General features: G+C 39.7%; 1 protein-coding gene across 6 annotated transcripts; it reads left to right on the top strand.

The window, feature by feature from the left end:
* The first annotated feature begins 47,503 nt into the window (after positions 1-47,503).
* Positions 47,504-103,765, top strand: LOC127436281 (ankyrin repeat domain-containing protein 27-like). 6 transcript variants are annotated; one of them, XM_051690346.1, is made up of 29 exons: positions 47,504-47,640; positions 58,285-58,407; positions 65,367-65,477; positions 65,572-65,728; positions 66,611-66,756; positions 67,166-67,225; positions 67,298-67,351; positions 67,933-67,998; positions 68,540-68,616; positions 73,079-73,206; positions 75,433-75,514; positions 79,401-79,533; positions 83,977-84,060; positions 84,333-84,457; positions 86,143-86,225; positions 86,399-86,514; positions 86,767-86,859; positions 91,111-91,308; positions 92,341-92,400; positions 93,797-93,916; positions 95,980-96,024; positions 96,135-96,254; positions 96,496-96,693; positions 97,979-98,098; positions 98,635-98,808; positions 99,119-99,215; positions 99,339-99,405; positions 100,134-100,185; positions 102,522-103,765. In XM_051690346.1, the coding sequence occupies exons 2-29, from the start codon at positions 58,306-58,308 to the stop codon at positions 102,930-102,932; spliced, it is 3,279 nt and encodes a 1,092-aa protein (XP_051546306.1). In that variant the 5' UTR covers positions 47,504-47,640; positions 58,285-58,305; the 3' UTR covers positions 102,933-103,765. The 6 variants fall into 6 exon arrangements, with proteins under 6 accessions (XP_051546306.1, XP_051546307.1, XP_051546304.1 ...); XM_051690347.1 differs by having other exon boundaries at positions 47,556-47,598; XM_051690344.1 differs by lacking the exon at positions 47,504-47,640 and adding an exon at positions 52,944-53,029 and having other exon boundaries at positions 96,499-96,693.
* The last annotated feature ends 16,836 nt before the right edge of the window (positions 103,766-120,601 follow it).

Below are 120,601 nucleotides of genomic sequence, written 5' to 3'. Positions count from 1 at the left end.
TCATCTCTCACAGGCTGAACGGAACTATGAAATCAGCAACTGGGAGCTCTTGGCGGTTAAGCTGGCCTTGGACGTGTGGTGTCAGTGGATGGAGGGAACCAAGGAACCTTTTGTGGTCTGGACCAACAACAAAAACCTGTAATATATCCATTCTGCTAGGGGTTGAATTCTCAGCAGGCCTTTTGGACACTCTTCTTTGGGCGGTTTGACTTGGTCCTTGGTCTCGTGGGGGATTGAGGCTCGGGTTAAGAGAGCATTCAGGATGGTACCACACAGAGGGTACCTCTGCTGTTTGTTCCCGAGTTGGTCAGATCGCCCGTTCTCCAGTGGTGCCACACGTCCAATGTTGCCTGACATCAAGGAGTCAGGAACACTTTGGCACTGCTGCGTCAGAGGTTCTGGTGGCCAACAATGTCGAGAGATATCCATCGGTTCATGGAGGCCTGCCCGGTCTGTGCTCAAAACAAACCATCTAATCGCCCACCTTCTGGCCTCCTCGAGCCCCTCCCCGTCCCCTCTCTACCTTGGTCTCACATTGCCCTAGATTTTGTTACTGGTCTTCCCTGGGCAATTCCATGGTTTTAATGGTTGTGGACAGTTTCTCCAAGGCTTTCCATTTCATTCCCTTCCCAAGCTTCCCTCTGCCAGGGAGATGGCAACCACTGTTCTGGACCACGTCTTCCATATCCATGGCCTCCAGGTGGATGTGGTCTCAGACAGGGGCCGCAGATCATCTCCCCTCAGTTTGTGGGCCCATATTCCATCTCCTATGTATAGAGCCTGGTGGTGGTGCGGCCTCCCTGGGTAGAGTCCATCCAGTCTTCCACGTCTCCCGGATCAAGCCCCTGATCCGTTCCTCCCTCAATCCCTCACCCTACTCTTGTGGTTAATGGGGCCCCTGCTTATGCAGTCCGGCGGCTGTTGGACATCAGGTGGAGGGGACAGGGCTTCCAGTACCTGGTTGACTAGAGAGGCTATGGTCCTGAGGAGAGGTGTTGGGTCCTGGTCAGGGACATTCTGGATCCATACCTCATCGATGATTTCCACCGTCGATGCAGGTTGACACATCAGGAAGAGTCAGGAGGTGCTCCTTAGGGGGGAGGTAATATCGGGATTTCTGGGTGATCTGGCAGTGAGTCGTTCTGTTGTGTTGTGCTTCCTGTTTCCCTATGTGTTTCTTTGTGTTTGTTTACAAGTGCCACATGCTCGTCTGTGCTATGGAGTTTCCTCACAGGGCTGGCAAGCTTGTTAATCCAATCAGCCGCACCTGTTCTCCATTTCCCTTTCCTTTTATAATGCCCTCGTGTTTGCTGTATTGTGCCAGATTTTCTTGTGTCTCTTCCCAGTTACCAGTCTTGGTCTCTTGTCTCTGTCGGTCGGTTTCCTGCTTCATTTGCTCTGTGTGTGTGTGTGTTGGTTCATCTCACAGACAATTCCTCCTCATATATGCAGTACTCACTTGGTTCCCTGTGGTCATCTCTTCGCTCACCTTCCTGCCCTAGATTCTCTGGTTCCCTCACCCTCACCATCAGCCGCGGCACACATCCTCTCCCCCACCACTCTCTACCGATGTCGCCTGGACAAGGATTACCCTCAGCCCAGTGCTTCAGCTCTGCCTTCCTGAGTTTTGGCTTCATTTAGACTGTTTGACTATATTGCTTGCTAGTATTCATTAAAGCATTGGAATTCTCTTTCTTGGTCTCTGGGTCATCCTTGACTGTCCTGAGATTCTCATTCTAGACAAAGACAAATTCACACACTTTATAAATGGTTCCTAACTTCTCCAACGTACATTCGGTAGAGATTCAGAGAAAATATGACATAAAATTGATGATAGTATATTCTGTTTGATTAAATTAGTTGTAGCTGATTGTCATACATGCCAGTTATATAAATGTACAAACACTGGTTGTACTTCTGAAATACTGATGTCCCTCGCATCTGCATTAGCCTACTTCTTAGACACACAGCATGTTTTATTTAGCTGTCAGCTATCAAAATCTCTCAAAGTGTGGTGAAGCTGTGCAATCCAGCGCGACCCACTGGACAGTGCGGAGCGGATGCATTTACAATAGTTAAGTGCTGACCAGTAATGACCATTATGTGAAATGTATTTGCTGTTTATAAAAATGTTGCTGACACATGTCCAGGTTATTACATAAATCAAATGGTTAATCACTGATTGCTGAGTACCTTTATTTAAATTTGATGTAAAATGATTAAAGGCATCACAATGGCAAAATGTTCACTGACTGTTGATCTCCTGTGCGTGTTCATGATAGGGCACAAGAGCAACAGTTCACACAGCCCCCACGTGACATTGGGGCATTCAAGCGAAAACTTGTGTTGTTTATCTAAAAACAGGTTCTCCACAACTTTAACGACAACAGAAAACAACTCAGCTGCACACAAAACAGAGAACAGAAATTACTAAACATGTCTGAAGAGTTTGAAGTCAAAGACTTTATGCAGTTCTATGCCCAGCCTTGTTTTTTTGAGAGTTTTTGGACCAGTTCCACTTCACAGTGGATGGAGTTACCCACGCAATGCCGAAAATAGAATACAAGCGATCGATAGAATGAAACTGTCGCTTGTCACGGCTGGTTAGGACAAAACTAACCATGTCACGAGGGGGCTGCATGAACTGTTGCTCTCATGCTGTTTCAGGAACACCCACAGGAAATCAATGGTCAGTGAACATTTGAAACAAGTTTTTAAACAATTAGAAATTGTCATGAAAACTTGTATGTTCCACACCCGATTGTTTCGTAATTGAAGATGTCCCATTTGAGAACAATGTGCATTTTACATACTTATATATTCATATATGTTTTTCACCACTACCTCCATGACATACAATTGTGCACTGAACTCAGTATTTTCCTAGAATGTTACATAAAATTTCATTCCTCAGAAATATCACATTAATGCTGCATTCCATTCCAACTCGGAAAGTAGGATTTTCCAACTTCCTACTAGGAGAAGTGCAATGGAATGCCACTTGAAGTCAGAATTCCAACTTGGAAAGTTGTGCGGAAATTTTAAACTCCGATTTCGCCGAGATGCAGGTGTGTGATGTCACATAAACATGTCGGCACCCAGGAAGATATACAAAATAAGTGATAAACATTCACATACTATTTTTTGATAATCATACACTGTAGCACAAATGCTAGCATTGCAGAATTGTTTATGGATTGGGTTGCTAGGAGACATCTCTGGTGACAGTCTAACACCTGCTAAGCTAACGGGAGCATTACAGTTTTATTTCCTTCAACGTCATCTTCCGAGCATCTGGCAATGGAATGCATTTATGGTCGGTGTTTGGAGATATCGCGTAGGAATATCCTACATCTGACTTGAATGGAACACAGTATAAATGATTATATTTCTCCACCTTAAAGGTATTTTAACATTCAAAATGAGGGATGCTTTTATACACTGTCATAAACAGTACCTTACTGCACACAACACAAATCTCTATGAATTTTTAAACAACATCCTAATGTTGGTATCAGATTGACATGATATTGATGTCAGGATAGCTCCAGTTTAACTTTTTCAATAGTAGGGTCTAAACTCCCCTGCAGTGCCCTCCAGAGTGAGTTATTTCCACATGTGACACTGCAAAGCCGGTACTAGAGTGGGGTAGAGTGTGGATGAGTATTATTTTTAATTTTTGATTTCTTGTCATTTAAAAAATACTGTAGATCGTTTAGTAAACATATGAACAAATGGGTTATGTCTGCTGTACTGTATTTGTTTAATTTATTTTGTTTATATATAGCTTTAAAAATAAACAATATCAGCAGTACAGTTTGCTTGTGCACTGTTTGACATATCAGATATTGTGTGTGTGTGGTCAGGTTTGGGTGTTTTATGAGGAAATCTTTTTAGGTTACAAACTGGTAATTACAAGGGTATTATGCTATAAATATGGTTTATGAGGACATTTCTACTGTCCCCATAATTCAAATTGCTTAAAAAACATACTAAACTATGTTTTTTTTTTTTAAATGTAAAAAGACAGAAAGTTTTTTTGTGAGGGTTAGGTTTAGGGGTAGGGTTAGGGGATAGTATCTATAGTTCCCTATCTCTCACTCACTCGATGTTGTGTTGATGTAATGACACTAGGGGTCACTCTTGGGAACCCCAAACACCTCTGCTTTTTTGAAAAAAGGGCAATGAGAATTGGCGAGTGGAATTTGCATGCCACTCCCCCGGACATGCAGGTATAAAAGGAGCTGGTATGCAGCCACTCATTCAGATTTTCTCTTCGGAGCCGAGCGGTTGTTTTCATTGAGCTGAATTCATCAGCAGGGTTCATTCATCTCTCTCTGCTGGATCTTATGGTGCATTTCAGCGGCTTCTCCCCCTCTGCATCTGTGGTTTGCAGAGAACACCCCTGGGCGCTTCGGCAGAACATTTAAAAGTATATTCTAAAGAGTATATTTTCTTTCTGAAAGAGCGGCACACACGGAATGTCTTTTTAAAGACGCGTCTTTTTAAAGATGCCTTTCCGTTCGTGTGTTATTCCTGGTTGCGGTCGTTATCTCTTAGCTTCTGACAGCCACGATCCCTGTCTTACGTGTCTGGGCACTGCCCATGCAGAGACATCGTTCGTGGAAGAGTCATGTCCTCATTGCGAAAACATGACCATGGTAACGTTGCAGTCGTGGCTTGCTTTCGTAACAACTGGACGGCTCCCCGCACCGGTCCTTCTACCTACGGATTTGAGGCCGCGTCAGTTCGCACTGGGGGCAATTTGGGGACATCAATGGGACCACCTCTGCTGGTTATCCCCCCACGGACCTCCCATTCTCCAGCATGCTAGCTTGCCCCGATCAGGCTCTCGCACGAGACCGGCGGTTCGTCTCAGCATGAGTTCAACTTCTCGTTCGGAGCTCCGGAAGACAATGAGTTATCGCGCGCAGCATCAGAGAGCGGGCTCATCCAGTTTGACGCAGAGACTTCGACTTGGCTTCCTCCTTCGGGAACGGCCGCCCAGCCTCACGCCGACGTGGAAATGACGGACATGCTTTCCTGGGCACATGTTGGTCCGGACGGACAACACAGCGATGGTAGATTACATTAACTGCCAAGGTGGTCTATGCTCCCACTGCATGTCACAACTCACCCGCCATCTCCTCCTCTGGAGTCAGCAGCGCCTCAAGTCACTATGAGCCACTCACATCCCGGGTGACCTCAACACCGCAGCGGACGCACTGTCACATCAGGTTACCCTCAGGGGAGGGTGGAGACTCCACCCTCAGGTGGTCCAGCTGATTTGGAGTTGATTCGGTCGAACACAGGTAGACCTGTTTGCTTCCCGGGAATCCTCCCACTGCCCGCTTTGGTACGCCCTGACCGAGGCACCTCCCGGTATAGACACATTGGTGCACAGCTGGCCCCCTGGACTACGGAAGTATGCATTTCCCCCAGTGAGCCTACTTGCACAGAACTTGTGCAAGGTCAGGGAGGACCGGGAGCAAGTCATCCTAGTAGAACCCTACTGGTCCACCCAGACATGGTTCTCAGATCTCACGCTCCTCGCGACAGCCCCCCCGGCGAATTCCCCTGAGGAAGGACCTTCTTTCTCAGGGACGGGGCACCATCTGGCACCCGCGACCAGACCTCTGAAATCTCCACGTCTAGCCCTTGGACGGGACGTGGAGGACTTAAGTGGCCTATCGCCCGCGGTGGTAGACACGATCTCTCAGGCTAGGGCTCCCACTACGAGGCACCTGTATGCCTTGAAGTGGCATCTGTTCGCTAAGTGGTGTTCTTCCCGACGCGAAGACCCCCAGAGATGCGCACCGGATTGGTGCTTTCTTTTCTGCAGGAGAGGTTGGAGGGGTGGCTGTCCCACTCCACCATGAACGTGTATGTAGCCGCTATATCGGCTCATCATGATGCGGTAGATGGTAAGTACTTGGGAAAGCACGACTTGATCATCAGGTTCCTGAGAGGCGCTAGGAGGTTCAACCCCTCTAGATCGCACCTCGTTCCCCCGTGGGACCTCTCTGTAGTCCTTCAGGGTCTATGGGGAGCTTCCTTTGAGCCCTTGGAGTCAGCTGAGCTTAAGGCACTCTCTTTCTGCCCTCCTGACTGCGCTCACTTCCATCAAGAGGGTAGGAGACCTGCAAGCGTTCGCTGTCAGCTAATCGTGCCTGGAGTTCGGTCCGGGTTACTCTCATGTGATCCTGAGACCCCGACCGGGCTATGTGCCCAAGGTTCCCATGACCCCTTTTAGGGATCAGGTGGTGAACCTGCAAGTGCTGCTCCAGGAGGAGACAGACCCAGCCTTTGCGTTACTGTGTCCGGTGCGAGCTTTACGCATCTATTTGGATTGCGCGCAGAGATTTAGATGCTCCGAGCAGCTCTTTGTCTGCTTTGGTGGACAGCAGAAAGGAAGCGCTGTCTCCAAACAGAGGATCGCCCACTGGGTCATTGACGCCATCGCTATGGCAAATCAAGCTCAGGATGTGCCACCCCCTACGAGGATACGAGCCCACTCTACCAGGAGTGTGGCGGCCTCCTGGGCCCTGGCCAGTGGCGCCTCTTTGGCAGACATCTGCAGAGCAGCGGACTGGGCAACACCCAACACCTTTACGAGGTTCTACAATCTCCGGGTTGAGTCGGTTTCATCCCGTGTAGTGGCAGGCACAAGCAGGTAAGTTCCGGGACAGCTGGCCGGGTGTACTGCTTGCGCATAGTGCCTTTCCCCTTCCTTGAGGGGAAGACGTGCTCTCTTGACTCCCAGTAGTGTTCACAGACTGTGATCCCTGGATGACTTCCTCCTTAGCCCTGTGGCAGTCGAGTTTGCAGAGAAACTCGCTGCTGGCTCAGTAAGTGCACTGGTAAGGCCCTGTACTGAGGTAGGTGCTCCGCATGCGGTGGTTCCCCATAGTGTTATATCTTCTGTAAAATCGCTTCCTTCTTGGTAAACTACGTCTTCCTTGAGCAGAGGACCCTCTGCTCTGGTCACCATGCTTGTAGAAACTCCTCCCCTCTTGGGTAGGACCTACCATGCGACTCTCCACATGACATACTTCCGACAAGTCTCGGTATTTCACTTGAAATTCCACTCTTTTTGGGGAGAAAAGAGAGGGAAAAGAGGCCTCGGCTGAGCTAGCCTGTCCTTATTGTTGGGCAGCTGACTTGTTCCTGATGGACCGTTCGACGCTCATAAGAGCGTTGGGGGAGGTTACGTGATGGCCTGGTGCACTGGCTACGAGGCACACAGCACTCTGCCCGTCACACACCACCAGTTCACGCAACACAGTTCAGCTAGTTGTGGCATTTTGTATAGGGACCCCTAGTGTCACTACATTGACACAACGTCGAGTGAGTGACAGATAGGGAATGTCCTGGTTACTTTCGTAACCTCCGTTCCCTGATGGAGGGAATGAGATGTTGTGTCCCTCTTGCCACAACGCTGAACTACCCGGGACCTGGTCTTGGCTCCTCAGCACAAAACCTGAATGAGTGGTTGCGTACCAGCTCCTTTTATACCTGTATGTCCGGGGGAGTGGCATGCAAATTCCACTCGCCAATTCTCATTGGCCTTTTTTCAAAAAAGCAGAGGTGTTTGGGGATCCCAAGAGTGACCCCTAGTGTCACTACATCGACACAACGTCTCGTTCCCTCCATCAGGGAATGGAGGTTACGAAAGTTACCAGGACTTTATCAGTTATCACTATAAAAATAATTATATCTATGGAGAGTCCTCATAAGGATAGCTGCACCAATGTGACTCTGTGTGTGTGTGTGTGTGTGTGTGTGTTTCAAATGCTAATGTAAACAGAAGTGGCTCCGTGCATTGAATAATCGCGCTCAGTATGTGTTCACTGTGAGTAAAATAACTAATGGTTAATGGATGCAAAATGCACAGATTATTACATTTAAGGGCCAGTATTACATCCTGCTGGGTTGTCCTACACCACTCCTACAGGAATATTCCTATATAACCAGTCCAGCAGTATTGAGTATGAACTTTCCTGCACAAACCACATATCTACATTTTCCTTGATTCATTGTAAATACTGCAGGAATTCTAAATTCCTTTAGGTCATTAGGTAATTCTACAGGACAAGTCAGTAGTCAAACCAACAGTACTCCAGTAGGAATGTACCCTGTCCTGAAGAATTTTTGTATAGTCCTGCAGTATTCCTGGAAGATCCCTGCACAAAGAACTAGAATCCTTTTTTGTAAGGGTATGAGTTTTAACTGTTATCATGGTGCTTTTGTGATAGTTTGGATGTCTGTTTCAGAAAACAAACATATCATATGTTTGAAAAGACTGTTTGAGTTGCTTGTGTGAATGAAAACCACATATGGACCTAATGGACCTGATCACGTTTATACAGTAGATGTGATGGCTGTGCATATACAGTATGAGCAATTAACTGTTATCATGGTACTTTGGTGACAATTTGGCTGTTTGTTACATACAATAAATGTATCATGTGCATGAAAAGACGCTTTGAGTAGCTGTTTGTGTGACGAATGACAACCACATAAGAACTTGTGTAAACAAACATGGCTGCACGCACTGGATGATCGCGTTTGATATGTGTTTGAGCTATACAATTTTTATTGTGGTACTTTGGTGATGAGTTGGATGTATGTGTATAAAATACAACTTATCCTGTGCTTCAAAAGACTGTAGGAGTAACTGTTTGAGCGAATATAAATCACAGGCGCTTGACCAGCTTGTTTATTAAATTAAAAGTTATATTAGAGCTAATCAGAACCCTGAAATCCTTGTAGCTATTCGAGGCAAAAGTAGTCCAATCTTTCTGGCTAATACTTACTGATCTATCATGTTTTTATCCACCGACTGACAAAATCCCTGTACTGACAATGTTAATTGTAGCCTGGTTCAAGTTATCAAATCAATTATGCTAAATATGCATTAGAGTGCTTGAATTGGTTAATCAAGTATGACTATTTAAAACAGTAAAAGATTATTTGATATTATCTGCACATAACCTAATTAAAATGAGGTCACTTTGTGACAGAATTGCATGTGATATTGATGAGGTTTTTTTTCTTCTGTAGCAAGATATTATTGTATTGTTTTTAAAATGTCTTAGACTATTTAATTAACTTTCAGTGTATCTGTGTATTTGATGGTTTTACTAGTAATAAAATAAAAAAAGAAAAAACTCTGACACTGAGAGGTTACAGTCTCTTCACTATCTTTTGATTCTGGTGACTGAGAGTGTCTGTGTTCGGTTTTACACATTGTATACACAATCAGCTGCTCATCAGAAGATTTGTCAGTCATACCAAAACCTGTTAGAACAGAAATAAAATGCACAGTCAGTCACATATGCAGTATGAGACATTTCTGCTCCATGCTAATGTACATTGTGTCTCATTCTGCTGGATGGGTTAAAATGCACCAGTCAGTGGATTAGGCCACACCTTTAAATGATGAATTATATGGAGAGGCATTTAGACACCACTGATGTAGAAATCATATGTTATATTCCCTGACAATCATGAAACAATAATAGTCCAAACAATATGCGAGCACAATCTCTTCATAATTAAAAATTATCTTGGGTAACATGAACATATCAGTTAATTTTTCAAAAACGTGTTAGTGTTTCATAACCCTTACTTAACATTACATATTCATTAAAACTCACCAGACATATAGATATTAGGGCTTCCAATTGATAACTTTTGTACTCCAATCAATAACATCATGTTTAATTAATAAAAAATGTATTTAATTAACACATACATATCAATATTTACCCCCAAATGAAGTCATTTAGACACTACATTATGAATGCGGATGAAAATGTTAAATAGACTTTACAAAAAAAACCGCAACACATTGTTTTATTTCTATATCAAACATACAGTAAGCCTATCACTGGCTGACAATCAGTAGTTTATCTGTGAAAAAGTTACGCTCCATTTACTATAGTTACGTTTCTAAGGTTCTTAGTCTAATAATTTCAGCCCATTTTGGTCATTTAAAGGTATCGCTTTAGTCGTAAGGAAGTAATCTATTTCATAAATTCTGCACAGTGTTTTCTTCACAGTTTTTCAAAAAATTTGAATGGATGAACTTTAAGGTCTGCATTGACCTTGGTTCTTAGCGCCCTCTACAGCTCAACAGATGCAAAGAACATAATTAAATAGCAACATCTGCATTAAGGCCCTGATATACTTCATACGAAATCAAAGAACTAATGGGTATGACGTCATTTAGAACAAAATCCGGCCAAAAATAAGGTGTTTTTGCATTTGTTTTGTTGGTTCATAACAGCTCCCCAGGGTGAACATTTAGAAACATTTCTTATGGGCTGCTAAACACCTTCTTACTGCCATTCCACATCATCGGTAGGTGTGACCTAAAGCTCCACCTACTATGTTGATGTTTTTCAGTCAGTATTCAACATGAATATATCTGTGTAAGACCATGTCATGGTAATTTTACAAGGTAAGTTTTATTTAATTAGTCTACAAAAGGAATCAAATCTACTCAAATACTCTCGAGTGCCTGCCCTTACGAAAATCGAGAGTTCATGGCAAATTTGGTGCAAATTTGCCACAAATTTGGCACTAAACATTTTCACATGCAAATGAGCTTTGCGGCAAACTTGCAGAATCAAAAGCTCATTTGCATATGAAAATAACAAGCGGCAAATTTGCAGCAAATCTGTGGTAAGTTTGCGAGTAGTTTAAATTTCATGTGCCATCTGCAGTGAAAGCCATTCACACATCTGCCCATAGTAAGATATGCCTCTAACACCATTCTTTAGCCTGTATCCTGAATAGTTTACTCTTTTATAAACCTATCTTGGTAGTATCAGTGTCATCATAAATTACAATAACAGAAAGTAATCGGTGCATATAATGGCTGTGTATAGCGTGTTAGCGCATTAGTGTCATTAATTCAGAATCTAAACAAAACAAATTAAACATTTTCTACTGCATATATATTACTTTAAATCATTATTGAGTGGTTAAAACAGCTTTACTAACCTCATGCGAATTCTACTCATAGAATGATGCATAAACTAACCCTCTAGAGCAGGTTTTCATCAAGGATGTCTCTGTACATTGCTGCATTCATCTTTCCCTTGATTCTGACTAGTCTCCCAGTTCCTGCCGCTGAAAAACATCCCCACAGCATGATGCTGCCACCACCATGCTTCACTGTAGGGATGGTATCGGTTTCCTCCAGACATGACGCTTGCCATTCAGGCCAAAGAGTTCAATCTTTGTTTCTCATGGTCTGAGAGTCCTTCAGGTGCCTTTTGGCAAACACCAGGCGGGCTGTCATGTGCCTTTTACTGAGGGGTGGCTTCTGTTCTGGCCACTCTACCATACAGGCCTGATTGGTGGAGTGCTGCAGAGATGGTTGATCTTCTGGAAGGTTCTCCTCTTTCCACAGAGAAACACTGGAGCTCTGTCAGAGTGACCATCGGGTTCTTGGTCACCTCCCTGACTAAGGCCCTTCTCCCCCGATCGCTCAGTTTGGCCGGGCGGCCAGCTCTAGGAAGAGTCCTAGTGGTTCCAAACTTCTTCCATTTACGGATGATGGAGGGCACTGTGCTCAATGGGACCTTCAGTGCTGCAGAAAATTTTCTGTACCCTTCCCCAGATCTGTGCCTCGATACAATCCTGTCTTGGAGGGCTACAGACAATTCCTTGGACTTCATGGCTTGGTTTGTGCTCTGACATGCACTGTTAACTGTGGGATCTTATATAGACAGGTGTGTGCCTTTCCAAATCATGTCCAATCAACTGAATTTATCACAGGTGGACTCCAATCAAGTTGTTGAAACATCTCAAGGATGATCAGTGGAAACAGAATGCATCTGAGTGTCATGGCAAAGGCTGTGAATACTTATGTACATGTGATTTATTTATTTATTTATTTATTTTTTTTTTTTTATAAATTTGCAAAGATTTCAAACAAACTTCTTGGGGTATTGTTTGTAGAATTTTGAGGAAAATAATGAATTTACTCAATTTTGGAATAAGGCTGTAACATAACAAAATGTGGAAAAAGTGAAGTGCTCTGAATACTTTCTGGATGCACTGTAATAAAAAATCTTTCATGATTTTCATTGTTTTCCAGAAATGTAGGAATGCAAGCTTTTAAAGAGAGCTTTTCTCAAGTTCATGTAGGTAAGTACACTGAAATAATAATAATAATAAAAAATGATAACGTTCATGCAAATGAAAATAATGTTACAGTTACACATTTAATTTATTCACAACTCTTCAGCCTTTTCCGCTTCAGCTGTGATTCCTTATTATGATCAATTTCTGTTTGGCCGGGGTTAATATTAATGTTAAATGTGGACTAAGTAAGATTTTAGCTGGCTCTAACTCATCCCATCGGTCCCAGTATTACTTGTGGTTTTGGACTCTATACTGACACCCATTGTCCTGGAATGCTGTTGCTTAACACCAAATATGTTTGTTTATCTTCTGTTTTTTTTAGTCTGTGTTTTTCTCTGTCACATACTACGCACATCCCTATTATGCATATTCTTGGATTTAATCCACACCATTTTTATGCACATTGTTGCATGCTGGACTGTGGACACTCGATCATGAGCTCTCTGTCAGCTGTACTGTAGACCACTGTTTATCTGTTATCGGTGCTGTGAGAGCTGCAAGACGAAGTGGTTTGTTTAATCACTCCCTCTTGTTTGGACATTTTATCTTTTCAATTGCACTCATTCTGTCTGGACAGTCTTTTGGATCACAATCCTGCTGATACCATCACTCTGTTCTATACTGTCGACTCTGGCTCCTTTATTGTCTATAGTAAGTATATTGTGTTTGTTGTGTATATTGTTTGGTTTGCTTGTTTTGTTAACGTACTTTTATGAGCTTTGGCTGAAAAGTGCTATATAAAGTAAACATGTTATTATTTTTGTCATTATTAGCGGTAGTAACTCAAATGTCAATTGCATGACACAGTGTCATGTGCTGTCAGCATGGCAGCGCCAATTATGGGGCGACCTGCTCTGATGTAAAATTAAACAGCTTTTATCTTGGTCTTGATCTCATGTGAGTGTACATCATTTTCAAGATATTTCTAAAAAATGCTATTCAGGTCTTCCTGTGTAAAACTATTTTAATAAGCAAAAACTTATTTAGTACACCTTTAAGGCTCTCTATAAATTAATTAATACAGAAATATCTACTTTATAGGCCTATACATTTTTATATATATATTTACAACATTATTTACATACATTAAAATAACAAATATTTCTTAAAAGTGTATATCAATAAATTAATACAAATAATGATTTATATCATATTCATATTTTTACTAAAGTTTATGGCGTCATTACATTGGTCTGTCATGCCGCCAACCAATGGATGCATTGCTGATCATGGTTTTGAGTATCAATACATGTGTCCTTTTTTAGTTAGCACAAGACATGCAATTATCTCAGACAACTATATCCAAATATACTAATCAAATCCGCTGATGTGTTTGGGAACAGAATTAGCTAGAGAGGAATTATAACGATTAGAAGATCTGGAATATGTCATATCATCTCAGATGTATTAAGCAACATATGAAGAATGGGTCCCTAATAGTTGTATACTGGTCTATAATAAATAATTATAATAAAATGAGCATGTATTCATCAATCAGCAGGGCTAGATAAACCATGAATAGCTTATTTAAAAAATGGTCTCCAATGAAACTTGAAAAATCCTGAGATTTGAATAAGGCTCAAAGTAGGATTCAGAGTTCAAAAGTACAAATAAATGTATGATTGAATGAACTTGATACAACTTATGGAAAATATGGTCAACATTTATTTGAAACTAGTACTTCTTACAGTCTATAAGTTCTTAAGTTTATACTGAGGGTCATTCTGTAGAGCAGAGAGCAGATTCACTCCTGAGTCTCCTTGTTTATTCTCAGAAAGATCCAGCTCTCTCAAGTGTAAGGGGTTTGATCTCAGAGCTGAGGCCAGAGCAGCACAACCTTCATTTGTGACGCCACAATCCCTCAACCTGCAGAGAAAAATGACATGCTCTTCATCCTCTCAGTTCAAAGATACTCAGTTAAACACAGACTTAATTATTAAAAAGAAACAAACAAATATATAAAATCACAATGAAAGATAAATGTACAGATATGTCTGACATGACAGATACATTTCTGTATAATATATTTTTGTCTGAAATAAACTGAACGATTCCCAAAGAAACCACACACTCCAAAAACAACTGCATACACACAGAGGCATACTTGAAGATCGTTGTATTGGAGGTCCCCCTGAGCGTTTCGCAGGAGCAGGACACAGACAAAGGATCTGACTGCCACCCAAGGACATCTTTTCCCCCACTATTTTCAGAGCCTAATGCTGTAACAAAAACAGATGTGATATTTCATGTCACCAATTTCAGTGATGTCTGAGAGGTAAAATGGACGTTTGTCATTTTGTGTTCTTCTGTATGTCATTTAACAAAGATAACAAAAAAATCACTTACCTTTAGTTGATAAAAAAATATAGAGGAACCCCAGTATAATGTTGACTTAAGATATAACAGCAGATGACACACATTTAACCATATTTAAACTAGTAATGTGACAGACAACAATAACTTCCTCTACTTATCACACACTGCACTTTATGTTTCTCTCTTTCATTCAGTAATTATCCTTTTGTGACAATGAGCTGCTGACCGGGCATCATCACTGCTCTTTAGATCAGAGCCCACAAAAACATCCATGGACATACACATGGACAATATGCTAGTTTATATAATAACATAATCCTTGTTGGTTCTATCATCTGTTACATTTAATTGTTATCTGCTGTGTTTCATGGTCATTACATCTGGATGAAGACACTGTTGTGCATATAGGGGATAGGTGCACATATCCGTGAATACATTCTCTCCTCCCTGGTTTTCATTCACTACTATGAAATAATGACATTACACCATCTGTATGCACTTTAATGTTTATTTTCATTTCTCATTCATGCAGTTTTCCATTAGTATTATCCTCAGTTGTCTGCCCTGTAACCAGGGTCTACCGTTCACACCAGCTTCTAGTGGGCTGCATCTTTCCCCAGGGGGCGTGCAAACTCAGAGTGTCACACACATTTAAAGGGTCAGAATAAAACAATTCTCTAGCTATTATGTAAGAAAATTGTTTAATTCTATTACTGTAATTCATTCAATATAATTTCCATCTGCTTTTTGTCTATTTTGAGTGTTCATTTCTACTTTACATTTGTATATTGTTGCATTTACATTTGGTTTACTCCTTGTATTTGGTAGGAATTTAGACTATTTAAGACTCTCCCAGCCTTTAGGATAAGTGGAAGGCTAAAGTGAGTTGAGTATAGCTGTAGGTTTTGCAGTTTGAAGCAACGTTTTTATTTATTTTTATTTACATTTTTTATAGTGTTGTAAATATTTTAATTTCTTTTCTACAGTTCAATCCTTTACTTATAATTACCACCCCTGTCCTTGCACCTATTCAATAAAGCAATTTTGTGAGAATATACCTGTTGATGTCCATGCCCATCACCCCTTGTGACCTCTTGGTCCCTCACGGATACATTATGACACCTTTACATTTTCATTGTAATTCCAACATGAAATTATTTAATTTGTTATTAGTGATACAATGACATTGACGATGAGTGAAATCAAGTTCAGCTATCAATTATATTCAGTTATTTAAAACAGCAACATAAGTTGAACTGTTGCACACTATAACATACTGTATATCTGTGTATCAGGTCATGTGTGATTCTCAGTGATGATCTTACCATATTATCTCTATTATATCTAGTTTTCAGTGAGGATTCTTCAGTCCAGCATAGAGCAGCTTCACTCCTGAGTCTCCTGGTTTATTCACAGACAGAGCCAGTTCCCTATCTGTCACTCACTCGACGTTGTGTCGATGTAGTGACACTAGGGGTCACTCTTGGGAGCCCGAGACACCTCTGGTCTTTGATAAAAGGCCAATGAAAATTGATGAGTGGGATTTGCATGCCACTCCCCTGGACATACGGGTATAAAAGGAGCTGGTATGCAACCACTCATTCAGATTTTCTCTTCGGAGCTGAACGGTCATGCTCACTGAGCTGAATTTCTACTGTTCATTCACCTCTGCTGGATCTGACGGCACATTTAAGCGGCTTCTCCCTCCTCTGCACTGGTGCATTGCAGAGAAAAAGAGAGTATATTTTCTGAAAGAGCTTTTTCCTCTAAAAGAGTATATTTCTCTAAAAGAGCAGCACGGAACGTCTTTTTAAAGACGCGTCTTTTTAAAGATGGCTTTCCGATTGTGTGTTATTCCTGGTTGCGGTCGTTATCTCTCAACTTCGGATGGTCATGATCGCTGTCTATGGTGTCTGGGCACAACCCACACGGAGGCAGCGTTTGTGGATGGTTCATGTTCTCACTGCGAGAACATGACCATGGCAATGTTGCGGTTGTGGCTTGCTTTCGTAAGAAACCCCAGGGGTTCCCTGCCTCGGTCCTTCAACCTACGGGTATGAGGACAGCGCGGCTAGCACTGGGGGAGATTTGGGGACTCCAATGGGATCGCCTCCACCAGGTATCCCCCCGCGGACCTCTCATTCCCTAGCACACTCGTCTGCCCCAGTTGGGCTTCCGGATGAGTCTCATGGCGACAAACAGAAAACAGCAGTTCCACTGAAACTTTTTCAGAGGCTCCTGGGCCATATGACATCCTCAGCGGTTGCCATCCTGCTCGGGTTGATGCATATAAGACCGCTTCAGTACTGGCTTCAGACTCGAGTCCCAAGATGGGCATGGCACCACGGGACACATCGCGTGGTCATCACACCGGTCTGTCACCGTCTTTTCAGCCCTTGGACCGACTTCTCGTTTCTACGGGCAGGTGTTCCCCTAGAACTTGTCTCCATGCATGTCGTGGTCATGACGGAAGCCTCCAAAACGGGCTGGGGTGCTGTTTACAACGGGCACACAGCCGCCGGCCTGTGGACGGGACTGCGACTGCATTGGCACATCAACTGCCTCGAGTTGTTGGCAATTCTGCTCGCCCTGCGGAGGTTTCGGCCATTGATCCAGGGCAAGCATGTGTTAGTTTGGACAGACAACATGGCAATGGTAGCATTTGTCAACCGCCAAGGTGGTTTGCACTCTCGTTGTATGTCACAACTCGCCCGCCGTCTCCTCCTCTGAAGTCAGCAGCACTTCAAGTCACTGCGAGCCACTCACATCCCAGGCAACCTCAACACTACAGCGGATGCGCTGTCACAGCAGGTTACCCTCAGGGGAGAGTGGAGACTCCACTTTCAGGTGGTCCAGCTGATTTGGAGTCAATTCGGACGGGCAAAGGTGGACCTGTTCGCCTCCCAAGAATCCTCCCATTGCCCTCTCTGGTACACCCTGACCGAGGCCCCCCTCGGCATAGATGCACTGGCACACAGCTGGCCCCCTGGCCTGTGCAAATATGCATTTCCCCCAGTGAGTCTACTTGCACAGACCCTGTGCAAGGTCAGGGAGGAAGAGGAGCAGGTCATCCTGTTAGCACCCTACTGGCCCACCCAGACGTGGTTCTCGGACCTCTCGCTCCTCGCGACAGCCCCCCTCCTGGCGAATTCCCCTGAGGAAGGACCTTCTTTCTCAGGGATGGGGCACCATCTGGCACCCGTGACCAGACCTCTGGAATCTCCATGTCTGGCCCCTGCGGTGGTAGACATGATCACTCAGGCTAGGGCCCCCTCTACGAGGCACCTGTATGCCTTGAAGTGGCGTCTGTTTGCTAAGTGGTGTTCTTCCCGACGGGAAGACCACCAGAGTTGCGCAGTCAGATCAGTGCTTTTCTTCCTGCAGGAGAGGTTGGAAGAGAGGCTGTCCCCTTCCACCTTGAAGGTGTACGTTGCCGCCATAGCAGCACACAACGACACAGTAAGTCCTTAGGGAAGCACAACCTGATTATCAGGTTCCTAAGAGGCGCCAGGAGGCTGAACCCCTCCAGACCACGCCTCGTTCCCTCATGGGATCTCTCCGTAGTTCTTCAGGGTCTACAGAGAGCCCCCTTTGAGCCTTTGCAGTCAGCTGAGCTTAAGGCACTCTCCTTGAAGACTGCCCACCTGACTGCGCTCACTTCCATCAAGAGGGTAGGAGACCTGCAAGCATTCTCTGTCAGCAAAACATGCCTGGAGTTCGGTCTGGGCTACTCTCATGTGATCCTGAGACCCCGACCGGGCTATGTGCCCAAGGTTCCCACGACCCCTTTTAGGGACCAGGTGGTGAACCTGCAAGCGCTGCCCCAGAAGGAGGCAGACCCAGCCCTGTCGTTGCTGTGTCCGGTGTGCGCTTTACGCATCTATTTGGATCGCACACAGAGCTTTAGGATCTCTGAGCAGCTCTTTGTCTGCTTTGGTGCACAGCGGAAAGGAAGCACTGTCTCCAAGCAGAAGATCGCCCACTGGCTCATTGACACCATAACTATGGCATATCACGCCCAGGACATGCAGCCCCCGGTAGGGCTATGAGCCCATTCTACCAGGGGTTTAGCGGCCTCCTGGGCCCTAACAGACATTTGCAGAGCAGCAGGCTGGGCAACACCCAACACTTTTGCAAGGTTCTACAACCTCTGGGTGGAACCGGTTTCGTCCCAGGTAGTGGCACGCAATACAAGCAGATAAGCCCGTGATATCCGGCCGGGTGTATCGCTTGCACATAGCGCCTTCCACCTCCTTTTGAGGTGAAGACGTGCGCCATTAATTCCCAGTAGTGTTCACAAACTTTGTTTCCTGGTTGACTTCCTCCGAGCCCTGTGGCAGTTGAGTTTTCAGAGAGACTCGCTGCCGGCCCAGCACACATGCTAACTAAGAATCCTGTTCTGGGGTAGGTGCTCCGCATGTGGCAGTTCCCTGTAAGGCTAACCCCATGCGATGTATATCTTCCGCTAATTCGTTTCCCTGTTGGCAAACTGCGTCTTCCTTGGGCAAAGTCCCTCTGCTTCAGTCTCCATGTTTGTAGTAACTCCTCCCCCGTTGGGTAGGATGTACCTTGAAGACTCTCCACATGGTCAGAAAGACGTTGTGTCCCTCCTGCCACAACGCTGAACTACCCGCTGAAATGGCCAGACCTTGTCTCGGCTCCTCAGCATAAAACCTGAATGAATGGTTGCATGCCAGCTCCTTTTAAACCCGTATGTCTGGGGGAATGGCATGCAAATACCACTCGCCAGTTTTCATTGGCCTTTTATCAAAGACCAGAGGTGTCTCGGGCTCCCAAGAGTGACCCTAGTGTCACTACATCGACACAATGTCTCGTTCCCTCCATCAGGGAAAGGAGGTTACACAAGTAACCATGACGTTTTCTTAGGTGTGAGGGGTTTGATCCATAGTTGAAGCCAGAGCATCACAACCTTCATCTGTGACATTACAATCCACAAACTACAAAGAAGAATTCATAAATGTTCAAATTAAAATAATATTCATTTATTTAGCCTTGTTGTATTGCTATCATGCTAATCTCTCTGACACATGCTATCATGCCCTCCGATTAATGTACAAAAGTTTAGCTGTGAGCTATATATTTATGTTACTTAAACATCTTCTATCACAATATTTATGTACCTACCACTGATATTTGGATGATTATTAACATAGTTTCCAGAATATAAGTCACATTTTTACATCTAAATAGGTCCTGCGACTTATAGTCTAAAGCGACTTCTATACATAATTCATATGTAATTGATGTCAGCCAGTTAAACACACACATACCAAAACACATGCTTACACACACACACACACACACACACACACACACCTGAAAACATGAGCCAAAGAGATAGTATGAGTGTTTTAAAGTTCCTTACTCTGAGAATTTTGCCTTTGCAAATTAATTCATGCAACCAGATTAAATATTCTGTCCCATCATAACATTATTGTTCTTACAAACTCTAGACCACTGTCAAAGGTAACTCTTCACATGCCCATAAAATGACATTTCTTTACACTTGCATTCATTTACATTTACATTTCTTCATTTGGCAGACGCTTTTATCCAAAGCGACTTACAGAAGAGGAACACATAAGCGAATCATCTTAAGTGCCATATTACAAAGTTTCACTAGCATCAGAATAGCATTCAAAACAGATTAAAGTGCAGATAATTTTTGCACTTTAATCTGAACCTGGGCGGGCTCCTGGCGAACTGATTCGTGTAGCCGAGTCAGACGGTCCGGATCAGCCATCGCGACGGATTGGAAAGCGCAAGCCACGCATCCAAGTTCCACGCAAGTGGGACCAAGGGGACAACGTCGTCGGACGTACCAGCAGGTGGGGCCTCACGGTGGGGCAGAGCTCGAGATGCCACACCACGTGCTCATGGAAAATATGTGTTTTTAGCCATTTTTTGAAGACAGAAAGTGAGTCAGCTTCACGGATGGAGTTGGGAAAGTCATTCCACCAACGTGGTATGATGAAGCCGAAAGTCCAGGAAAGTGTTTTAGTGCCTCTTTGTGTTGGTACAACAAGGCGACGTTCCTCAGCCGACTGCAAGCTTCTAGTGGCCGCGTAGCTCTGCAGAAATGATTTTAGGTATGCTGGAGCAGACCCAGTGACTGTTTTGTATGCCAGCATCAGAGCCTTGTACTTGATACATGCATCAACTGGCAGCCAGTGAAGAGAGACAAGGAGTGGTGTAACATGCGCTCTCTTTGGTTGATTAAAGACCAGACGTGCTGCTGCATTCTGGATCATTTGCAGGGGTCTAATTGCACATGCAGGGAGACCTGCAATGAGAGCATTACAGTAGTCCAGTCTAGTTATGACAAGTGACTGAACAAGAAGTTTTGTGGCATGTTCAGAGAGGAAGAGTCTTAACTTCTTGATATTGTAGAGTGTAAATCTACATGATCTTGTGGTCTTTGAGATGTGGTCTGTGAAATTTAGTTGGTTATCGATGGTTACCCCTAGATTTCTGACCGTTTTGGAAGGCGTTACTGTAGTTGCACCCAGCTGCACGGTGATGTTGTGTTCAACAGCAGTTTTGACTGGAAAGACAAGGAGTTCGGTCTTGGCTGGGTTAAGTTGCTGGTGGTGTTCCTTCATCCAGGCCGATATGTCTACCAGGAAGGCAGAGATTCGAGCAGTCACTGTGGTGTCGTTGGGCTGGAAAGACAAGTAGAGTTGCATGTCATCAGCGTAGAAGTGGTAAGAGAAACCATGTACCTGAATGATGGGTCCCAGTGATATTGTGTATATAGAGAAGAGAAGTGGCCCAAGCACTGAGCCCTGAGGTACCCCAGTAAGTAGCTGATGTGACTTGGACACCTCACCTCTCCAGGCTACCTTGAAGGACCTACCTGAGAGATAGGAATTAAACCAGTCAAGCACAGTTCCTGTGATGCCCAACGAAGAGAGGGTGGAGAGTAAGATCTGATGGTTGACTGTGTCGAAGGCTGCAGAAAGGTCCAGTAGAATCAGGATGGATGATCTGGATTCAGCTTTCACCTGTCTCAGCGACTCAGTGACAGACAGCAGGGCAGTCTCAGTGGAGTGAAAACTTTTGAAGCCTCACTGATTGTCATCCAGCAGCTTGTTCTGTGAGAGATAGGCAGAGATTGCCCTTTCAAGTGTTTTTGCCATGAATGGGATCAGAGAGACTGGTCTGTAGTGTTCTATTTGTGTGGGGTTAAGAGCGGGTTTCTTTAGCAGCAGGGTTACTCGAGCCTGCTTAAATGTAGTGGGGAAAGTGCTTGTAAGTAGAGATGTGTTAATTATGTGAGTGAGTGCAGGTAAGATGGACGGAGAGATGGCCTGGAGAAGGTGAGAAGGAATGGGGTCAAGGGAACAGGTGGTGGGGTGGTTGAAGAGGAGTTTAGAGACCTTAGTGTCAGTCAGAGGAGAGAACATAGAGACAGAAGAGTTGCATACAGGAGACAGGTGTTTGACAGGGTGAGGTGCTGAGAATGTATTGCTGATGGTTGTAACCTTATTAGTAAAAAAATTGGCGAAGACATCTGCTGTCAGTGATGTGCCAGGCGGTGGAGGGGGAGGACAGAGAAGAGTGTTGAATGTTCTAAACAAGCTGTGAGTGTCTGTGGTGCTGTTGATATTGTTCTGGTAGTAGGAATTTTTTGCAGATTTAACATTATCTGAAAAAGTTGCAAGCAGAGACCGATACTTACCTAGATCTGCTGGATCTCCTCTCAGCTGCCCTGAGGTCAGTCCAATATTCACGAAGGACATCAGAGAGCCAGGGGGAGGAGGACAGATGTTGTATAGACAGGTTGTTAAAGTAGAGCTTAGTGTGTCTGTGGCAGTGTTTAGATCAAGGGTGGAAAATACATTTTGTGTGGGAAGAGAGGTAGAGACAACAGTGGAAAGGCGGGTGAAAGAGAACGGAGGTTACGGCAAAAGGAAACCAAAGGTGGAGTCTGTTTTAATGTAGATGGGAGAGTCATGTTGAATTGAACAAAGTAGTGATCAGAGACATGTAAAAGAGTAACAAGAATATTTGAGTTGGTACAGTTATGCAAATGAGGTCCAGCTGGTTGCCCGATCTGTGAGTTGCTGTGGTGCTTAGTCTTTCCAAGTCAAATGAGGCCAGAAGAGCATTCAGTTCCGTGGCCTGGGGCTTGTCTTGGTGTATGTTGAAATCACCAAGAACCACAAGTGGCTTACCCTCCTCTGGGAAGGAGGAGAGCAGGACATCCAACATCCAACCTGGAGGGCGATGAATGACAACAACATGTATTTTTGTGGGTTGCATGGAATTCAAAAGTAGTATTGTTACATAGAGAAGAGTGTGGTGAACATGTCCAGTTGTTATGAATGAGCAAACCTGTTCCCCCACCCCTACCAGTGTGTCGAGGGGTGTGAGAGAAGGATAAGTTGTTTGAGAGAGCAGCAGGTGTTGCTGTATCCTCTGGACATATCCATGTTTCTGTCAGTGTGACTGTGTGACAAAGGCTGGAATGAAGTCAGACTTGTTCACAGCTGACTGGCAGTTCCAGAGTCCCACTGAGAGAGCGGAGCAGGTGCTGAAGTGCAAATTGGCCGTAGGTTGTATTCAGTCATTGTACTGTCCTCAACACAGCCTTAAGCTAGCACCACACTAGAAGACTTAAAACAACTCGCTTTGGCCAAGGGTGTCACACATGTCACACGCTGGAGATCTTGCTCTCTTCAGTCGGAGGTATAACACACTTGCCGATACAAAATGGTGGAGGGTTGACACACATACCAACTCACCACAACTCTCTCTCTTTCACACATGGAACTCACTGAAATAACAACAGGAGTACCGTGTGAGCATAAACAATTGTAAAATAGTTATTTAGGAAGTGATTCAAAGAGAAACCATTCCTTGTGAAACTGTGTGATTGCGTATTTTTCCCTTCGAGGCTTTCCGTAGAACACGTATGTCCATGTGCAGCATTCAGTGAGTAAAGAATTTCATGATTTCTGATTTCATTAGTCATTTTTGTAGGGAAAAACGCAATAAAAAAAAGGTGTGGTGACAGAATCACATGAATTACAATCAGCGTTTGTGATGATATGCAGCTGAGTGCGATGAATACATTCAGAAGCTCATTGGTCATTGACGAACACGAGACTGCATCGGCAACAGAGCGATTTTTTTCTAACATGTTGGATCCTTTTTTCCATTGCTGGAATGATTAACTTAGAAGGGAGTCCCGACAGTCAAGTGAATAACAACCTGGTGCTGGCAGACGCTAATTTGTGTATCGTCTCCCTTTCGTCTGACCGGTGAGAAAGCTAACACGGTTTTAGGTAAGGAGTGAAACTAAAAACAAAGACATAAACATATTTCAGTAATAACATCCAGATAATTAATACAGCACTTGAAACATCCTAGCAGCATCAAAATTTGTCAATGTTCCATAATGCTTGTAAATAAACATTCACTATTTTCTGTTTACCTAAAGAATAAGACAATTGGTGAGCCTGATGCACAGAATTGCTAATACTAGCCCAGAGGGAAATAATTATCAAATCACATTACATAGAATAATAGGGTTCAAAACAGTGTTACTATGAATGTAAACTTTAATACAGTGAAAAAGTCACTCTATTTGCATAACATAAATATATATATAAATAAACAAAAATTTCCAACATTCTTTTGAATGTCCATGTACTAAAATAATATATTTGATGCCATGAGTGTACCTTCATTTACTATTACTATTATTTTGAATGGCCATGGAAAATGAAGCAATGTGATAACAATTTTACCTGGTCGCAAAAAGTAGTCCGTTAATTTACCTGATGAATTTTCACCTTTTGCTGACCAGAGCTAATGTGTGCTTCTAAATCACTTGCACCTTTATTAGCAACTGACACATAAGTGCCAGCTTTACATGTCATACATTCTGCTTCCCATGGATCTCGACCTGGACGAAAGCATGGGAATTTTTTGTGCAAATATTCTGTAAATTTGCACTTTCGTTTGGGCATTGTTTCCACTCAGCTGTCATTTGCTGCTACTGTCAAGCAACTGTTTGATGCCGAACACAACAGCACTTCGCGTGTTCGCGGAGAGATTGACAGGCAGGAATTTGGCCAATAGTTGCTGCAAGCCTCTTATAATTGGTGTGCAAGAAGGCGGGACTTACAAAGAAGGGTTAAAGCAATGCAAATACGTGCGCACACACAATTAAGTATTAGACCAGATGCACATCATAATGCAACAAAAGCCGAATCCCGGACAATTTCGCAAATTTAGAAATCTCGGCCGGATGCTTTTTTAAGGTCCGAAAAAGCGGACAGGTCCAGGAAAAGAGGACGTATGGTCACCCTACTTAGAAGGATATTAGGAATGACATCCAAGAGTCAAACTTAATAAATTGTTACTACAATCTATCAAAACATTACCATTTAAAGGCAATATTTTAAATTTGTCAACAAACTACAAACCATCACAGCACACTGCCTGCCTGGCGTGATTAACACGCCACTACTCACAGCTTACTTGGACTGCTCTTTGGTCTGTTTCTCAGGAGCTAGGAGAAGGATTGTCTCAGTGATATGCCATATGAAAACGTGCTTTTTGAAGACCTCGATTTCCACCTTACAGACTTTGTTGTCTTTACCTGGGAAGACTTGAGTAACTAGTTCCATGGGATATTCATTCCTTTTTTGCTGGCCCTCCCTCAGGAGAATGATGCTTCCTTGTTCAAGTTCAAGCTTAATAAAGGGCCACTTTCTATTAGGTTGTAAAGGGGCCAGGTATTGCCTTTTCCATTTGTTCTAGAAAGTTTGGGCAAAGTGTTGAACCTGATGCCACTGCTGTTTATGGAGGTTTTTGCCCAATCACCAGCTGGAGCAGGAATAATAAACACCTTTGTCAAGAATGTGTTGGGTGTGAGTATGTATCGTTCGGGTCGGTTGACACTGGGACAAGAGTTCTGGCATTGATTATAGCAGCAACCTCTGCAATTAGAGTGGAGAGTGCCTCATGTTTCAGCTCTGAAGGCCCAAGCTGTCGAAACAATGCATCCAGTATCCTTCTAGTCCACTCACCCTCTTCCAAGAACCACCCATATGAGAGGTGTGAAGAGAGTTAAATTGCAAGACACAGGTCTGATCCAGGTGGAACTTCTCAACAGAAGTATTGCATCCAGTATCCTTCTAGTCCAATCACCCTCTCCCAAGAACCACCCACATGAGAGGTGTGAAGAGAGTTAAATTGCCAGACACAGGCCTGATCCAGGTGGAACTTCTCAACAGAAGTATTGTCAATGCTGGTGGGAATGTTGACAATACTTCTGTTGAGAAGTTCAACAGAACTAGTGCACAATCAACATTATTCGCTTCACCCATGAGTGGTCATAATGTTTTGGACAATCAGTGTATATACCGTTCTCACCAGCACTCCTTGCAAAGTATTTTATGTTTCTACACTGAAAATGAGCAACTGAGCTTTTTTCTGTTATTCTTTGCCCACCATGGATCCATCGGAGACTCACAATGTGCACACAATTCTCGCCTCTCAAACTTCCCTACTTTCTACACAACATGCAGAGTTAGGAAGGCTCTCCGGACTCATGGAGGTGATCCTCAAATATGGCCTATCCACTTCCCAGCAGACAGCATCTGCAGCAGCTGGCCCCGCTGCTGACAGTAGAACGGCCACTTGCACCATCACCATCCCCTGGTAACCCTTGTATTGAATTGCCGGATAAATTTGATGGTTCTTCAGATCAATATAGTGGCTTTCTTTTGCAATGCTCTATTTATATTGCCCAACGACCCCAAGCTTTCCCAAATGATGAATCCAAAGTGCTATTGACTGGTAGAGTGTTAGATTGGGCAACAGCTGTCTGGGACAATAATATAGAGGAAACTTTCACGTCTTGCTTTAAAGCTGTTTTTGACCATCATGCACAAGGGTAGGAGGTGGGGGAGTACTAACTATACATTAAGCAGGGAAGAGTCTCGGCAGCTGAGTATGCACTCACTTTTCACACATAGCTTCTCAGAGTGGGTAGCCAGTGGAAACACTAAAGGTCTTGTATTGCAACGGACTCAACAGTGCCTTGCAGTCTGAGCTTGCCTGCAGAGATGAAAATCCCAGCTTGGAACAATATCAATCCTAATAGAAAGTTGGATATATTGTTCTCAGAGCACGCAGACACATTTCTGACTACAGCATATCCATTGAATCTCCCCAAGCAACCTCTCTAATCAAGTCCATGCAAGTGGGAATAGTCTAATTGTCGAGGAGTAACAACACAGTCGGCATCAAAACTTGTGCTTGTACTGCAAAGAATCTGGTCACTTCCTTACATCAAGCCCTCATCTCCCTAACACTTCCACCAAACCCATAGTGGTGAGTATTTCAACTTGAGTGGAGAGGGATGACTTGAGTTTAACAGTGTTCAAGTTCACCAGAAAGAACACTAATCACCCTGACAGTGACTTCACACTGATTCATGACTACCAATCTTAAGACCACTTGATTTTTTATAAGAATAGTCAAATTAAGTTAGTCAAATACAGGGGTAATGTGATCCCATTCTTTAGTCCTAGTTAAAAATCAGGCTGCAGGATTTTGAACCATCTGTAAACGAGATAAAGCAGACTGAGGCAGACCAGCATACAGAGAGTTACAGTAATCCAACCGTGAAGTAATAAGAGCATGGATCACAGTTTAAAGGTTTACCAGAAAGAAAATGCTTTAATTTAGCAATAGACCTCAATTGAAAGAAACTTCCCTTAGTAACGGCAATAATCTGTTTGTCAAACTGCAATGATTTGTCAAAAATGACCACAAGATTTTTGGCATGCATGTGTATATTGGAGGAGAGCAGATCTATCTGGGTTTCAATGACAGATGAAGTCCTGGCAGAGCCTAAAATCAATACTTCAGTTTTGCTTTCATTTAATTGCAAAAAACAATAATGGTCCCAGAATAGAACTCTGGGGCACACTGCAAGATAGGGGGGCTGTTGTATAGGACAAATTACCTATATTTATGGAGAAAGTCCTCTCTCTCAGATAGGAGGCAAACCACTGCAGAGCCAGACCCTGAATACCCATCATACACTCCAACCGGTTTAAAAGTATTTTGTGATCAATCGTGTCAAATGCTGCACTCAGATCCAATAAAATCAAAACAGCATTTGATCCTGAGTCAAGTGAGAGCAAAATGTCATTAGTGACCTTCAGAAGAGCAGATTCAGTACTATGTAAGGTTCTAAAACCAGACTGGTACTTATCAAATATATTTAAACAATTCAAGTATGAGTATAACTGTGAATAAACAACTTTCTCCAAAAGCTTTGAGATGAATGGCAACTTGGAGATAGGCCGGTAATTAGTTTATACAGTGGGATCGAGGTGGATTTTTTTAAGCAGAGGCTGCACAATTGCATGTTTAAAACTAGCTGGGACTTCCCCATTTGCTAAAGAACTGTTAATAATTGCAGTCACATAAGAGCTCATCATTTCAAAGACATCTTTGAAAAGATGAGCAGGCAGTATATCCATTTTACTATTTGAACACTTCATCTTAGAAACTAAATCAACAAGGTGGGCTGAAGAGACTGGTTGAAAGCAAGTTAAAGAGCTGAGTGGCTGGAATACCAGTGGTGAATAGAATTTTGCAGGCTGAATAGAGGCCTTAATTTCTTGGACTTTCTGAGTGAAAAATTTAAGGAACTTCTCACAGGTTTCAGTGGACACATCAGGACAGGCAACAGAAGCAGGGTGTAACACAGAATCAATGGTCTTAAACAGCACTTTGGGCCTATTTGTATTCACTGAGATTAATTTAGAGAGGAAATTTGATTTGGCCATTTCACTGATTTTTGGTAGTTATTTAAGCAAGTCCTTAAAATGTCATATGAAACCTGGAGTTTGTCTTTCTTCCACTTCCGCACAGCCTTTCTTCACTCTTGTCTGAGAGTGTGGGTGTAGTCATTTAACCAAGGCTGGATGGCACCTTTGCCCTTAACTCTCCTGGCCTTAACAGGAGCAACAAAATATGCAGCAGAACATGATTTATTAAAAACTTCAACCAGATCCTTAGTATCCAGACAAGTGAGTAGAGAGTCTGAGAAATGGGCCTGGTAATAGTCTGTAAATTGACTAGCAGTAGAGGAATGAATGCCCCAAGAGTAGTATGAAGACAGCGAGATAGTGGATGGAGGACCAGAACCAACAGAATCAAATACAATTGAATAGTGGTCAGAAATACCAACATCAGAAATCTTTAGATTGGTTACAAAAAACCATAAGACAAAACCAAATCAAGTGTGTGACCCAAGTTATGTGTTGGACCAGAGACAGATTGTGAAATATTAAAGGATTCTAGAAAGCATAAAAAATCCTTGACCAGACGTTTGGATTTACAACAAAGGTGGATGTTAAAATCACAGAGAATCAGCAGTCTATCACTACGAGAGACTACGTCAAAGAGAAAATCAGAAAATTGATGGATGAAGTCCTTGTTATATTTTGGAGGTCTTTACACCAAAGCACATAGCACAGGACCCATGATGTCGATCTTTAATAATTGTACCTCAAAACTCGAGAACATGTCCATTTAAAATTGTTTTTAAAAATAGTGGCAAACGCCACCGCCATGTCAGAAAACAACATTTAAAGTGGCAGCTGCCATAGCCACAAAATATCGAAAATAGTGAGCTGCTGTGGCAGTTAAATTTTTGTTAAATAACATGATTAATTGCAATGAAAGTTACCTGATGAGGACAAATGCTCCATGCAGTGTTATGAGTCCAAGTATGAGATATAGATCTGTCACAGGTAAGTGGGACAGGCCAAATGCCAGTTGAATTGTCATGCAGTGAAATAAACAACAGTTTATATATGTTTAATCTAGCATTGTGATTGTTTGGATTAAATTAGCATTCTTCTCCCAAACTTTATTTATAAAACTCCATTCTGATGAAAACTAACAAGTTCCTTTATCCTTTCTGCATCTCTATGTTTTTATAAGAAAAATGTATCAGTGTATTTTTTTTCTCATTGTTATAATCCATTGTGTATTGTATGTGTGTATTAAGTAGCTGGTTAAACTTGAATGGCGGTGAATGGGGGACCACAGCAAATGTAAATTTTGCTTACCCGTTTGCTCCAACAGCAAAAGAAAAAACAACGATTATGCTTTCACAGCTGTACAAAAGAAGATACAAAATATACAGCACTGGATAACAGCAGTAAGAAGAGAGAAACAGGACAAATCTTGTGTTAGAAGCCTCATTGCATCTGTGGTAACTGATTTCTTTAAAACATATTCCAGGATAATATAATACAAAGTACAATGTTATAAATGTAAACTAAATATTTTTAAAATTTAAATTTAAAGAGTTTGCTACATTTACGTTGTTAAAGAAGGCAGAAATGTTTCATAACAGGTCTGTGAATATGGTCCATTGATTTTAAATGAGAGGAGCAGGAGAAACAGAGAATAAGCCACAGATGAGTGATAGAGAAATGGAGTGTTTGTTTGAGATCTTAAAGTAAATCTCAAATTTGAGCTGGTGTATTCAAACATGTTTTTGGTCGTTGATTTTGATCCTAAAGCATCAGCTTCAGCTGCACCATAGCATAATTACATACTGTGTCTCAGGTTATGTGTGATTCTCAGAGAGATGATCTTACCACAGCTCAGGTCATTAGTTTATTCGCAGACAGATCCAGCTGTTTCAGGTGTGAGGGGTTTGATCTCAGAGCTGAATTCAGAGCAGCACAACCTTCATCTGTGACACCACAATACCTTAACCTGCAGGGAACAATGTAACACTCTTCACTCTCTCAATTCAGGAGGCAGATCATTTCAACAGAGACTTCATTATCAAAGATGATCAACGTTAATAAATCATGAATCACCATGTCAAACTGACTCTTACACCGTGTTCTAACAGACAGAAAGACAGACAAACAAAGTGTTTTTAAAGTGTAATGGTTGTTCTCAGTGTTACTTACTGAACTGATCTGGATTCTTTAATCACATGCAGCAGCTTCAGAAGAACTTTATCTGATGAGAAGGGTTTGGTTTCTTTAATTATTCCAGATTTCAGATAATGTTGGATCTCCTGCATTAGTGAATGATCACCCAGTTCATTCAGACAGATCGATGGATTTCTCTTGAGAGATTCTTCTTGATCTTCTGTTTGACGTACTGAACCGTTTTCTCATTGTTGTGGGAGCTGCTTCCTGTCTGTGTCATTAAATCTCGTAAAACAGTCGGATTAGACTCCGAAGAGAGACTGTAATGATGCTGGCAATGTCAGGTTCTGAAGTGTAGAACCCAAGTGCAGTTTAATACAAACGTGAAATCCAAAAACAGTAAATCCAAACGTGAACAAAACATAAACATGAACTTGGCTAGACTTGATGAAACTTGACTTGACTTGACTTAACTTAATTTAACTTGACTTGACATAACATAACATAACATAACATAACTTGACATAACTTGACCTGACTTGACTTGACTACCAAACAATGTTACAACACACAATACCTGACAAAGGACCAAGGCAAACATGAGGGTATAAATACATGGACAAGTGTAACAAGACAACCAATGAACATACAGAAATATAAACAAGATAACAAGAGAATCACATGACATGGCAGGGAAACAGGAAATAACATGACATGGAACACGACTATAAAACAGGAACTAAACCTCCAAAATAAAAGACATTAACACAAAACATGAACAAAAACACATAAAACCATGACATATCCCCCCCACTAGGTGCGGCTCCCGAAGCCCCAAAACAAAAACACAGAGTTCAAGAGGGAGCTGGGGGGGGGGGCGTGGTGACTTGACATGGTTACATGGCATGACATGGTAATATGGTACGGCAGGATCCTGATGCTGACTGGACCTGGACCGTGGAGCAAAGGCAGGCCTGGACCATGAAGCAGAGGCAGCCTTGGACCGTGGAGCAGAAGTGGGCCAGGACAGAGGAGCAGAGATGGGCCAGAACAGTGAAGCAGAGGCGGGCCAGGACAGTGGAGCAGAGGTGGGCCTGGACCATGGAGCAAAGGCTTGCTTGTGACATGGCATGGAGCAGTCTGGTGCTTGGCTGTGACATGGCATGGAGCAGAATGAAGCTTGGCTGTGACATGGCATGGAGCAGACTGCAGTTCGGCTGTGACATGGTGTTAAGCAGACTGAGGCATTATTGTGACGGGCTCAGGCGTTGCTGTGACATGGCGTTAATCAGACTGAGGCGTTATCGTGACAGGCTCAGGCGTTGCTGTGAAATGGCATGGAGCAGGCTGAGGCGTTGCTGTGACATGGCATGGAGCAGGCTGAGGCGTGGCTGTGACATGGCATGGAGCAGACTCAGGCATGGCTGTGACATGGCATGGAGCAGACACAGGCATGGCTGTGACATGGCATGGAGCAGACTCTGGCATGGCTGTGACATGGCATGGAGCAGGCCGAGGTGTGGCTGTGACATGGCATGGAGCAGACTCAGGATCCGGGGCAGAAGGTGGCGCAAGCTCGGTGACCATGACGTGGGACCCTGGCTCGGCAATCATGATGTGGGACACTGGCTCATCGACCATGACGTGGGACCCTTGCTCGTCGAGATTCAACTCAAACATGGACAGCACACCAAATTAGTTTACCATTTTCACTCTAAGATTATATGATCAAGTGAACTTGTGAATTGAAGTTCCTAATTCACAAGTTCGGGAGGACCTTGTTCATATAATCCCATTAATCAATCACGTTCAAGTGCTATATAAACTGTAGCTCGCCTACCTCTCCTATGATGTCTTTCTAAGAGCTCTGCTTTGATTCGAGATTCAACACAATCATGGACAGCACGTCAAATTCCTTAACCATTTTCGCTCTAAGATTGTATGATCAAGTGAACTTGTAAAATAACATATTTATACAGTATATGTATATATCTGTTTACTGTTCTCTTCTCTTCTCCTATTTGCTGTGTGTTTTTAAGTGTGTGAATTGTGATCTCACTCTTTGTCTGTGATGGTGATTTTCTGTTCTGTTGTTCTGCTCATCTGTTCAGTTTCTCTATCTGATTCCTCCAGTTCTCTGAAACAGTAAAGAAACTCATATAGAAAAATATATCTACAGTTTTATAAGCCAAGATGCTTCATGCATGGAAATTTACTTTGACTCTGAAACAGTTCAGAGTCTTGTGAATGGTTGAGTTATAATCTACACACGTTATATTCTAAAGTCTTTCATAAAAATCGTAAAGTTCTTAGTCTCGCACAGACAGACTTTTGACTGCTGCATTAAAAGTTTGGTATACTCTGCAGATTATTCTGGAAGGAGGTCTACGTGTGTGGTTTACATTTTTATGTGACATAGAGATGGGTAAATCTGACCAAAATTCACTGACTAGTTACAATACATACAATACATACCACAAAAGTGTTCATTGTTGGGATATGGAAACTTGTAAACATGACTTTGTTTTCCAGTGGACTGATGAAAACCTTTGCAGTCAAAAATGACATTCAGACATCGCTTGTCATTTCTGCATAACGTATAAATGAGAACAGTGAACAGTCTGCGGGTGTGTCTGAGGCTGAGACACGTTTATATATATATATATATATATATATATATATATATATATATTGTAAATGAAACCCAGTTTTGGTCTCGTCATTTTCTGATAAATACAGTTGTACAAGAGGATGCGAGAAGCAGTTTTCCTTTTTCAGGTGACGCTTTTATTTCCCCTTTTCCTCGACACCACTTTATAGTTACGTTCATACACTCTATCCACACTAACACACACACACTGCTTCTACAAACAACTTCCACTATTCAGGAATGGTCACTCTGGCTCAGCTCTGTCATATCCAGTCTCCCACTCTGAGCGTTGTGTCGCTCTCTTTATGCCGCTCTCCCCGTGCTCACTGAAATTAGAGACAGGTGTTAGACATAATTTAGCTCAGGAGTAAGCGCCCTTACCGCTTTCTCTCTCTGGAGAGATGCTTGACCACGCCCCCACTGCCACATATCCCCACCGCCCGACTCAGGCCGGGGCGACATCCGGCCTGCCTACCACTCCCCCCCCATTCCTGGAAAGGAAGTCGGCGACAGCCATCTGCACCCCCGGTCTGTGGACCACCTTGAACTTAAACGGCTGAAGAGCCAGATACCAACGGGTGATCCGGGCGTTAGTATCTTTCATGCGGTGGAGCCACTGGAGTGGGGCGTGATCCGAGCAGAGGGTGAAGGCCCGCCCCAACAGGTAGTATCGGAGAGTGAGGACTGCCCACTTGATGGCGAGACACTCCTTTTCCACGGTGCTGTACTTAGTTTCCCTTAACGAGAGCTTACGGCTAATGTACAGCACCGGGCGCTCCTCCCCCCCACCACCTGCGAGATCACAGCCCCCAGCCCCCTGTCTGAAGCATCTGTCTGTAAAACAAAAGGGAGAGAGAAGTCAGGTGAATGTAACAGCGGCCCCCCGCAAAGTGCGGCTTTAACTTGCGTGAACGCCTGTTGACACTGCTCCGTCCACTGGACTGGATCTGGAGCTCCCTTTTTAGTGAGATCAGTCAGCAGGCTGGTGACGTCCGAATAGTTAGGCACAAACCTCCTATAATAGCCAGCCAGCCCCAGGAACTGCCTCACCCCCTTTTTGGTCTTGGGTCTCGGGCAGGTCGCAATCGCCGCTGTCTTGTCAATTTGGGGACGCACCTGCCCGTGGCCCAAGTGGAACCCCAGATACCGTACCTCCACCCGCCCAATCGCACACTTCTTCGGGTTCGCTGTGAGCCCCGCTCGGCGCAGCGATCTCAGAACCGCCCTCAGGTGTTGCATATGCCGCTGCCAATCATTGCTATAAATGATGATGTCATCTAAATAGGCAGCGGCGTAAGCTGAATGCGGCCTGAGGATTCAGTCCATGAGACGCTGAAACCTAGCCGGGGCCCCAAACAAACCGAACGGAAGTGTCACAAATTGGTGTAATCCAAACGGTGTGGAGAAGGCGGTTTTCTCATGGGAAATTGGTGTCAAGGGGATCTGCCAATAACCCTTCGTCAAATCCAATGTCGAATAAAACCGAGCAGTGCCTAACCGATCGAGCAACTCATCAACGCGAGGCATTGGATATGCATCAAATTTAGACACCGCGTTGACTTTTCTATAATCCACACAGAATCGCACAGACCCGTCGCTCTTAGGCACTAGAACAACTGGGCTGGACCAATCACTGTGGGATTCTTCTATTACCCCCATATCAAGCATCGCATCCAATTCCTCCCGAACAATTTTCTTTTTGTGTTCGGGTAGTCGATAGGGGCGGCTACGTACCACCACCCCCGGCTCGGTCTCGATGTGGTGATGGATGAGGTTTGTACGTCCCGGTAGAGGGGAAAACACATCTGCAAACTCCTGTTGCAACCTGGCAACCTCCGCGAGTTGGCTCGGTGAGAGGTGGTCTCCGCAAGTGACCGGGGTGAACTGTTTATGTTTTGAGCTCACCTCCGGTCCGAGCTCCGCCTCCCTCCACAATTTTAGGAGATTGAGGTGGTATATTTGACGTGCGTCCCCTCTATCGGATCGTTTAACCTCATAATCGAGATCTCCCACTCGTCGTGTGACCTCAAAGGGTCCTTGCCACTTGGCGAGTAATTTAGAGCTCAATGTGGGAAGCAATACAAGCACTTTATCTCCCGGTGCAAATTCCCTTAGCTGAGCTCCCCTGTCATACAGTCGGCGCTGTCGTTCTTGAGCTTGGAGCAAATTCTCCTGTGTTAGTTGCCCCAAGGTGTGCAGTTTTGCTCTAAGATCAAGAACGTACTGAATTTCATTTTTACTGTTTGAAGGTCCTTCCTCCCAGGCTTCTCGCAATACATCAAGCACGCCGCGTGGGCGTCGCCCATACAGCAGCTCGAATGGGGAGAAGCCAGTGGAGGCTTGCGGGACCTCTCGTACTGCAAATAACAGGGGGTCGAGCCATTTATCCCAATTTCTAGAATCATCGTGCACGAACTTACGAATCATGTTTTTGAGGGTTTTATTAAATCGTTCCACCAGGCCATCCGTTTGAGGATGGTATACACTGGTGCGAATCGATTTAATATTTAATAACTCGTACAGTTCGCGTAGTGTCCGTGACATAAACGTTGTGCCTTGATCGGTGAGGATTTCTTTCGGAATCCCCACCCGGGAGATTATTTTGAAGAGTGCCTCCGCAACACTGCGTGCTGAGATGTTGCGAAGAGGCACTGCTTCCGGATATCGCGTTGCATAGTCCACTAGGACCAATACAAAGCGATGTCCGCGTGCTGACCGTTCTAATGGCCCGACGAGGTCCATCCCAATTCTCTCAAAGGGGACCTCGATCAAAGGGAGAGGGCGCAATGGCGCTTTTGGGGTGGCCGGTGGGTTAACCAGCTGGCATTCGCGGCATGCCGCACACCACCTGCGGACATTGCCGCCAATGCCCGGCCAATAGAAACGGGCTATTAGACGGTTCAGTGTTTTCCTTTCTCCTAGGTGACCTGCCATAGGATTATAATGAGCCGTCTGGAATACCATTTCCCGAAGGCTCCTTGGAATCAAAAGTTGGGTTGTATCCTCTTTAGTCTGAGTGTCCTGTGTCACTCGATACAACCGCTCATTTATAATTGCAAAATAGGGATATGAAAGTGCGATGTCAGGCTGGAGTCGTTGATCATCGATAACTCTCACTTGGTCAAAGGCGTGTTTGAGGGTTTCGTCTCGCAACTGCTCCAAAGGGAAATCCCCCTCAGGGAATTCCCTGAGAAGGGGAGGGGCCGCAGCCTCTCCCTCTCTCTCGTCATCATGACGTGGAGCTGTCGAGGATGGCCCCGGCTCCGCCTCCCCTGCCAGAGCATCGCACATCACACATCTCCCTATTCTCACACAGGACCCATCCGCACAAATTCCCTTTAATAAAGCTTTAAAATCAGGCCAATCAGTCCCCAAAATCAGCGGATGGGTGAGGCGGGAACTAACCGCAGCCTCCACTCTATGCTTTTTCCCCCGAAATTTAATTGTCAGGGTCACCACTGGATACTTGTGAATATCCCCGTGTACACACTTCACCTTCACCGTTTTGGATGTGACCAATGCCTCGGGTTGAACCAGGCGTTGGTGGATAGTGGTTTGATTACACCCGGTATCCACCAACGCTTGGTGAGTACCCCCCTTGACACTTACCGGTATCCGGTACGCTCCGGCCCGGTCGGGGGCAGCCTGTGGGAGGTCAGAGACCCGCACCACCGTCCCCAGCTCCATCAGAGGGCACTGATCTCGGAAGTGGCTCGGGTCTCCGCACCTCCAGCAGGCCGGACCAGGTGCCACGCCTGCACTTGCGTTGGCGGGCGCCCCCCCCTGAGGGGGAGAGCGGCGGGGCACTGGAGTAGGGGAAGGTGTCGCCTCCCACACCCGGGGAACTGGTCTCAGGGGCTGCATTCCTCCTCGTCTGCATGGGGCAGGAACGGGACCTGGAGAGAGAGCAGACGAGAGAGAGAGAGGGGAGGGGGAAGAAACAGAGGGAGGAGAGAGAAGGTAGGAGGGATCTTCTGTCCTCGGGATCGCCGCCATGTGGTCCTCCGCAAGTCGGATAGCTTCCTCCAACGACGCCGGGCGGTGGCACTGGACCCACTCCGCCGTTCCTTTTGGCAGTCGAACTATGAACTGTTCCAGTACCACCTGGTCGATAATTCCCTGGACGTCGTGATCCCCCGCTAACAGCCATCTTCGGCAGGCGTCACGGAGCCGCTGGGCAAAGGCAAACGGGCGGTCAGAGCTTTCCAACTTCAAGCTCTGGAAGAGTTGACGACTTTCCTCCGGAGTGCGACCAACCCGTTGCAAGATGGCTTTTTTTAGATCTCCGTAGGCCAGGAGGCTCGACGCTGGCAGTTGTTGAGCCGCGAGCTGGGCTTCCCCGGACAGTAGTGGGATCAGTCGGGCTGCCCATTGGCCGAGCGGCCAGCCCCAGATCTCGGCAGTCTGCTCAAACAAATCCAGGAAAGCCTCGGGGTCGTCCGCCGCCCCCATTTTCTGTAATGCTGGCGGGGGTAATGGCGTGGGTGTGTCCGGGGTCACGGCTGAGGATGCCCCCTGGCTGAGAAGGCTCCGGATCGCCTGCCGGTCCTCGGCTTGAGCATGCATGAGCTCGACAAACCGGCGGTCTTGATCTTGTCGGAGCTCAAGCAGCGTTTGTTGGTGGTTCCGATGTAGGCTGGCAAGGGCTTGGAGGATCTCCGCCAACTGGGAGGACTCTACGGGACGACCTCCATCCATCTTCGACCCAAAACTTCAATTCCCGGGTTTCGGCACCAGTGTAAAAGAGGACGCGAGAAGCAGTTTTCCTTTTTCAGGTGATGCTTTTATTTCCCCTTTTCCTCGACACCACTTTATAGTTACGTTCATACACTCTATCCACACTAACACACACACACTGCTTCTACAAACAACTTCCACTATTCAGGAATGGTCACTCTGGCTCAGCTCTGTCATATCCAGTCTCCCACTCTGAGCGTTGTGTCGCTCTCTTTATGCCGCTCTCCCCGTGCTTACTGAAATTAGAGACAGGTGTTAGACATAATTTAGCTCAGGAGTAAGCGCCCTTACCGCTTTCTCTCTCCGGAGAGATGCTTGACCACGCCCCCGCTGCCACAACAGTCATCAATACAAATATGATACAATGCATGCCACTAATATGGTGATATTGATTCCCTGTTCCACTATAGTTAGTACAGACTTATACAAAATACATTTTACAATTCACTTCACTTCACTTCACTTTTATTGTCACACAACCATATACACAAGTGCAATAGTGGGTGAAAGTCTTGGGTGCAGTTCCGAGCAACATAGTAGTCATGACAGTGATAAGACATAGATGAGACATATACCAATTTACAATAAACAGATTTACACATCACAATTTACATATCTAATATACACATAATTACACACAACACAATATACAAATAATAATATACAATAAACAGTATACAATACACAATATAAAATATTGTACAGTATACAATACACACAATATAGAATTCACATACACACAACATAGAATACACATTATACAATAAAAATAGAATATATAGTATAAATAAAATATACAGTAGGTTGTATTGTACTGTATAGTCAATTGCCAGTGTGTTGTTAAGAGGGAATATAATTTAAGACAGTCCAGTATGAGATAATAAGATTAATAAAGTGCAGTGCTGATGTATATTGATCGTGAGAGATCAAGAGTTCAGAAGTCTGATGTCACGGGGGAAGAAGCTGCCATGAAGTCGGCTGGTGCGGGTCCTGATGCTGCGATACCGCCTGCCTGATGGTAGCAGTGAGAGCAGCCCATGGCTTGGGTGGCTGGAGTCTCTGATGATCCTCCGAGCTTTTTTCACACACTGCCTGGTATATACAGGTGCATCTCAATAAATTAGAATGTCGTGGAAAAGTTCATTTATTTCAGTAATTCAACTCAAATTGTAAAACTCGTGTATTAAATAAATTCAATGCACACAGACTGAAGTAGTTTAAGTCTTTGGTTCTTTTAATTGTGATGATTTTGGCTCACATTTAACAAAAACCCACCAATTCACTATCTCAAAAAATTAGAATATGGTGACATGCCAATCAGCTAATCAACTCAAAACACCTGCAAAGGTTTCCTGAGCCTTCAAAATGGTCTCTCAGTTTGGTTCACTAGGCTACACAATCATGGGGAAGACTGCTGATCTGACAGTTGTCCAGAAGACAATCATTGACACCCTTCACAAGGAGGGTAAGCCACAAACATTCATTGCCAAAGAAGCTGGCTGTTCACAGAGTGCTGTATCCAAGCATATTAACAGAAAGTTGAGTGGAAGGAAAAAGTGTGGAAGAAAAAGATGCACAACCAACCGAGAGAACCGCAGCCTTATGAGGATTGTCAAGCAAAATCGATTCAAGAATTTGGGTGAACTTCACAAGGAATGGACTGAGGCTGGGGTCAAGGCATCAAGAGCCACCACACACAGACGTGTCAAGGAATTTGGCTACAGTTGTCATATTCCTCTTGTTAAGCCACTCCTGAACCACAGACAACGTCAGAGGCGTCTTACCTGGGCTAAGGAGAAGAACTGGACTGTTGCCCAGTGGTCCAAAGTCCTCTCTTCAGATGAGAGCAAGTTTTGTATTTCATTTGGAAACCAAGGTCCTAGAGTCTGGAGGAAGGGTGGAGAAGTTCATAGCCCAAGTTGCTTGAAGTCCAGTGTTAAGTTTCCACAGTCTGTGATGATTTGGGGTGCAATGTCATCTGCTGGTGTTGGTCCATTGTGTTTTTTAAAAACCAAAGTCACTGCACCCGTTTACCAAGAAATTTTGGAGCACTTCATGCTTCCTTCTGCTGACCAGCTTTTTAAAGATGCTGATTTCATTTTCCAGCAGGATTTGGCACCTGCCCACACTGCCAAAAGCACCAAAAGTTGGTTAAATGACCATGGTGTTGGTGTGCTTGACTGGCCAGTAAACTCACCAGACCTGAACCCCATAGAGAATCTATGGGGTATTGTCAAGAGGAAAATGAGAAACAAGAGACCAAAAAATGCAGATGAGCTGAAGGCCACAGTCAAAGAAACCTGGGCTTCCATACCAACTCAGCAGTGCCACAAACTGATCACCTCCATGCCACGCCGAATTGAGGTAGTAATTAAAGCAAAAGGAGCCCCTACAAAGTATTGAGTACATATACAGTAAATGAACATACTTTCCAGAAGGCCAACAATTCACTAAAAATGTTTTTTTTATTGGTCTTATGATGTATTCTAATTTTTTGAGATAGTGAATTGGTGGGTTTTTGTTAAATGTGAGCCAAAATCATCACAATTAAAAGAACCAAAGACTTAAACTACTTCAGTCTGTGTGCATTGAATTTATTTAATACACGAGTTTCACAATTTGAGTTGAATTACTGAAATAAATGAACTTTTCCACGATATTCTAATTTATTGAGATGCACCTGTATGTCCTGGAGGGAGGGAAGCTCATCTCCGATGATGTGTCTGGCAGTATTCACCACACTTTGCAGTGCTTTGCGGTTGTGGGCGGTGCTATTGCCGTACCAGGCAGTGATGCAGCCAGTCAGTGATGCTGCTCTCTACAGTGCTGGTGTAGAACCATGTGAGGATGTGGCAGTTCATTCCAAACTTCCTCAGCCATCTCAGGAAGAAGAGGCGCTGATGAGCCTTCTTTCCAACGGCCTCAGTGTGGATGGACCATGTGAGTTCCTCAGTGATGTGGACACCGAGGAACTTGAAGCTGCTGACTCTCTCCACGAGTGCTCCATTGATGGTGATGGGACTGTGTTCTCTGTCTTTTCTCCTGAAGTCCACCACAAGCACCTTTGTCTTGCTGACGTTAAGGGAGAGGTTGTGCTCCTGACACCAGCGTGTCATAGTGAGCACCTCCTCTCTGTAGGCCGTTTCATCATTGTCAGTGATCAGACCTACCACCGTCGTATCATTAGCAAACTTAATGTTGGCATTGGAGCTATGTGTTGCCACACAGTCATGTGTGTACAGGGAATACAGGAGTGGGCTGAGAACACAGCCCTGCGGGGCTCCAGTGTTGAGGGTCAGTGATGAGGAGATGTTGATGCCCATTCTAACCACCTGGCGTCTGCTTGACAGGAAGTCCAGGATCCAGCTGCACAGCAAGCTGTTTAAGCCCAGAGCCTGGAATTTCACATTAAGCTTGGAGGGCACTATGGTGTTGAATGCTGAGCTGTAGTCTACAAACAGCATTCTCACATAAATGGTCATTTTTTCCAGGTGGGAGAGAGCAGTGTGTATTGTAGATGCAATGGCATCATCAGTGGAGCGGTTGTTGCGGTAAGCAAACTGCAATGGGTCCAGTGATAGAGGCAGCACAGAGCAGATGTAATCTCTGATTAGTCACTCAAAGCATTTGCTGATGATGGGGATCAGAGCAACAGGACGCCAGTCATTTAAGCAAGTGATTTTGGATTGCTTTGGTACAGGCACAATGGTGGACGTCTTAAAGCATGTGGGGACCACAGACAAGGAGAGGGAAAGGTTGAAAATGTCCGTAAAAACACCAGTCAGTTGGTTCACGCACGCTCTGATGACACGGCCCAGAATGCCATCTGGACCTGCAGCTTCACGGATATACACCCGTCGGAAGGATCGGGTTACATCCGATACAGAGACAGAGAGTGAACTAACCTCTGTAGCTTCGGCCGTGAGAGCTCTCTCTGTGAGGGCGGTGTTATTTCCCTCGAAATGAACATAAAAAGTATTTAGCTCATCCGGGAGAGAGGCAGCGGTGTTCATTCCCTTTAAAGTCCATGATAATATTAATTCTCTGCCACATGCTTCTAGAGTTGGTGGTGTTAAACTGTCCTCCACATTCCCGGAATTAAAAGTGGAGGTCCGCGCATCAAGTGCAGTGCGAACATCGCTATTTATCCATGGCTTCTGGTTGGGGTAGATCCATAGTGTTTTGGTCAGAACAACATCCTCTACGCACTTTCTGATGAAACACGTTACGCTATCAGCGTGCACCTCGATGTCGTCATCAGAGGCGGACCGGAACATCTCCCAGTCCATGTGATCAAAACAGTCTTGTAGCGTAGAATCTGATTGGTCCGACCAGCACTGGATCGTTCTGAGGGTGGGTGCTTCCTGTTTCAGTTTCTCCCTGTAAGTGGGCAGAAGCAGAATGGAAGAGTGGTCTGATGTGTTGGTGGTATTTTGGTGCGATTGATTTAAAATTGGCTTTGTTAAAATCCCCGGTCACAATGAACGCGGCCTCAGGGTGCGTGATTTCCTGCTTGCTTATAATCCCGTACAGTTCCTTGAGTGCCCGGTCTGTGTCGGCTTGTGGGGGGATGTACACAGCTGTGATAATGACCGCTGTGAATTCCCTCAGTAGCCAGAATGGTCGACACAGAAGCATGAGAAATTCCAGATCAGGAGAGCAGAAAGACTTGATAGAATGTACGTTCCTCTGATCACACCAGGATGTTTTGACCATAAAACATACACCACCACCTCTGCTTTTACCTGAGAGGTCTTTCACTCTGTCTGCTCGGAGCACAGAGAACCCTGCGGGTTTGATGGCTGAATCTGGAATCTCAGCAGACATCCAAGTTTCTGTTAGGCAGATAATGCAGCAGTCCCTCGTCTCTCGTTGGAAAGAGATACGCGCTCTCAGCTCGCAGAGCTTGTTGTCCAGAGACTGAACATTTGCCAGTAGAATACTGGGTAGCGGGGGTCGATTTGCCTTTACCTTATTTCGGTTAATTTAAATACAGATAATTTCAATCATTTGAAAATTTTATATTTTAACCTAACATCAGAGGGCAAGCCATCATCTTTGAGGTCTAGTGGCTTAGATATTGAGCAGTCACTCTTCATGGACACAAGTCTGGGTTCTGGTTAGTCTGATCCCTCTTTCTGGATTGGGCTTCTGTAAAACAGAAATATAATTGGTCATTTTAACCAATTCAATTTTCCAATTAAGAGATTATCAAAACACTAATAGTAAATGAAAGACTTAATATACCAAAGAGTACCATTGCATTACCATGTTTCTTTGAAGTACCATGTAAATAAATACCATGGTAAATGAATACAGTAATACTATGGTATACATCAAAGTACCATGTACTGCCTCAGCATACTACTTTTTTGAAAGGTCATTTTGAGAAACTACACATATTTGCTGCACAAAATACTTAAGAAAATGTAAAATTTTGCTCTCAAAGTCACCAGAATTGAATGTTTTTGTGCAGTTTTTGCACAAAAATGCCCCCAGACCCTCCTACTAAATAAGACTACACTACTTTATTTGATGGGGAACCTGTGCCTAAGTACTCATAAAAGGCCAATAATGCCCCTAAAATATGTCTAAGTTTAAACAGACATTTTACAAATTTACAGTTAAATGACTGCCAAGTAGAACACTATTGAAGACAATATGTTGTATTTAGGTTATTTTCCTTTTTTTCCCCTGCAGTGGCTTAATATGCATGTGACAGCATCTGACTTAAATGATGATCACTATAGGACAAAATATCACTACAATATTATTTTTATTCAACAAGTGGGGGCTCTTACAATTTGTGTATATGTTCAATACCAAGTGTTTAGAAAGCCAACATATACAATGCTTCAAATATTCTACCACCTCTGAAACTTGTATTTTATATACTTTCACTAAACTATTAAAATGAATCAAATATTACTATCACAGCTATTTCAATTCAATAATCAATTTTTATGTATAGCCCTAAAAATATGCAATTCTTATATGTTGCATAGCAATTTATTCTGTCATTTTAAGACTCATTTAAGACATTAGAATATTTTTACACAAATAATATTTTTACACAAAACTTCTGGATTTACGTTTATTAATTTTTACAAACTATAGGAAAGCTGAGCACATTATTATTATTTTTTTTTACATAATTTCTTGAAAGGTTATGTTGTTTGTATATATGTTTTAGTGTTATTATAATTCCTTACATTATTATGGAAGTATGATGGAACTGTCAGAGTTACTCCTGAAGAGACTGTAAATTAGTAGCGACTTTTATGAGAGTACCTGCATCCTGAAGAAAAATCTCCATCTCTGAAAGTTTGTGTCTCCTCCACTGAGTCCTCATGAAGTTGCACATGTGGATCTGATGAGTCTGATCTCCTCCACTGACACTGAATAAAACACAAACAACTAAACACTTAAATATGTTTCATTTGAATGGATCTAACATGTGGCAGATAAATAAACATGAGGCGGCTGCTCAGGGTACATTTGTGGCGCTTAATTAACTTGAGCTGTAATCTATGTGTAGTCATAAAAAAAGCCAAAAAAACACATTGGATTTCTTCAAACTCGAGATGAGTCTTTATCGATTATTTATACCTGAGTTTAGAATTGTATTTGAAATATAATCCTGTGAGCTAATAGCTCTTGTTTAGGTGAGGAGAAAATGTGCTACTGTCTGCACCACAGATCTGATAAACAACATTGTGATTATTACCAGATTCCAACAAGGCTAAAAGGCACACCTTTTCTGTAAAATTACATAAAATAAAATAAATAAATAAATAAATAAATAATATATCTTTTTTAGTGAATATCGATGGAGCAACATAATTGGGTTGTTTTGATTAAAATTCATTAAAAAATAAAATAAAATAAAAAAAAAAAGGTGGTGAGGGAGACTTTTACCCCACACCTGGGGTTAGTGATATAGTGTAGATATAGGGGCAATAGTTCAAAATTTGTCAACTAAGGCAAATACTTTTGAGACTGCAAGATGCTTTTTTTGAGAAACAAATTTAAGATAATGCTTATTCAAAATAACCACTTCAAAAACGGGTGCACAATTTCCTGTTAATTTCAAATACATTTGTCATTTCAGAACAAGTATTCTATAAACAAATGAATCTCCATTGTGATTGGATCAGTCAATGTGAGCCCAGTTTGAACATTTTTCATAACAAATCTATTCACCCCACTTAATAAAAACAATGTTTTTACTATCCTTTCAATTATTGTACAGTTATTAAAAAAAAAAAAAAAAAAAAACGTTTGATTTAATGACCTTGAACAAAACTGAAAATGACAAATAAGCATTTTGGCTGAAAATAAATGTGATAATTTCAGGGATTTTCATTAGCTACATAAATTTGCAACATTTAAAAAATGATTAAATATTAGATCAAATTGCCTCAAAATCAACCTTTAGACATTGCACGCAATGATGTCATGGATCAGGAATGAAATGGTATGGCTCAAAACCAAATGTTTTTTTCACTTCATAAATGATTTCCAACAATATTGTTGTATTTTGTATAAATGTAAAGGCAAAAAGGCTAGAGCCTGTGATATTGTATAACATGTAAGTGGCACCCTTTTCTCTTAGTTTTGTTTTCCTGGCATCTGTTTATTGTTTTCTTTTTGTTATATGACATTTGACTTAACATCTGTCTTTGTATTGTTCTTATATAGCCTAGATAAATAATAATAATAATAATAATAATAATAATAATAATAAAAAGATTACAGTGTGCAGTTGATCATAACTGTAAATAGTAATATTCAAGTAAATCACAAGTTGTGAATTTTTCATGCATCTAATTATTGAGGAATACAGAACACAATCGCAGTTGTTATAAATAATAACAAACTAAACCTGTAAAGAAGCATATTGGCTCAGCATTTCTCTATTTCATAGCTTTACAAATTCTTGTTTGCTAAAAAAAGATACAAGATGCCAAAAAAAAAAAAAAAAAATAGCATCTCCTGTAGGGATTCATGTGACTTTCAGTTATAAGGAAATCTAGCGTCTGACACCCTGAACACTCACCTTGATCAAAGTTCTTGATGGACCCACAGGTGCGTAGACTCTTGAACGTTTTCCATCAAGAGCACAAGTTCCTGCATAAACAATAACACATTTAAATGACATACTATGAAACTCAATTCTTGTAGATTCAAAGCCTAGTTAGATGTAGAATAAACAAAGACAAATTCAGTGTCTTAATATATTAATAAAATGTAACATGTTAAAGTTGATAAAAAAAAAAACATTATTAGTTATTTTAGATTAAAAACAAAATAATAAATATAGTTTGTACAGAATCAGTACACAAGTAACAAAGTACAAAGCCATGAGCTAGTACAGAGGCAGAGAGACAGAAATGAAAATGTAACTCATCTTATGAGCATTTTTATTACTGCAAAAAATAAAATATACAGTTCCTTGTACACACATTGACCCCTCTAGTGGGGCAAGTTTTCACACGATTGCCATGATTTACTAAATATTTCCACATATTAAAGCATGTAACTGATAGCTCCTGCAAAAAACTGCTGCCCAAGCTGATCTACAAGAATACTCGACTGAGGATTTCAGATTAGCAAAATAACGAAGCAAATAAAACTTGGCATGCCTCCATAAAAGTGCAAAATTCAAAGTGATGTTAATGCAAAAAGATTAAATAGCACTCACATTGATAATGGACAGCTCACATGAATTAATGTGTTAATGTGGTTACATTCTTAGTATTGCTGACCCTTTGCCTGACTGTATTGTGGTTTTATTGTGTTTTCTTGTTTACCCAACTGCTATTACAAAAATATGATGATGTTAGAAGTTGAATTTGTAGAAGAAGAAAAAAAATCACAAAAAGTTTTTAACTAGGTTTGAAACCACCAGCATGCAAACATGCTGTTAAAAGAAACAAATTGTGCAACTGGACTTTTGACTATCCAAATACATTTGACAGGTCTTTACACTGATCTGATCTGTTGACTCATTTCTGTCATGAATATAGAGAAAGTGAGGGTTAATTTAGAGACAAAGGACTTCAATTCTTCTTGTATCCAATAACATTCAATTTATCTTGTAATATCTATTGTGAAGTGTCATTGAGTAAATTGACCACTAGATGAAGCTCTTGTTCAATGATCATCCTATTTAGAAAGCATTATGATAAAATATTGTACTTAATAAGTACATAGCCTTGACATAGCCTACTATCATTTGACACTGTTTGTTTGTGAATACTACACTGTATCTACACCAATAGTGCAGTGATTTTTTACAGAGGTCAGTAGTAAAATAAATAAATCAAATAATATAAAAAAGGAAAATAATACAGAAACAAAGTTTACCATTTTATGTGTGTTTTTGCTTGAAATACATATTGCATTTTCATCTTAAAATGAACATACATTTTATTAACATAAGACTTGAAGATATCCACACTTTTCTGCAAATTCACTATAATCCAACTGATTGACATTTTAAACGGTTAAAAGAAATAGAGTATTTTGTACCATACAATAGTCCTATACAATATTAACATTTGTGCACCTGCTCTCAAGTTTAAGCAGCTTTTGTCCAACCTCAAGAAGACGTTTCCCTGATTTAAACTGGCAAACTGAAAGAAGCTTCCAGATTGGTCAGCCTGTCATCGCCGGTAGCTCTGATTGGTCACGTTGATTTTCGTTGACTCATCAGGTTTGGTGGTGTTGTGTTTTTGACCTGGAGCGAAATTCTTCTGCGTTTGCTGTCAAACTTAAGTAAATGCAACCTCTTTACCACCATCTTCATAATTATATGAGGTAAGATTAATCTTTCAGGACGCTGTTATTGTTAGATCGTCGGTGTTTTAGCTGTATTGTTTCAAAGCTTGTAGCAGTTGCCAGTCTGAACCAACACAATATAATGAAGACTTATCTTCACACTCATACTCTCTCTAATTTTATACTGGATCACCAAATTTATATAGTCCTACACACAATCAAATATCTCACTCTATCAGTGCTTTAACCCGTGTAGACTGTGTTTTATTTAGATTGACAAATGGCTAGTTAGCTTATTGCTATTTTCTCTATAAGATCAGATATCATGTTTTCAAAATGATTCATTACATTTCAGTTTGTAGTGTTGCAAAGTAAATGTGTTACGTTGAGATGAGAATCACTGACTGAAGCTTTTTATACAGTACATTTGATACATATTCTTGTCTGATGGTTTTGTCTTTAACAGTCTAGTTTTTATATTTCCTTGAACTATATTTGCAGATTTTTAATTTCCTCCCCTTTTCTCCCCAATTTGGAATGCCCAGTTACCAATGCACTCTTAAGTACTCGTGGTGGGGTGGTGGAGGACGAATCTCAGTTGCCTCTGCATCTGAGACCGTCAATCCGTGCATCTTATCACGTGGCTTGTGAGCGCGTAACGTAGCACGTGTGGAGGCTTCACGCTATTCTCCGCGGCATCCACACACAACTCAACACGTGCCCCACCGAGAGCGAGAACCACATTATAGTGACCATGAGGAGGTTACTCCATGTGACTCTACCCTCCCTAGCAACCGGGCCAATTTGGTTGCTTAGGACACCTGGCTGGAGTCACTCAGCATACCCTGGATTCGAACTCGTGACTCCAGGTGTGGTAGTCAGTGTCAATACTCGCTGAGCTACCCAGGCCCCCCCCCCCCCATATTTACCAATTTTAATCAATATTATTGCTATCAACAGTTTCTAGGGCGATGGGTTTTCTTTCATCTACTCCTATATTTGCTATTTAAAGGTTTTGACTTAAAAGCACATTGAAAAACACAACTACTATTTGTGTAGTTGACAAGCAGACATGTATATTAACTTTTGGTTTCAAGGTTTTAGGTAAAAATGTATATATTTGTTTTAGAGAAAGTAAGTTTCTAGGTGCTTTTACTGCTCACCAGTTAAAGTTTTAAACCACTTTTAGGCTAAACAACTTTTTGATTTCACCAGTTCATTTTAAATGGTCCTGCGTTGTGACATATTACTTTTTCATTAAATGTACAAATATTCCATATAGGCCTAAAACAGGCACAATAATTATGATGCAATTAGAAAAATGCTGTTTACGGAACCCTCCTGTTATGTTTGGGGTCTGATGGAAAATTTAATCTTTCTGACTATTCCTAGATTTATTAGAAGAACACATAAATGTACTTAACGTGTTACAGAGTTTTTAAAATCCCTGTATAAATTTTGACCATACTCTTGACATCTTGACTCCATCCTCTTAAATGTTAGGCAACCTGGAAAAAATACAGCTTTACATAGATTATTTTTCTGTTTCACCTTCTCTTGCTGACCTTTTCTTATGATATTGCCAAATTATTACAAAAGTATCCACTACCTTTATGCCCTAACATGTGTTATCTCGCTATTAGAAAGCTTTTTCCGTCCCTTTTCAGTGTTTCATGCGTTTGAAAACCTCTTTTTGACTAATTGTGAAAGCTTTATATTCAACAGCTTTTCCTACTATGAAGAAAACTAGTATTTGTGAAAACAGCATAATACTGCATTCAGTAGCGCCACAGGAAAAGGAAAACACATTTGAATTGATGCAAAGATGTCTATTGGGGGATGCCGCTTGACCGTAACTCAGCGGAATGGAGTTGATGTCAGGGTACTGGAATATATGGTATCAACATTCCTGTGTGATCATGTTGATGGGGAAAGGAGAGGTTTTCAATTTTATTTATCCGTAAATATATTCAATGAATGTAAAATTTGCTAATTTGAAAAAGTAACTCAGGTATTATAGCTTTTTATTATATTTTTTTCTAATGAAGGAAGAAAACAGTATTTGTAAAAACAACAACACATTATGTCATTGCTTACACTTTGTTTTACAACCATGAATCAAAGGCATTGCTTTCAGATGCAATAAACATAAATTTACAAATGATCTGTACATCATGTACACAGTAGTACAGATGAGGACTGAACATTTGATCACGATGAACATCAGTATCTTTGGTTTATTGTCAAATGTTTCTTGTTCAGGACCTGCTGTTTTTTTTTATTTTTTTTTTTATTTTTTTTTTTTTTTTTATAAATATATAAAAACCTGCTTGTTTTGACTAGGCTCAAATTGACCCCAAACATAATAAGTGTTATAGTTTTCCTAAATACACAGTGAATTACTTTTCCCTTTCTCAAAAGACTAAACAAATATTATTTAATGCAACAAACTGAGCCTACAAACAGCACAATGTATTGTTTGTTAGTTTTGAACACAGTTGTGATTTTGCAGGTATAATAAATGATTTTCCTATACAAACTGGACATGTCATCAGAAAAAAAATATATATATATCTCAAACTTTTTTCTGAAGAAATAATTTATGATGATGAATGCCAAAATATTAAATGCCATGGGTCAATCCATTATTTTGTGGAAAGGGGTCAAATTGAAAATCTCAAGATTTTGACATTCTTGATTTTGTTTTATATTAATATATTTCTATTTTCAACATTATTTGTACTTCAGACTTTTGTTTTGTTGGACAAGAAAAAAATGCTTCATACCATGTGACCCATAAACTTGGCTTAATTGGCTTAATTTCGACCATTGAAAATGGGTAAAATTAAACTATTTACAGATGGAGACACATTTGAGAGCTCCACATTTCTGGGATTTAACCATATAGGGCCTTAAAAATAAAGATACAAAAAGTAAAGTTTGTTCTGAACCAGAACCTAAAAGGATATTAAGACATATTTAATACTTTTGGAGTTATAGGCACTCCATCTTCAGAAAAACAACATAAAAAGTTTTACATATAAATATGTATATTTTAGTCAATCCATTAGCATATAATGCAACAAGGTAAAAATAAATAAATAAAAAATCTAATAGACCCTTGTATCTCTGTGTAGAAATAAAATTATGACACTACCACCTTTCTAAGTTTTTTTTTTCTTTGACCTGTTGTTTTACTCTAAAATCATAGATGAAAATGACAATTTTCACTCCCATCTAGAAAATAATGGATTACTCAGCAAATATTGATCAATGGCATTTGATATTTTTGCTTTCATAATTTATGTTTTCCTTTCATCAGTAAAAAAAAAAAAACTACAAAAATGATCAAAAACAAAATATGGAGCCGGGGCTTCTTGTTAACACGGAATTACTCAAATAGTATTACTTTTCACATTGTTTATTTTGATACGTTTGAGTATTTTGCAGTTCATGATGGGGACAGTTACACTACAGGACAATTTCCACATTTTACTTGCAATTAGGAATGCACCGATGTATCGACCGCCGATATTTATTGGCCAATTCTAAACAGATAGGATGTCTAGCTGGTCTGGCAATCCTATCTTAACTTTACCGTGCACCTTGCAACAAATTATGTGTATGTGAATGTCCATTGATGACTCTTGTTTGTTATGATGAAATGCCATGCGAGTATGCTGCAAACCAAATTTCCCTATGGGGACAAATAAAGTCTAACTAATTATAAACAGAATTAAAACCATCGGCAAATCGTTTTAAGCATGCTTCATTTATAATTAATTATCCACACACTTTGTAAAAACTCTTTGAATTCAAATGTACAATCCAGAAATAATGATAGCCACATAATGTAGAAGGGCTGGCACTCCTAAGAACATGTAATATTTAGTTTATTATCATTTTCTTGTTCTCACATTAATGAGGAAAGACTCTCATTACAGACGTGATAGTTGTGAAAGCGGCACTTACCTATACATGATGAGGTAAAACCATCCAAAAAGCACTCAAACCAGCAAACTTTGACTTCTGAGACATTGGTATGGTATCCATTAAGGCTGCACGATTGATTGAGTTAAGATTGAAATCACAATATGGTCTTGCACGATTACGATAGCTTGAAAGGCTGCGTTTAAAAATACACTGCAATCAGCGTTTCAGCACTTAAAAAGGCACATCAATCATCATCATGCGGTATTTAGTTATTTTTCAATATATTTGTATCTTCTATTTATCTTTCATTGTGGCTCTCTTTAAAAATTTTGGCCTGTCATATGTTCAACAGATCCAATCCAGGTTCAATTTAAATTATTTATTGTTAGAACAATAAAAAGATTTTGTACCTCTTTGTGCATTTTTAAAACAATTGCTGAGCAAAACAGTGATCTAATGAAAATATAAGGTAAGTGGCAGAATATCGGTATTAGTATCGGCCTGTAAATTTTTGTTTAAATCGGTATTTGTATTGGCCAAAAATATTTATATTGGTATTTACATATACAATATTTATATCCCTACTTGCAATTTCTAAAATAATAATGATAATAAATTAATAAAACACAATAAAATACAAAGCATACAATGGCCCTTTTTTGAAGAAAGTTCAATTACATTTCTTAACCTGTTTTACAAGTTTTGGTGGTTTAAAGTAAATTAATCTTCATGCTTGGATCAGTTGAGGCCTGATATGATTTTGATAATGTTTCAGTTTGAAAATATGCAAAATAGCCCATGTAAATCCTCCGAAAAGTATGAACATTTTGGCTCTGTGCACTAACAAACTCAACCAATGACATGGATTTGAGGCAGGACTATCTGTTTGTGTTTGGGAATCTGTTTGAAAGCATTCATTATTTTTGCTATTCCATTTGTTGTCACTAGTGGTGCAGAAATAAACACTTCAGCTTTAAGCTGACCAGCTGAAAATGAAAAGTATCATGTTAAAAGTTTATTGTAAACTCATTTTAGACAGTCAGGCCATTAGCACATGTCTAATTATGGTTATTAAGGATTTCAATGGACAGTGAAAACCTGTCTCAGTTCAGAAATCGTGTCTCAGTTTAATATAATCCGGAAAACACGTTCCGCTCAGATCTTATCTGGATCACAAGAGTGTGGTTCCCCCTCAACCCAGTCCGTTATGGCCCGGAGGAACAGATCACATGGCACATCTCACATTCTTCAGTGTCTCAGCAGACAGTCATCCAGACAATATTCCCATGATACTCAGACTGAGGGGTGGAGGACCTACTCTTGAGTCTGGAATATCAGGTTTTTGTTCGCTGAAGCACCCATGTGATTCTTTTTTCTTCATCTGGACCCCCTGAACCTGATCATCATGGCCTTCCTCTTCCTCATCCATCATTTGAAGGATTTAAAGAGGAAATTATTTATGGTGTCGCAAGCTCTCTTTAGCCATCATAAATATGTGAGTAAGATTTTGGCATGTGGGATACTCTTGCAATCCCATTTCTGTACATGTTATCTGTTTGTATATCTTATGAACTTCAGTTTGTTGTCTCAAAGAATATTCTTGGTTAATCATGGTGATTTTAAGGCTGGAAATTGTGTTCCAACTTCCAGATGTTAATTGAGATGTGGGTATCATCTAGAATGGTTGTATGGTAAAGAAAGTTTTTTAGGTCAAACATCACAGGCACATTTTAAGGAAGTGTCTGTTTGTTTTCTCACTCACTCTGTGCTGTACATAACTTGGGAATTCCTGAAGTTAAATGCTCTCCCAAGACTGCGTCAAAGACATGACTGTTGTGGGCAGAAATAAGGCAACCGTAATAATTTTTTTCTTTTCTAAGACAGGATAGTTTGTCTTTATTTGACTCTTATTACTGTTGTTTATCTCTTAAAGGGGTCTTATAATAAGGAAGCAGATTTTCCCTTAAAGATATAAGAGCTTGATGCACTAAGGGAGCTTTCACACTTGGTTCGATTGCTTGGACTGAACACGAGTTTGTTTCCTCCCTCCTTACCCTGCCCCCGCTGGTCTCTGTTCACATCATATTTTTTTGGGTCCAAACTGCGGTCCGATTACATCATCAACATGAGTACAAGCGACAGCTGTTTATCACTGTATCTAGGTAACAACTCGAAGACGTCACTGTGTTGAATGAAGTATTAAGGTTTGTCTCTTTGGATTTACCATGAAAACTTGCCATGCACAGAACACTTGTGTTTGTCTTCCGCGGATGCATTGAATGTGCAATGATGTGATGAATATTAGCGTTTGTCTGCCGCGAGCCTGCGGATGCGTTGGAAGAGATGTGAAGAATGTGAGCTGCTCTCTGAAGGCGGTGTATTTAGACACAAGCAGGTATGAGAAATGCATTATACCATAATAATTGCTATCGGGAGCCTGCAAAGATGCAAATGTCATCACAAGTGGTTCAAGTCCGCAATTTGGTACGATTGTGTTTATATCAGCAGCGAACCGTACTGGAGTTCACATGAACCGTACCCCAGACCACCTTTTCAAGCAGACCCAGGTGAGGTTCCCGGGTGCACACCAGAGTTCAGAAAACAGCGTTCACATTATCTAAACGAACCGAACTTTGATGTCATTTGACCCCTCGTGCGCACCAAAAGTGCTAGTGTGAAAACACCCTAAGAAAACATTCACACACAAAAAGATCCTTTATGGAAACTAATACAGATGTCTACACTGGAAGCGTTTTTGCTGTTTTTCACCTAATAATGTTCACTAATTCACAGGCCAATCAGCTCAGAGCAAGACTTCAGCTACAGTAAATGGGTGAATAACTACGTATCATACTTTTATTTTCAATGGAAATCCATTGGTATAAAAATGTATTTATTATATTATTTTTTATTGTTATTCGCTTCTCATAATATGTATGCACAGTTGTAGCAAATAGCAATTGCTACAACTGTGTGCACGTTAGAAGCAGATGATTATGTAAATTAGTAGACAGTCTAGAAATGTCACAAGCTTTATTGTAACGGACAGATGTTATATACAGTTGAAGTCAGAAGTTTACATACACCTTAGCCAAATACATTTAAACTCAGCTTTTCACAATTCCTGACATTTAATCATAGAAAACATTCCCTGTTTTAGGTTAGTTAGGATCACTACTTTATTTTAAGAATGTGAAATGTCAGAATAATAGTGGAGAGAATGATTCTTTTATTCCTTTCATCACATTCCCAGTGGGTCAGAAATGTACACTTTGTTAGTATTTGTTAGCATTGCCTTTAAATTGTTTAACTTGGGTCAAACATTTTGGGTAGCCTTCCACAAGTTTCTCACACTTAGTTGCTGGAATTTTGGCCCAAACCTCCAGACAGAATTGGTGTAACTGAGTCGGGTTTGTAGGCCTTGCTCGCACACACTTCAGTTCTGCCCACAAATTTTCTATCGGACTGAGGTCAGGGCTTTGTGATGGCCACTCCCAATACCTTGACTTTGTTGTCCTTAAGCCATTTTGCCACAACTTTGGAGGTATGCTTGGGGTCATTGTCCATTTGGATGACCCATTTGTGACCGAGCTTTAACTTCCTGGCTGATGTCTTGAGATGTTGCTTCAATATATACACATAATTTTCCTTCCTCATGATACCATATATTTTGTGAAGTGCACCAATCCCTCCTGCAGCAAAGCACCCCCACAACATGATGCTGCCACCTCCATGCTTCTCAGTTGGGATGGTGTTCTTCAGCTTGCAAGCCTACCCTTTTTCCTTCAAACATAACAATGGTCATTATGGCAAAACAGTTCAATTTTTTGTTTCATCAGACCAGCGGACATTTCTCCAAAAAGTAAGATCGTTGTCCCCATGTGCACTTGCAAACTGTAGTCTGGCTTTTTTATGACTGTTTTGGAGCAGTGGCTTCTTCCTTGCTGAGCAGCCTTTCAGGTTATGTCAATATAGGACTTGTTTTACTGTGGATATAGATACTTGTCTACCTGTTTCCTCCAGCATCTTCACAAGGTCCTTTGCTGTTGTTCTGGGATTGATTTGCACTTTTCGCACCAAACTACGTTCATCTCTAGGAGACAGAATGTGTCTCCTTCCTGAGTGGTATGATGGCTGCGTGGTCCCATGGTCTTTATACTTATGTACTATTGTTTGTACAGATGAACGCAGAGGCATGGACACAACAAGACCTCTGAAGGTGACCTATGGTATCTCTCATCAAGACATTAGCAGCAGATCCTTCAAGTCCTGTAAGTTGCGAGGTGGAGCCACTGTGGATCAGACTTTTTGGTTCAGCACATCCCACAGATCTGCAATCAGATTGAGATCTGGGGAATTTGGATGCCAGGGCAACACCTTGAACTCTTCATTACGTTTCTCAATCCATTTCTGAACAATGTGTGCAGTGTGGTAGGGCACATTATCCTGCTGAAAGAGGCCACTGCCATCAGGGAATACCATTGCCATGAAGGGGTGTACCTGCTCTGCAACGATGTTTAGGTAGGTGGCATGTGTCAAATTTATGTCCGTATGACTGGCCGAACCCAGCAGAACATTGCCCAGAATATCACACTCCCTTCACTGGCTTGTGATCTTCCCACAGTGCAAACTGGTGCCATCACTTCCCCAGGTAAACAGCGCACACGTACAGTACATGGCGGTCCACATGATGTAAAAGAAAATGGGCTCATTGGACCAGCAACCTTCTTCCACTGCTCCAAGTTCTAGTTCCGATGCTCATGTGCCCATTGTAGGCGCTTTCAACGGTGGACAGTGGTCATTATGGGCACTCTGACAGGTCTGCAGCTACGCAACCCTATATGCAGCAGGGTGCGATGCACTGTGTGTTGACACATTTCTTCTGTAACCATCATTAAACATTTCTGTGACTTGTGCTACAGTAGACCTTCTGTCGGGAGGTAGCCTTTGTTGCCCTCATGCATCAATGAGCCTTGGGCACCCAACACCCTGTCGCTGGATTGTGGTTTGTCCCTCCTCAGACCACTGTCGTTAGGTACTAACCACTGTTGACCAGGAGCACCCCACAAGCCTTGCCATTTCAGAGAAGTTCTGACCCAGTTGTCTGGCCATAACAATTTAGCCCTTGCCAAAGTAGCTCAGATCTTTACTCCTGCCCATTTCTCCTGCATTCAACACATTATCTAGGAGAACTGATTGTTCGCTTACCACCTAATCTTCCCAGACTTGACATGTGGCCTTGTTAGGAGATGATCAGTGTTATTCGCTTCACATGTGAGTGGTCATAATGTTTTGGCTCATCGGTGAAAAAACAAACAAAAAAACAACAACAACTGTAGTAAAAAATTAATAAAGTTTTGTAAAATTATCATTTATAACATTATAAAAATATAATATGATATATTATGACCTCTTTAATCGTTAGAGGGATGCACATATGAGAGTTTCACCTCCTTGTGTGTTTACCGCCTTTATTTGCATGGATACCATCGTGTTTACTGTACTTTGGAGCATCTTGAAGTTAATTTAATTTCCAAAAATACATTAATGAGTTCAGCTGAGATGCAGCCAACTGAATGACAGAGAGCAATTGACTTGCTCTAATATCCTTGTGTAATGGCTTGTAGGCTGAGCAGCAGGATATTATTGATGAGAACTACATTACTGCATTTTCTGAAGACAGTCAGTGGTGCTTGTCCTGATTTTTGCCACATTCTTATGTTATGAGGTTGCTAGGTGATTGCCTATTAGCCCAAATCATAAGATCCCATGATATTCTGGTTTCTAGATATAGCTCAGGTCCCTCCTTCAGTGTAAGTCTTGTGTTTTTTCCCCCCAGTTCCTTTTAATGTTCACAAGCTGCGTGATTTGAGGTATAATTTATGTCCGTAGCAAAATGGTGCCGAGTTATGTAATGAAGTTTAAACGTCAAAACATGCTCTATGCAAGTAGCCTACATGAACACAGGCACTTCTAGCTACGTACATAAGCTTGATTTTGTGCTTGGTTGTGTTACAAAATGTCTCTGACTACAATTCATAACACAACACAAGTACGTGTTGCACTCTCAACATTGACACTAGGGGAGCTGTAGCAGACATGCGTGTGAGCTGTCCGCTTCTCTGGTGAGTTTTCTCTCTCAAGCCAACTACTTTCATGGCTGAGCCACAGTGTAAAGAGAATATTGCTGAGGATGTTGGTTAAAGTCAATATATGTATAGCAACTTAACTGAATTAAAAACAAATCCAGTTTAATGCCACAGACTTTTGTAGGTACTCTATACTCTATAGCCCTCTTGAGTACTGAAGTTTGTTACCACCACAATAACCCAAGAATATGTATGTTCAACCGGACCACACATTGGCAATGTAGTGGTCCAAGCTTTCGCATCTGCATATGAGTACTTGTGCAAAGTGTTTCTGGCCTAATACTTGGGGCTTGGAAGGGTTTTATACAAATCCCTCACTATAAATCAATAATAGTGACACTTACAAGCACCACTAAATATTTACTCAAGATTAATAATAAATAGAGATCTGAATAATAGTCAGATGAGAAAATGTAATAAGCTGGGGAGAAACACTTAGTAATGCTAATCCAGTTATGCTCAACCCCCATATCCCTTTGACATTTCTGAAATTCCTTTTGTCCATCTGTTTCCCCTATTCTTATCTTTCTTTTCTTTTACCGATTCCTGTTTTACCCTCCTCCTGCCTCCCTCTTTATCTCTCTTTTTCTCTCTCTTTAAGGAATCAGAGTTTGGGACACATATGGCTATGTATGATGAGAATATCTTGAAGAACCCTTTTTACCTGCATCTGGAAAAACTCAGACCGGACCTATTCAACAGAGTGGCAGAACTCCATGGCATTGTGAGTCACTGCTAAACTTCTGAGTTGATTAAATCTAGTGTTGATTAAAGTTTGCATTTGCAATGAGGGACAGTGGGGTTCACAAGTCCACATCAAAAAACTAAAAAAAAAGAAATAAGTTATAATTTAAACCTGCAAATCAGTTTTAGGGTTTTGAAATTTTAAAACAAATACACTTTACAACGTAAAATGAAGAATATGTTCTGCAATATTTTTAAGTCACTAGTCAAATAAAATGTGTGACATTGATGACATTAAATTAGAAAAATTAAGTATTTTCAAAAGTGAAATCTTGGACTTTTCAATTCCACTGTATGTCTCACTCTTGCATTATCATAATGGAATGATAATGCATAATTATTTATATTAATGTTGTTTAAAGCTTTGAAACAGCTCCCAAAAAGAGCTTAGACACTTGTGAATGTTGTTTGTGTGTTGAGGCACATGTTTATGGCTTGTAAAAGCAGAGAGAGGAAATGTTCAGTTTATAGGCTGTGTGGAAAAGAATTAGATATGTATTTGCTCATGTGGCTGTGGTCAGTTCACAAGCTCTCTGTGCACATTCAGTACATGAATTGATTCATTTATGAGAGTTGTTTCAAGTTTCAGTCTCAATGGACTTCTTGCACAACTGCTTCCTTGTTCTACGTAGTGCAGCTCAGGAGTTTCCAGTTACATATTTCAGTGCACCTACAGTACATGCAGAGATTTATTTATGGCAAGGCAGATTATTTCTAATCTCACATTTATAATTTTCTGAAATTTGCCTCTAAATGTATTTTTTTATTTCCAAATGTAGCTACGCTAAGCACCTGAATATAAATAAATAAATGTATGCATATATATATATATATATATAATATATATATATATATATATATATATATATATATATATATATATATATATATATATATATAACCTGCAGCAGTCTGGCTGTCTCATTAACGTGGGTTGAATTCATTGATATACAGTTGTGCTCAAAATTTTGCATATCCTGGCAGAAATTATGACATTTTGGCATTGATTTTGAAAATATGACTGATCATGCAAAAAAAAACTGGGGAGCAGAAAAGAACTGTCATAAGACCTGCGTAACAAGGTAATGGAACTTTATAAAGATGGAAAAGGATATAAAAATATATCCAAAGCCTTGAAAATGCCAGTCAGTACTGTTCAATCACTTATTAAGAAGTGGAAGATTCAGTTCTTTTCTGCTCCCCATGGCTCAGTATCTAGCCTGCTCCGTGCATCCACGTGAAAGCTAACAAACTCATTAACTATTTATACACAGACACTAATTGCAATTTAAAATGCCACAGGTGTGGGAAATTAACCTTTAATTGCCATTTAAACCTGTGTGTGTCACCTTGTGTGTCTGTAACAAGGCCAAACATTCAAGGCTATGTAAACTTTTGACCAGGGCCATTTGGGTGATTTCTGTTACCATTATGATTTAAAAAGGAGCCATACAACTATGTGATAATAAATGGCTTCATATGATCACTATCCCTAAATAAAAGACTTTTTTTTTGTTTTTGTTTTTTTTTTGCATGATCAGTCATATTTTCAAAATCAATGCCAAAATTTCACAATTTCTTCCAGGGTATGCAAACTTTTGAGCACAACTGTATTTCATACCTGTTGAGCTTCAATGATAAGTTCCACCATACAATGATTGCAAATGACTTTACCTTGGTTAAATGTCCCAGATAGATTGATTTATAAAGACATTAGCCATCCTCTTACTCTGACCAGGCTTTAAAAACCACTCAGAAAAGAATGAAGCAGTTTTAATGTCATATTGAATGAATAAATAAACTGCGCTAACATAGCCACTATTTAATCATCAGGTCTCTCGCTCCTCTCTTACACATGGATCATTGCAGTGTTTGATGCGTGTAGTTGTTTCATTCATAGAGCACTGGTAATGACACCCTTTACTAGTCTCCTTTGTAGGTTCTACTGGTTGTTTAGATCAGTGTTACTATCAAAAATAATTAATAATTATTTCTTTAGTTATTAATTAATATATAAATTAAATAATAGAATCTAACTCATTAAAACCTCACACGGCACACCATTAAATGTAGTGCGCCACGTTCAGGAGCGGGTTTGGTTATTAGCAATAATTAATAATTATCAAAGATAATTATTAATTATTAATTATTAAAATCAAAAGAACATTGATAAGAATCAATGTTAGCTTTTTAATCCTTTAAATCAACAATTATCAAAGATAATCGTTAATTGTTAACATCGATGAAACATTAATTAAAATTAACACTAGCTTATTGATCCTTCAAATTCAACAATTATCAAAGATAATTATCAATTATCAAAAATCAATAGAATATTAATAAGGATTAATATCACCGGGGCACCACCCTGGAATCAGGGACTAATAACCAGCTAGTATGACAGTCTCAATATTAGATTGTTCTCTTAAGAAAATCGACATCTGAAGAATATCGACCTTCGAAAAGAAACAATGAAGGCTTGAATCCGAGCACTGACACCCCGTCAGCATGTGACACAGGTGTATGCAAAACAAACCAAAACACTTCTCTTTGAAATATAACAAAGTTTATTTATGCAGTAATATCAATTAATAATCAATACAATGCAGTAAATAAACTTCCGACTTACAACTACAAACTAAACAGTGACATGATTAGATATGGTAACCAGAATAATCCTATAACACATGAGAGGAAGGTGTGTGTGTGTGTGAATGGGTGTGTGTGTGTGTGTGTGTGTGTGTAAGGAGTGACGCGCACAAAATGGCGGTCGTGACTCTCGTGGAGAGTACGTCACGCGAGATTTCCGGCCAGAGAATATGGCCGTGAATGTGGGCGGAGAGAAGCCGGTTAATGGCGTCTGCCCGTTTACCGCGTGTCTCGGCTTGTACGATAACTTAGGGACAAAGCTGAGCTTTATCACAAAGTTATCTACCAGCCAAAAGTGTGTGCGAGTGTTTGTGTGGGGTCGCGTGTGTGTGGTTAGTACGAAAGAGAGAGAAGTGGCGGCACCAAAGCCGGTTTCGCAATCGTGGGAGAAAAAGCAGCTGTTAGTTTATCACTCAGAGACGTGGTGGATGGCTCGTAAACCATCCCGCGGTCTTTGATTCTTTAATGGATAAACTCAGTGTGCCGGTCTCACCCGCGATGGCGGAAATACACAACAGTCCAATGTGGTTGGACTACAACACAGCAGATCTCATTTGTGATAACAGTACATTACAGTAATGCCTTGAGTATTATTAGCAGCAATGAGCGGACTCGGCGGTCCGTAAACTGTATAAGCAATAACCTTGATACACAAGAATAACACACTATAATATTCTGTCTCTGCCCAGACGTAAACCTCTTACTTGAATCGCATGAGGATGCAGCTAGAATGTGTGTTCATCCGTCCTTTAACTCCGACTCGGTTCCTTGAGGCTCGGGTGATGACGGGAGGCCATTTCCTCGCTCTGTCGGTGGGTGGTACGGCTGCTGATTCTCGGCGGGCTGACGGAGAAATCAGCGACGTCGACTTGATTGAAGAGGGAAGAGAAATTTTTTCTTTTCTCTTCACTTCTGCAGGCAAATGGATGAAGATGCGGATTGCTCGGCGATCTCCTTCGTATCCGTTAGAGTGTTCGGTGGAACACAGAGTAATCTCAACACGTCCAGCGAGATGAAGATTGTATGGCCACAGTTTCAAGTTGTACATTACTTCCTTGTGCCATGAGGCTACACCTGAGAGCAGCAATGAGCTGCATCTACACACGGCGTGCAAAGTTGCTGGAAGCAATGCCCGGAAGGGTCTCAGTGTTAGTTCTACTCTGGATGACGTCATGGTTGAGGGCCGTTCTGTTGTGTGCCTCATCCAATAGGAGTTGAGAGTTCGATCCTTTAGTGAGCAAGGCTTCATGGGATTTTTAGTCTGTTTTGGACTCCCTTTTTTTGATTTTGGCGCGTTTTTTATCAGTAAGATTTATGACTGTTTGTGGGCCTCAGTTAGGTTTTACGACTGTGTTAGGCCTGTCTTTGTCTTCTATCTGAATACATGAGGCCCAACACCTTCAACCTTCTGTCATTCGTGGTTTAAACTGAACTGTGGTTAAATATCTACTACAGACCTCCGCTTGAGGAGAAACAGTGAAATGCGCTTGGAGTTTATACAAACCATTGCTTTCTCAGATCGGCTTAGGCTAAATTAAATCTTTAAGTAAGGTAATGCACAGCCGAGGTGTAATGGCCACTCTGCTGTGCGTTGTTGCCACATTACCGACTCGGGTGTGCGTTATTTTCAACTGTTCGTCATCAATCATTTCACATTTACCATGGTTACCATGCCTTAAGATATCGTTCAGAGTTTTATCTCGGGACATTTTCTGGTTTTCATCCCTAAAACGGTCTTGTGAGTGGAACTTCTTTCTTTCTCCACTGATTCAGTGTCTTGCTTTGATGCAGCCCAAGCATTTGTTCTAAAATGTCACTTTAGAAATAGCAATGGAGGATTGCGCTGCTTAAGTGGAGCATTGTGTGCGTTTGTGTGTGTGTATGTGAGAGAGTGAGGGTGAGTGAGTGAGAGAGAGAGAACTCAAAAACGTAGAGAGATCGCATGTGGGATTACCTTTGTTTGCTGCAGCTCTTGTCAGCTTCAAATCACCAAGATGTATGTTAAAACACACTTCTCAGCAGCAGTGAGTGTAGCCATTCTTGTATTTAGCTTTCCGTTGTAAACCTTAACAACTGTTTGCAACCCCACTGAGATCCAGGTGTGTGCTGACATAATGGCTATGTTTGTTGCTTGCAAGTGTGTGTGAAAAGAGAGAGAGAGGGAGCACAAGTGTGCTTTTCAACAGAAATGTAAATAAATTTAGGATATTATAGAGTTTGTTTGTCATTCTTATCTGATGTTCTTGGCCAGTGTCTTCGTTTTGTACAGTTAGTTTGCTGTGGTAGTCTGTACGTCTCTTTGAAATAACTGAAATAATTTGGTGAAGTGACATGGAACCATTATGCGGTGAAAACCTGGAGCTACTTCATAGCTGTGCATTAATTGGAAAATAATTGCACACCTTAGAAAGTCTGTCAACCAATCAGAATCAAGCATTCAACAGACCCGTGGTATAAAAACTGTTATTCCACTGATGTTTGAATAGTAATGTTCAGAATATTTCTTCTCCTTTCTCTGAAAATATCTGGACTTTAAAATATTTTATGAACACCCATTTTAGGTGGAGTTTCAAGAACTAGGCAACTACGACACATTGTAATCTCATATAACCGGAAACCAGCAAACCAGATTATTTCAAAGTGGAAGTAGTCCATTTTTAATGTACATTCATGCAGAGGGGTCTTTACTGTTGTGGAATAAAGTGCTATGTGGCCATTCATAATGTTTCTTTAAGACAAGACTTAATTATGATTTTGAAAATGAACATTTTGTCATCATTTACTCACCCTTATGTTGTTTAAAACTCAAATGACTTTGACCACATCCACACTAATCCCTTTTCATTTGAAAACTCTGTATTTTAGTTTTCTAAAGTCATTGTTTTCCAAAGTATGCAGTAATGGAGAGCATTTTCGGTGGGAAAAATGCATTCTGGTGTGGATGAGAGGAGTAAATGTAGCTGTATAATATTTGGGTGATGTTAAGGAATTCTGGATCGTAGGGCAATTTCACAGTTGACAGGAATAGGACAACTTTCTGTCAATGAAGTCTGGGCCAGGAGGAGGCTGATGAGGATCAGCCAGGACAGGACTAGGGGAACTCTTTAGGTTGGTCAGGTCAAGGCCAGGAAGATCAGCCTGAACAGGACTTGGAGAAAACTCTAGGTCTATGGAATATGGGCAGAGCATGCAACTGACTGCTGGACTTGAACTGCCGCGGGAGACTGATTACTTGAAGCCTGATGCAATGCTGGTGGGAATTTGGGGTGAGGACAGATTTCCCTTATGTACTGGAGAAACACAAAATGGGATTGGTGGGACTGGATAAACCTGGCAAGGTAGGGCTGGCCAGAATCTTGAATCGGCTGGACCAAACACTGGATTAATTGGAAGTGTACACATCCAGCATCAGTGCTTTTGCTTTAGAGCTAGACATACTGTATATGACAGCCCTGATGGCTGATGTTGCATTTCAGACCACATATTTGGAACAGGCTGGAGATGGGCTGGCTGTATGCAAGTGACTGTGTGCACAGTGCAGGATTAGCAGGCTCACATTAAGGGGTTTGATCATCTGGCTGAGAACTCAAATGGCTGTTCGGCTGAGATTGAGGAGTTGGTACCACAGATGGAGGAAGGGTTGGAAGGGAAGACTGTCTAGTCAAGTGCTTCCCAAACCTGTCCTGGAGGCCCCTGAAGACTTTTCTGACACACCCAATTCAGGTCTTGAGTACTCTAACGAGCTGATGAGTTGAGTCAAGTGTGTTTAAATAGGGAGATATACAAAGTGTACAAATGTGTAGTTTTGGGGGGACTCCAGGACAGAACAAGTACTGGTCTAGTCTGACCTGGTGACTTATGGCCATTAGTAGCTAAATTAGCTTGGTGCTATCAAAGGCAATCATGTAGCTCCTGGGCCAATGGTGCTGCTTTACGCTTTGACCCAAGTCTAAGAAGAATTCATTCAGCTGCCTTAGTTCTTCCATCATTGGGTTCTCAGCTCAGGGATGGCTGGTCTGAATAGGATTTGACTGGAATGGATTTGGTGGATCTATGGTGCGTAGGGCCAGCGAGATTCATCTCAGTCTTTGAGATTGACAGGAGGTTTGATCTTGAAGACTGTCATCAAAGTTGTATATGGCACTGGTCATTGTGTGGGTCTTGGTTCATTGTAATTATAACTTTTGGCTCGAAGGACCATGTAAAATATTTGCAGGCTGTTAAGGAATTCCATTTGAATGGACAGTTTTGAAATGGGAATACAGAGAATGTATGATTTTGCTTTTCTAGATTCTGGTACCATGTCGTGGAAGTTTACAAGTTGGCTCCTTGAAGGCAGCTCAGTTTGACAGATACGTGCTTCAGCCTGCTGAGCAGGGTTACCAGACGCTAGATGGAAAGGTATGTGTGTACTGTACACAGTCTTACACATAAAATCTTACAGAAGTTCCTAATGTATCTTCATAACTGAACCACTGTTTTATGTATATTTTAGGAAGTGTCTATAGAAAATAACCAGGTCCGGCTGGCTGCAGAGTCTCCGAATCCCATCTCGGTCAATATCCTGTTTGAGGAGACATTTTACAATGAAAAGGAGCAGGCCTACAGTATACTATGCATTGCACGGCCCCTGGACTCTGACCACGGCCCTGGTATTGCATTTATTTGTTCTGACTTCATCCTAACTTGGTAGGAAAAGACAAACTTGGAGCGTCACATAATTTTTCTGTTCTAACTGAAATTTAAATGCTTTGTTATTTGACAGATTCACAGCAAATCAGAGCAAACTTGATATTTAATATTCTACAGCGTCTTAATATTTTTCAACCTTTTGACGATACTCTATACATACATCTCGATATTTATGCATTTGCTCTGAAATTTTTCAATCAGAGGAACTATGATTTCGACTAAACAGCCATTGTAACCAAGTCGATTCAATATTATAGTAATACTGTAAAAAAAAAAAAAAAAAAAAAAAAAGCAAGTTAAATCATCTTGTTTAATAAAGGCATGTTTTTCACTAAATGAACACCAAGAAGAATGATATCAGAACAAACTTTGTTTTCTACAAATAAAATGTTTTCAACAGCGATTTTCTTTTACTAAAACATTTTAATACATGATACAAAAATGTCACTTTGGGACTTCCGTGAACATTTTGAGTGTTGGTGAAAACAAGTCTTTGAATCAGAGTTTCGAATAGATTCAATGTAATGGACGGTTTTGATATGGAAAGTTTACATCTCTGTCTCAGTGCTCTCGTACCCTCAAGTCATTACACAAGGAAGAATCGTGAAATTGGTCTGCTGGCGTGGCTTCTAGAAACCACGGCCAAATAAAACGGCATTCAAATTATCACAATATTCACAATGTTTCATAGTTTTTAATTGACAGAAAAATCCTCACAAATGTATCATGAATATTAAATATGTCACCTAGCCGTAATATAGACCGATTATTTGCTTAAATGCTAATTTGATTAAAATTGTTTGAGTGTTTTCATATTATTTTGTTGAATGCTTGTTTTAAAGAGACAGTTTTGTCACCATACTGTCTGAAGAATATTGAGGATGTGAGGGAATTCTTAGGCCGTCATGCTGAAAAACTGGACAAGTATGTGTCCGCCTTCTGCCACTGTTTTAAAGAACAAGAGAGGAAAGGCCTCCGATACCAAATAGTAAGATAAACGTATTTTATATCTGCTTTTATTCACTTCTCACCCTTTTTCTGTTTTATCCCCCCTTTTATCTCCCCTATCTTACATTACATACATTAGATGCTTACATCTCATTTGGCTCCTCTTTCCACTAGCTTTTATCTTTCACTAGAATCTTTTGTGCTTTTAACCTCTTAAGTGATATAGACACTGTATTTGTTTCGATTTAATACTTCAAAATCAGTTTGCTTCGGGCAGAGAGAGATGTCTACTGAGCATGTGCTGATAAGTGTCATCACTTGACATGACTTGAAGAAATGCAGTTTGATAGAATTGCCTCCGGTATTCCCCACTGTAGTAACGGGATCATATATTAAAATACGCTTTTTATATTTCACTATATATAAATTTCATGTTCTTAATCCTTCAGGACTCTGTAAATACCCTCTACACAAAATGTCTTCAGTGCCTGTTGAAAGACTCTCATCTGGTAAGTTGTTTTAACCACAAATCACTCTAATACTGATGTTCTCTGAGGCTAATGGTGTAAAACTAATTTCAGAAGCTGTTTTTGAAAGAGGAGATTCAGATGACTCTACTCAAACAAGCAGTGGAGGTCAGTTATCTGCCAGCTAGGTTTATTTTCTGTTTCTTTCTCTCCCCTTTAAATTTATTATTATTATTATTATTATTATTTATAAAAAAATGTTATCCCCTTTTCTCCCAATTTGGAATGCCCAATTCCCACTACTTAGTAGGTCCTCGTGGTGGCGCGGTTACTCACCTGAATCTGGGTGGCGGAGGACAAGTCTCAGTTGCCTCCACTTCTGAGACCGCCAGTCCACGCATCTTATCACGTGGCATGTTGTGCATGATACCACGGAGACTCCACATGTGGAGGCTCATGTTACTCTCCTCGAGACGCACAATTTACCACGCACCCCGTTGAGAGCGAGAACCACTAATCACGACCATGAGGAGGTTACCCCATGTGAATGTAGCAACCGGTCCAATTTGGTTGCTTAGGAGACCTGGCTGAAGTCACTCAGCACACCCTGGATTCGAACTCGCGACTCCAGGGGTGGTAGTCAGTGTCAATACTCGCTGAGCTACCCAGGCCCCCTTTTAATTTTTTATTTTAAAAAAGGTTCTGTAACTCTGACAGATTTCATATTTGTCTTTTCATTGCATCTGCAGATGTACATCCATCATGGCATCTACGATCTACTCTTTAGTTTTGTTGGGACTCTTGAATCAAGTCGGGTAAGGATTTTCCAAATATAACCTTATTTTTTACTTCTTACTTTTTTGAATGTGTGTTTTATCTTCTTTACAATCATGAGGACGCACGTACCACTCATCATGATTTTTCTGAAACTGGTATAGAGCGCCACAGTCAAGTTCCTGCAGTAAAAATCCCATTCATTTTCTCCATAGCGAAAGCCAGTGTGATTTTGGCTTAATTTTTTAATGGGAAGAAGTTGCAGTTTATCAAATCAAATCACTTTATTGTCTTTTTAATATACACAATATATGCAAGTACAATAATGAGTGAAAGCACACTGCAGTCACATACAGTACATATAGGAGAATGACTATATACTATATCTAAAGAATAAACAATATATCAAAATATTAAGAATAAACAAAAATTAAGATAGTTTAGCGATTATATGTCGATGAAAAACAGTTAAGAGCTTGCAGATGTACAAATACACCTCCAGAATCAAGGCCAATGAAAAAGTGGGCAGACACTGTTGCACTTTGTTATTTTTTATATTAATTGAAGACATTTTTATGACAGGATGCATCATTTAACAAAAGAACACGTTCCTTAGAGGATCTGCAGCAGAAAGACCTTGGTGTGAAGTCAGAATTCAGGTGAACTTTCTCTTAGTTTCTTTTTTTCTGTCACTCTGTCGCTATTTCTGTCACTTTCATTAGATTCGATTATAGATTTGATTATATTTTTATTAGGTTTGGGGTATTTACACAAGTAATTAACTTGTTCAAAAGAGGTGTGCTATTAGTTTTTAAAGCAAACTTTTTTGAGCTTCCTGGACGATAAAATGGGTTAACAAATCTTAGACCCTGTTTCCACCTGGCATTAAGATGCTTCTGGGGTGATCCGATCACATGTGGTCAGGTGAGACATATCGCTGTTTACACTTAAATGCGTCTCCTGTGACCACTTGTGTTCTGATTTGGAGGGGAGGGTTACTGTTTCATGACGACATACATCACACCATGATAATAAAGAGCAACAAAATCAGAAAAGTCTAAGAAAGCGCAAAGAAACAAAAAAAAAAATGGCGCGCTGTTTCTCTGTGATGCAGTTAAAATTTTATCTTAGCACAAACGCAACATGTCAAGCAGAATTATGCATTATTTTAGTGTATTACCTGTATTTAAGGAGCTTCAGGTGTCCGTGCTTCTCATTGGTGTTGATATCAGACAGACACACTGAAGAAGATCTGTGAAGCTCTCGTGATTGTGTATGTATTACGCTCAGATGGTTATTTCATTTTAAAGCCGCTTGTAATCAGCAAAGTTTAAACTCTTGTTTTAGTGCATCAGTTAATTGACAGGTGAGAGGTGGTGCTTCACTGCTGCCAGGACACATACAGGATGGATTAGTGTTTACACCTCAAATGTGATATGGACACATGCGTTTTTGACCACACCGTTTGTGTTTTTTTGTGATCTGATCACAAAACTTTTTAGACCCCGTTTAGACCTGTATTTAGGGCTGACCACATGTGATCTGATCACCCAAAATGCATCTTAATACCAGGTGGAAACAGGGTCATAGAGACTTGCATTGAAATTGGGAAATCATTGAAAAATTGTCACTTACATTTTCTTCAGAAAATGAAATTGTGTAGTTTTTACAGTATACTGTGCAGTAACAAACTGACTAGTTTCATTAGTTTATCTAGATTTTTTTCATATTGTTGTCTGTGTTTTGCACATACCTAGTATTTTGTAAAGAATATAGAGACATTGCCGCTGATTAAGTGACTACGTTTACACAGAAAGCTTCTTACTGCGAGAAAGTGGCGTATTGCAAGAAAGCAGTGTTGCAGTTTACAAGCACTGTATAAGCGGCATACTCTTCACTCCTATATACATGCGGCTTGGTCAGTATGCAGCTTTCTCCACAGCAACGTAATTTCCCTGGGACGCTTGTGTAAATAACAAACATGGCATCTGAGGAAGACTTATCTACTTTATTTCCTGTTGCTTCGCTTTTTTTTCTCCAGGTTTTACAGAGATGTTGCTGTGTTTGTTTCCTTAACTTACTATCTCGACTTGCAGCAGAATTGCACTGCAATAGTGGGATTTCCTCTCTTAAATATATATCAAGAGTTTCCTCCAATGTATGAGTGCATATATGCGAAGATGAGGGACCGTTAATATTTTACATTGGTGTGTATAAATGGGTATAGTTTATAGTGGATGTGCTTTTCCCACTGTACTCACAGAAATGTTGATTTTTTTTTTCCACTTTGTTGACTTGCTGTTGGGCTCCATCCAATGACGTTTGCTATCTGGTCTATTCACGCACGTGCGCACTCTTCAAAAACCTGCTAGAATGCCGCTTAAGTGTGTACATGACCACATTAAAACCTCTTAAACTCTATGGACCCGCCAGCGGGTTCAAAGTCTCCGTATAACATGAATCAGGAATTTGAGGTATCATTTGAAAGCTTAGAATATGAACTTCTCACAGATAACCATCATTTCTGCATTTATGTTACTTAAAATAACAAAATAGGGCCTCAAAACATTCACATTGAAAATTAGCACCCCTAGAAGTAATGGTGTAGAAATACAGTATTTATATGAACATAAAAGTCCTTCACATGGCACCTAAATGGGCAAGTAATATATCAAATGAAAGCTCTCATTCTCAGGAATGTGACTGTACCATTAATTCTGTTGCCCTAATACCAAAGTTAAAAAGATTTTCAGAAGAATCACAAAGTGAAATATGATTTTCATATTTTCAAGTCATCAAATACAAACGTCTCTTATGCTCCGATCACTGCTGCTGTAAGCCCCAAGTAGCCAAAAACATTATATCTGCTTTTACCTTAGGGAGTTTTCTAAAAAGAATGCCATTTTTACTTGTGATGTGAGCTAGCTTGGTTGAATAATCCAATGTTATATCTTAGATGTCCAAAACAAAATATGCCATCCAGAAGGAAAAGCATGCCAAATAAATAATCAGAAATATATGTTTTCGACCATTGATGATAAAATATTCTATATCATCGCAAAGGAGAGGATCTTAACTTTCTAATGACACCTAGATTGAGATTGAGAGGCTAAGAAATTCAATGAAACAACAAGGGTGGTGCTTGAACTGAAAATGAGACCAAATGTCTATGGATGAACACATCTGTGAAGGCTAAAATGCATTAGAGTGCCTCCTACATTTTAGATCTTTATATTGTGATGGAATGTGATAGAAAATTTTTTTCTTGTGCTTGCTGCAATCTAGTGGAATAAAATGAGACTTTTCAAAGTGAGGTAGAGTGAACAGAAATGCATGTTTACAAAGTTAGCACAAGAAAATCATAAGATTTTAAATGCATACAATATTGTTTATGAATAATTTGAGTCTTTTTTTAATTTTTATTTGGGGGGTTGTCTGAAAAATAAGACCAATTATTTGCAGTTAGTCCACAGTATGTGTGAATGGTAAGCTTTTTAATTTGTGTGTGAAAAATTGTGGGCGGCATCCCAAAAATGCACCAGAGTATAAGGGGTCAAGCCACGTTCTCCGGGAGAAACCTAGGTGTGTCAGACGACTTTCTCTTAATCCCTTAAACAGCAATAGGAAATCAGCGTTCCTGTTTACATTACGTTTCACAACGGCGCTTACTGCAGAAACTCTGGAATAAATCATTTTCTTAAGTGCATGTAAATGTGGTCAGTGATGTAGTGATTAGGGATGGGTCACAATGGTCAACTAGTTGATTAATCGTCTAACAACTGACTAGTAAACTAGTGCAGTTGACTAGTTTATTTAGATTTTTCTTTTTTAGTTTTTATATTTTTAGCAGCAGTGCTTTAATGAGCATGCTGATGGTTAATCCTAAAATGAAATTAAATAAAATGACATTTTCATATCAGTATCATTTACGCACCCTCATGTCATCCCAGAACTGTATAACTTTCTTTCTTCTGCTGAACACAAATGAAGATTTGTATAAGAATATCTCAGCTCTGCAGGTCCATACAATAAAAGTCAACATGGTCCAAAACTTTGAACCTCATAAAAGCGCATAAAGGCAGCATAAAAGTAATCCATACAACTCCAGTGGTTAAATCCAATGTCTTTAAAAGCAATATGATAGATGTGGGTTATAAACGGATCAATATTTAAGTCCTTTTCACTATAAATTCTCTTCCATGTCGGCGATATGCATAAAGAATGTGAATGCCATGTTTAAATGTGTTTTTGTTCATGTTTTCAGGTCTTTTATTTTGAAATTAGTTCACTTCCTTGTCTAGCCATGTGATTATCCTGTTTCCCTCTTGTTCATGTGCCTTGTTCTTATTGGTTTATAGTCTTGTTATCTATCTTGTTATTAGTTTAGTCTTGTTATTGGTTCATGTTTCATTGTCTTATCAGTTTTGTATTTTCATTGGTTGTCTTGTTAACTTGTTTACCTAGTCTGTGTATTTATAGTCTTCATGTTCTGTAGTCCTTGGTCGAGTATTGTTGATGTAATGTTGTCAAGTTAAGTCGTTTATGTTTGTTTTGTTTTGGATTCATGTTTTTGGATTTATTGCACTTTCTAAAATAAAACTACCCTTGGGTTGTCACTTCATCATCGTCTCGTCCTCATCCATTCCTGTCTTCAGCCTGTCCTGCCTTGCCCGAACGTTACAGTAAATCGCAAAAAAACAAAAGAAGAAGAACGTGGAAGTGAAAGTGGAGATTGATAGGAAAGCATGTTGGAGCATCTTGCATGTACATTGCATTTTTAACATATTAGGCATGTCTGCGTTCTGTTATGCTCCGCCCTGATATTGAATGCAAGAACGCGTTATACATAAACAACCCATGTGCTATCAGGGTCAGGTAAAAATAATACAGGGTTTTCATAAAGGTGCAATCAGTCTTTTTCTTAATTAGTTTGACGCATACCTTATCTCAGTAACTGCCCTGTTATTGGACCCTTTCACTTATAAATTCCTCATGGCTGACTGTGAATATTGGATTTTTACAATGCCATCAGTAACTGAAAACTTGTCAGTATAAATAGAGGCACTGCCACAGTATAAAATGATGCAGTGCTCATGTGTTTTTTTTTTCTCTCTCCTCTAGTATAAATATTCCTCGAGCTAAGCGTGAGTTGAGTCAACTGAATGTCTGTACATCTCCACAACAGAAGCTGCTATGCCTCAGAAAGGTTATCTACACCATCATGCAGTCACCTAGAAACAGAAACACTGGTATATATCAACAAAAGTTCCTTTCTATCAATATGTAACACAGTAATGCCATGATTTTTGTAACATGGTGATTATGTAATTCTTCAAGACCACTAGTAATTTGCTTATTTGATTAGTGACCTAGAAATAGCAGTATTTGATATATTTTTATGTCATTTACATCAATGTTTTTTGTTTTTGTTTAAACATTTTCACAGTCCAAAAACTTTGTTTATTTCCAGATTTAAATTAGATTTTGGAAATATACACAGATGAGCCAAAACTTTGACCAATCACAGGTGAAGCATATAATGCTGATCATCACCTAACCACATGTCAAGTTCTGGGTAGATTAGATGGTAAGTGAACAATCAGTTCTCGTAGTCAATGTGTTGAATGCAGGAGAAATGGACAGGATTAAAGACCTGAGCGACTTTGACAAGGGCCAAATTGTTATGGCCAGACGACTGGGTCAGAGCATCTCTGAAATGGCTTGTGGGGTGCTCCTGGTTAGCAGTGGTGAGTACCTAACGACAGTGGTCCGTGGAGGGACAAACCACAAACTGGCGACAGGGTGTTGGGCGCCCAAGGCTCATCGATGAGCGAGGGTAACGAAGGCTACCCTGTCTGGTCCGAACTGACAGAAGGTCTGCTGTGGCACAAGTCACAGAAAGTTTTAATGGTGGTTATGGGAGGAATGTGTCACAACACACAGTGCATCCCACCCTGCCCTGTATGGGACTGCTTAGCCACAGACCGGTCAGAGTGCCCATGATGACCCCTGTCCACTGTCGAAAGTGACTACAATGGGCACGCGAGCATTGGAACTGGACCTTGGAGCAGTGGAAGAAAGTCGTCTGATCCGATGAGTCCCTTTTTCTTTTACGTCACGTGGACAGCCGTGTACGTGTGTGCCGTTTACCTGGGGAAGTGCAGGCACCAGGATGCACTGTGGGAAGATGACAAGCCGGTGGAGGGAGTGTGATGCTCTGGGCAATGTTCTGCTGGGAAATTCTGGGTCCGGCCATTCATGTGGACATCAATTTGACACATGCAACCTACCTAAACATCATTGCAGACCAAGTACACCCCTTAATGGCAGTTGTATTCCCTGATGGCAGTTGCTTCTTTGAGCAGGATAATGCACCCTGCCACATTGCACATATTGTTCAGGAATGGTTTGAGGAACATGATGAAGAGTTCAAGGTGATGCCTTGGCCTCCAAATTCCCCAGATCTCAATCTGATTGAGCATCTGTGGGATGTACTGGACCAACAAGTCCGATCCACAGTGGCTCCACCTCACAACGCACAGGACTTAAATGATCTGCTGCTAATGTCTTGGTGCCAGATACCACAGGTCACCTTCAGGGGTCTTGTAGAGTCCATGCCTCGGTGGGTTGGCGCTGTTTTGGTGGCATGTGGAGGACCGATAGCAGATTAGGCAGGTGGTCATAATGTTTTGGCTTATCAGTGTACCAATGTGGATTCAGACATTTGAACCCCACTGTATATAGATAAATATTGTGTGGTTATGGTAATCATTCATTACCATGGTATTACCATCTAATATCATCATTGCTTCATGTATTTGTGTTTGCGTATTCTTGTCCTTTATTAAAGTAGATTTGATTAACATCATCCTGTTTGACCTTTGTACATCAGTTCACAGTGTTTGTAAATGTTCATATAAACTTTCTCTTTGAGACAGTGCTCTGCCTATATGGCTTTTGGAACCGGATTAACCGGCATACGCTCACTCAGAACAGTTCGCCCACTGTTTGACCTCAGACTTGAGTTTTCACATACCCAAGCATTGACAGAGCAACAACTCCTCCAGTATGTGTAAACTACATAGAGGAATTCTCTCCTAATGTGTGTTTGTCAAACAGCTTGTTTAGCAATTCTCCCAATTTTACCCTGAAAAGGCAGACAGAAAGAGAGTGTGTAGGTCTGGCCCAGGAGGGTGAATTTAGTTTCCTGCTGAAAAGTGTTTATTTATATTGTTTCATGGTGTATTATGTCTTATGTAGTCTCATGTGTAATCACAGTTGACTATCATGTGCGAGAACAGCCCAAGAACAACTCCCGAAATTTGTGTAGCAGCCAGCCAATTAAATCTGAACTGGCGCTTTTTGCCAGCCTTTGCCATTTTTCTGTGCAAAATGAATCAGGCGGTCAGTGCGGGGATGCTTTTGGAGGCTTTATAAAACACTGTAATGACGTGTGCATCTTCTGTCTCTCTCAGCAGTGAACATTGAGGCCATTACTGCTGATGATCTGCTGCCAGTTATTCTTTATCTGTTAATTAAAACAGAGATTCCTAACTGGTAAGTAGGGCAACATATATACCTTCTAATTATTTTCTAGTAATTAAATGAATTCATAATTATGCTTTGCAATTTGATCAGTGCTTGCATGTTTACATTTAAAGACCCCATGAAATCAAAATTGGAGTTTTGTGGCTGTAATTCAGTGTCTGTAGTTTTGTGGTAGTGTACTCCTAAAAGGTGACACAATTATAGTTTAGGGAAAACAGACCAAAAATATTGATGACATCATCATGGACTTAGGGGCATATCCAGATTTTTGACTAATAAATTGCTTTCTAGATCATGAATGTCCCTCCTTCTATTATCACCTGACCTAGGCTAGCTATGGAGTGCAACAGTCTGGTTCCATATGTAAAATCCCATTCATTTCCTCCATAGTGGAATTGATTATTAATCATAACTTATAAACCTTTAAAGACAGACCTACTGTGAGCTCCAAGGTTGTTAATTGATGTATTATGCATCAGTCCACATTATTTCAACGTATTTGTTTTTTTGTTTTTAAATGGTGTTTAATATTATAATTCCTGCTGAAGAACTTCACTTCCCATGATCCTAAAGGCAAGATCCACCAGTCAGAGAAAGTTGGCAAACAAACTGCGTCAAAAAAGTCCATTGGCGACTTCCCACTTCCATGATGCAGTACAAGTGACGCAACCGAGTCGATTTCCCTACACTCTCAAATTATTTATTTGTTTATATCTGAATATTTTGCAGTATACTTAAAATATATTGATTCTGTACTAATAATCAACAACTTTAAATACTATAGTTGTATATATATCCGATTGCGTAATTCATGAGGAAATCCTATGAAGCATTATGAAAGACAATAAGTACACAGTCTTGTACTTTATCTTTTTTTGTCTGATTTTCAATTTGATTTTTTTATAAATCAAGTTTAATGTTGTTATTCACCTTGGAACTGGTTGGTTTCATGGCTTACAACTCTTTTATGAAGGATTTTATTAAATGAATGGGATAGACAGCTGAAAAAGTGGGCGGGCACTAGGGGTTGGCGATATGACCAAAATCTTATATCACAACTTGACTAACTTTATATCACGATAAAGTATTTTTTTTTTCTCTGTAAAATAAATGAAACTTTGTATTAAATAACCATATTGTAATGCATATGTTTGGATAATCCATTCAGTGAAATAAATACTTTATGAATGAAAACTACTTCATCTTATAACATTTTCTCTTTATTTAAAACTTGACAAACATAGTCAAAGTAAAAAAAAAATAAAAACACAACTTGGTTTTAAATCAACCTTAACATAATGTTAAAATATTATTATTATAATCTTTCCTCAAGAAACTCAACATCTTCTCAAAGCAATGCAACAAATAAAATAATACATAAGTTAAATATATATATATATATATACATACAATGAAAATAAAGGGTCTCAATTATTTAAGTAATCTTCATAGAGAATAAATGAATATTAGGGGTGTAAAAATATTGTATCATACAAAATGAAACGACACTCACTATACAATACCATATGCATCGTACGATACATAAACACATTATAGTGTAAAGCCACGCAGCGCAATATTCCTCCCTGGAGAGGCGACGCTGAGCGCTCACAGGAAAACAGAGCCATACATTCAGAGTATATAGGCAAGAAGATCTATAGCAAATGCCAAGTAGATTGTACTGTAGCGGTACAGTTTGTTGAATTTGCCAAACAACGGTGTCATGTACAGGTGCTACAGTACATCAAACATGTCACTTTATTTACGCCAACATCAACGCACAAATCAGTGGATTTGTGAGGTAGTATGTTTAACAGCCGCCTCTCCCAGCTGACACTGAGCGTGACATGCACAGCAAAATGCTCATAAGTTATGAATCATAACAATCAAAAAACAGTTTATTAAAAAATCCAACAACGTAAAAGAAACCCACGATTACATGAGACTTATAATTATCTGATTTTGACCTCGAAATGTAAACAGCTTTGAGAACAACACTTGCACACAAGTTATAAGCCCATAATAACGGCGGTAAAGTTTACATGCAAAGTGGAAGAGGGCAATAAATATTACACGTGCAGATCAGTTTTTGCTCAAGCCGCTAATTAATATTGGATTGTGTACATACTATATATCATAAAATCAAAGGTTAGGTTCCTCTTGAGTTTTTTTTTTTTTTTTTTCACCACTAAATTACATTGATAGGAGTTTTTCCTTGCTATAGTCTCTTCAGCTTGTTCACAGGGGACTTTCAGACAAGGCATGATTTTCTATAAAGCTGCTTTGAAACTGTGTATTGTGAAAAGTGCTATACAAATACAGAAACTTATTTTCTCAAGAAAAACATGAAAATTGTGAGTTCAAATAAATTTTTCTCAACAATCAAACAAAATAAATGCAGTGCTATCGTTTACGTTATTTAGAGCTCTGCTTTTTCCTTGAATAAGTTTGAGGCAAACATTGTGGGTGCTTGTACCGTATCGCATCATGAGGCTATGCATCGTATCGTATCATGAAATTTGAGGATCGTTACATGTCTAATGAATATCTGTAGGCAAACACATCCATTTTCCTAAAATTATTTTAGTAAGGGCGATGATGTGTAGTTTTAAACCCCTTTATTTTGGTACATGGTATAGTGTTGTAGCCTTTTTCCTTGTCAGTGGTGGTTAGAATGTTGGGCTTTCTAGCCCTTTGAGATTGATGATTGATGAAACTCACATTTGAAACAATTCAAATGGGTCATGTAAGTTTTGTGGTCTGCATCGCATTATCGAGAGAAGCCAAATTGAGTAGCGCAAGTCACTGGAGCACAAATATCGGGGAGCCTACAGGACTGTATGGATAGTGCGCGTGACACTCGTGTGAAACACAAATGCACGTGAGAAGATGAGAAGCATATTTAGCACTTATGAAGTGCCGAACGCAAGATGAATGTTAGGGTTAGACAAATTTTACAGAAATTTTAATACCGGAAAAACCCTGCCCATGTTTCTTCAATTCTCTCAGTCTCATGTGAAGTCCTGTCCACTGATAGATATGTACATGCCCTGCATATGGATATTTGCATATCACGATATAGCAAAATCTCTATTGATTGACATTTTATATCATTGCCACGATATTTATCATCATATCGCCTAGCCCTAGCAGACACTGTTGCGCTCTATAGCATGTAGCAAATCATGGTTCATTGCTGTGATGTGATCTAAGGCTACGGCTATTTTTAAAGGGGATGAGCCCTTTAGTATGTCCTATGTTTCAAAAGGAAATACACTACCGTTCAAAAGTTTAGGGTCACTTACTCATTCTTTATTTTTTATTTTTTTTCAAATTTTAGAATGATAGTAATCACAACTATGGAATAAAATAAATGGAACTATGGGAATTATGTTGTGACAAAAAAATCCAAAATAAATCAAAACTACGTTATATTTTAGCATCTTCAAAGTGGCCACACTTTGCTGCAGAAATGTACTCTTGGCATTTTCTCAACCAACTTCTTGAGGTATCACCCTGGGATGCTTTTTAAACAGTATTGAAGGATTTCCCATCTATGTCGGGCACTTATTGGCTGCTTTTCTTTATTATTTGGTCCAAGTCATCAATTTCAAAAACTTTTTTTATAAAATTTTAGTTTTGTAATTAAATATATTAATATGTTGGCACAGTTGTATTTTTGTCTACAAAACTAATTTCAAACATTTAAGCGTACGCCTTCAGATCAAAAGTTTTTAAGATCATGAGAAACTTTTCAGGCAAGAGACCCCCAAACTTTTGAACGGTAGTGTAAGTCAACACAGGACAGAAAATTGCACTTGTCAAGCCATTTCATGGGCCCTTTCGTATGGGTATGTAGTGTAGGCTATACTTAATATTTTGAATTTCTCCTCAGGATGGCGAATCTGAGCTATATAAAGAATTTTCGCTTCTGTAACTCCAGTGAGGTTGACCTGAGTTACTATCTTGCCTCATTTGAGGCCGCTGTGGAGCACTTCAGACAGACAGACTTCACCCAGAGTCCACTGGTAAGAGCTACTCTGGCTAGAGCTTAATAGTTAATAAACCTGCAGAAAAATTACTAGTTCAGTTTCATGTAGTGATGATGACCTGAGAACTGGTGAAATCAAAATGCAGCAACCTGGGATAAACCCCTCTGTGGACCACTGGTTGATCTGATTTTAGATTTTGAACTAAATTTACATCAACTTCAGCTTTTTGGCGTGAAACTTGACATCCTTCACTGAGGTGATTTGAACCGGACAATGTTAAAATTTGTCATTTCATGTATTTATAAAACAGTTATAATAAAAGCTTCTAAGAAGTACTTGTGGGTCAATTTGACTCAAGTCACATAAAGACTTATATGAAAGCTGCATTATGCCAGAAAACTTTAAAATAGCTATGCAGTGTCAAAACAGAACTGGGCCCAGAACTGTTTGAAAACATTTTTATCATTTAATGTTTATTTTTATTTTACATGATAAAACAATTGTTGGGGGAAAATTTGCAAATTATGACTTTTGATTTAGCTGTTAATTAATGAGCCAGGTCAGTTGGACCAGTTAAGTGCTGCAGTGATACTTGATTGTCAAGACCATTGGAGGGTTAAAGGGATAGTTCACCCAAAAATGACAATGAACAGACACAAATTTAAGTTATTATTCACAATCAACTTTTGTAGAGTTTGAACCTACAACCTTTGAGTTTCCAGCCCAGATATTTAAGGCTACGCAGGGCACTTAATCCCAGAATTGCTAAAGGGGACTAAAGAATTAATGCTCTGGCTGAAGTAACCTGCTTAATATCTTTCTATATATATATATATATATATATATATATATATATATATATATATACAGTTGTGCTCAAAAGTTTGCATACCCTGGCAGAAATTGTAATATTTTGGCATTGATTTTGAAAATATGACTGATCATGCAAAAACATGCAAAAACTGCCTTTTATTTAAGGATAGTGATCATATGAAGCCATTTATTATCACATAGTTGTTTGGCTCATTTTAAAATCATAATGATAACAGAAATAACCCAAATGGCCCTGATCAAAAGTTCACATACCCTTGAATGTTTGGCCTTGTTATAGACACACAAGGTGACACACACAGGTTTAAATGGCAATTTAAGTTTAATTCTGTGGCTTTTTAAATTGTAATTAGTGTCTGTGTATAAATAGTCAATGAGTTTGTTAGCTCTCACGTGGATGCACTGAGCAGGCTAGATACTGAGCCATGGGGAGCAGAAAAGAACTGTCAAAAGACCTGCGTAACAAGGTAATGGAACTTTATAAAGATGGAAAAGGATATAAAAAGATATCCAAAGCCTTGAAAATGCCAGTCAGTACTGTTCAATCACTTATTAAGAAGTAGAAAATTCAGGGATCTCTTTATACCAAGCCAAGGTCAGGCAGACCGAGAAAGATTTCAGCCACAACTACCAGAAGAATTGTTCGGGATACAAAGAAAAACCCACAGGTAACCTCAGGAGAAATACAGGCTGCTCTGGAAAAAGACGGTGTGGTTGTTTCAAGGAGCACAATACGACAATACTTGAACAAAAATGAGCTGCATGGTCGAGTTGCCAGAAAGAAGCCTTTACTGCGCCAATGACACAAAAAAGCCCGTTTACAGTATGCCCGACAACACCTTGACATACCTCACAGCTTCTGGTACACTGTAATTTAGAGTGACGAGACCAAAATAGAGCTTTATGGTCACAACCATAAGCACTATGTTTGGAGAGGGGTCAACAAGGCCTGTAGTGAAAAGAATACCATCCCCAATGTGAAGCATGGTGGTGGCTCTCTGATGTTTTGGGGGTGTGCGAGCTCAAAAGGTACGGAATCTTGTGAAAATTGATGGCAAGATGAATGCAGCATGTTATCAGAAAATACTGGCAGACAATTTGCATTCTTCTGCACGAAAGCTGCGCATGGAACGCTCTTGGACTTTCCAGCATGACCCTAAGCACAAGGCCAAGTTGACCCTCCAGTGATTACAGCAGAAAAAGGTGAAGGTTCTGGAGTGGCCATCACAGTCTCCTGACCTTAATATCATCGAGCCACTCTGGGGAGATCTCAGACGTGTGGTTCATGCAAGACGACCAAAGACTTTGCATGACATGGAGGCATTTTGCCAAGACGAATGGGCAGCTATACCACCTGCAAGAATTTGGGGCCTCATAGACAACTATTACAAAAGACTGCACGCTGTCATTGATGCTAAAGGGGGCAATACACAGTATTAAGAACTAAGGGTATGCAGACTTTTGAACAGGGGTCATTTCATTTTTTTCTTTGTTGCCATGTTTTGTTTTATGATTGTACCATTCTGTTATAACCTACAGTTGAATATGAATCCCATAAGAAATAAAAGAAATGTGTTTTGCCTGCTCACTCATGTTTTCTTTAAAAATGGTACATATATTACCAATTCTCCAAGGGTATGCAAACTTTTGAGCACAACTGTGTGTGTGTGTGTGTGTGTTTATATATATATATATATATATATATATATATATATATATATATATATATATATATATACTGCAAATAAACACACACACATAAGTATTATTTAATAATATATTTTAATATTTTTAGATAATAATGTCTTTCTGACAAAACTGGAAATGAAACTGTTTTGTAAAGCCAGCAATAGTCTATAAGTGTAGAAAATATTCATATTAGTAGTTGTTATATGTCTCCATGTCTGTTTGTGTATCTCTTTGTATGCTGCCTGTATAAATGTTTTTAATCTTATCTTGTACTTAACTCTGTAATTTGGCTACAGGAAAGCCATGTGATCATGAGAAAACGTTTTAATCTTACCGTGCTCCAGTGTATTAGAGAGAGTCACATGCTTTTATGATCATGAGAGCTGACCACATTCCACACACGTCATATAGCAAAATGCTTATGTAAAGGTTGGCATGTATTGCGGTGTGACGTAATATTCCATTCTTTATTATTATAATTATTGTTATTATTAATAATATTATTATGCAGCTTTTCTGACTCATATTAATTGAACAACTACATGGAATATATTTACATTTAGAAATTCATTTGTTACACCGCAGGACCATTTAAAATGTACTAGTGAAGGCAAAAATGTGTTTAAAGATGGTGGACAAACTTAAACTTTTTATATAGTTTTATTATCTTCCCTGAGGTCCACTGATAATTTTAGTTAAGTTTTTTTTGCATTAAAACAGTCATAATTTAGTAATATGTGATCATTTTTCACCCTGTCTCTGGATCTCTGTCTGAAACGCGTGGTTTTGACATAAGCGCCTCCTTAAAACTTCAACATTAATACCCACTGTTCTGATTGGCTAACATCGTGCAGCCCCTCGAATAGAGCCATTTATGAAACTCAGTTGGAAGAAACTGAATAAGCACCAAAACATTATAAAACTAAATGTCTGGGTTTACACATAATGCACATTCAACACATTGCATCCGAATATATTAAACCCTGTCTGCACCGGATGTGGGAGTTGTGTCACATCAGAAGCAATAGAACCCATTATAATCAATGACGTTGACTACCAAGGAAGCATCCGTTGCGGCGTGGTGTGTTGTGGCGCGTTGTGTTGTTGCGCATCGCGTTGCGCTGACAGTAAACTGATGTCCTGTTCCATTTTGCGCTGCACACGCTGGCACTACTACTGCCAACAACACAAATAAACAGTTTAGAAAGTTGTTGTCAGTGGACCCAGTGTAGACAATCTCAAGCCGTTGCATTGTGTCACGTCAACGGATATTCATTAATGAAACTGTTTACTCACGTATTCTGCAATCGCGTCCAAGTGTTTTTAACTGCCCCATCCTTCAATAACAGTTCCTTTGCAAAGCTTGAATTGTACCAACAACTAAAAATAGCTCAGATGGGTGAAAGAAAGCGTCCATAATGTGTTGGTGCTCAAAACAGCAGGGCAGCAGCTGAATGACAGAGAGCTTCTCCTCTTCAGAGTTGTAACTTAACACCACGTCTTTTAAAAGCAGCCCGAGATATCTATCAAGCGGTCAAAGACGTCTGTCTGTGCATGTTTATGTAGAAAAACATTTAAATCCAGACAGGCACATGAAGGTGTCCTGTGTAAATCCACTTTGGATGAATCTCCCATGACAACATGACAGGCCCCATCTCTTTCCTCTTCACCTGTGTGACTGACTGAGAACCAGTGGGCAGGACCAAGGGTGCAATAACAAAAAATAGGCATTGCAAATGCAGATGTATTAGGTCCTTGTGTCATCATAAGTTCCACAAATTCCAAATGAGCCATTTTTGCAGCTTGGTTTTAATAAATGCTCTTTTTATATTAAGGAGGAAGTTTTCATATATTCCATATAAATTTCAACCTAAAATCTTAAACACTGATTTACAAGTTTTAATGTGTTGACTGCCCAGCTGCATGTGTAAACTGTAGAATGTGTGCTTTGGTCCACAGGGATCACCAGACAGAGTGTCCTTCAGACAGAAGATGGACCTGCTGTCCCAGAATGCTGCTACACCTATAGACTGTCTGTTTGAGGTGAGCAAAACTATTTATTCTCTGCATTTAGGTGTTTTTGAAACTCATTTCAGTTGTTCTGGACACTTCCTTCTTTGGTGTTTAATAAATCAAAAGTGAATACTATTTCACAAGCATATCCACAGTTGATCTGAAAATTATGCAGTTGGTCACTGAGAAATTATCAAACAAAGTTCACAAAATATCTTAATTTATGAGGATGCAATAGTGGTGTTAAATGTGTTGATATGGTGAATGATGAATTGACAGTGTGTGTGTGTATGTTTGGGCAGCACATTGTGAGTGGGAACGAGGCAGAGGTGAAGCGTTTGCTGAGTAAAATTGAGAGTGAGGAAGAAGGGAGGAAGATGTGTCACCCTCTCTGCTCCTGTGATACCTGTGACCTCTACATCTCAGGGTCAGAACAGTACAGTAACAAACACCACATTCATCCAGAGATCACGTAAAGTAGGAACAATGTTTATTCTCTTAGGATTTAATGTTTTTTTTTTTTTTTTTTTTTTTTGTCAAATGAATTAGTCAAAACGGTACACAAATTGGTTTGAACGATTCATTAGTGAATTGGTCTGAATCAAACTGATTTTTAAAAATCCATATCCAGCAATCCCAAATGACTAGAAAGATCATGGAAAAGTCATGGACTTTCATTGGTCTAAAATGTGGGAATTCTATAGACATAACATTCCACTAATAGAAGCCAACCTTCACCATTAGAGACCCACAGGGACCATTATAGTTTCCATTAAAACCAATACCTTTCCCATTATAACCACTGCTTGCTAGTGATGTATGACAAAGCAAGTGGTGACATGGGACGTCTTAGATTCATAGAAGACTAGGCATGCCGTGTAAATGTTGGACCATTTGCTGGGGTTTAATTGCATACAGTATGCCAGCCAATGTCATTGTAGTAGTCTAGTCATGATATGACAAAAGCCTGGACAAGAAGCCATGCATCATGGTCAGAAAGGAAGGATCTTATCTTCTTGATGTTATAGAGTTCAAATCTGCATGACTGGACAGTCATAGCCATGCTGTCTATGAAGTTATTGGACATCAAGCACTACCCACATGTTTCTTGCTCACCTGGATGTAATGTTGTCGAGCCTAGCTAAAGTGTGATGTTGAGTTGAATTTTCAGGTTGGATGGTATGGCAAGGAGCTCTTCCTTTGACTGGTTGAGTTGGAGGTGGTGTTCTTTCATCCTGACGAATTGTCAACAAGGCAAGATGAGATTCGAGCAGACGTTGTGGGATCGTAAAGTTGGAACAGCAGAGCTACAGTGTAGTGTACTAGTGTAGCAGTAGGACAAGTCATGTGCCTGAATGATTAGTACCAGTGAAGTTGTGCATATCGAGAACAGAAGAGGGCCAATCACTGAACCTTGAGGTACCCCAGTGATTAGCTAATGTGACTTAGACACCCATCCCCTCAAAAATACCTTGAAGGATCTACAAATGAGGTAGGATTCAAAGCAGTGAATTTCAGTTCTATCAGAAAAGATTTAGGATTATTGGGATTAATAAGAACGTTGAAATACTTATATCATTTGCCGTAAGCCCCGTCCTATGGTTCAGCACTCTGATACTTGCTTGAACCGTCGGATCTTGCCAGAAGCAATGATGGCAGGGGAGCGGAGCTTACCCCCGCCCAGTACGGGACCTAAACTTGTGGTGATGGGGTGGAGGGGGGTGAAAACAACAGAAGTAAGCAACAATGAGAAACACCTGAGCGGCCTTATAAAGCAGAGGCTCTGTTGTGATTTGTATGAAATGCTTGATAGAATGAATCCCAATATCTTCCTGCTAGAACTATGTTTAGGCTTACATTTCCTGTGATGCCCAGTGCAGAGACAATAGATGGGGAAAAAAACTGGTGATTCTCAATTTTCCATTATTGCAGAAATCTAGATAATCTACAAACTTGATTACAACTGTATGTCTCATTGGGATTCATTCATTATAGGTTTTTTGGTACACACAAATAATATGAAAATATCCTAATTATAAAATATAATTAGAAATTATTAGATTTTTCTCAGTATGTCTTAAGAGGTTGTTGTTTGTCTTTTGTGTTATGCAGAAGATTAAACGACCCTTCGATAGTCACTCCATTCTCTCGGGATGACAGAGGCTACACTCCTCTACATTTTGTTGCTATTTGTGGTGAGCCTAATTTACAACTAGATAGTTCTGTTGAAACACTTGTACTATTTTAACATGCTAGTTTTGCCATTTTTGCCATTACTTCATGGATTTTTAACTTTCAAAAATGGTCAGTAAACAAATTAACATCTGGACCCTGTTCTCCATTGTACGCTTATTATTTTGGTACTCAGGTCAGTCTCGGCTGATTGATTTGCTGGTGTCAAAGGGAGCTGTGGTGAATGCCACTGATTATCATGCACTCACACCACTACACCTTTCCTGCCAGAAGGGCTACCAGGGGGTCACGGTCAGAATTTTGTCCAGCTTTATTTACCCAATTTCTGTTCCAGCATAAAGATAATACTGATTCATTTGTTTTAACATAGTTATGACATACTGTATGTTAGGTGTAATGCTTGTTACTGGTAATAACCCAATAACCTCTGATAGTTCTTCTAACTATGTTGTCATGCAGTCGAGCCAAACAGATTTGCCAAAACTACATGATTCTTTTGATTGTCTTTCCTTTTTTGTTTAATCCTACTGTTTGCTGGTGTAGCTGCTGCTGTTGCATTATAAGGCGAACACAGATGCTCAGGATAACAATGGGAACACCCCACTACACTTGGCCTGCATGTATGGACATGAGGATGTAAGGCAATCAGTATATGTCAATTTATCTGTATTCTATGGTAGAGATTGACCAATATTGATTTTAATATTATTCAATAAAACAATATTGTTTTATTTATGCCTTTTCACAAAATGGTAACTAAATAATCATACAACAACAATAAAAACAATGTAGCTGCAAGCAGCAATACCGGCCAAGCCAATTATCGGCAGCATTAGCAGCGAAAGCATCGTGACACATTTTAAGTTAGAATTCTGATGAATGCTGTAGGAGTTAAAGATAAAAAAACAAACATCTATGGCCATGTTTCTCAAGATACACTACTGTTCTATTTGCATGTACTAGTTGCACATTAAAATCTCTGTCATAGGCAGAATAAAAGTGCTTGCTCTTTTGGCTATTAGTACATTGATAAAGAGTGTTTACTCAAGGTTGTGCAGTGGGTGTTAAGTGCAACATTGCACACTATACATTGTTTTGTGTATTCTCAAGCACTTTGTAAAAACTGACTTTGGAAAAGTCAGTTTTTACATCCATAGAGTTATATGCAATACATTTATAGACATCTATGCAATATTTAGTTTAATCCAATTAAAAGAAAAAAAGTTTTGATTATTTCCATGACACTAACTTAATTTAAAACAATTTGTCTAATTGATTGAAATATTTCAAGCAAGCACATTTAGCCATTGTTTACTACAGGTCATCCAGAATTCACAGTGACCCCCCAGGCCTAAAATATTTTCATTTTACTAAGCAAATGCAACAGCCTTAATTCCTCTTTGGTATTTTTTTTTTTTTTTTTTTTTTTTTATAAATTTGGTACTTTCAAATTTGTTTGTGAAACAATTCTAAACAACACAAATCTATTTGCTAATATTTTCAGACATGGTCTGCAAATAATCAGCAGATTTCAATTTCATTTTGATTGGACAAATGTTATAGGAGTAATAGCAACAACAAAACATTTACATAAAATCAAATTATGGCCAACCATGGTATCATTGTTCTCTGCATGACCCACACAATCTAACAAGACCAGTCTCACAAAAATGCAAACATACAGCCTCAAGTCCATTTTGGTGTGCTCAATGTCAAATTTGTTGATGACTGGCCAATGGCTGCCATGTTTCTCAATATATGCACCTGTCCTCATGATCAATGATGGCAGCTCCCACAAAGACACTGAATGCAAAGACACTGCATGCAAATTTTGAAATTAATCGGACCAATGTTTCTATATTTAGAGCCACTTTCATATTGTTCCCTGTTATAGCACCACCAAATGGCCAAACCCCACAACTTTTGTGTGTGTTCTCAGGTTGAGCCCTTATATAAGTGTGTCAAATTTGGTGAAAATATCTCATTTCACTTAAGATTTATATCAATTTACGTAAAAGCAGAGACCACTTTTAAAATTCATCGGCCTGTTTTTGGCATTTCCGAGCAAAATTTTGCCATGTTCTCATTAATCCTTATAAATTTACTATTAATGCTTCTTATTTTTGTGGTTTCGTTCCAATCGGACGAATGGCTTTGAAGCAATTCGCTAAAGTAGTTTCGGAACTATTTTCGAAGTGGCAACAGGCCATAAGGTGAACCATAGCAAATACGGTATAGTTGGTAAATATGGTAAATAAGTCCTCCCGAACTTAATGAGACCAGTCCTGTGAAAATAGACCAACGCCACTAAAAGTTATAAGCTCACAAAGTTAAAAAAAATCATTTTTCCACCACTAGGTGGCGCCAGACCCAAACTTCTCAGACACCTTCAGGGCATGGTCCTGATGACACATACAAAGTTTTGTAACGATACAACAATGCGTTCATAAAATACAGCATTTTGCAACAAAATTCAAAATGTCCGACGCCCAAAATGGTCGACATGGGAAAATTGGGTATCGTTTGACTCTGAATGTTTCACTGAATCTAAAGAGACCAGTTTTGTAATTTTTGGCCGAAGCGTTCAAGAGTTATAAGCCAAAATAGCCGTTTTTGCTATCTCCTGACCAGTAGGTGGCAGTGTGGCGAAACGCTGCAGGTGACCTCAAGGCATGATGGCGATGACACATACCAAGTTTTGCGGAGATACAGCATGAAGTCCATTTTGGCATGCTCACCGTCAATTTCGTGAAGCCATTTCTCATGAACGCTTTCAAACATAGAAAAAAAATTGATAACTTTTGTGTAGCTCTATCACACGATCGCTTCAAAACTATTTTGGTGGAAATCGTACAAAAATTGTAGGAGGAGTAGCGAAAAAACATGTTTCCTTCAAATTCAAAATGGCGGAAAATCTAGTCGGGCAGAAATTGAAACCAATGTATGCATTCGACAGCGTGAGCTCAGGAATCAGGGGACAAAATAATTTTGTCTCTAGGACTTAAAGTTCAAAAGTTATTAGCATAAACATGAGTGAAACTTTGACCTGTTGGTGGCGCTAAAGGGTTTGAGATACAGACTCCAAATTTGCTGTTGTGTCAGTTCAGACTGTCCTCTAGCTGTGTGCAAAATTTCATAACTTTCCTCCGAACGGTTCTACGGGCTGCCATAGACTCCCATGGCAGAAAAAAAGAATAATAAGAACACTAACATTTACAATAGGTGTCTTCGCCCTTTCAGGGCTTGACCCCTAATGACATGCATTAGCCTCTGAATATTTTAATAATAAAAGTCATATGAATGATAGCATATACCGATGAGCCAAAACATTATGACCACTCGCAGGTGACGTGAATAACGTTGATCATCTCCTAACAAGGTCTGGGTAGATTAGATGGTAAGCGAACAATCAGTTCTTGTAGTCAACGTGTTTGATTGGTGGAGAAATGGGCAACAAGGGCCAAATTTTTATGGCGAGACGACTGGAACAGAGCATCTCTGAAACAGCAAGGCTTCTGGGGTGTTTGTGGTCAGCAGTGATGAGTACTCCTCGGACTACCAACAGTGGTCTGAGGAGGGACAAACCACAAAGGGTGTTGGGCGCCCAAGGCTCATCGATGCGTGAGGGCAACAAAGGCTATCCCATCTGTTCCGAACTGACAGAAGGTCTTCTGTGGTCACATAAAGTAATGGTTATGGGAGGAATGTGTCACAACACACAGTGCATCGCACCCTGCTGTGTATGGGGCTGCATAGCCACAGACTGGTTATAGTGCCCTTGTCCATCGTCGAAAGCACATATAATGAGCATGCGAGCGTCAGAACTGGACCTTGGAACAGTGGAAGAAATTTGACTGGTCCGATGAGTCCCATTTCCTTTTATATCACATGGATGGCCGTGTACATGTGCACCATTTACCTGGGGATGTACTGTGGGAAGACGACAAGCTGGTGGAGGGAGTGTGATGCACTGAGCAATGCTCTGCTGAGAAACCCTGGGTCTGGCCATTCATGTGGACATCAATTTGACACATACCACCTACCTAAACATTGTTGCAGACCAGATTCACCCCTTCATAGTAATGGTATTCCCTGATGGCAGTGGCCTCATTCAGCAGGATAATGCGCCCTGACACATTGCACACATTGTTCGGGAATGGTTTGAGGAACATGATGAAGAGTTCATGGTGTTGCCCTGGCCTCCAAATTCTCAGGATCACAATCCGATTGAGCATCTGTGGAATGTGCAGGACCAACAAGTCCAATCCACGGTGGCTCTTGAAAATTGAAAAACTATTGGTACGCTAATATCCAGCTAATATTGCGCACAGGTTCCAAAGAATTAAGTTAACCTGTTTTAATGGCATCACGCACTGGTCCAGTGCTCTTCACTTAATTAAAATAACTTTAAATTTAAAGAATTTTGGATTTAGATTTGAAGACTTTTCACAATTTGATTTCCACCACGTATGCCTACTACCCATCTCATGTTACAAGAAAGCGAGTTCATTTTCCGTTCACGTGAGGCTTACTGTTAAAATTAAAATGTTACACGTCAAGCATTTCTTGAACAAATCTCACTTGAGCCTGAATGGCTGTAAAGTAAATTATGTAATATTATTAACATGACCATTAAATTACTTAACTGGGAACACCAGTGTTTCCTGTAGAAAACAGTAGTTTAATGGTACTCTTCTTTACAGACACACCAGATGGCAACATTTATTGGTCAACCCGATATTTAAAAAATGTTAACTGATAAAGTAGAAAGATATAAATATTGGCCGATCTCTATTTTGATATATGGATAGAAATGCACAAAAAAAAAAAAAATTTGAAAAATTAGTCATTTAATTTTTGATAAAAATGTCTGTTTATGTGTGTCAGTGTGTGAAGGGTCTGGTGTATTTTGACCTGCACTCATGCAGGCTGAATGTACAGAATGATAAGGGTGACACACCGCTCCACATTGCCGCCCGGTGGGGTTATGAGGGCATCATCGAGGTGCTGCTGGAGAACGGAGCATCAACCCTCATCCAGAACAAAGCCAAGGAGACCCCACTGCACTGCGCCCTCAACTCTAAGGTCAGTAGGCCTACTGTACCCCACCAGTCTTTACATAAGTGAATTTACATGAAATATCCTCTACAACAAAAGCCTCTTGCCCCTAAACATCTAGTTTCCTTTTTGAGCACAAGCTCGGAAATTACACACTTAAATTTAAAATATTACTATTTTCTTTAAACAATTCAAGTGCAAAACACATTTCAGTTATCTGATCTGATTAAAGCTTCCAAATTATGTATTTTTCAATATTAATACTAATTTAAAACAAATGGTGCTGTAAATCGATTAAAATTGTAATAGCGATTAAACGCATAATAGTTTTGTTGTTAAATTGTCAAATAAACACATTCAGTTCCAAGAAATAATAACAAAAGAATGGCCTTATATATTTTATAAGATTCAGCAATTTATGTGGATAATGTAGATTTATGCAACCGTGCTCTTTACTAACTCACACAAAATAAGAAACAACAGATTCTATATTTTTATAAATGCAGATGCAGAAATGAAACCAGCAAGGATTCAATAATAAAACAACTTTTCCCACACTTTATGGATTTATCTTGTATAAAAAATGGTGCTGGACTGTGCAAAGTCCTCTGCTGTCATTTCTATGAATGATGGCTTTTAACTCATGGGTCATATTACACTTGTTGAGCTTCAGTAATGATTAAATTTTGTGTTTATCATATTTAATTAATTGCATACTGTACATGTGTTAATTTTGACAGTAAAAATGCCACTGTCACACACTGACTTCTGTCAGTGGAGCAAAAAGAATAAAGGAGCCTGAGATTGGTTTGAATGTTAAGCATGAAACAATCACAGAGCTTGGAACTAAAATTGGTTGTGCAGGTTTAATCCAATTGTGCCAAGAAATCTGACGGCAAATGAGGATCTGCAAGGACTGTCTAATGCAGTAAGCTATCTGTGAATTCATCAAGGTTCAGTCTCTCTCAAATTAAGTAACTGAGTGCAGTCCCAGATTCACCGTTATGCTCATCAGATTCAGGATAATCGGTAGTAAATATGAATTTGTTCATGTTGTAGATCTTGTTGTTACTGGAACGCAGCCACAATGACTCCAGTAAAAGGGAAAATGGATTTGAGGTGAGTTTGAAATTGGACACTTATTTTTTTGAATGTTTAGTACAGTTTATTCTAGTTCAGTCATGACAACTCTCTGAATAAATTTAGGGTGTTATAATGGATATGACAAATTGATAGGTTTGGTCTTCGCGAACTTGATCTGCTTACGCTGTTGCTGGAGAGCTAGTGCAAATACTACTATTGGACATACAAAGACATGCTGCTACTGCACAATTAGACATGCACAAAATCCCCTTGACCAGATCTAGACAAGTGGTGAGGAGGAGAAGGGTTTTAGAAGTAAAAAAAAAAAAAAAAAACTTGTTGAATGCTGCAGTGAAACCAGTTTACCTGCAAACAACTGAGGAAATTTAAATGTTAGACAAAAAGAGATTATGAAAGTTGATTGGCTAACAGATTACTTGGGATGTCATAAAATATTGATATATCAATTATTGATTGGAACGTTATTTTATCGTTACATTTTTCAGGCATCGATTTATTAACATCAGCCGAATTTTAAATTAGAAGCCTAATTTGTGTGCTTTCAGTTCACTGCCATTTGTATTCCATTCAATGTAGTCTGACGTAGTAGCTTTGGGAGACCACAAGGGGGCGACATAACATTTACTAAAGCCAGGTATCACACACATTATGAGGCAGATATCACACACATTACGAGCTGATGGCAGTCCAAAGTTACGAAGGTTTTTGTACTACAAGAATGAACAAAGTGACGTTGATGAGTTTGCAGGTTAGTGTATGAAACTGGTGTAACGCGCAAACTGAACAATTAGAAATGGCAACATTTATTATGCAATTTCTCTGTTTGTAGCATTGAATTGGACTTTTATTCAAGCTGTCAAACCACAAAAAGGCATACTTGAAACTGAAAATACATTGTGTAGGCTATATGAAAGATGCTTATACACAATATGTCATCAAGTAATGACTAGAGTAAATAATCTATGTCCTTTGATAATGATTTGGGTCGAATTTAATTGAAAATTATGCAAGTTGAGCTCCGTGGCGCTGCAGAATTTTTAACAGCCTCTGGAGACAGAGAGCCCGTGGTGTATGTGTACGTACCTTCATAGAAAATAAGTGTTTCAAATTTTCGATTATCACTACATGAAAACGGCAACAATCCCAAGCCTACAGATTACACATCAAAGGACCTATCAGCTGCACCATGCGAACCGACTGGCTTAACAGATCCCATGTCGAAAAAGCCTATCAGCTTGCTCCATGTAGTTTCATGACTGAAATAATTTCAATAGGATATGTTTCTGTGTTGCTCAAGACATTTTGTGACTCGTTCAAGTGGGTTCATCAGTTGCGACATGATGTGTGGCGAAATTTCTTGAGCAACAAAAAAAAAAAACCCAAACTCTCCTAAGTATGTGTCTTTTTTCAGTCTCCAAGCCGTTCTCCACAGGTGTCTGACTGCAGCAGCAGACGTTCATCTGTGTCCAGCAACTCATCAGTGAGTGTGGAGAGTAGGCTGCCAGAGACTGAACGCTCACGACACAAAGAGGTACAGACAGCGGCCTCTACTGGACTAATCATAGTACTACCCGTCTCATGTTACAAGAAAATATGAAATTAAATAAGACCTTATTCATCCTTGTAGGGAAAATAGCGGTGTTACAGAATTTTAAAGTAACTAAAACAACTAAAATAAAATGCATGACAAATGAAATAAAATAAAAATAATACATGAACACGCAATAAAAACCTTACATTGATGCCCTGGTAAATCAGTATGTGCTTTTAACTTGTTGGAGTTGTGATGCTCATATGGGTGATGCAGGTTTCAGTATAAGCTGTGACATGTCCTGATCCTGTAACATTTTTGTAATATTTCATTTTGTTTTGTTAATATCCCAATCCAGTAGTCATGAACAATTGGAAAAGTTATGGAAATTCATTGACGCAGAGCTCCGGGAACCCTGATTTAGGATTAACCATAATGACATTTATTGCTTTATTTCATACACTTATGTCAAAAATACATTAAAATATCCAGATAGCTTTTGAAGCCATTAAAGCTTGTTTGTGTCATTTCTCCACCATTAGCATCACCAAACAGAACTTTTTAACATATTAACACTGGAAAACGTACACTTATTAGCTTTAACAATAACTAAGTGAAGAAAAAAAAAAATCCCTTAATGTAAAATTGTTAAAGGATTAGTTGACCCAAAAATGAAAATTCAGTCATTGTTTACTCACCCCTGTGTTGTTAGAACCCTGTATGACTTTCTTTCTTTTTCTTAACACAGACATTATAAAAAATATTGTGCTCAGTGATGTCTTACATTGGCAGTTTATGGTGATCACCCCTTCAAGCTTCAAAAGAATGCAAAAGTATAATTCAGCAATCTAATAAATTATTTCATGAGACTCATAATTGTTATGAACGTTTGCTGAGAAACAAATCGAAATCGAATGCATTATTTAGTGAAACTGTGACCGACCGTTGAGCTCCTGTGCACGTTTATGATAGGGCACGAGAGCAACAGTTCACGCAGCGCCCTCGCGACATTGGGGCGTTCAAAACTTGTTTGTTTATATAAAAACAGGTCCTCCACATTGATAGTGACAACAGAACACAATACAGCTGCACACAAAACAGAGAACAGAACTTACTAATCATGTCTGAAGAGTTTGTAGTTGAAGAATTGGTGCATTGCTATGCCCGGCCTTATTTTTTAGAACGGAGTACTCTGAAATCAAACAGAAACATAGAGGTGGCTACAGGCAGCCACAGTCACACTGTGTCCTAACCTGACGGTAAACGACACACAATAAAAAGCATATTTTCTATGGTAATCAGAGTTTTTGTTCTAACCAGCCGTGACGAGTGACGCAACATTCTATCGATCGCTTGTTTTCTGTTTTCAGCATTGCGTGGGTATCCATCCACTATGAACTGGCACTGGTCCAAAAAATTGTCCAAAAAATAAGGCTGGGCATAGAAATGCATCAATTCTTCAACTACAAACTCTTCAGACATGTTTAATTAGTTCTGCTCTCTGTTTTGTGTGCAGCTGTGTTGTATTCTGTTGTCACTATCGCTGCGGAGGACCTGTTTTTAGATAAACAAAACAAGTTTTTGCTTGAACGTCCCAATGTCGCGAGGGGGCTGCGTGAAATGTTGCTCTCATGCCCTATCATAAACATGCACAGGAGATCAACAGTCGGTCCACAGTTTCACTAAATAATACATTCGATTTTGTTTTCTCACCAAACCTTATCGTATGCTTTTATAACAATCATGAGTCTCTTGGAATAATTTATTAGACTTCTGAATTATACTTCTGTGTCCTTTTGAAGCTTGAAGAGGTGGTCACCATAAACTGCAATTGTATGACATCACTGAGCACAATTTTGTTTTTCACAATTTCTCCCTTTGTGTTAAGAAAAAGAAAGAGAGTCATATAGGGTTATAACGACAGGGGTGAGTAAACAATGACTGAATCTTCACTTTTAAAGAAGTGATACATTACTAAAAATATATAACTTATATATGCACCAGTGTATTGACGAAACATTGGGACAAATAAATGGTTTCTCACTCTTGATTTTGATGAACAGGTGGAGAAGCTTTTGAGAGCAGTGGCTGATGGAGATGTGGAGATGGTGAGCTCACTTAACTGGAGATATCAATGTGTAACTACAACACCACAATTACACTTCAGCACATAATTGCAGTAGTATCTGTTTGTAGACACAATATAATTGTGTTTTAGGTGCGTTATCTTTTAGAATGGGTGGATGAGGAGCCAGATGAGGAGGAATTTGAGGTACCAGTTAAGACAGAGTTGTGCCATCCACTGTGTCAGTGTCCCAACTGTGAACCTACACAAAAGGTGTGAATACACGCACACATAAGACATTTATATTAGGACATTATAAATGTTTCAAATAGACTGTAGTGATTTGATGTTGCTTTAAAGGAATAGTTCACCTTAAAATAAAAATTGTTCAATCTTTTACTCACCCTAATGTCATTCCAAACCTCTATGAGTTTACTTGTTTCATGAAACATAAACAGCAAATGTTTCAAACATATCCTGGCCGATCTTTTCCATTGTGTGTGTATGTTTTCAGAAGATAGCCCATCTACAGCCAGATAGTCTGGGTGTGAATAGTAGCAGTGCTGACGGTTTCACTCCGCTCCATGTGGCAGCGCTGCACGGACACACCGCACTACTGTCTCTGCTCACCCGCCATGGGGCCAACATCAATGTCCGCAACAATCAGAGCGTCACGCCACTGCACCTGGCCTGCCAGAACAGCCACATACAGGTGGGCAAAACCTGACCAATCAAAGCTCGTCTTTCATCCCAATAACTCTTCCCATAACTCTACACAACTCACATGATTGCTTTCAAAGTTTTCACACTAGCTTTGTATTAAACTAGTGACAGTTTTTGTTACCATGTGGGCAGTTTAAATTAAACTTGAGTATGCTAAATATATTCATTGCCTTGATTAAATACTAGAGTAGCCACTGTGTACCAATTTAAATGGATAGTTCACCAAAAAATGAAAATTCTCTCATCATTTACTCACCCTCATGCCATCCAGGATGTGTATGACTTTCTTCACAAACTAAGATTTTTAGAAGAATAACTCAGCTCTGTAGGTCCTCACAATGCACGTGAATGTTGACCAGAACTCCAAAACCTCCAAAAATGAAGCAAAGTCAGCATAAAAGTAATCCATAAGGCTCCAGTGGTTTAATCAATGTCTTCTGAAGCACTCCAGTTGGATTTGGGTGAGAACAGACCAAAATAGAACTCCTTTGTCACTGTAAATCTTGTCATTGTAGTCTCTAGGCACGATCGTGATTTCAAGCTCGATTACACTTCCTAGTGCTTGACGCATGCGCAGAGCACTAGATGGCACTAAAGGAAGTGTAATCGAGCTTTAATTCATGATCGCCAAGGAGACTGCTGAGGAAACCAACTGGATCGCTTCAGAAGATTTTGATTAAACCACTGGAGTCTGATGGATTACTTTTATGCTGACTTTATCTCCTTTTTAGAGCTTTTGGAGTTCTGATCACCATTCACTTGACTTGTATAGATCTACAGAAATAAAAAATCTTCGTTTGCGTTCAGCAGATGAAAGAAAGTCATACACATCTGGGATGGCATTAGGGTGAGTAAATGATGAGATAATTTTCATTTTTGGGTAAACTAACCCTTTACACTTATCTTAATTAGACATGTGTTGCTGAGGAGGAGGAGGTTGTGATTGTGATTAATCAGTACATTACATATTCCAAAAAACAAAACAAAGCTTGTCTTTGTAATCTATCCTCAACATGTAGTAACTTTCTCCTTCTCTAATGCAAGAAATCCACCATGTGGGCGAGAAAAAATATAAACCAATAATAACATAGCATACTTTTCATGACCCAACCAAATCTCCATGGACAAAATCAGTCCAACCCTACATTATTTCCTTCTGAATGTTCTGTTTCTGTCAGAAATGTCACAATATGAAAATGATATACTGTGAATGCCATATCATTTTGTGTTTAATAGTCTATGTGTCCTCTTCTGGCTGTTGTGTGTACATGTAGGTAGTGTCTGCTCTGTTGGAGTGTAACGCCAAACTGAATAAGAAAGATCATTATGGAAACACACCACTGATTCATGCATGTTTAAAGGGACATCTGGAGATTGCAACGGTTTTGCTGGAGGTACACTAAAACGTATCGCATGCTATTGATCACCTATATTATATTATTGCCGTTATAATATGGATCTACAGTAACTTTCACAAATATACACTGAACAAAAATATAAACGCAACATGTAAAGTGTTGGTCCCATGTTTCATGAGCTGAAATAAAAGATCCCAGAAATGTTCCATATGCATTGATTAGATTAGATTAGATTAGGGCCTAATGAATTTATTTCAACTGACTGATTTCCTTAAATGAACTGTAACTCAGTAAAATCTTTGAAATTGTTGCATGTTGCATTTATATTTTTGTTCAGTATAATTTGTATTTATATATATTTCTTTAGTTTCATAAGTCACATCAAGCATATGCTAAACAACTATTAACATGAAAATTTTTATTAGAACCGCTCACTTTAATTTGATACATGTTTGCCAATAATAGAATTGAAACTTAAGTATTGATTTTATGTTTATTATCAAAGACTGATGCTTAATAATCTATGGACTACTAAATGAAACATGAATGAATAAATGCTGTGTCCACATCAGAGTGGTGCGTTGGTGAATCTGGCTAATAATCATGGTAACACGGGTCTGCATGAGGCTGTGAGGGGAGGACACATCCAGCTGGTTGAGCTGCTTCTCCACAGGGGGGCGCTGGTGCACATACGCAACAAGAGACAGAGAACCGCTCTTGACTGTGCTCACGAGACAGGCGGCAAGGTGTGTGTGCAACAGCTGAAAAGTGTAAACCTTATACAGTTATTTATTACATGACTCCCTGGAATACATGATTCTGATTGGCCAGTCTCGCCTTTTAATGGTCAGATATTTCTGAATAATGACCGTTGTCCATAACAACACTGTATAACTTGTCAAATTCAATTAAAATCAATATGTAATGTAAGGGACATTACTGAGATAAAGTGGGTGTGTTAATATATTAGATTAGATTATATTACATTTCACAAAAAAACACATCTGTGTTAGACAGAAAAATAAAATGTCAGTATTTGTTTTATTTTTTCAAAAGAACACAGAGATTCTGAGGCTCTTACAGAAAGCATGTGCTGATGCTCTGGAGTCTGATCTGATTAAACCACACTCTAGAGGAGCAGAGGGGATTCTCGGTAAGAATCACAGTTCTAATTCATCTCCACTTTATTAGGCCAGGATGCATTATATATTCTGTGAGTGCATATAGTATGAAGTGTTATGAATTAAATTTGTTTAATTAACCTGAAACTCAATAGTGCACAGAGTTAAACAGCATGAGAGTCCTGACAGTGGGAGTCGAGAGAGAGACCACACCAAACAACGGTATGTTTTCCTAGCTTATGTCATTAGCTGGGTTTCCATGCACCTATTTTCAAGCAAATTTTAGGATATTGCATAAAAAATGCTGGATGGAAACACCAAGATGCAATTAAAATTCACATAAATAACTTATACGCTCCCTTGAGGTGGATACATTTTGTATTCGATAAGAAGACATGTGCATAAACTATGATGGAAACACATTTACCTAATTTATTTCTATAGAATTATTCACTCAGTGAGTATCATCAATGTCAGGGCGTATCATCTGAAATGTTTAACTGGTTATTCTGAAATGCCAGACACAATGCCTGTAATCAAAATGACAGGCTACTATTACATCCCAGAACTGTGTGACACGCTTTCGCTCCCAGATATAGTGCATCTGCCATTGAATGCCAGCAAACATGACGTTCGTCAAAGCGTTTTATCTGTGTACTCTAAACCACAAGTAATTTATTACATTGAACAAAAGAGCCACAGTGGCTTACCCAGAAGTGACGATTTGGTTCTCTTTAACACATTGGATGGAAATGCTGCTTTATTTGCAAATTGCTTTGCAGGATTCTCATATTTTTTTTCTTTCATAAATTCGTAAATTTGATGGAAACATAGCTAATCTTCACATGCTGACCGCAACTAGATGGAATTTCCACAGTATCATTTAAACCCTATTAAATGTTCAGCAGTTGTTTTCAGGATGGTTTCTAAGACATTTTTGCTGTTTGTAGGACTAAAAAGAGATTGGACAGAGCTGTGACCATCACTTGTCTATCAGAGCAGGTACTATTCTGCATATTCACACACAGTTCCTCACTTTAAAGGCCTATTCACACCTAAAGGACTAAATGACACATCACAATCCATCCATTCATCCCTCCCACAATTTTACCCATCCATCCATCCATCCCATACTTTCATTCTTCCCATGCTTCCATCCATCCTATACTTACATCAATACATTTCATGCTTCCATCCATCCAACAATCCATTCCACACTTCCATTCATCCAATGGTTCCATCCATCCTATACTTCCATGCATCCCATGCATCCATGTTTCCATCCATCATCCCATTCTTTCATCCATCCAATCCATCCCATCCATCCATCCATCCATCCCATACTGCCATCTATCCATTTCATCCATCCCATACTTTAATCCATCACCCCATACTTTCACCCATCCATCCATCATCCCCTACTTCCATCTATCCAATCAATCCATCCACCCATTTATCAATCCATCCATCCCATACTTCCATTCTTACCATGCTTCCATCCATCTTATATTTGCATAAATACATTTCATGCTTCCATCCATCTAACCATCCATTCCATACTTCCATCCATCCATACTTCTATCCGTTCATCCATCCTATACTTACTGTACATCCCATAATTTCATCCATACATCCATCCCATACCTGCATCCATCCATCCCATACTGCCATCTATCCAATCATCCATCCCATACTTCCATCCATCCATACTTTTTCCATCCATCCCATACTTCCATTTATCGAATCCATCCATCTGTCCATACCATACTTCCATTCGTCCCATGCTTCTGTCCAGCCTATATTTCAGTCAATCCATCCCATACTTCAATCCATCCCATCCATCCATACTTCCATTTATCCATCCTATACTTGCATCCCATACTTTTATACATCCAGTCCATCCATTCATCCATCCCATACTTTCATCCATCCATTCATCCTTCCATCCATCCATTCATCCTTCCGTCCATCCATCCATCCATCCATCAATCACTCCATCCATCCATCCCACACTTCCATTCATCCAATGGTTCCATCCATCCTATACTTCCATGCATCCCATCCATCCATACTTCCATCCATCCCATACTTTCATCCATCCATCCAATCATCCATTTATCCATCCTATACTTCCATCTGTCCATCCATCCCATACGGCCATCAATCCATTTCATCCATCCCATACTTTCACCCATCCATCCATCCATCCATCCCCTACTTCCATCTAATCCATCCATCCATCCCATACTTCCATTTTTACCATGCTTCCATCCATCCTATATTTACATAAATACATTTCTTGCTTCCATCCAACCATCCATCCCATAAATCCATCCATCCATACTTTTTTCCATCCATCCATCCCTTACTTACATTTATCCAATCCATCTACCCGTACATCCCATACTTCAATTCTTCCCATGCTTCTGTCCAGCCTATACTTCAATCCATCCCATGCTTCAATCCATCCCATCAATCCATACTTCCATTTATCCATCCTATACTTGCATCCCATATTCTCATCCATCCAATCCATACATTCATCCATCCCATACTTTCATCCATCCATCCCACACTTCCATTTATCCAGTGGTTCCATCCATCTTATACTTCCATGCATCCCCACCATCCATCCATCCATCCGATACTAAAATACTTCCATCCATCCATCCATCCATCCATCCCATACTTCCATTAATACTTCCATCCAATACTTCCATCCCATACTTCCATTAATACTTCCATCCCATACTTCCATTCATCCCATCCCATTCGTGTTTTTTCATAGTTCTGATGATTTCACTATTATTCTAAAATGTGCAACATAATAAAGCATAAGTGGGTGTGTCCAAACTTTTGACTGGTAAAGAATATATTTTTACTCTCCCAAAATGGAACAAATAGAAGTAAAATCATAATGTTATATAAGAAAATTAATTGGTTTACTATTTAGTCAGCAATCGTTTGCCATATCACTTCTCACTATCAGTTTTTGCTCCCCTTGTTCGTATTTGCTATGATTTTTATTATATATTGTACCTTGTACCAGACCAACAATATCAATGTCTTTTCCATTTTGAGTGCCATTTCAGGACACATGATCCAAAGTCTTAAGATTTTTTTTCCTACCTTGCGGAACTGTAAAATCTTGCCGTGCAGAAAATGTTTGGCAAAAATGTAGGTTTAGTTGAAGACGTTCAAAGGGATGCATTGTTTCATTTTAAAATCTTGTCATGTGGAAGATTCATACACATTTTGTGTGAATAGGCCATTACTATTAGAATGAGCCAGTGAGTCAGTTAACATACAGTAACTCCTGATTCATCTGTTCATCTCAGACTCCAGACAGTCACAATAACAGATGGAGACTGAAGAGAGGTGAAACAGTGGACAGCAGCGGTCAGTTCTGCTGTCCACAGACAGAACACTCGCCCCACACCCAAACCAAGTGTCTGACCCGCTGTCACACCATCAGCCAAAACCTGACCCAACACTCTCTTCAGACCCCACAACCCATCTTCTCTGACCATGATACACAAGAGGAGGTTATCAATGGACCTCAGGATACCAAAGGCTCATGTGACCTCTCCCTCGAACCCTCACCTGACTCCGAGAAGCTCAAAAGGGAATCAACGTTGGGGAGAGACCAAGAAGAGGAGGAAGACATCCAGTCCAGAGGGAGTGATGTGGATTCAGCTGCCACAGAGATGGACAATGTGTTGAGATGCTCCTCTGAGAGGTTCTGTTAATCTGATGTAAAATTTGTGTTACCCAGTGATGCCCCAGTCATCTTCAAATGACTCATGCAGCTGGTTTAAAAGACTAAATCTAAATCAATCATTAGTAAATATTTTCCCTCCTGGTCTTTATTGTGTTGTAGTGTTCAAACATGAAGTATGTAAATTTCATTGACCTGAATGTGCAGAAATGCATAAGTGGCATTATATTATCCAACGTTAAAACATGCATGTTCTCATGCCTGTGGTTTATTAGAGATTTTATAGGAATATTCCAGGTTTAAAACAAGTTAAGTTCAATCGACAGCATTTGTAGCATAAGGTTGGATACCTCGGGTAATTATTTCAACTCGTCCCTCGTTTATTTAAAAATCGGGGTTACAGTGAGGCACTTATATGTAAGTGAATGGGGCCAGTAAATGTTAAAATATACATTGTTTTAAAGACAAAAGACATAAACATATGTGTTAATGGGATTTTAGTGTGATAACATTGCTTATAGGGTTTACAGCATTGCGTCGTCATGGAAACGAAGTAGTACTATTGGATATAACTTTACACTGACGAGGTTATTAAGTGATTTTATCACACTAAAATCATGTTAACATGTATAATGTTTGACTTGTGGCTATACTTTTGAAACAAGGTGTATTTTAATGTTGATGGTCTGGTCCCATTCAGTTCCATTGTAAGTAAAAAAAAAAACGAGGGACAAGTTTTTTTTTTTATGGGAATCAGTATTATACTACAAATGCTGTCAATTGAGATTGAACCCAGAACATTGCTTTAAGGGTCCTTATGTAAATTAAAAAAATTGCTCCATGGCAAAAAAAGAGGAAGTGCCAGACATCTATATATATATATATATATATATATATATATATATATATATATATATATATATATATATATATATATATATATATATATATATTATTTTTTTATTGTTTTTTATACAAATTATTCTTTTTTTTAATTATTATTATTATTATTATTATTATTATTTTTTTATTTTTTTTAATTGAGCTTGAATATTAAAGCATACAATTGTTTTATTTTATTTTTTATTTTATTTTATTTGTATTTTTTTTTTTTTTTTTGCATGCGGCTATACAGGTAACATGATGGTTGAATCAACAAAAAGAATAAGTAATAAGTAAAAAAAATAGCAATGAAAAGTGGTGAAGTGTCTCTTTAAGACTAACAAGCTTTAAGAACAAATTTGCTTATAATACTTGGGATGTGTGTAGTGAAATTTCAAAACTTCCTGAATGTATTACATATAAAGGGAAACATTCAGAGTAAACTGTGCAGAAACTATGTGGACTGTTGGTTAAATAAAGAGTTATCCCAAAAGTTCTGTGATCGTGACCAACGTGATGGAAATTACAATACATTTTTTTGGGTGAACTATTCCTTTTAGAAGCACGTAAACTATTTTTAACTTGCACTTTTGTTTTCCTTTCAGCATATCATATTAGAAAAAGGGATATTGTGTGGTAGCAAGATTTTATTTTTACTAGCATTTTCCCCTACACTGTGAAAATAGTTTTCTCTTATTTTTATTAATTAATTTAAAATTTACTTCACTGTTCATGTTTGTCATCACATAAATCATGTTATAAAATGGTGTTACCTACAACAAAGAGGTGTGCAGGCAACTTTTTACTAGTCACAATGGATTATTTTTATTTTAATGTTTTGCAACCATTTATTTTTTGTATTTTTTTATTATTGATTTCTTTAGTAGATTACATCCTGTTTGGCTTTGTTTTGGTGTGGATTTCATTACTGAATCTAAATCATACCTGTTTAATGTCGCTTTTAATAATTGGAGGAATTGTATTTCAAGAATAACATTCAGTGTATCTGTTAGGTGATGTTTTTAAAGGCCATAAATAATTTGAAAAGTCACCTTTTTCTTGGTAAAGGGGAAAAATATGCAAAGGACATTAGAACAACAATTTATATGTTGCAAAACATTTTGTCTATGAGGAAAGTAAATCAAAAAATTTATCTATTTTGGGGTCAGTATTATGGACCACAGCTCTACTGATGTCACACACTTTACATTTGCAAGGTTTCTGTGTTTGTTTGGTTTTAAGATCTGAGTTCATGAAACTTGATTGATTGCGGTTTACAGAACATTTTGCCACTAGTCTGATATAATCTAGAGTAAAAGACGTTGCAGCATGAGTGACCGTGTAAGTGGATTTCCTACTGCAAGTGTGTGTGTGATGGTAGCAGTTAATGCTGGACAGAAAGTAGCTTAATGGCTTCACAAAGTTTCAGTAAAATAAAAACTGTTGGTGTGTGAAATGTCATGTATTTTTGAATGTATGGATTCACTGTGGCAATCTGAATAACTCGAGAAATTATTTTTGTATAATTCCTTTTCAGTGTTATTTTGTGAAGCAATGCGGTAAATGTGCCTTAATTTGTGCCACAAAAACCTATAATAAACCCATGTAACAAAAAATATGTCCCTTAAAATGTCTTAAGCTGTCTATATACTGCAAGTAACAAATATACAGTTGTGCTCAAAAGTTTGCATACCCTTGGAGAATTGGTAATATATGTACCATTTTTAAAGAAAACATGAGTGAGCAGGCAAAACACATTTCTTTTATTTCTTATGGGATTCATATTCAACTGTAGGTTATAACAGAATGGCACAATCATAAAACAAAACATGGCAACAAAGAAAAAAATGAAATGACCCCTGTTCAAATGTCTGCATACCCTTAGTTCTTAATACTGTGTATTGCCCCCTTTATCATCAATGACAGCGTGCAGTCTTTTGTAATAGTTGTCTATGAGGTCCCAAATTCTTGCCGGTGGTATAGCTGCCCATTCATCTTGGCAAAATGTTTTCAGGTCTTTGGTCATCTTGCATGAACCGCATGTTTGAGATCTCCCCAGAGTGGCTCGATGATATTAAGGTCAGGAGACTGTGATGGCCACTCCAGAACCTTCAACTTTTTCTGCTGTAATCACTGGAGGGTCAACTTGGCCTTGTGCTTAGGGTCATTGTCGTGCTGGAAAGTCCAAGAGCATCCCATGCGCAGCTTTTGTGCAGAAGAATGCAAATTGTCTGCCAGTATTTTCTGATAACATGCTGCATTCATCTTGCCATCAATTTTCGCAAGATTCCCCGTGCCTTTAGAGCTCACACACCCCCAAAACATCAGTGAGCCACCACCATGCTTCACAGTGGGGATGGTATTCTTTTCACTATAGGCCTTGTTGACCCCTCTCCAAACATAGCGCTTATGGTTGTGACCATAAAGCTCTATTTTGGTCTCGTCACTCCAAATTACAGTGTGCCAGAAGCTGTGAGGCATGTCAAGGTGTTGTCGGGCATATTGTAACCGGGCTTTTTTGTGGCATTGGCGCAGGCTTCTTTCTGGCAACTTGACCATGCAGCTCATTTTTGTTCAAGTATCGTCGTATTGTGCTCCTTGAAACAACCACACTATCTTTTTCCAGAGCAGCCAGTATTTCTCCTGAGGTTACCGGTGGGTTTTTGTTTGTATCCCGAACAATTCTTGGCAGTTGTGGCTGAAATCTTTCTTGGTCTACCTGACCTTGGCTTGGTATCAAGAGATCCCTGAATTTTACACTTCTTAATAAGTGATTGAACAGTACTGACTGGCATTTTCAAGGCTTTGGATATCTTTTTATATCCTTTTCCATCTTTATAAAGTTCCATTACCTTGTTATGCAGGTCTTTTGACAGTTCTTTTCTGCCCCCCATGGCTCAGTATCTAGCCTGCTCAGTGCATCCATGTGAGAGCTAACAAACTCACTGATTATTTATACACAATTAATTTAAATACTACACTAATTGCAATTTAAAATATGATTTAAAAAGGAGCCAAACAACTATGTGATAATAAATGGCTTCATATGATCACTATCCTTAAATAAAAGACATGCATGATCAGTCATATTTTCAAAATCAATGCCAAAATTTCACAATTTCTGCCAGGGTATGCAAACTTTTGAGCACAACTGTATATAAAAAAAAATGGCAGCTACAAAAACAGATACATCACCAAAGGACCCCAATGATTTATGTGTAAAAATAATAGTAATTTCAAAATTAATGTATTTTCTTTATTATTATTCTTTGTGCATGTTCATCTGACCTGTTATAAAAGCTTTATTCCTCTGTCTGAGGTGCTGAAAATAGGAGTTAGGTGAAGCAGCCCACACTTTTAGCTCATCAGGCAGCTAGCCAATCAGAAATGCTCTCTGTCTGTCAATCATTTTGGAGTCCGGGTACAGTATGTGGTTGAGGCTATGGGGGTTGTCAAATGTAGTAGCTACTGTAAGTATAGTGGATTATCAAATTATAAATGTAAGCTATGGTGAAGTTTTTATGTTCATATGTCAGCAAAAATACATTATCGAAAAAAGCAAATACAAACAAACAACTGGCAGGTATTCACTGTTCTACTGTGTATACTAATCAGATTAGTTTAGCATGTGAAAATTCACTGCATTTTTCATGTTTAATGTCTTTCTGAAACATTAACATAAATATGGTAGCATTTTTAATGGAGGATGTTTGAAGCTTGTTATATACTCAATAACTCTTGCACTCCCTTGCAATACATTATTTTGTTCCCTTGCAATATGTTTTGTATGTCTTGCAATAGGTTTGCATTGCCTTGCAATACATTTTGCATTCCTTCGCAATACGTTTTGCGTTCTTTCAGTCATTTTTTCATTCCAATGCAAATGCATTTTGTATTCCATCGCAATCATTTTTGTGTTCCCTTGCAATAGTTTGCATTCACTCACAATAAGTTTTGTGTTCCCTTGCAATACCTTTTGTGTTCGCTCGTTATAATTTTTGTATTCACCTTTAATAGTTTTGTGTTCCCTCGTAATACGTGTTGTGTTCCTTCGCAATAATTTTGGTGTTCCCTTGCAATAGTTTTCTTTCATGCAATATTTTTTTGTTCCCTTGGAAAAGTTTTTTGTTCCTTTGAAAATTGTTTTGTGTTCCCTCGTATTTTTTTTTTTTTTTTTTTTTTTGCATTTCCTTGCAATAGGTTTGTGTTCACTCAAAATAAGTTTTGTGTTCCCTCTCAATTTTTTTTTTCCCCTCAAGATAATTTTTGTGCTCCCTTGCAATTAATTGCTTTCACTCACATTAAGGTTTGTGTTCCCTCGCAATATTTTTTTTTTTTACCTTTTCTTGCAATAGGTTTGCGTTCACACAATAAGTTTTGTGTTCCCTCACAATAAATTTTGTATTCCCTCACAATAATTTTTGTGTTACCTTACAATAGTTTGCATTCACTCACAGTAAGTTTTGCATTCTCTCACAACATATTTTGTGTTCTCTTGTAAAAGGTTTACGTTCACTAACAATAAGTTTTGCGTTCCCTCGCAATAATTTTGGATTCCCTTATAATAGTTTTCCTTCACAATGGCTCCCCTTTTGAGCCATACTGTACCATGTGGTACCGCCAGCATATTTTCTGAAATAGAGGAAATTGTGAGGGAATGAAACACTCTGTGTGAGGAAACAAAACTATTACAAAAAAATAAATTCCTCTAAGGAGCACTGTAGAAAACCCAAGAAGTATCAACCTGTTAAGCATGTGTTTGAGATATTAGGGTCTGTCAGACTAAAGGTCTTTCAGACATAAACTGATATTGCCAGGTGATCTTGCCAACAGGAGGCTGAATTCTCTGTCTGCTAAAACCAACATATGCTTTCTGAATTTCAGAAATTTTCCAAATTCTGTAATAGCCAACCTGTCGACAACACCTGCTCATGTTAAAGTTAGAATACATACATCCTGCAGCTTGCAGGACTTAACAGGAAGAGCTACAACTACTACTACATAATAACCGAATTATGTGTTTTATATATATATTCCCTCTATAGTAATGAATCATCATTTGGATTCTGAACAGTTGGGATGACAGTGTTCCTGTTACAGCAATAATGAATTACTCCTTTGCACATATAAAACTTTCTTCTTGAGCCAAGATGGCACCTAGTGTGTCTGGGAATGTGCTGGTGCTGATAGCCTGAGCGATTGATGACTGAGCCGGGTAGATGTGAAACTTATAGCCAGCTTGATTTAATAAAAGAGATGTAGGGAAATGTAGTCATTACCATTATTAAGCACAGGCCGGTTTCATAGGCACTCATGCATCAAGACTACAGAGAGAGATTAAACCACTGAACAGAGACAGTGCCTCTATAAAAGTGCATTAAATGATTGAAACAGCCTTTCTGAAATGTTTCACCCTGAACCTCAGTGTAATTCAGGTGTGTGAGTCTTTTTTGAGATAGAACTAAATATAGATTACAGTGGTTACAGTGTGAAGAATTTACTTGTTTCCATTGATCATGGTATAAATATCGGGGGGGTTGTACTTGCTTATTTTGATTACTGGGGGTGGAGGGGGGGTTACCTCCCCTCCATCCCCCCGGAATCTATGTCCCTGCATATATATATATATATATATATATATATATAGGATTATATTAATTGTTTTATAAAACAATTATTTTTTGTGGAAATTTGGGGAAAACATACTTTTCTAATTATTTTTTTTTTCTCTTTCTCTCATACACATTCCTTCAAAGTCATAAAAGTGTTCTTAATACCTGTAGTTTACTTTCAATATCTGGATTTTATTGGATTGAAATACATGTATTTTTTTAGATTTTTTCTAAACCCTTTTTAAGAGACATTTCTCTGAATTTGTCTGAGATTGTGTGCTGTGCATTGTGTGAGAGCAGACACTGGAGGGCAGTATTACATTAGAACAGCACAACTATAAACGACATAAACACACACACACACACACACACACACACACACACACCATTTAGTGTAAGCATAAGAGCTTTGAACTATTAACATTGACTAAAGGAGAAATTTGAAAAGATACATCAACTCTAATTCAACTTAAAAAGCTCAGTTTTGACAGCACAGTGAAGTGCCAGTGATTTAAAATAAAATGTACATAATTAATAATAAAAAAATATACATGAAATAAACATTTTAAATTTCTATTTAAATTAATACATACATTATTATATTTAAATCAACTAATACATTTTAAATACACAAATCATTTTAATAACCTATATATAAAAAGATATATCAGCTTTATTGTAAGGACGTCTGCTAGACTGTGTGCACATACGCAGTGCAGCAGTGGTGCATTTCAAAGACACACCAACAAAGAAGCACCAAACAATTACGTGACAATTGCCATCCTCATGTAGGGAAATGAACCGAGCGTGTCAACATGCACAGGTATTGACAACATTTCAGCCCAAAGTCACGAGTCCCTGTCACATGACCGCAGTATTGGCAGCTTGTCCGGTCTCAAGGTATATGTCCTGTCCATGTTTACCTCAACAAACATGACAAACACATGGCAGACACACAGATCCATACTGAGATAGATACAGCATCACTTTATCGGGATGTGAAAACTATTAAACTCTCATAGCTTTATTGAAGCAGAGCCCAATTGCCTAATAATTATGTAAAAAAAAAAAAAAGAAAACATTTATGCATTGAACTGAACTTTTATGTTGTTTTACATGTATTTGATGAGGATCTACTGCAAAACAGATAAAAGAATTTCAATTAGACATTCAAGAAATGTCCTGTTTAAGCCACAGTGTGTCATGCTTGAAGTTATGGTTATCTGAACTGTAAAATGTCAAATCTGTCTCAGGCTTTTGAAAATCCATCTTAGATTTTTGCTGAATCAGTTCAGTCAGTTCCCTGAGAATTAAAATTATTTCAGTTTAGTTTATTGGCTGTGAGCATAAGAGCCTATACAACTACAACTAACCGAATATCCATTTAGTTCATCATACAAATGATCCAAATACATACTTAGAGGTTCTAAAATGTCTCAAGGTCATCATGTGTGTTGTGGAATTTAAAGTCATGTGCACAACTCCTCTTACGCTTTCTTCATCTCGTTCCAAACCCAGATGTACACAAAATCTATTTTCCTAATCAAATCATGGTTAGGTTCATGGTTCGGGTAAGGGGTTAAACTAAGAAAAAATCATAATAACATTGTTCTTTGGTTCATTTATTTTTCTCTATGGGAGTAAAAGCCAACTTGTATGATTTTGCTATCTCATACTATTACTTGTCATGAGACTGGGTTGGAATGACCCATATTTGAAGTGCATACTTGCCCTTTACTATTATTTATTTTGAGTGTACACCTTCATCTTTTTTTTTTCTTTCTTTAAGAACAAACAAAACAATAATAGGAATATAAAATGATTAGGAGAAGAAAGGGATCGGGTAATGCCGAAAATGAACAAGAGCCACCGTGTCGAAACACGTGTACTACCCACAAAGATGAAAATGTCATTTTGGCCAATTTTCATGAGATAAGATTTTGGATGATTTTGTAACTTTTTTTTGCTCTGCTAGATAGTTTGATGGTCTTACTTGGTTTAGCTGGTCTAGCTGGTCACCTGACTAGCTCACAAGTTCCCAAAGCCCCTCTAAAACCAGCAAACTAGACTAGCGTGACCAGTAGAAACCAGTCTAGTGGTCAACTAAGACCAGCAAACCAGCTTAGGCTAGTTGGTAACACTTTACATTAATCTTTCCTTTGTTAAGGGTTTATAAAGTGGTTATTAATGGCAAATACTTTATTTACAAATGCCTTATAAATCAATGATATTCATTTATAAACTTAACTTTAACCTAAACCTGATATTAATGCTTAATAAATACTGTACACTTATTCATACTTGTATTAATCTATGTATTCATTATTTGATTAATGCAGTTAAAAAAGACTATTAAAGTGAGATTAAAAGGAGGTATTATGTTACTTTGCTACAGTCCGCATTGTTTTTATATTAATTGCTGTAATGTTTTGATTCACTTGTTTTGCCACTTTCCTTGTCAGGTTGATGTAAAAAGAATGATTTTACCTAGTCCAAGATACCTAAAGTCCTCTTCAAGAACACTTTTCAGGTCTTCATACTCATTCACAGCATATTTCATAAAATAAAGCCTGATAAACATTAAACCATACTGAGCATTATGTACATACGTGTCTATTGTTGCCAAATCCTTAATAAATAACTCTTCATATATCACCCACTTTACATTAAGGTATATTTTCATAGGTTATTAATGTTGAGTAAGTGTTAAGCATTTATGACATGTGAGATAAAATGGCTCACTATTTGACAGGTATGACATGAAAGTCACCCTTTTATGCATGTTGATACAACTGCATATTAATGATATATAATGTGTTTGTACATTAAATATTACTCATTAATGAACCCTTTATAAACCCTTAAAAATGGAACAAGAATGTAAGGTGTTACTGGCTGTTTTAAGCTGTTAAAGGAGTAGTTCACCTAAAAAAAGGACATTTCTGTCATCATTTATGCACACTCATGTTACGCCAACTCGTACGACTTTCTGTTGTGGAACACAAAAGGAGGAAGAATATTAACCTCAGCAACCTTTCACTTCCATTATATATATATATATAAAGATGCTATGAAAGTGAATGGTGACCAAGACTAACATTCTGTCTAACATCTTATGTGTTACAAAAAAGAAAGAAAGTCATGTTTGAAACAACATGAGGGTGAGAACATGATAACAAAATTAGCATTTTTGGGTGAACTATTCCATTAAGTGTTAGTGTATATGACATGGATCATGTAATGATGATTAGTCTTCTAAAATAAAACTTTGGTCACTAAAAATTTGACCACAGAAACCATCAACCGCACAGCCAAATAACCGTGTGAGTGCATGGGTCCATGCCTTGGTGATAGGCTACCTCTTCGTGCGCTGTGAGCATGTCGTTTGACAGTCATTGCCGGGGGGCAAGGCTTGCTCTGACAGCAGCAGAGAAGCTCATTTGAGAGGGAGCCATCACAAATGTCACTTACTCCAGCGCTGCTCCCCCTCCCTCCCCGATCCGTCATGACTGCACTTTCACTGGAAGCATGCCGCCCCTCACGACCGCCTGACGGACAGACGAAAGTTTCAGTGGACGGAGAGAAAACTTTCTCTGACAACGTGACAGTTCTTGATGCATCCAGCTGTCCACTCTGTAGGCCGTCTCTAGAGAGACGTGGAGGAGCGGGAGAGGGAGGAGAGGGTCCCTAATCACTAATTTAGTGCCAGCCATGGCATTCTGCCGGGGGGCACATACAACAAATACAGGGATGTGTACACACTTATGAGGGCAGACAGGACAGGGTGAACTTGCACTTGGCTCTGCAGCCTGCCTTGTGTCTTTTACTATCAGAGTTGTATCAAAACAATTACTAACTTCTGAACTTGTTTCACATAAACGTGGGCTACTTGAGCTTTGCGTGTATATAAGACAGGAAACATGCTTTTGACAGTATTTTAAGTTCACAATTGACAGACCTAGAAAAACAATTATTGCACAGATGTTGCTATTTCATAGCTCAGGAAACTTAATGGAGATTATAATTACGTCTCAAAATAACTTTGTCTCAGAAGTTTTTCCTGAAATTCTTTTGGAGAAATAAGGCCACATCCACACTAATACGTTTTCGTTTGAAAAGCATCTTTTTCTCTACATTTTGGCCTTCCGTCCACACTGAGACAGCGTTTTTGACAGCGAAAACTGAGCTTTTCGAAAATACTTTCTCAAGTTGATTAATTTGAACATGTCATCTTTGCATTGTAGTGTGGACAGGGAAAACAGGGATATGTATTTTTTGTCATGTGATGCAGTCATGTGATCCATGCAACCCAAAACAATCAAGATGGCGGCCCATGTTGTAGCAGAGTTGTTGGGCCTGCTATTCACTTTGATAGCGTTGTTAAAGATAAATGTTACTTTGTACAACCTTCACTTTGCATTCCTTTGAAGGCGACGGGATGTTTACTCGGAATTGTTGTCCGGCGATGGAACATGAGGATAACTGTGTTTCAGACTGTACATGAAAACACGATTTTTCACATACGCAGTAAGAGTTTTCATATGTTTCAGTGAGGACGAGCAACGTTTGGAAAACACTTGTGGACGGAGAGTTTTTCGAAAATTAAAATGCCATTTTCAGAAGTATCCAAATGAATGTGGACGTAGCCTAAAGGGGCGTTCGCACTACACTTCCTGTGGTGTGGGAGACAAGGAAACGCAAGCTCATATGAAGAAAATTCGTACTTCGCTGCGTAGCAAAGATCAAGCTTGGTGAACTCTGAACCGTGAATTCATATGACGAGAGGACGCGTGACCAATAGAAGATTAAAACATCACACCTTGACATCTTGTCTTAATACAAAGAACACGTTTTAAAGCTGTGTGCTTTATTGTTTCAGGAAAGTGAGTAGACAATATTTTTTTTAACAATTTTTATATAATATAATTTGTTATTTCCCTAACAAAAAATCTAAACTAGACGCAAACTTGCCACAAATTTGCCGTTCGATATTTTCACATGCAATGAACTTTTGATTTGCCGGAAATGTTACCTTCGGCGAACCTTTGGCAACAATGGACAATTTGCGGCAAGTTTGAAGTAAATTTGCAGTGAACTCTTGATTTTCATAAGGGCAGTGATGTATTATTTACTTGCACCAGAATACCTCCCACATGACATCATATCCTGGTCGGTTGCGTTGTCCAAAAAAAAAATGCTCAAAGCCTAGTGTGACCGCCCCTTAAGACTGGGCACATATGAAGCAATTGTTGACAGTATAAATGAATGTAGATAGCGTAGATCAATCTTGGGTGAACTGGATGAGAAATGTTTGAGTTCAATTTGAGATCTCTGACTTGGCCTTGGCACCTTGGCAAATCTGTCTTAGCTCAGTTTGAGATATTGTTGAGATCTCTTCTGAAACTAGAGGAGATCTGAGCAGGAAACTTCAGCAAAAGCCTCCATTTGCTCTTTTGTATTTCAGGAGACTTCAGGAGATCTCAGTTATGTTTCTTTCAAGACACAAATGTGTCAACTGTTGAATTACAGTTAGAGTATGAAGCTAAAAAATTAATGTTGATAGCATAGCTAAGTTAAATGTATCTTAATATATATTAATATAGGTATATTGATGCTCATATTGAAATCTATTACTTTGACTGTTGGCTGTTGTTGAGAGTACAGTTTGAGAAATGTTGCAATCCAATGGGTAAACAGGAAGATTTGTGTGTGTATATACAACATGTGATATGAGATATAAATATAGATGCCCCTCTGCATGAAGATTTAAGGTTCAACTGGCATGCAGAGGTCTTGGAAATAAATAAAAAAATCTAACAATCTAACACACAAAAGTCACAAAAAAAATTTTTAACTTAAAAATTGTGCTTTATGTGGTTACAACTAAATTAACAGGCTTGAAGTTAAAAATATGAATTAACATGTCTGAACCAACCTGAATACATTAGGTTAAACCAATAAAAGTAATTTTTAAAGGTTAGATCTGTAAAGAAATAGCTCCTTAAGGTAATAATCGCAGGTTACCACTTATTACAGTGTGCACAGACCTCTTCATGCACTCTGTTAACAGCTGCTGTACCACTATGGCCTGTAAATCTCAATGCACTGGAATTTTCCAGTACAACACTTGTGGAAAGCAAAGGGGCCCTGCATTGTTTTCTTAGTTAATTGGTCCTGACCCTTTTTCTGGGCTCTCTGTCTCTTTAGCGGGATGGTTGTGTAGATCACCGCTTGGCTTATCTAATTTCATTAATGTGATCTCCTGTCCATTGGATGACAGCTTAATGGTCATTATTTGTGGTTCCCTTCATATAAAACTCAGACTGTAAATTGCAGTCTGTGGCAATTGGGATCTAAGTGCCACCCTGCATTACTATATAATATCTATTTCTTTAATTAACTGAAAGCTACACTGACATTTATTGGATTGCAAGATACTTGTTAATGGTAATAAATTGCGGAGAAGAAAAAAATATCATTGCTTATTTTACATCAATAATTTGTGGACCTTTAGGTAATGATTATTCATTATTCTCTCTACATGGCTGTTATGTTTGTTCAAGTGTTTGGAGGTATTCTTCACAAGAGATGTCACAATATATGCTGGAAAATTCAAATGAGGTGTTTGTGTAACTGTTAAGTCATTAGTGTGTAATATTAAAAATAATTCATAGCATCTAAAAGACTGATGAAAATATGATTGGAAATAAATGTATTAATTAGTTGGGGAAAGTATCTCCAGGACGTGATATTAAATAAAGCAGGTTGGCAGCTAAGATAGGTTGGCTCAACACACTCTTACAGAGAAATCGTCAGGATTCGTACGACTTTTCTAAATTTGGTTAATTTGTATGGTAGCGTGCGACTGCACTCATTTTAATTACTACGACTTTCACTACAGCCAGTGAAGTCGCTGGACATCGTTTCCATCTAATATGCAACAATTACTTGCTTCTGTCACACACAACAGCTTCCTATCATGTTTACACACTCTACTGATTGGTTAAGTTTAGATAAGGGGTTTGGGTAAGGGTATAACATTAATAAGCATTCTACATTTGCTGCAGTTTCCTGGTGAAATTAACCCTAGTGGTGCTACAACAACTGTGCGTTTTATTCACTTTCACACATATCACGAATACAATGGCTGATTATGACTTTAGACACTTATTTAACACTTATTTTTTATCTAGTACTCACACACCGCCAACGTATGTTATGACATTGAAACACTTTTACTCTAATGCATCATATGAATAACTATACATTTTAACGCTTGTATTACAGACTCACCTACATTTACACACCTACATTTTTGTGAGGGTTAGGTTTAGGGGTAGGGTTAGGGGACAGAATCTATAGTTCGTACAGTATAAAAATCCTTATGTCTATGGATTGTCCTCATAAGGATAGCTGCACCAACATGTGTGTGAGTGTGCGTGTGTGTGTGTGAGCGTGAACGAGTGAGAGAGAGAGGGAGGGTGCTTTCCATTACAGATATGTGAGGCTGATTAGGGCAAAATACATTGAAACATAAAAAGTTTCACATATTAAAAGTTATTTAGGATAATAGAAACTTCTTGACTTTATTGATCAAGTCGTGGGGGGTGCGGCTCTATTTGTTGGTCGCGAAACGAGTCTCAATGTGTGTGTGTGTGTGTACATGTTTATCCTACATTTTGGGGACCAAATTTCCCCACATGGATAGTAAAACCTGAGATTACCTACCTTGTGGGGCCCAGCCAGCGGTCCCCACGAGGGAAATGGCTTAGTAAACATACTAAACGATGTTTTTTTGAAAAAAGGTTTCTGTGAGGGTTAGGTTTAGGGGTAGGGTTAGGGGATAGAAATTATCGTTAGATCTGTATAAAATCCATAAAATGCATGGAAGTCTATGGAGTGTCCCCACAATGATATAACAAGTTTGTTTGTTTGTGTGTGTGTGTGTGTGTGTGTGTGTGTGTGTGTGTGTGTGTGTGTGTGTGTGTGTGTGCGTGCACGTGTATATGTATGTGTGTGAGCATGTGTAAGTATGGGGGAGACGAGGGTGCTTTTCAACTGAAATTGAAATAAATGTAGGATATTATAGATATTGTTTGACATTCTTAACTGATTTACTTTAACCAATGCCTTTGTTTATATGGTTATTTTGCTGTGGTAGCATGTACGGTGTGTGTGGGTGAGACGAGAGCGAAAGAGAGAGAGAGAAAGAGAGGGAGCCCAAGGATGCTTTTCAATTGAAATTGAAATAAAATTAGGATATTATAGACATAGTTTGTCATTCTTATCCAATGTACTTAACTGATGTCTTTGTTTTAATTGGTTATTTTGTTGTGGTATCCTGCATGGCTCTTTGAAATAACTGAACTAATTTGGCGAAGTGATATGAAACCGTTATACACTCAAGATCTGGAACTACTTCATAGCCGTGCGTTTAGTTGAAAAATAATTGCACACCTTAGAACGTCCGTCAACCAATTAGAATCAAGCATTCAACAGACCCGTCGTATAAATATATATAATACAGTATATATATATATATATATATATATATATATATATATATATATATACACACTGATGAGCCAAAACAGTATGACCACCTGCCTAATATGCTGCTGGTCCTCCGTGTACTGCCAAAACAGCACCTACACACCGTGGACTCTACAAGTCCCCCATGGATTCTATTAGACCTTGAATTCATTATGTTCCTCAGACCATTCCCAAACAATGTATGCAGTGTGGCAGAGTGCATTATCCTGCTCAAAGAGGCCACTGCCGTCAGGGAATACCATTGCCATGAAGGGGTGTACCTGGTCTGCAACGATGTTTAGGTCAAATTGATGTCCACATGAATGGCCGGACTCAGGGTTTCCCAGCAGAACATTGCCCAGAGCATCACACTCCCTCCACCGGCTTGTCGTCTTTCCACAGTGCATCCTGGTGCCATCACCTCCCCAGGTAAACAGCGCGCACGTACACAGCCATCCATGTGATGTAAAAGAAAACGGGACTCATCGAACCATGCGATCTTTTTCCACTGCTCCAAGGTCCAGTTCCAATGCTCGCATGCCAATTGTAGGCGCTTTCGATGGTGGATAGGAGTCATCATGGGCACTCTGACCGGTCTGCGGCTACGCAGCCTCATACGCAGTTATGACACATTCCTCCCATAACCATCATTTAAATTTTCTGTGACTTGTGCCACAGTAGACCTTCTGTCGGTTCAGACCAGACGGGATAGCCTTTGTTGCCCTTGCGCATCGATGAGCCTTAGGTGCCCAACACCATGTTGCCGGTTTGTGGTTTGTCCCTTCTCGGACCACTGTCGGTAAGTACTCACTACTGCTAACTGGGAGCACCCCACAAGCCTTGCCGTTTCAGAGAGGCTCTGACCCAGTCATCTGGCCATAACAATTTGGCCTTTGTCAAAGTCGCTCAGGTCTTTACTTCTGGCCATTTCTCTTGCATTCAACATGTTGACTACAAGAACTGATTGTTTGTTTACCATCTAATCTACCCAGACCTTGACATGTGGCCTTGTTAGGAGATGATCAATGTTATTCGCTTCACCTGTGGTCATAATGTTTTGGCTCATGGGTGTGTGTGTATATATATATATATATATATATATATATTTATAATCAATGAGATTAATTAAATGTTTAATGCAATCACGTTTATTTAACACAGTTTACCTACTGTGACATTATAACGGTTTTTATTCTGTTCTGTGTGATTAATCATTTAATTTGTATTTTGTTTAATGTGGGTAACAAATGATTATGTGTGGGATCAGATTTTTTTAAAAATGTTATATATGAATAGCTACGAATAATAATGAGATTAGACTGTATCTAGAAACCATATTACTGTAGCATAGAGACTTATGGGTGAGTTGTTTTGGCCAGTAAGCAACCATTCAAAACACCTTAGCAACCACCTCACATGTAAGGCTTTTGAAAGATCTGAATTAAAATATGTATTATTCTATTTATAATAATTTGGATTATTATATATTGAAGTATCATTACTTGGGGGCCTTTTTCAGAAAACATTGATATATGCAAATAATTGTGGTTAATTTGATTAATTAATCGACATATCATGTAATTAATTCAATTAAACACTTCAATTGATTGACAGCCCTATTATTTAATAAAATGAATGTTTTATCACTAAAAGGTAATAATAGTTCATTATATGATTGATTAGACTTCAACATGAGAAAGAACTTATATCCACTTTCCCAAAATTGGAGGTGTTTTACTAGCAGCTCATACTCTTCCCTGTTTCTCAAACCTTCTAAACCAGCAACTGCAGTTGTGCTATCTTCACATGATGCCTCTTGAAGCCTCAGTCACTCAGTTGCCACCAGCTTGCCAATTGTGTGAACATATTCCCTGTCAGTGCGCTGCAGTCCACGTTGGCTGTCTCTTTGCCTGCCATCACGGTGATCAGACCTGCGGCCTTCAGTGATCTGACAGCGCTGCCATTCTGATGACTGCCTCAGCCCTGAGCCCAGTGACGGTTATGAAAGCTTAAATCTAACCACTCCAAAGTCAAAAAGAACAGTCAGGCGCACTCGGACATGTCCCCCTTCCTTGTCCACCCCCCTGCTGTCTTGTCCAATCATGGCACGGAAACAGCGGCATACAAACTTTGAGGAAGAGAACATCAGGCAGGCAGTGGAGCACATTCAGTAAAGAGCATGACGGGTAATGAGCGACAGTACCAGCCGGGGTCTCGACCCCTTGAACCTACGCAGCCACCCTGGAGGGAAAGGCGTGTTGTGATGCGTCCAACTTGAGCCAGTCACGGTTGATCAAGCGCAGCAGATGGACATTTTTCGCTCCATCTTCTACTATTGTGAAGGAGATTATGAGAACAGGAGACAAGGAAGGGCTTTAAAGTGAGCAGTCATTGTCCGCTTGACATATCATCAATGACTGTGAGTCACATCGCAAAAAATGTCCCTCACCCAAACTGCAGTGAGCTACAATGACAAAACACTAGCTGTTTTGAAAGGCAAGCAATACTAAAACTCAAACCTACTATATAGAACAGAATGCAGAATGCACCTTCAACACGTAACTCATCCTGACATAATACTTAAAGTTTTATAAGCTGTTAAGCATTACATAATCTAATAATGCTTGTTTATCTAAATAAAGGATATAATAAAGGGATATCTATGGTTTATAGA

This window comes from Myxocyprinus asiaticus, chromosome 46, assembly GCF_019703515.2.
Source record: "Myxocyprinus asiaticus isolate MX2 ecotype Aquarium Trade chromosome 46, UBuf_Myxa_2, whole genome shotgun sequence".
In the NCBI taxonomy this organism is placed as follows: domain Eukaryota; kingdom Metazoa; phylum Chordata; class Actinopteri; order Cypriniformes; family Catostomidae; genus Myxocyprinus; species Myxocyprinus asiaticus.
The sequence above is the reverse complement of the archived record's forward strand: the minus strand, read 5'-3'. Positions and strand labels throughout refer to the sequence as shown.

What these genes read in the sequence shown, in the direction of transcription:
- LOC127436281 (XM_051690343.1), top strand. Translation starts at nt 52,994, where the DNA reads ATGGTGTCGCAAGCTCTCTTTAGCCATCATAAATAT. An exon ending in GCATGTATGGACATGAGGAT is followed by an intron (nt 86,860 to 91,110) that starts GTAAGGCAATCA and finishes TATGTGTGTCAG; the next exon opens with TGTGTGAAGGGTCTGGTGTA. An exon ending in AAAGGGAAAATGGATTTGAG is followed by an intron (nt 92,401 to 93,796) that starts GTGAGTTTGAAA and finishes GTCTTTTTTCAG; the next exon opens with TCTCCAAGCCGTTCTCCACA.